The 144,179-nt window shown below is 42.3% G+C and overlaps 1 protein-coding gene and 1 pseudogene across 2 annotated transcripts; both read left to right on the top strand.

The window, feature by feature from the left end:
* The first annotated feature begins 35,038 nt into the window (after window positions 1-35,038).
* Window positions 35,039-74,750, top strand: LOC309601740 (poly(A) RNA polymerase GLD2-like; annotated as a pseudogene). Its single transcript has 12 exons — window positions 35,039-35,095; window positions 37,811-38,011; window positions 38,644-38,757; window positions 40,884-41,133; window positions 41,742-41,858; window positions 41,977-42,066; window positions 42,379-42,433; window positions 55,129-55,172; window positions 62,516-62,652; window positions 69,628-69,719; window positions 74,187-74,266; window positions 74,721-74,750. The product of its transcript is annotated as a poly(A) RNA polymerase GLD2-like (transcript).
* Window positions 74,751-79,464: 4,714 nt separating this feature from the next.
* LOC309601739 (uncharacterized protein) lies at window positions 79,465-131,175 on the top strand (the record flags this gene model as incomplete). The annotated part of the gene is given in 14 exon segments (XM_082334901.1): window positions 79,465-79,580; window positions 87,843-94,560; window positions 94,564-98,688; window positions 101,007-101,102; window positions 101,770-102,003; window positions 103,795-103,817; window positions 105,811-105,932; window positions 111,065-111,214; window positions 112,244-112,390; window positions 115,926-116,070; window positions 123,673-123,806; window positions 124,607-124,706; window positions 125,703-125,879; window positions 130,663-131,175. Coding segments are annotated over 14 exon segments (12,540 nt in total). The 3' UTR covers window positions 130,916-131,175.
* Window positions 131,176-144,179: the final 13,004 nt, after the last annotated feature.

Here is a 144,179-nt window from a genome sequence, read left to right as displayed (position 1 = left end):
GATGTTGAAAAAGCACTTAGAAAACAATATCCAGAAGCTGAAAATAAGTTAAGCCAAGATAAATTGATCCTGTCTAATTGCAGGTTAACTCTTTTAGTCACACACAAAGTGAAAAATACAGCTAGTGCAAAAGCACAGGTCTCCCAATTTCAAAGTCAATTGGCCAAGTAGCTGTTTAGGGCCCCAGTTACTGTATGCAATGATTTGACAACAGAGCTACATAGCATACATTATTCCATATGCTTATTTTTGTTGGTATGGAAAACACTTCATACCCTAAGAAGCCCTGAAACAGCAGCACACTCCACAGTCACATGTCTGTGACATCAAATATCACACAGTACATTCTTTTAGCTTTTTGTACAGACAAGCCAGGGCTAGCAGACTATTGGAAATGAACAGGCACAAGAAGTAGGGATTGCAAGAACACATGTCAAAGATTATTTATTTCACCAACGCTTCACTGTAAAGTGTTGACCATTTAAAGGTCATTCTTCAGTTTTCAAAACTCAAGGAAGATCTCATTATATGTCCTGTTACAAGAATAGCTTCAAGATTAACATACTGTTTACAGAATAAGTCATTTAAATGCATTTAAAAAAAAAAATATTCTAAAACCCTGGCAATATTACCTATTATGGTTTTTACTATGAAAGACACTATGAAAGTGGGAAAAAAATGCCATTTCTCAACAAGCTGAGACTCAACTTAGTTGACAGTCTCAAAAGAAACTTTCCAGACTTCAGCTTCAGAACTGAGGAGCAAACTCAGACAGGGATAGCTATGAGACTGGATTTTTTTTTTAAAACACTTCCTGCCAAGATAAACAGACACTGCTGTAGCAAAAAGTAGATCTATCCCACCTGTAATGACACTTCCCTTGTGCTAACCCTGTATTTGTACAGCTGTGCAGTCAGCTAGGTTACAATACTTGATGTGGCTCACTGCATAGTCAAATGTTTGTGCTGCAGTACAGACAACAGGAAAAAGCAGCCCCCATCTTCTGTTGTCCCCACTTTTTGGTGGCAAGCTCAGTGAAAACTTAATGATCAAGATGTTGACAAAGAATGCAACCACAAAGATGGACAAAACAGTGCCTGTGAACCATTTGCAAGTATATGGAGGAAGAAGAAAAACTTGAGAGGAACTATGTACTTCAAGTTTTTCCCTGTTTATTCAGGTAAAAGCCATTACTCAAAACCAGTGATACTGACTGCTTAAGTTAGCTAACTTGATATCTGTAGCGGGGGGGGGGGATCATGACAAGATACTGGAAATGTCAATATATGCTTGTACCTGGCAATCCAGCATGATCTATTGCATGTTTAAACAGTGTCTCCCTAGACTAAATTTTTTTAGTGATGACAGGCATTCACCACTACTTGACACCAGAAAAATGTGTCAGAATGCAGTGTGTTGCTATAAGTATATTTGTGATGCAGTTCCAGAAAATCAATACAGTATCCAAACACAGTTCCATTACTTTGCAGAATGGAGTAGACGACATTAATACTACTACCACGGCTCTGTGTAGGTGCAACAGAGCCCAACACTGCATGTGCAAGGCCCAGGTGGAATAAAACCACAGCTCCCTCTAGCCTCATCTCCCCTCTAACCTCCCTGTTCTGAGCACAATACTAATTTTGGTGGATCCCAAATGGCCCAGCCTTGGAAAAAATAAAAACTAAGATACTCACAACAGAATGGGGAAAAGAAACCTATTATCAAAATTAGATCTAAAAGCAGATTTTTTCATAGCGCAATGCTTCCACACTCATTGCACCTTACTTTAAGACAGAATACATCTGAAAAAGCCTTGCAGGGAGAGCAGCACAAAACCCTGAACTAGAAAGCATGTTCTTGCAAAATTTTTTACAGAGGGCTTTCACATAAGTAGAGCCTTTAAATACACATTTCAACTGAACATGGTATCTTAAAAAAAAAAAAAAAAAGATGGACTGAGTACTCCAATTTTTATTTTTACTTCAAATAATACAGAATACTTTGTCCCTTTGTTCATTGTTACAGTTTCCTGTTGCTAAGACTATAACCACACATGTGGGGAAGCCTGAGATTTTTCTCTTGAGAGCGTGCAGGATTGTCTCAGATACAAAGGGCACATTCTTAAAACACAAGCACACTGAATTTCTGTGTGTTTATATATATACACACACATATTCATGTCAGTTCCAGGTCTGGTCTCAACCTCATTGGATATCTCTACATCACACTCACTGCCTTGCCAGATGCCTCTTAAACTTTAACTACTGGACTAGAAGAGCCATCATTTCTTGGAAATTACTTTAGGCCTAAACAGCTTCAGAATTAAAGATATCTAAAAGAGTGGAAGAGCTAAGTTTCTAATCTGTATGAAGTGTTTGCATTGTTTAGATGATCACTGATCTGGAATACATTGGAAAACCATAGGCTCAGCTAAAATCATGTCCCAGGCACCTATACTAATGAGAAACTACTAGCAAATTAGTGTTACATCACGAGATAATGCTCTTCTCTTTGTAGTACACTAATGCGTAGACATAGATTTGGAAAGCTGTGATTTAAAGAGTGATCAGCTAAGAGCTTTAAATCAAATTACAGTCTTAAGAGACAATCATAAAGAATAAATGTTTTCCAGCAAAATTCCCATAAAAGTGATATCTGAATTCTACTTATTACTTTTACTAATTAGCAAGCAGAAACGCTCTAAAGCCAGTTAGGTGTCATTGCCTCCCCTGATTAGAAGTGATGGCCTGTTACAGTATTTCAAGCTATTGCAATCTCTGTGGCTTTGAGACTGCATGCTTCCTCAAGTATTGGCTTGACATCTGCAAAGATAATGGAAATTGCGGTAGGGTAAGCACTGTTTGAGAAGGAGAAATCACAAGCACACACACACAAAACATTCATCTGATGTTTGCCTTGAGACACTGAGAATAAAAAATAATCTCAACATGATGAATGTGAAGAACTGAAATGTTTATTTTCAGCAGAACTAGGATTTCACCCAGAGAGCTGGTCTATACAATCTTTATAATGCATGGAAATACTGAAAAAGATCAGTCGCAACCTTAAGGTATTATGAATACCTTCACTGGATCAGCATGGAAATCATCCCCCATGGCGTTCAGGACACCCATTTATGTGTTGCCAGGCCAGAAGAGCTGTTTTAGATTTCTCATGCTTATTTCATGGTCATAAAACTACTGTGACAGAAGATAATTTAAGTATGGTAGTGGTACCATGATAGCATGGTCCATGCAATTGCTGCCTGACAAAGTAGTTTATTAACCATTTCAAGCTGATTTACATACAGTACATCTGTCTAGGTATTTATACCTTACTAACTTTTTTCAGAAAATCAAATTTTGTGGGTGTTATCTATAGTAAGTAATGTTGACCTGGTTTTGTTACACTACACACTGCTACAGAAGACAGCATGAACTACTTTGCTGCCATTGCTTTCCCACAATAGGCGTCTCATTTTACCCTTGAGATAGCAACATGACCAGGAATTGCAGTAACACTAAACTACTGCCAAGAAGCTGTACCTTCTGCTCTATTATCTGCAATATTTCTGTGTCAGAGGAGCACAGTTGATGGAACTGTTGCTAAGACAAAGTTTTGGGAGAGCTATCATTAAGCCTTGTGGGAAGGGAAAAAGACAGGTTAAAGAACCTGAGTCAGGTCAAATTCAACAGTTAACAATATTTCTGGCTCCTAACAGCTTTATAGTGCTAATGTCTTGTTATCCAGCTAGGGAAAGGAAACCAAAAAGTTTAAGGACAAGACTTTGGTTTGGAAACACCTAAAAAAGCAAGTCAACAGGTAGCAAACCAATTTCCACAGCAAGATTTGTCTATCCCATATGCTCAAACAGTATAGATTTTCACATATTATTAGATTTTAAAGCTTCAAACTGGCTTTGTATCATGGTTTAACCCCAGCCGGCAACTAAGCACCACACAGCCGCTTGCTCACCCCCACCCCGGTGGGATGGGGGAGAGAAACAGAAGAGTCAAAGTGAGAAAACTCATGGGTTGAGATAAAGACAGTTTAATAGGTAAAGCAAAAGCCACGCACGCAAGAAAAGCAAAGCAAGGAATTCATTCACTACTTCCCATGGGCAGGCAGGTGTTCAGCCATCCTCAGGAAAGCAGGGCTCCATCACGTGTAACGGTTATTTGGGAAGACAAATGCCATCACTCCGAACGTTCCCCCCCTCCTTCTTCTTCCCCCAGCTTTATATGCTGAGCATGACATCATATGGTATGGAATAGCCCTTTGGCCAGTCTGGGTCAGCTGTCCTGGCTGTGCCCCTTCCCAGCTTCTTGTGCACCCCCAGCCTACTCATTGGCAGGGCAGTCTGAGAAGCAGAAAAGGCCTTGACTCTCTGTAAGCACTGCTCAGCAATAACGAAAACATCCCTGTATTATCAACACTGTTTTCAGCATGAATCCAGAACATAGGCCCCTGCTAGCTACTATGAAGAAAATTAACTCTATTCCAGCCAAAATCAGCACACTGTGTGTGTTTAGAATTCGCATGATATGTCAATTCCCCTACAACTACAGTATCCTCTCTTCAAAATGGGACTCTGCATCCTGAGTGCTTTAAAGAGACACATTTGACTAACTCCCCATCCTTCAACAAGGGTAAGAGCTAGGAGTGGATCAACCAATAACAGCCATTTTCCTCTAACTGCCAAAAATTAAATTAAAATACTTATTTTAGGTAACTACGATGCTAATAAATACATCCTAAAATACTCATCTTCCACAATATTCTCTAGCCAACTTAAGAACCCTAGTATTCTAAATCTGCCATCTCAAATTGACACATATCATAACCATCTTTATGAAGATAAAATACTAAATATAGTCCAAGAAAAGTGAAGAGAAGCTAAAGTCTTTATAAAAAGATACCTTGATTAACGTGACATGATAGAGACAAGCACATCTTACAGAAGCTTTGCTGAATGATGAGGAATTATAAGGTAAACAGTAAAGGGAAAAGCTAGTAAGATGAATTTGGATACTTGTCCACAGCACAGAAGACCATAAAGTAAAGTAGTTACAGAGAGAATACTCATTGATAAACCAGGAATTAATCCAAGAGATTAAGTTTAACAGGACATCAAATTCTCAACCTTACCAGAATTCATGGCTGTGCAGTTTCCATACTGCTTCTAGCATGAAATGCATTCATTCCAGCCTGAGCAATGACTGCATCATAGTCCACAAATACTAACCTCTAATTCCCCTGCTAGAAAGTAAAAGCAGTACCAATGACCAGTAAAATAAGGTGATGATTTGCAGCTTTCAACACAGAATTTACCTGGTCAATGTATACAATAATCTGGGCTACCAATACACATCCTGAGTATGTTTACTTAAGATCTATTTCTTAAGGATTTTTAATATAATCAAATCTCTGCTCAAAGACAACCAATTGCGCAATACCGACAAATTTTGTGTTTCTCAATACTGGCAATACAAAAGAGACACATTATGAACTGGGACAGAACATACTAAGGTCATCTTATTTACACAAATGTTTTCCTATTGAAGAACGCTATATTCAGTGTGGTCAACCCAACAGAAAGGCCCGCACAAATACACGGGTATATCACTCAATAGTGACTATTGATAGGAACTTGTCTTTATGCAACAGGGATGAGGAACTAGGAGAGAGGGAGAGAGAGAGACTGGCAGGTAGAGAATCAAGAGTGGACATCCTATGCTAGAGTGCCTGGCCTGTACAATCCCCAGGGCTTGATTTGTTTACCTTCTCCTGTGATATGAGGGACACCCACAGACATATGGGATACAGCACTAAGAGTGGCTCCTAAACTACTGGACCCTATAGACCATTCTCAAGTTTCAAGTTTCTGAAAACAAATATTTAATAGCAGCACAGCTTCAGAGACCAGTCACCCACAGCTTGGTATTCACCACATACACAGTGCATAATTACCTGGCTTGCCTGATGGTATTCAATGAGCCGAGCAGGCTGAACTATACTGGCAGAACAGTGAATTCTTCGCTATAAAAAATGAGACTAAGCCACTGCTGGTTTGGCAAGCCAATTCCTCTCCCCCATCCCAAGTTTTCTGTGTTCTGACCATTGGAATAGGCAAACTCTCCACCAGCCGGGTACTACAAGCTCACTGTACAAGCTTATGTAGGATAGCAGTACCCACTAAATATTGAATACAGTACACTGACCCTCACGTGGCCAGGTACATGGATTATCAACCATTTTGCAACTTGCTTCTAGAGCACTCAATTTTAAGACCTTAGTAGAGCATCAGAAGACTATTTTTATAACCACAGTGTTAACAGTCCAGTACATCTTGATCTAGAAATAGTCTGAAATCCATGGGCAATTGCATTTAGATGCTAATACAAATAGCTACTGAAACAAAACCTCTATTTTGAACATTAGCAAATGTCTGATACTTAACCACAGATCCACAGAGCTGGTGCTGGCCCTGGCTTGGATGCGCTCACTCACTCATAGAGAGCAAAGAGCTTATCAGTAACACATACCTACATTGCTGGTTTTGACCACCTTGTTAAAAGATAGTCTGCAAAGGAACGCTATATTGCAATAACCCAGTGTGTACTGCCTAAAGAGTCTTCAAAATATTTACAAGTTTTGTCTTCTTGACCTTAACATGCCAAGATACTACTTAAAAGTCATGACACCAACTTTACACCCTTTCTCCAAATAATTTTTATAGTCCTTCAGTATTTAGGATTATTTCCACTCCCTCTACAGATATGGATTTGCACTGTTCATTAAGAAGCTACCATGTTAAAACACTAGCAGTACTGGAGTTTATGAAATGGAGAAATTAAGGTGGTTTTTTTTTTTTTTGTAAGTCGGGTTTTTGTTTTCAGAAGTGCTCAATTTAATTCTGAAGAAAGTACAAAGTTTACTCCTCTTCAACAGTTCTCTGTATTTGTAATACGATACACTTAACTGACATATGTACAAACACAATACTGATTTTAAATAAATTAGATGTTTTCCATTATTTGAATTTTAAAAGCTACATAATTCTGTGTCTGTTTAGCAGTTTTAAGAATATATACCAAAAACACTATATCATCATTTAGCCTTTTGGCAGGTTTTTGAAACACATTATCACTTTCTTGAATATGTAGACAGCTGCAAGCTTGGGTTTATTCTGTTTGGGATTCTTTTTTTTTTTTTTCAAATGGAAGGGAAGACAACAGGAAAATAAAAACTAGCCTAAGAAGTCATTCCTTCCTACATCTTGTACAGTGAGCCCCAGTGACTAGGACAGAGCCAAGAACACAGCTGTTATCACCCTACGTGCAAGGAAGTTAATAAATTGGAGAATTCCAAGTGTCCTTAACTGCTTGAGGAAAGAGACGCTTTTAACTTCCATATTACTATATCAATTTCACATTTGAATTCCTGAATAACCAAAATACAAAAGGACATGAGTTATAACTTTTATAGTCTGAACTATGTCATAAAGTCTTAGAAAACCAGCATCTTGTTAATGCATTAAGTCTGCCTCCACCTTGCAGTTAGCCAAATCATACTGAGTTTCTGTTGCTTTTGAACATGGATGAGTTTCCATTCTATTGAGAGGTTATCAGGCTACCTATAAACCTACAAGGTTTATTTTTTCATCTCACTATACAAATTACTAAGAATACAACTGTGAAAAGTTTTCACAGGTATCTATATCACTTTTATAGCTACTAAATTAGATGTGATCGGGTTCATTTTAAAGATTTTATTCCTTCTAATTTCCTTAAAGCCTCAAGTGGATGTCCCAATTTACTTAGGGGACCTGCTGTAAAGCAGATTTCCCTAGAGCCTTCTTCACTATATTGGGAAATTCACACCTTGTTTTTATATCCTCTGAAAACTCCAGAAGAGTTAAAACGAGCCTTCGCTGCTCTTAAGTTTCACCTTGTCACACTGAGCTTAAAGCAGTCGTTTTCAGGACTGACCAACCCTAAAAGACCAGGGGAAGGTCCTCACGGTGGGGATCTGGAAGCCAAGGCGGCTCTTCCAGCGATCCGATGTGGCTACGGAGGGGGGGGCAAACCTCTGCAGATCACGGTGCGCCCCGCTTTTCTTTCATCAGGTGGATGCACAGCATCGATCGCAGCAGGAATCCTGCTCCTTATGCACCCAGCCAGTAAAACCACTCGCCTCCGTGCGCATTCAGCAGCGCCCGCTTGAACAGCAACAGCTCGCGCGGGCAGCCGCTTCCACCCCCCCGCCCCGGCACCGCCCCGGCGGCCCCCGCGACATCCTTACCCCATGGCGGCCGGCGGTGCCGCGTCCCCGAGGCGCTCCTCGCCGCGCCTCGCCGCAACGGCAGTTCCGCAGCCCCGTGGCGGCAGCAGTCCGCTGGGCTGGGCTCGCCGCGCCGCCGGCTCGCAGCTGCCGGGCCGAGCGGAGCCGACCGCGCGCTAGGGAGCGCCCCCCGCGGGCCGGGCTCCCATAGCCGCCGGCCTCGCCAGGCGCCCGCAGGCAGCGGCTCCGGCCCTCGGGCGGGCGGCAGCGGCGGCTCCGGGGGCAGACGGGTCCCCTCCTGCGGGCGGACGGGGAGACGCTCGCCTTCTCCGCGAGGGCCTGGCGGCGGCCGACGAAAGCTCCGTACGACTCAGAGGCGGAGCGGGATAGGGCAGGCGGTGCGCGCAGGGCTCCACGCCGCCGCTCCTCCTAGCACCCCCGCCAGCAGCGTGGCGGGCACCAATGCATTCTCTCGAGGAGGCAGAGCGAGCCGCGGCACCGGCGCTGGCATTAGGCTCCCGGCGTGCGGCGGCCGCGCGTCCCCCGCGGGCACCGGGGAGCCGTGCTCCCCGATCCGCCCACCCCCGGCTGCAGAGATGCGGAGCGCCGCTCCTCCTTCCCGCGGCGGCGGGTCCGCTCCTCGCCGTCACGCCTTCTTCTGCGGCGAGCGGGCGGGCATCGTCTTGGGGCGCGGCGGGTCGGCCACCGCCAGCGGGAGGGGCCGCCGAGCCCACGCTCCTCTGCGGCGAGGCCGCGGGCTCAGCCCCGCCGGTGGGACGGAGGGAGCGAGCTCCGTGTCAGGCGGTGCCCGGCTGCTCCAGCGCCCTCGAGCCGCTGCCTCTGCCCGCTTGCATCCTCCGCCTCACGCCTCCGCCCGCCCCCTCGCGGTGAGGGGGAAGGGGAAAGGGAAGGGGAAGGGGAAGGGGAAGGGGAAGGGGAAGGGGAAGGGGAAGGGGAAGGGGAAGGGGAAGGGCCCTACAGTCCACCGTGCACACCGCCACAAGCAGCCACCTCGCTACTGCTCGCGACGACACCTGCTCACTCTGCCTCCATCCTCCACCCGGGGAGCTTTAAATAGCACGCGTCACCGCGCTCCCCTACGCACCGACGTTACGCACCGCTCCCGGCGCAGATGTCACCGGCGTGCGGAGGATGATATCAGAGTGGTCCATGCCGCCGGAAGCGCTTCTATAACAGGGAATGACGGCTTGGGGGAGGGTTCGGGGCCCGCTGCGGCGCGGCTGCCTACGGGGCGCCAGCGGCGCCCGGACCGCCTCCTCCCGTCACCGCCCCCTGCGGCGCCGTCTCCACGGCAACGCCGCGCGCGCCCGCCGCCGCACCCCGCGCCCGCCCCGGGTGCCGCGGAAGCAGCGGTGCGCCCTGAAGATCGGCGGGGAGAGCCGGATGTGAGCTCCTGCGCCTGAGAGCCACGGGTGAAGATGGCGCGGAACCCACCGTGGAAGGCGGCTGCGGCAACTTTCTAGCCCTCTGCCCCGGGCGTGGGAATGGCAGGGTGCCAAACTTCAAAGGCAGCTGGTCCCGTGTCCGAAACACATGCCTGCATACCCCTGCTTTGCAAACACTTCAAACCTGAGAGCGTTACTGCCTAAACAGGAAAGAAACACAGCAGACATTCTAAACTGAAAAAAACCCCAGTAGATTACAGCACATCCATGCTAGTATTATTGCAAAGAAACAGCCAGCACCGTGAGCTTGCCAGATCCCATTTTTGGCTCAGTCCTTCAATGGTACCACGCACAGATAGCATCTGTTGCTGCTTCTAATTCAACAGAGCAGACCAAGCTCCAGGACTATCTACTGCCTTGCTGGGTACCTACCTCATCTTAGGTTCAGCAAATATTTCCATTAATTCTCCAAGTTTTCCTGAATTTATAAATATTAGGTATAACTGCTCCTATACAATGCAAATAGCATTGGGATACTGTATTGGGTTTGCATGGCAAGGTTTTGGTAGAAGGGGGGCTACAGGGGTGGCTTCTGTGAGAAGATGCCAGAAGCTTCCCCTATGTCTGATAGAGCCAATGCCAGCCGGCTCCAAGACGGACCCACCACTGGCCAAGGCCGAGCCAATCAGCAACGGTGGTAGCGCATCTGTGATAACATATTTAAGAAGGGGGGAAAAAAATAACTGTGCAACTGCAGCCGAAGAGAGGAGTGAGAATATGTGAGAGCAACAACTCTGCAGACACCAAGGTCAATGAAGAAGGAGGGGGAGGAGGTGCTCCAGGCGCCAGAGCAGAGATTCCCCTGCAGCCCCTGGTGAAGACCATGGTGAGGCAGGTTGTCCCCCTGCAGCCCATGGAGGTCCACAGTGGAGCAGATATCCACCTGCAGCCCATGGAGGACCCCATGCCGGAGCAGGTGGATGCACCCAATCATAGAATCATAGAATCATAGAATCGTTAAGGTTGGAAAAGACCCTTAAGATCATCGAGGCCAACCGTTAACCTAACACTGCCGAGTCCATCACTAAACCATGTCCTCAAGCACCACATCTATCCATTCTTTAAATACCTCCAGGGATGGAGACTCAACCACTTCCCTGGGCAGCCTGTTCCAATGCCTGACTACCCTTTCGGTGAAGAAGTTTTTCCTAATATCTAACCTAAACTTCCCCTGGCGCAGCTTGAGGCCGTTTCCTCTCGTCCTATCACTCGTTACTAGGGAGAAGAGACTGACCCCCACCTCGCTACAACCTCCTTTCAGGTTGTTGTACAGAGCAATAAGGTCTCCCCTCAGCCTCCTCTTCTCCAGACTAAACAATCCCAGCTCCCTCAGCTGCTCCTTATAAGACTTGTGCTCTAGACCCTTCACCAACTTCGTTGCCCTTCTCTGGACACGCTCCAGCACCTCGATGTCCTTCTTGTAGTGAGGGGCCCAAAACTGAACACAGCACTCGAGGTGCGGCCTCACCAATGCCGAGTATCTTCCTCTATCACCTCCCTGGTCCTGCTGGCCACACTATTCCTGATACAGGCCAGAATGCCATTGGCCCTCTTGGCCACCTGAGCATACTGCTGGCTCATGTTCAGGCAGCTGTCAACCAACACCCCCAGGTCCTTTTCCGCCAGGCAGCTCTCCAGCCACTCCTCCCCAAGCCTGTAGAGTTGCATGGGGTTGTTGTGACCAAAGTGCAGGACCCGGCACTTAGCCTTGTTGAATCTCATATGGTTGGCTCCGGCCCAACGATCCAGCCTGTCCAGGTCCCTCTGTAGGGCCTTCCTATCCTCCAGCAGATTGACACTTCCACCTAACTTGGTGTCATCTGCAAACTTACTGAGGGTGCACTCGATCCCCTCATCCAGATCATCAATGAAGATATTGAACAGGACCGGCCCCAACACTGAGCCCTGGGGAACACCACTCGTGACCGGCTGCCAACTGGATTTGACTCCATTCACCACCACTCTCTGGGCTCGGCCATCCAGCCAGTTTTTAACCCAGCGCAGAGTGCACCCATCCAAGCCGTGAGCAGCCAGCTTCTCCAGGAGAATGCTGTGGGAGACAGCGTCAAAGGCCTTACTAAAGTCCAAGTAGACAACATCCACAGCCTTCCCCTCATCCACTAAGTGGGTCACCTTGTCATAGAAGGAGACCAGGTTAGTGAAACAGGATCTCCCTTCCATAAACCCATGCTGGCTGAGCCTGATCCCCCGGTTGTCCTGCACTTGCTACATAATGGCACTCAAGATGATTTGTTCCATGACCTTCCCCGGCACCGAGGTCAGGCTGACAGGCCTGTAGTTCCCCGGATCCTCCTTCCGACCCTTCTTGTAGAGGGGCATCACATTAGCTAGCTTCCAGTCATCTGGGACCTCCCTGGTTGACCAGGACTGCTGGTAAATGATGGAGAGTGGCTTGGCCAGCTCCTCTGCCAGCTCCCTCAGTATCCTTGGGTGGATCCCATCTGGCCCCATGGACTTGTGGGCATCCAGGTGGAGGAGCAGGTCGGTGACTGTTACCTCTTCGACAACTGGGACTTCATTCTGCATCCTATCTCCATCTCCCAGCTCAGGGGCTTGAAAAACCCGAGGATGACTAGCTTGACTATTAAAGACTGAGGCAAAGAAGGCATTAAGTACCTCTGCCTTCTCCTCATCCTTCGTGGCAAGGTTACCTTCTGCATCCAACAAAGGAGGGAGATTCTCCCTGGCCCCCCTTTTGTCACTGATATATTTGTAAAAACATTTTTTGTTGTCTTTAACAGCGGTGGCCAGTTTAAGTTCCAGCTGGGCCTTCGCCTTTCTGATCTTCTCCCTGCATATCCTCACAACATCCTTGTAATCCCCCTGAGTCACCTGCCCCTTCTTCCAAAGGTGGTAAGCTCTCCTTTTTTTCTTGAGTTCTAGCCAAAGCTCTCTGTTTAGCCAGGCCGGTCTTCTCCCCCGCCTGCTCGTCTTTCGGCACATGGGGACAGCCTGCTCCTGCGCCTTTGAGACTTCCTCCTTGAATAACGTCCAGCCTTCCTGGACTCCTTTGCCCTACAGGACTGCCTCCCAAGGGACTCTGTTAACCAGACTCCTAAACAATCCAAAGTCCGCAAAGTCCACCCAAAGGAGGCTGTGACCCCGTGGAGAGCCCGCACTGGAGCAGGCTCCTGGCAGGACCTGTGACCCCGTGGAGAGAGGAGCCCACGCTGGAGCAGGTTTGCTGGCAGGACCTGTGGTCCCACGGGGGACCCATGCTGGAGCAGTCTGTTCCTGAAGGACTGCACCCCATGGAAAGGACCCACTCTGGAGCAATTTGTGGAGGACTGTCTCCCATAGGAGGGACCCCACACTGGAGCAGGGGAAGAGTGTGAGGAGGAAGGAGCGGCAGAGACAATGTGTGATGAACTGACTGCAACCCCCATTCCTCGTCCCCCTGTGCCACTCGGAGGGAGGAGGTAGAGAAAATCAGTAGTAAAGTTAAGCCTGGGAAGAAGGGAGGGATGGGAGGAAAGTGTTTTAAGATTTGGGTTTATTTCTCATTATCCTACTCTGATTTGATTGGCAATAAATTAAATTAATTTCCCCAAGTCGAGTCTGTTTTGCCTGTGACGGTAATTGGTGAGTGATCTCCCTGTCCTTATCTCAACCCACAAGCCTTTCATTATATTTTCTCTCCCCTGTCCAGCTGAGGAGGGGAGTGACAGAGCGGCTTGCTGGGCACCTGGTGTCCAGCCAGGGTCAACCCACCACAGATACCCAAGGTGGAACATACATCCCAGCTCCTTGCTATTTCTAGGACCACTTTCAATATTTTCATGGTATTTTCCTGCTTAAGTGATGTTGTAGCAACCAGAGGCATATTAAACTATGAGTGTGAGAGGGAGATATCAATGAGATACTAGATGTCAATCCCCATATAAAAATGGAAGACCCAAGTTTTACCAATGGATCTTATGGCACTGTAAAACACGACAAAACCAACAATGGTATGCTCACAACTGTTGCTTTAACAAAAGGTTTGTCCTCTCATAAGATCTCTACCTGAGACCAAGTGTATCCCAGGAAGAGGCTGGAATGAAAGACACCAAAAGGATTTACCTAACAAAAGGATTTACCTACCTTACCCAGAGTAAGCAAAAGGATTTACCTACCAAAAGGATTTACCTACCTTACCCAGAGTAAGGACAGATATTTTCAAAAGTTATTTTAATTCATACATGCATGTGTTTTACAGACCCTTGCTTCAACATTTTGACCTATAAAAGTAATCAGCTATGGGAAGAGTGAAGATGATGATGACAAATTAAATAGCAAGGGAAACCTTCTCCAAACAAAAATAAGTATAAGAAACCTAGCATGAATCATTCCTACCAGTAGCAGTGAGGCAGATTGCCTCACAAGGGAGAAAACACACAGTTTCCCATTTCTCACACACTACCTCATAACCTAAAGTGAAGGCACTGAGCTACAAAAACTTTAGACTCAGTGGCAACAGTCTAAGGTTTGTTGTGGGCAATGCTCAGAACATGCATGGTTATGATGAAGCTGCATTACTTTTCTGGACTGCCATTGTCATTTTTTGGTTGGGTTTCATGTGCTAACTCTGAAACATATGAAGCTCTATGTATTTTCCACTAAAAATCAAATTAGATGTACAGGCTTCTAGCAGTAAAACTGTTTGTGGTAGTCCCCAGTGTTGTTTGGGGAAAGATGAAGATCCACAACAGTTCTTTCTTCCATATGATAAGAGTGATAAGAGTGAAAGAGACTACGATAAAAAATAATTCACTCTAGGCAAGTGTAAACAACACACAGCTTATAAATATATTCTTTGATGCCAAGTAGTTAGGAGCCTAGATTCATTAGTTTCTAAAAGTCCCACATGACATTTTGCGTGCAGTAACGGCAGGTCAAGAGCAAAGAAACTAAGGCTCTAAATCCACATATGAGTAACTCTGTTGCATCAGTTTTGTTCTTTCAGCTCAAGCTCACACACTAATGCAAATGCTTTAGTATTTCATTATGTCCAAAGTATTTTGCTTAGATATCACAGAGATGGCTCCATCTGTCTCTGCCTTTCAACTTGTTCACATATTTGGCTTGCGTGAAGTATGATGTTTTCCCACCACATGAGTGCAAAAACAGAACTCCTTGTGACTGAAGATAAAATAAAAAATATAAAAGAAACTGTCATGGTTTAACCCCAGCTGGCAACTAAGCACAACACAGCCACTCGCTCACTCCCCCACAATGGGATGGGGGAGAGAAACAGAAGAGTCAAAGTGAGAAAACTCATGGGTTGAGATAAAGACAGTTTAATAGGTAAAGCAAAAGCCACGCACGCAAGAAAAGCAAAGCAAGGAATTCATTCACTACTTCCCATGGGCAGGCAGGTGTTCAGCCATCCTCAGGAAAGCAGGGCTCCATCACGCGTAACGGTTACTTGGGAAGACAAATGCCATCATACCCAATATCCCCCCCTTCCTTCTTCTTCCCCCAGCTTATATACTGAGCATGACGTCATATGGTATGGAATAGCCCTTTGGCCAGTCTGGGTCAGCTGTCCTGGCTGTGCCCCCTCCCAGCTTCTTATGCACCTGGCAGAGCATGGGAAGCTGAAAAGTCCTTGACTAGTGTAAGCACTACTTAGCAAGAACCAAAACATCAGTGTGTTATCAACATTATTCTCATCCTAAATCCAAAACACAGCACTATACCAGCTACTAGGAAGAAAATTAACTCTATCCCAGCTGAAACCAGGACAGAAACCAAACACGCACTGAGCCCTGGGGGAAAGAATTGCATGTTCACTTGAGAATCAGAGGTGTGAACAGATTCAGGGGCAAAGAAAAAATGCTATCTCCAGAACAATCCTGTGTGGGATACCAAGAGTGTCTTTATTAACTTATGAAATGCCCTATATATTTCATGCTCCTCTATAAGTAATAAAATGTGAGTACTGGGACAGATAAGATCCTAGGTGGGGAACAGAGCTGTAGGGACAAAGAAAGCATCACTCCAAGTAAATCTTATGGTTAATCTTTTTTTCTTCTTAATTCTTAATTTAAACAATGTTAATTGATTATTACAGTTAAGTGTAGCAGCTCCACATAATTGATTACTTCCATATTTATTGTTACTGTTCCTCCAGATCTCACCGAGCTTTCTCTAAGCCTTAAGATTTGTCTCAATTATACCCTTTTACAATTTTGATCAGTTTCCAGGTTGATTTGGTTGAGTTAACATTATTTGTCTTGTGGAGAAAGCCTTTGTTTATGCTTGCCAAACTTACTAAAATCACTTCTCTGTCTTGCCATTCCCCAAATTAATATAAGATACAAAACCATGGTGACATCCATCAGCTAAGGCTGAACTGTACATGCAGATATAAAGAAAGCAAGCTAGGAGATTAAATGATAGACATTAACAGGAGAAACGATACACAGTCACCTCATCTTGAAGACTGAAGTAATATAACATGGAGAAATTTAATAGTGATGACAAAAGGCCCAGCTCTAAGTTGGTTGTTTTGGGTTTTTTCCCCTGCTGTTTTAGAACACTTTTCTTTGTCTGGAGCACTCTGATGGAAGCAGTCTTGAGCTGTAGAGCGCGCTGCCTGATGGAAACTATGAGCAGGTCAGTGGCTGTAACTTCGCAAGATACCAAGCAACACTACCATCAAACAAGAGATGGATGGCTTCGGGTGGGGCAAAGCACAGGATGGTGCAGGAGAAAGACTTGTTTGCTGCTCTGAAGCAGCATATTCCTGGCATGTATATTCATAGCCAACGACTGAGCTGCCAAACCCTGTTCTGGCACCCTTGCCCTGAATGGCCAACCAGCTGGGGCAACACCTGTAAACTTGGCAGCAGTATCAATACCTCTGAAAGGAGTGTTGGGTTGAACCTCCTGGTGGGATACCTGTAGATAATAAAAAAACAAATGGCTGTGCCATCTGAATCTCAAGCCTGCTGAGTACTGACATGGCCATTGGCCTGGCCTAAGTCCTTGAACAGCAGCAGAACAGAGCTGGAAAAGCAAGAAGTACCAGAAGAGTCTGCATTTTGACTAACCTTCCATGGTACCTCTGTATTCTCCATGCAAAACCAGATCTGTATTGGTTGATCGCACATTGGTTATGAGCTACCATTCCTATGGAAAAGACAAACGTGCTCGTGAGAGAGACAGGGAAACCCCATTTCTCTGGATAAAGCACTGAAAAGATTTGAACTGCAATTCCTTGTTCAGCTCTAGTCAGCACATTCAAAAAAAGGAATTCTAGCTGCACCAAAACCAGATAGAAACTCTAAGGATGTTTAGGGAATCTCAGAGCTGTTATTTGAGAGTAGAAAAATAAAAATTGGCTTGTTCGGTTTATCAAACTAAAATCCGATACAACATACTATTATGCTCTCCAAATATTTTGGGTGAGGCTAAAACAAGCAGGGGAGCAGATTCGCTTTTGAAAGCAACTGTATGACATAATTCCCTGAGATGCCTTATGGTCCAATATTTTAACTCTGTCCTGTTGCCAGTGAATGCTAGTTTTCTGGCACCCACTTCCAACATCTCATTCTCTAACCACCAGAAATAGATCACGTATCTCCTACACAGCTCTGTGGCACTACACTCCTACAGGAATTTTTTAAAGATACTGAGCCCTGAGTAATGCTTTCGTTTCTTAGTCAGGTTTATTAGTGGTTGCAATTTCCTCCTGTTTTTTCTGACCACAGAGAAAGAACAGTTTATGGCAAGTGACTGATTATGTCAGCTTGTCATTTCTGTCTAAGTACTCTGAGTTTATCTAGATACATTACTCAGCTTTGCTTCCCAAAATCCTTGCAGATATTTTTGCAGTTTCAGCTGAAGATGCTGAAAATATTGTAAAAAACAGTGTATTTTTTACTTATGAGTTTTGAAATGTAGCAATAATGGCACTGTGGATCTGAAACCTCTACAACAGCATTCCTTTCTTGGCAAAACTGTACTTGCACACAGAGTCTTCTTTTCTAGTGTGTCCTCTGTGGATCACATCTGAGAAAATACATACTTATAAAAAAGCTTTTTGAGTCATATTTATATTATAGAAAATATGGTCTGTGTTTTCATAAAGAGTAAGTCATAGCAATCATATGGCATTGTTCTTTTTGATCACTCCTGCCAAACAAGACCAAGTTGATTTCTAGTAGAACTCCTAACAAATTCCAAACATCATCTATTATTTCTGTATCTGTTCTTCCTATTATTCCTATCTTTGAAATAACAGGTTAATATTTTTACAATTATTTCTCAGGGTCTGAAAGCTTGTAGTATATGAAGTACCCATTCACTAGCGAATATAAGATTGCCTTAGAATAATTAGGTTCTGTTTTTAGCAGTTCTTTCCTACTTATTTTTTAAAAATTCTTGTAGACGTTCTAACAATAGAATCTCTCTGAATATTTGAAGAAACTGCTTAATTTTCTGCCTGAGTTTTCCTTCTTAGAGATTATGAGTTTTTCTGAGACCTTCAAAGAGTCATATTTGGAGAAAATTATGCTATATTTCTGTAAATCCTTCCATAAAGAACATCTGGAACTTCCAACTATTTCCACAGAGTTTCCATGCACCTGGACTTCAGCTGCTGCTGAGAATGAAGTCCTAGCATATACATAATTTTTTGTTTGTGTGAGAAAATTTTGCCCAAGCTTCCTTTGAGAAGCACTAACATCTTCATGCTGTGAAGCAGAAAATTGAAATTTGGCCATAAACATTCTGAATATCTTTTTTTTCACTTTTAGTCTTCTTCCATTCCTCTGGCAGGTTGGTCCAGTTTACACCAGGCTAAACTTTGAAAAAACAATGACTTTTCACACACACTTGGGAAATTTACCTACAAATTTCTAAAGATTGCTCTAATGCCATTCTACAGCTCAGGCTTAAGAGAGAAGATGACTTTGAGACTGGGACCAGCTTGACAAAAAGTCAGACCAGCTTTTGACATTATGGGAAAAGAGTCAGAAGTCCAAGTGGAAACCATGACTAAGGGCCAGAGAGAGAAATGGCAGGTAAAGGAGTGGGAACCAGTGAATCAAGAATGAAACAGAGATCAGATAAAGACCCAGGGCTAAAATCCAGTGAGAGAAGCTTGGAAAAGGTAACAGGCAGGGAAACTGATTGAATGAAAAACTAGGATGGGGAGAATCTAAGGTGGAGGGTAGAAGGGAGGCTTCAGACTGGCAGGGCAGTGAACAGAGAAGTCTGATGTTTAGAAGCTGAAACTGGCAAGTCAAAGATAAGAATACAGACCCAAGGAGTCAAAAGAGGAGAGGGTGAAACAGGGTGTGATAAATGGGGCAGAACTGTTCAAATCTGATGGGTGAAACTGGATGGGAAGTGTGTTCAGCAGGGCAGGCGTTTCCTCTAGATGCAGGTAAAGGACCCAGCATGTCATTCCTCTGTTGTCAGAACACAGCAGTGAAACCCACAGGCTCAATCTGCATTTCACCCGTGTCCAGTGCTGTCTGTGTAACAGTGGTAAATTGCAAATTGTACTGGTTATTCTGAATAGTCGAGTAACAACATGACTCCATCCTGCTGGTGACCCATGTGGGGCCATATGATGCCACAGGGTGGGATTTGTTTTTTATGGTTCAGATTTTTTTAAGGACATTCAGAGATTGCACTGAAAGGTTGTATCATTAGGCTCTCAAGGGTTAGAAATTCCACAACTGAGGATGCACAGGCAAACTTTGTAACTTCCTTGTGTATATACATTATGATAAAGTAATTACATGACCATAGATATTTTTTGCACAGAATTCCTACCTCATTCAATGAATAGGATGGATCTGCTTGGAAGACAATTTGCAGTGAAGGAAAACCTCCCTCTAAGAAGCCTTGTGTATTGCATTACTCAGAAAGTATGCATTTCCTAGTGGAAACTTAGTCTCTACCTGCCTGGAACAAAAGGCTTGTACTATAAAGGCTATAGGAAGAGCCACAGAAGTAGGTTTTAAGTGGAAAAAGAGGAAGAGAAATGAAAGGAAAGAGAGGATGATTTTACAGTTATAGTAGCTGAATTCTGTTCAGGGGAACCTAACTCCTCCTTGCTACACTACCTGTGTAATTCTAGCTGAGGGATGACTTCAAAGTTGGCATGAGTGCTCTCCATCTTCTGGGAGACTCGAGATTTTGAGAATACTAACAGTTAGGATTGTTAATAGGATTTTTGTTTCAACAGACTAAAGGATATATTAAATGAGCATAATGCATACACACAAAGCAGCTGAATTAAAATTACACAAGCAACCTCATTCCTGTCATTTCCTAACTCTGAATACTTGGCTTTACATTTGAATTCTATTGGCATAGTTTGGCATACTCTAAGATTTATGTAAAGGGGTTGAGGTTTACCTTCTTACAAACCAATGAAACAGAGAAATCAGATTGGGATGTTACCTTTCTCCTCCATCTCTGTTCCCATTTTCTTCTATGTTTTATTATTTCCTTTGTCTTTTCAGTGTACTTTTACACTCTTGGTCCTGCTCATCTAATGACCTTAACAAGCCCTGTAATAGCCCATGTCAGCGCCCGCTGTCTTGCCCCACCAGCAGCCAGGACACTGCCACCCTCATATTGTTTTCAAAGAGTCCAAAGAAAAATCCATTTCCCCTCTCCTCCTGATGGGGCCAAATACCTCATCCTGTCCTTTCAGCTACTCTGCCTTGTCTTCTGTTGGTCAGGTTCACAGCTCATGGGCTGGGTAGGGCAGCTGATGCAGCCTTCAGTGCAGTCCCATCCAACCTCCTCCTCCTTTGGCCATGGCCTCCTGGCAGGCCAAGAGGGGACAAGGCATTGCTGCTCAGAGACTGCATAGTGTCCCACAGTTGCGCGCCTTTTCCTGGCCCTGTGTACAGCCAGACATTTGGGCCCTTAAGCTTGTTTGTCTACGTATCTATCTATCTCAGACAGAAGTGCTCAAAATCAGTGCAAACCACCAGGACAGAGCAGGTTGAACCACCTTAACTAAATATTTAGCTTTCAGCTTTAAATCTCATCAGGTGCTGCTTGATATTAATTTTAGCCATATAAATGTAGACACTCCATTATGCATCAACTGACCAGTACACATAGTCTGAAAGTTAAAACAGGCCGCAGTACCTTGACAGATGCCATAGGGAAGAACTCCTCCCCTTCCCACTCTGTTTTCTACTGCAGTTAGCTCTTTAAATTTTTATAGCAGATTCACTTACTTCATAGGAACTATATAAACCTTAGGAAGCTTTCTTGTACAAATTTATGTCTTTGCCTTATGGGAAGCACCATAAAGAGCACAACTTGCACTTTGAGAAATTAAAAAAAAAAATCCAAGCTGGAAGGCCAAATCTGATTTTCAAAACCAGCATGTTAATTAACTGCACAATATATAAATATATATCCTTGTACTTGTCACAGAAGGAAATCTAAAACTTCTGATGCATTCCCTGCAATGATACTATGCAGTGACCTCAAGGTTAAACCATTCCAGTTCTTGTGGTTCCACAGCTGAACAAACTGTTTTCCTAAATGCATAGATTTTCCACCCACACATTCTCTGAGGCAGGGCAGCATTTTGCTCTTTCTTAAATACCTTCTCACTGGCTTCTCTGATTGGCTCAGCTGTGCCCAGGGGTGGGTCTGTTGGAACCATCTGTAACTGGCTGGAACCAGCTGTGTCCAGCATGGGGCAGCCCCAGCCTCTCCTCACAGAGACCACCCCCACAACCCACCCCCGCTGCTCTCTATATTAAAAATGATCATGATGGACCAAGCCAGAAAATTTAGTGTTTTAAAAGAGGGGTGGGAGCAACGCTAAGCACTGAGTCAGTGCTCTCAGCAGATGACTAGTGCGACAATACCATGGGCAAGCTTGTGGCCTCCCTCAGCATGGTTGTCAGGTCCTCCTGATGAGCCCACTGGTAGAGGGCTTGGAGAGGCAGCCACCTCAGCCATCAGGAAGCAGCGAGATGCTCGGTCCACAGCTGTACTCACACTTGGAGCAGCAACCCCTTCAGAAGCTCTAGAAAAGGCAGGAATTTTACAAGAGCTCATTAAGGAGCTCTGTCAGTCCTCTTATAAGGGAGAGCAATGTGCCCTCTCCTCAGCCATAGCTGGCTGCGTGAAAGAGGTGCGTGTGCTCTTTTTTTTTTAAAAAAAAGGAAGCAAGCACTTCCTAAAGAACCTCCTTAAAAATTCCTTTTCTCTCTTACATTTTAAGGGTTTTATCTAGACACTTTCAGAAGACTTTCTATAATAAAAAAGTTCCGTGGTTTGAGTAGGAAATATGCTATATTTTTTAATAAATCCAAACTGATTGAATCCTCCACAAGCGATAAAGCTGAATCTTAATGTGTGACATCTTAGTTGTTTAAAAAGAAAGTAAATGATATTTTGTTATCGTTTTGGCATTCAAGTTGTTTCTTTGATGTGTCCTCATTTTATAGCTAGCTCACCTCTCAATTTCTTGTAGGCTAATACTAAATTTATTATTTATTCTTTATTTATTTTCTTACCCTCTGTACCAGAATGGTGTCATGGCAGCAGTTAAGATCTTAAAGAATTTACGCCTATTCAATAGGAAAAAAAGCACATCCTGAAGGTTGTCTTCTTCCAGCTTGCAGTAGTTATATTCCAGCTACATGTATTTAAGCTTATATTAGATCTTGAGTGTTATGAGTATAAAACAATGTTCAAATGAGGATGGAAAATCATGATGTGTCCTTTCAAGAAGAACTAGTTTAATACCTTTTTACCACTATGGTTCCTCAAAAATCAAAAAAACATATCCTTAGCAAGTGATGAGAAATAGAGAAGTCAGCACATTTACTTATGCTCTTGGATGTCTAATGCCTTCAAACTGCAAATAGTTATGTACATGAATTGTCCAGTATATATGATAGAAAAGTATGTGCTTACCTGTTTGTAGTATTCAAGTCTGTGTTATTTCTGAGGGTGAGCAGTCAGCTATTTTATTACCTCAGTTCTAAGAGGGAGTATATAATTGACAGATGCTTATGCCATTGAAAGTTATGGTTTATCCAAAGACTTGACAGCATATAAATATGCACAGAAAAAATATCACTCCCACCTGTACTCCCTTACTGGCATCTAACAAAGAGTGTATTAGGATATTATTTATTTCCTACATCTTTTCACCTCTCCGAACATGGATGACATTTGGAAATTATATGGAAAGCATATAATTACAGATTACATGATTTTACCTCTTGCATATTTTTATTACTTTTTGCTGTTCAAAACCTCTTACTGTAGTTTTGAGTTCCCTTTGTGTAAGCAAAACACACCAGCTTCCCTCACATCCCCATGCCCCCAAATATAAGAGCAATCTCTCATAAAAGTAGCATTCACAGATATGTTACAGCATTAGTAAGGAAGAATACTGGCATTAGTTTTGACCTTTTGTGGAAACTCTGACATAGAGGGAACAGGATTTATTGTGTAATAAATTTTAGCCAAAATGTTCTGGCTAGTTCAATAGCTTTCAGCAAACCACTACCCCTGAGTTCCTTGAACTTTGTGGTATCAAGAGTAACAGAACACCAAGTTCTGCAGCCCTCTTTCATAGTCTTTTCCTATATTGTGGAAGACCTGAGATCTTCATGGGCAATAAGCAAGGGAATAGTGAGGGAAATATGGGTAAACTTTGCTCAGTGAGAGAAAAAAAACAATAACCTTAAGTTGTACTGGAATGCTTCTAAACAGAATTCTGCGAAAACAAGTTATCTATCTATCTATCTATCTATCTATCTATCTATATTTTCTGAAAGGTATTTTGCTTGCTTAGAACTAGGGATTTTCTGTTATGATTCATACCATCAGTGATATTTGGCTGATACATCCCTTATACTAACTTACCTCTTAGCCCTACCTAGGCAAGTGGAGAGAACTCTACTTAATCTATAACATTTAAGTTACAAACATCAGCCTTTTCCTTACCCACTGCATGCAATCCTAGTGTCAGGTACATCACAGGAGGAAGGACACAACTGCAATCAGGGAAAAGTAAGACCTTGCTATACTGCACACATTGCCCCATTGCTATGCAGTGCTGCAGCTTTACTCGCATTGTAGGAGTCAAATTACCAAATAACCTGTGCTTAGCATGTCCTCCTCATGACAGGCACCAAGACTCTGTGCTACCAGTACACAAAATATGGGTTCTCAGAACCTGCATTGTGGGAGACACTAAAGAAATCTTGTACATGAGAAGGATGTGTAGGCAGTAGCTTATATGGTCGTGTAACAGGTGTTGCCTAGATATTTGTTTAATACATTTTTTCAGGGGCACATTAGCAAATAGACTCATATGTTCCAAGTTAAATGAAAAAATGCAGTTGAGGAAAAAGTATCTGCAGGATTATTCTACAGAAAAAGTATTGGCGGCCTCTCTACCCAATGCCAGGGCAGAGACAGAAAATGATAAAGGGTAATTATCCTCTGTCCTGGTTTCGGCTGGGATAGAGTTAATTTTCTTCCTAGTAGCTGGTATAGTGCTGTGTTTTGGATTTCTGATCTGATCTGAATTCTCTCAGTGCCAGGAGGCACACAAGGCGCGAACATCGTTCTTCCACTTCGATCGAGTGACTAGAGGATGACAGGGGTCGTTTGGGTGCGGAGGCAACGGCAGGAGGACCCAGCAGGGACAGGTCTGTCAGCATGGCCTCTGTCCATGGCACCTGGTTTTGAAGGGCTTCAGGACAGGCAGCCCAGATGATGCTCAAAGGGGCTTGGACAGCCCTGCCCTGGTGCTTGGAAGGGGGAGGCAGGGAGAGTGTGAGCGAAAGGGGCTCTGTTGCAGCATTTACCATTTTCAGTTTACCTCCTGTAAATTGCCACTGTTTTCTAAGATTTTGCTCTTCTTGTGATGATACTCTGTAATGTGATGGCCATATTGTGCTATTCTAACTCAGAAAAAGCACTTGTTAATACCTTGGCCAATAAGTTAGCCATAATAATCTTTTCTAGATACACATCATACAGTCACCTTAATAATAGTGTGCAAGATATTTCCATACAGTCAGCCACAGCTAATGCCTGATTTCTAATGTTTGTTGAGTAGCCAGTGCAATTAATATGTATTATAAACAGCATTCAATATAATTAGAATTTATATAATAAAAGGAGGACACCTATATAGAGTTGTACAAAAAGGAAGTAATTAAAACCATAGCATACTACCTACCTAAAGGTGTAAAATTAAGGTTTCCATGGCAACCTTAACTCTGCATTTCCTGCCTTTTGTGATTTCAAAAGCTCAGCTTCAGTGTTGCTTTAATATAGTATTTCACACCGAATACTTTTACCAATAGAAGGATTATTTTGAAACCTGACATTTCTAGGGCTCCTAATACTAACCCAGTTTGCACAGCAACATTATAAATTATTCAGAAGAAACTGTACTAATACATAGCTCACAACAAAGACTGAACTTGCTTCAAGCTGGTGTAATGTATTATGGATATGTGGTAGCCTCTTCATAGATAAGGTGCTGACAGCTTCCCTTTGGAGCCCTGTTTCATTTTCTCTATGACACTGGATGAAAAACTATCTGGCCGGAAAAATGCCAGATTAAAACTGAAGGCAAGAAGGAACATGTCTGCAAATGTAAAATGGGAAAAAATAGTTTATTTGAATTGCAACTCATTAAAGAATATATACCAAGTGCATCTGGAAAAATGCTGGTTGTTAATAAAAGCAACACTGTGGATTACTTCGGTAGACAGAAATGTTCCAATTTTGAACCTATAACTTTTGATTAGACTTCTGTAGCTGCCTTCAGCAAGAGTGTATATGGGCATTCCATGCACACAGATATGTCTCCATCTCTTGGCTGCCTGCATCTTAAAATGAAAGTCACTTCTATAGCTTACTAGTAACATATATGCTAGCAACTTGAGAGAGAGAGGCCTGGGTTTTCAGAGCCAAAGTACATAGGTCCAACTCTTTATAGGCTGCTTTACTTAAATGCTAAGTAAAACCCATTTTTTTAAAAGTTATGCCTATTTTAAGGCTTCATAGAAAAGCCCTGAAGAAAACAAATGTACACATATTATAAAGTTTAAACTTGATAACAAAAATGTTCTGATTTCTTAAGTAAAAACTCTTAAATACTAGAACATTTTATTTCAAAGTTTTTATGGTACATAAAAATGTTCCTCATTCTGCCAAGTGTATTTGAAATTTGGCAAACTTTACAATAACTTTGGTGTAAGGAGACTTTTAATACCCAGAATAGTAACATCTTTAATAATCTGCTGGGGGGGCTAAAATTAAGGAATTGCTTGATAGACAGGATTAGTCGATAGACACACATCTTTATCAGCAAAGCCACTACAGAAATGTTTTTTTCCATAAAATACTGTCATAATTTACATCCAACTGACCAAATTTAGTTCTTAAACATGGGAAAACTCCTGAATCAAATAAACTGGGTGTTCAGCTGCATTTTCCACAAACAAGGAAGCAATCAAAACCAGACAAAAAAACCTGAAGGAGACAATGAAGAAATGTAATACAACAGAATTCAAGTTGACCACCAACAGCTAGCTCTCACACCCTTCTCAACCTTTGGCAGTGCACATAGGAAATGTTAGGAAAAGAACTCAAGACAGCAGGTAGCAAGTTATATTTTATTTATTAGCTCATAGTAGGCCCTTCCTAACTTGTTCAAATCTCAATATGCTCATTGAGACCTCATAAATTCTAAGTGTATGCTTAATTTAGTAAAGTCAAGTATAAAATAGAGGTAATACTTACTGTCTCTATAAAATGCTTAGTTCAAGAGAGAAAAAAGATTGCATGTCTGTCCCCCAGTTTGGGGATGTTAATATATGTGCAAAGTTAAGTTAATAATTAGGTATTGCCTCCAGATCCATTAACCCTAAATCGTTATTTCTCAGCCACTAATAAAAAGACCAACTGGGCCACAGTGAAATATCTACTAAACCTTTGTAACAATAATCAAATTCCTTGTTAAAAATCTAACCCTCGGGAACTGACTTATCAGGCAAACCCTTCAAAAACTTTACTGACTAGTTTAGGACTTGGGGAACATTAATATCCTCCCAGGATTACAATGGATTAAAACAAAACAAAGTGAAAAGAAAAGTTTTGTAGAGTTGTGCAGAATTAACTGGCATCATCCCCTGTTTTAGATCAAAATTCATGACCCCATTTATTTATTTTAAAACTTGTCTTTATTCACACAAAAGAGAAAATATTAAAAATTAGGAAAATCCAGAACTTAGACCTTCCTTTAAAAAAGTTGTGTCTAAAGGAGATTAAATACAAAATTTAAAAAAACAAAGCACTGAAGTAATGAAATTATTAGCAAATACACTCATTAATCCAACTGGTGCACAGCATTAACCATTTGTCACAACAGCCTTAATTCTTATCAAAACCAAATACTGTATTTTCAATAGTAATCCAAAATGGCATAGTACAAACAAATCATCTGAAAAAAATACAGGGATCATTCATATGTAGACATGTTTTTAGATCATCCCAAATAAAAACATATACATATTTTGCTATAAATCAGTACAATAGATTTATAAAATCTGTATTTTATAATTTTAAGTTGGAATTCATAGATATAATATACATGTTTGTATAGTTACTCAACATTTTCATATCAATGTCAATGATACACTAATTACATTTCATAGTGCACTGTATAGTATGTGATATGTATATACATATAGAAAAATTACTGTATTGTACTTAATAAATATACCAACTGATTTCTCACTTAAAAAGCACTAGAGAAAGCATATAAAGGCATACATGAAAATCATTGAACCTGGCTGAAGGCTGAACATCAGAACTAGGCTGTTGCACAGTGGAAAAAAATTATTACATTTGTTTAATTAAGAAAATTATTAATTTTACCTTCAGTATTTACTTGCTAAACTTTTGAATCTTGCTTTTAATGCAGTGGATATTTACATGGACACCTGCCAACCTTTAGCAATTGATTTGTGGTTTTTTAATATTGTTTGAATGGGTTGGGTTGGAAGGGACCTTAAAGACCATCTAGTTTCTTAATGTACATCTGATTTAAGTTCTTTGTATTATTATTAAAAATCTTGTATTGCTTTCCTGAGGAAAGCTGCTTTTTGCTTGGTATATAAGATTTATTTTAAACCAAAGTCTCTGGTTTGGCTTCAATCCCAGAATATCCTGATTTCTAAACAGACTTCAAAGCATATCATATGGGTATCATGATTAAAAAGCTGCAGTCTTCATTGTGGATCCTGCACCATATTAATCTCTGTTATAGCTCCATTTATTTAATTGGAGTTAAATTTCTTGTTTTAATATACTTGCCATGTTTGGTCTCAGTACAAAATATGAAAATGGCATACTTAAAATGAAACACTGTACTGATTGATACAAGTTTCATTATTTTAGACCTGGTTCTGGAGACTAGCAACATAATAAATGATCATATACTACAGCTGTTTTTGAAACTGAAAAATGTTTCAAGTAAGTTGAATAATTTCCCACTAGGGAAAGGATGACTACATGAGTACATGTTTTTAATCACCCTTAATCAAGTAACACTTTTAAAAGCAGTAGTATCAAATGCTCTATCATAAGACTGTGTGCTATGGTAAAGCATATTCTAAACATACACCCAGCTCAGATCCCATAGGTCTTGTCTGGTGCTAAGAGATATAGAAAAGAGCCTATAGACTTTTTAAGATTAGACAAAGGTTTCCATAGAAGAATAGGGGTTTTTTTCTCCATTTTTTCTACTTGAACTATGGAATGTTGAGCCACTTTGACTAAACTTTCCAGCACTATTTACCGTCAGACAGCACCTAAACCTAGAGCACTTCAGCTCTAAAAGTTTCAGAAAATTGCAAATAGCACCAAACATGAACTTTAACGTTGCATAATTGTTTCCATTCTATGACAGAGATTGCAGCTGGTGTATCAGAGACCTCTTTGCTAATGACTTAGAATCATAGAATCATAGAATGGTTTGGGTTGGAAGGGACCTTTAAAGGTCATCTAGTCCAACCCCCCCCTGCAATGAGCAGGGACATCTACAACTAGATCAGGTTGCTCAGAGCCCCATCCAATCTGATCTTGAATGTTTCCAGGGATGGGGCATCTACAACCTCTCTGGGCAACCTAATTCCAGTGTTTCACCACCCTCATCGTGAAAAATTTCTTCCTTATATCTAGTCTGAATCTACCCTCTTTTAGTTTAAAACCATTACCCCTTGTCCTATCACAACAGGCCCTGCTAAGAAGTCTGTCCCCATCTTTCTTATAAGCCCCCTTTAAGTATTGAAAGGCTGCAATAAGGTCTCCCTGCAGCCTTCTCTTCTTCAGGCTCAACAACCCCAGCTCTCAGCCTTTCCTCATAGCAGAGGTGTTCCATCCCTCTGATCATTTTTGTGGCCCTCCTCTGGACCCGCTCCAACAGGTCCATGTCCTTCCTGTGCTGAGGACCCCAGAGCTGGACGCAGTACTGCAGGTGGGGTCTCACCAGAGCAGAGTAGAGGGGCAGAATCACCTCCCTCGACCTGCTGGCCACGCTTCTTTTGATGCAGCCCAGGATACGGTTGGCTTTCTGGGCTGCGAGAGCACATTGTCTGCTCATGTCCAGCTTTTCATCCACCAGTACCCCCAAGTCCTTCTCCTCAGGGCTACTCTCAATCCCTTCATCCCCCAGCCTGTATTGATACTAGGGATTGCCCTGACCCAGGTGCAGGACCTTGCACTTGGCCTTGTTGAACCTCATGAGGTACACACAGGCCCACTTCTCGAGCTTGTCCAGGTCCCTCTGGATGGCATCCCATCCCTCAGGCGTGTCAACCGCACCGCTCAGCTTGGTGTCATCTGCAAACTTGCTGAGGGTGCACTCGATCCTGCTGTCTATGTCATTGATGAAGATATTGAACAGCACTGGTCCCAGTACGAACCCCTGAGGGACACCACTCGTCACTGTTCTCCATCTGGACATCGAGCCATTGACCACTACCCTCTGGATGCGACCCTCCAGCCAATTAGCTATCCACCGAACAGTCTGCCCATCAAATCCCTATCCTTCCAATTTAGAGAGAAGGATATTGTGGGGGACTGTGTCAAAGGCCTTACAGAAGTCCAGATAGATGACATCCATAGCTCTTCCCTTGTCTACTGATGCAGTCACTCCATTATAGAAGGCCACTAGGTTGGTCAGGCAGGACTTGCCCTTGGTGAAGCCATGCTGGCTGTCTCGAATCACCTCCCTGTCCTCCATGTGCCTTACCCTAGCCCTGATCTTAACTGTGGGCTGACCTTAGCCAAAGATCCCAAACCACGGCCAAGATGGAAAAGCTCTCAGAGGAGAATTCTTTGTGATGCACAAACCTGCCCTTGGTAGCCCCTTTGCAGCCCCACCACTACAGGATCCATAAGCTTTGTCTCCTAACCCTAAAAGTGGCCAGGTAGCCCGTAACCCCAGAAAACCAACCCGTGGCACACATGAAAAAGTTCTCAGGAAATAACTGGTTTGGCAGCCCATGCCTTCCCTTGGCAGCCTATCTGCAGCCCCACTTCATCTAGATCCATAGGCTTTGTCTGTCTTCAAACCATAATGCTAGAAGTGCATAGAGCTTTAACCCCATACAGCCCCAGACATGGTCTAGATGGAAAAGTCCTCAGATAATTCCTTCTGCAGCCCAGACCTTTCCTCAGCAGCCCCACTCCATCTAGACCCCTAGGAACTGTCTCTCTCCTCACCCTAAATGTGCCCAGGGCCTTAACCCCAGGTAAACCCAAACGTGACCCCGATGAAAGTCTTCCAGGGTAATTCTTCTGCAGACCAAACCTTCTCTAGGCAGCCCCTTTGCAGATCCACCACAACTAGACCCCTAGGAACTGTCTCCCTTCTAACCCTAAAATTTCCCAGAGCCTTAACCTGAGCCATGTGCTGAGCCTTAGCCCAAGACCTCAAGCCATGGCCCAAATAAAAAATTGTTAAGGGAAATTTCTTTTTGTAGCTAAACTTTCCTTTGGCACCACTTTTGCAGCTTCACTCCATCTATGCCGCTAGGGTTTGTCTCTCATAAGTGTAATGGTAACTCTAGCCATGGGCTGACCCTTACACAAAGATCCCAAGCCATGGCCAAGATGAAAAAGTCCTGAGGAAAGAATTCTTTTTGCAGCCCAAACCTTCCCTTGGCAGTCCATTTATATATATCTTTATATATATATCTTTATATATATCTTTTTTATATATATCTTTTTTTAATATATATCTTTTTTAATATATATATATCCATATATATATACCTTTCGTCCATACAGACGAAGTATTCTACAAGCGGTTGGCTGAAGTCTCACAATCTCTAGCCCTTGTTCTCGTGGGAGACTTCAACGTACCAGATATCTGCTGGAAATACAACACAGCAGAGAGAAAGCAGTCTAGGAGGTTCCTGGAGTGTGTGGGAGATAACTTCCTGACGCAGCTGGTAAGTGAGCCAACCAGGGGACCCGCTGGACCTGCTGTTTATGAACAGAGAGGGCCTGGTGGGCGATGTGGTGGTCAGAGGCCATCTTGGGCTCAGTGACCATGAAATGATAGAGTTTTTGATTCTTAGAGAAGTAAGGAAAGGGGTCAGCAAAACCGCTACCCTGAACTTTAGAAGGGCAGACTTTGGATTGTTTAGGAGTCTGGTTAACAGAGTCCCTTGGGAGGCAGTCCTGTAGGGCAAAGGAGTCCAGGAAGGCTGGATGTTATTCAAGGAGGAAGTCTCAAAGGCGCAGGAGCAGGCCGTCCCCATGTGCCACAAGTTGAGCAGGCGGGGGAGAAGACCGGCCTGGCTGAACAGAGAGCTTTGGCTAGAACTCAAGAAAAAAAGGAGAGCTTACCGCCTTTGGAAGAAGGGGCAGGTGACTCAGGGGGATTACAAGGATGTTGTGAGGATATGCAGGGAGAAGATCAGAAAGGCGAAGGCCCAGCTGGAACTTAAACTGGCCACCGCCGTTAAAGACAACAAAAAAAGTTTTTACAAATATATCAATCAGTGACAAAAGGGGGGCCAGGGAGAATCTCCCTCCTTTGTTGGATGCAGAGGGAAGCATCGCCACGAAGGATGAGGAGAAGGCTGAGGTACTTAATGCCTTCTTTGCCTCAGTCTTTAAGAGTCAGACTGGTCATCCTCAGGGTTTTTCAGGCCCCTGAGCTGGGAGATGGAGATAGGATGCAGAATGAAGTCCCAGTTGTCGAAGAGGTAACAGTCACCGACCTGCTCCTCCACCTGGATGCCCACAAGTCCATGGGGCCAGACGGGATCCACCCGAGGATGCTGAGGGAGCTAGCAGAGGAGCTGGCCAAGCCACTCTCCATCATTTACCAGCAGTCCTGGTCAACCAGGGAGGTCCCAGATGACTGGAAGCTAGCTAATGTGACGCCCCTCTACAAGAAGGGTCGGAAGGAGGAAGAAGGTCGGTGCCGGGGAAGGTCATGGAACAAAACATCTTGAGTGCCATTACGCGGCACGTGTGGGACAACCAGGGGATCAGGCTCAGCCAGCATGGGTTTATGGAAGGGAGATCCTGTTTCACTAACCTGGTCTCCTTCTATGACAAGGTGACCCACTTAGTGGATGAGGGGAAGGCTGTGGATGTTGTCTACTTGGACTTAAGTAAGGCCTTTGACGCTGTCTCCCACAGCATTCTCCTGGAGAAGCTGGCTGCTCACGGCTTGGATGGGTGCACTCTGCGCTGGGTTAAAAACTGGCTGGACAGCCAAGCCCAGAGAGTGGTGGTGAATGGAGTCAAATCCAGTTGGCAGCCGGTCACGAGTGGTGTTCCCCAGGGCTCAGTGTTGGGGCCGGTCCTGTTCAATATCTTCATTGATGATCTGGATGAGGGGATCGAGTGCACCCTCAGTAAGTTTGCAGATGACACCAAGTTAGGTGGAAGTGTCAATCTGCTGGAGGGTAGGAAGGCCCTACAGAGGGACCTGGACAGGCTGGATCGTTGGGCCGGAGCCAACCATATGAGATTCAACAAGGCTAAGTGCCGGGTCCTGCACTTTGGTCACAACAACCCCATGCAACTCTACAGGCTTGGGGAGGAGTCGCTGGAGAGCTGCCTGGCGGAAAAGGACCTGGGGGTGTTGGTTGACAGCTGCCTGAACATGAGCCAGCAGTATGCTCAGGTGGCCAAGAGGGCCAATGGCATCCTGGCCTGTATCAGGAATAGTGTGGCCAGCAGGACCAGGGAGGTGATAGTGCCCCTGTACTTGGCACTGGTGAGGCCACACCTCGAGTGCTGTGTTCAGTTTTGGGCCCCTCACTACAAGAAGGACATCGAGGTGCTGGAGCATGTCCAAAGAAGGGCAACGAAGTTGGCGAAGGGTCTAGAGCATAAGTCGTATGAGGAGAGGCTGAGGGAACTGGGGTTGGTTAGTCTGGAGAAGAGGAGGCTGAGGGGAGACCTTATTGCTCTGTACAACTACCTGAAAGGAGGTTGTAGTGAGGTAGGGGTCGGTCTCTTCTCCCTAGTAACAAGCAATAGGACGAGAGGAAATGGCCTCAAGCTGCGCCAGGGGAAGTTTAGTTTGGATATTAGGAAAAACTTCTTCACTGAAAGGGTAGTCAGGCATTGGAACAGGCTGCCCAGGGAAGTGGTTGAATCTCCATCCCTGGAGGTATTTAAAAGAAGGATAGACGTGGTGCTTAGGGACATGGTTTAGTGGTGGACTTGGCAGTGATAGGTTAACGGTTGGACTCGATGATCTTAAGGGTCTTTTCCAACCTTAATGATTCTATGATTCTATGATTTGCAGCCCCACTTCACCCAGGCCCCTGCACTTTGTCTCTCTCTTATTCATTAAGTCTATCTGTGAGTGGCCGGAGCCTTAAGCCATGACAACTCCAGCTGTGGCCAAGATAAGAAGCTCTCTGGTGAACAAGTCCTCAGTTTACCCCTTCCCTCTCAAAGATGGAAGCTTCAGCAGTGTCTCTGTGTATGCATAAACTCATTATTTCTCTACCTACTCAACACCAAGAGTTCACTTATGGTAATTGTCCTGGACAATTCCCTTGTCCTAGTCTGGAGAAAAGGAGGCTGAGGGGAGACCTTATCGTTCTCTACAACTACCTGAAAGGAGGTTGTAGCGAGGTGGGGGTCGGTCTCTTCTCCCAAGTACGAAGTTATAGGACAAAAGGAAATGGCTTCAAGTTGCACCAAGGGAGGTTTAGATTGGATATTAGGAAAAACTTCTTCACCGAAAGGGTAATCAGGCACTGGAACAGGCTGCCCAGGGAAGTGGTTGAGTCCCCATCCCTGGAGGTATTTAAAAGACGTGTAGATGTGGCGCTTAGGGACATGGTTTAGTGGTGGACTTGGCAGCATTAGGTTAACAGTTGGACTCGACAATCTTAAGGGTCTTTTCCAACCTAAATGATTCTATGATTCTCCCCAGGAAAGAATCAAATCTTGATTTGGCTCATATCTTCTGAACTCTTGAGTCATCAGGGGGCAAGCATTTTAGCTCATTCTTGACTTAGGGTTTATCCTAGCACACCTATGATCTCTGGTAGCAATCCTAACTTATTTATTCAAATATTATCTTTATAACACACTTCTGAACTGTAGTTCAATTACAGTCGTTCAACAACTTTAGAAAGCAAAATAGCTGTACTGTCATTTGTATCGTTTGGCTTTAGCCAGAATTGATTGTCAGTGGAACGCTGTGAGCTGTAACCTCTTCCTTTTATTCCTTTGTCAGCACAGAAAGGTCGTTAGGGTTTTATCAGACAAAACACTTGCAAATAATGAAAGCTAAGGACAGAGAAAAGACACGCCGTGAGGTCAGACTTTCGGTCTGGGCCTTTACAGGGACGCGATGTTGTTCCAGCCCCAGCCTAAGGACCGAGCCTATACCTCCGCACACAAGAACATGGCGGCCGCAGGCAACTACTCCCCGCCCCCCGCACAACGCCAGCACCTCGGCGGGCAACTTCCCCGGTCCAGGGCTGCCCTGCGCCGGGGGCCGCGCAGGAGATACCAGCGTGGCCTCGCACGTCGCCAGCCTGCCGCAGAGGCGACACCCTGGCCGGCTCGCTGCTGGTAACGACCACCGACCCTAAAGTCACGCGCCGCCGCTACAACCCCCCCACGCAGCACAGCGAGGGGGTGAAGAAGGCGCGTGCGCAGGGACCGCGCTGTGGGGGAGAGGCGGTGTGAGAGCTGGGTGGGGTGGTCATTTCCTGCCGGCGTTTCTGTATCCGGGTGAGAGGGCAGCACTCGGCTGGAGCGGTTGTTATTTGCTTCTGGTTCGTGCTGCTTTGGGGGGAGTGCGGGTAAGAGGGTTGTTTGGTGTTGTTTTGTGGGCTTGCTTCTGCTTAGGCCTGGTGTGAGTCTCTCGGCTGGGTGCAGGGGTCTCGTGTCGCTGTGGGGAGAGGTACCAGGGGAGTTGGGGCCCGGGAGGTGAGAGGGGGGTCCCATAGTGCTGTCTTGTGGTCGAGTGTCCTGGTCGCCTCTCGTTAGGCCGCCAAGCACTGAGGTGGGGGGCGAGGTGTGTGAGCACTGTGGGGGCTGGTGAGGCTCCGGGCGCCGTGGGAGCTGCGTCCCCTCAGGGGCTCCGGGGTCGTGTGCACTTGGGCTTGTTTATACGGAAAGTGTACTGGTATTTACTTGTGTGCTTCCCTCAAAAGTACACGCTTACTTGGAAAAAAGTTGCCCGCTGGGGGGAAGCGTACCTGAATTGTAAAGCTTACGAGACTCTTTTTGGAGAGCCTAGCAATTTCCGCCACCGTAATCTCTACTGAAAGTCACTGTAAATGCCGTTATAACTACTGTGAGACAATAGTGTTGCTATGCTGTTTTGTTTTGGGTTTTGATTTAGGGAAGGTAACTTCTCTGTTGCTGTTCTTTCTGGTATTTACAACTTCAAAGACTAAAAAAAAAACCGTTACTTTTACAACTAAATCTCAAATTCTGATGCTGATGAATTATATCTGTCATCTCCTTATGTATACCGTATGTAATGCTGAGAGTGCCTGGGATGCTTAGAGATGAATGAGGTGTGTTAACAGTTGTTACATTGCCTGTCCATACTAGAAATGGGAAAGTTTTAAGAGATTTGTTTCTGTGAAGTGTAGGTCCTTTCTCTCTGTTATGAATTTCTCACTGGAGCCCTTACTATGTCCACTTCCTTCCTTCAAGTGACTAAATTGGTGTTTCTGCATCTGTGTGTTTTGGTTTGTACTGTTTTTATGATTTTTGGACTGCACATAAATATTATTCAGACTAAATGTAAATGTCAGGTGACTTTCTCATCATGCAGTTTGTTTTCTCTCTTCAGCAGAATTGTAAGTAAGCATCTCAAAAATAACTTTCACTAATACATAACACTTCCCCCCCACCTCCAAACAAAAGTGAGAGAGAAAACTGTAAGAACAGTTATCTTAGCTTTTTCTTGGAGCTAGTACAGCAATGTCAATGTAGGTAGTACCAGTTTTTCACTAGTGTGGGCTGTCATCACAGGAAGTAAGGAACAATATCAAACCTGAGCAAATAAACTCCTTGGAATTTATTTGCCTAGGTTCCATGCTAATGCTGCCTGCAGTGATAGTTGGAGCTGTCTGAGGAGGTAAAATATATGACAAGAGTCCATAGTGGTAGGTGAAAGAAGACTTCAAGGCCATGGAAACAATGAGACCTTACTACAATAAAGTTAGGAATAACTGATTTTATTTCAGTGTATGAGAGAATGCCTATTAATGTAACTGTTAATACAATTTTTTATATATATTTTTTTAGTTTGGTAATGGAGAGAGAGAACCTAAAAGTGATACTTTAATTTTATTCCAAACTTAGACTGCTGTGTGGTGATAGGATTTCCATGCTGGTGCATGGATCTGTCAGCACTTTTCCCAAGTGTATTACTGCAGCATTGGGTTGATAAAAAGGTTTTTATGTAATAATTAGGGAAACACTGCCATTGCTCTCATGACTTCTAAATGTTCCACTTGTTTGAAAAAACTTCTTCCTCTTGTATTTGTATCCCCATATTGCACTAATTGGGTAAATATTTATATGCAAAGTATTGAGATCAGTCATGAATGACTGTGTTTCAGTGACACGTCTTTGTTTGCAGGGTTCTTATTTGTTTTTTACTTAAGTCTTAAATGAAGAAACTTGAAAGTAATGTCAGGTTTTCACTGCAGCGAAGAGATATATACAGTATTGATAACTGGTTTTAAAAGTCTTATAATGTGGTCTTGCCATGTAAAGTCTGAACTTTTATTGTTTCCAACATGTAAGTTGAGCTTAAGGTAAAATACTGATCATTTGCAAAATGGATGCAACACATAGTTTAACCTATTGTAGAGGCAAAGATTTTCATCCAGCCTTTCTGCTAATGTATAATGCATATAATGATACAAGATCAAACAGCAGTCAGTTGTGCTAGAATCAATTTGAAATATAGAAAAATGCAGATTTACTATCACAGGCTCCATTCTGTTAGCATGCACATAAAATAACACTATATATATGATATTCTTAAAGCATGAATAGATTAATTGCTGTCACCATTTGGTTGCTGCTTTGCTTATGTTATAAAAAAAAAACCTAATTTTGATTATAGTTTGTGATCAGCTGCATCTTCATGTTCTTATGAAGAAGTCAAGTGTTCCTTCCCTTATATTGTGAACATCATCATGGAACATTTGAAATAAGAAACATATTCCACTAAAACATGTTACTTGAGATGAGAACTCTTATGTTTTGTTTCATGTAACTTTCATAAAATTAAACTTAAAATGGAGGGGAGCAAATCAAAATTCACTTTTAAAAATAAGTAAATTAAGTAGTAATTGTGAAACTTAGAAAATATAGTACTTTTATTTAGCATCTTGTCCTGATAGGAGATAAAACTAGCCCACAATCACAATTCTTTTAAGCAATCTGTGGAAATATATTCTAGATTATTTCAATTTTTAAACCAGAAGTTTAAAAGGTTACTAGTATTTCTTGTTGCCTAATTTTGATTTTTTTTTTTTTTAATGTAGGTAAAAGGCTACATGTTCACTTCAAGTAGAAAGGAGCATGTTCCCAAATTCCTCCAACTTGGGTTGTCCACTCTTCCCTCCAAAACATCATCAACAAAGTAATTTCTTCAATAAGCTTCCTCTAAATGTACCACCTACTCTTTTCTCTCACCAGCAAATTATTGATGCTCAGTTTAACTTTCAGAATGCAGTGGAAGTACAGTAAGATTCAATAGTGGGGATTGGGTTGAAAGAAGTATTTCTGTTTACGGAGGATGTTTTTCACTGTTTTTAAGATTAGACTGCATTAAACTTGAAAAAATAGGAAGGTGTCATGTAAAACAGCTGTATCACTTCTGTTGGTGACCTGCAAGTTTTAATGCTCTCCTGTGTTGTGCATAATGCATGAGATGCCGTTGCACTGGTTAGAGTTAATAATCCACAGTTCAGTTTTAAAGATCTTCAATTGTATTTGTTTACTGGGCAAACCAGGGAGGAGATGAGAAGGAGAAGAAACATTTATTCTTGGGGTTAGGTCTGAAGACACGATGGTGTTCTTTAGGCTCTTAACTTTAATGCTGCCTTAAGTTAAGTTTTGCTAACCTCTTCTTATGCGTGTGCTCTGAAGAATGGCTATCTTATTTTTTTTATTATTTTATTTTTTTAAATGAAAAATACAATATATACTAAAACATTTCTTCATTTTGAATAGAAAAGACAGATGTATTGCTTCTAAGAAAAAAAAAAATGGCAGGTCTTACTGAGTTTAGTATTTACTTAAGAAAAAATGCCAGCTCCAAAAAAAGCATCTTGGTTATTATATGAATAACAGTTATGGAGTGTAGTTTTTCCAGGGCTCTGAGTGGGAACCTTGCAACTATTCCAGCTGTTACACTGCAGCCGTTGACTTATGGAAATGGCAGTCCAGTATGTATGTCTGCAGCCCCCATGTCATTCCGAGGAAGAAAGTAAGTTCTTTGTGTGTGATTAATTCTGGTTGTAATGTACCCATGATGAAGTTTGTCTAATATCAGTTTCTTGTGCAGCTTGACTTTTGTTAGAAATTGCAAGAATAGTGAATAAAACTTTTTTTATGAAACAGGCCATGTCGTGGATCTTTAAAGCATTCATGTATCTGCTTTTGAGAATTTTAGTACTCATAAGTGACTTAGTATGTGTAGTTTTTCTCTTCCAACAGCTGTGGCCTTAAAGAACTGTGACTTGCATATTTTATTTTAATACTATAGTAGATTAGATTGTAGTCTGTGTGTGCTTGACTACAAGAGGGTTTGTGTCAATAAAGTGTGTTCTCTTCCTGTTAATTTGTCAAACTAAGACTGCTCCTTCAATGTTTTATGGGAATTGGATGTTTTTCTTAATCATATGATGTTTTATTTTTCAAATACAAAGTGCTAAATTCAAGCATATATAAGTTCTTTTTTTTAAGAGGAGGTTTATGGAAACATAATTTTTCTACTTTTCAAAAAACTAAACTTACTTGAATTTACATGGCTTCCTTCATTACCTTAGTTGCAACAGAAAGAGGAATTTCAGGTGAACGTGTGGTTTTAGTTTCTCTTAACTTTCTAGGAAAAAAATTACTTTCTTCTCCTTATCAGTTCAAAAATACTAGTTGATATGTATCTGCACAGTTTTTAATAGTTCTGTGAATCAGCTGATAGGGAGGGAGTCTTATGTAATCTGTCTTCAAAACTTTCCTGTATGCTATTTCTCTTCCAGATTTAAAAAATGAGAAAATAAGTACATTTAAATATATTGTATTAAGTTATAGTTGGAATATATAACCGTCACGTGAACTAAAGAAGTTCCTGGTTTCATGTTATATGCGTGTCTTCCTCTTGACCAGTCTGGTTTATGGAAAGCTATGTTGTGTTAAGAGATTTGTAATCAACTAGTTAATCCTTAGATCTTGGGTCAACTCTTCTTAAGGTATTTTTGCTGAAGATGAGTTCATGTAAGTTCTTTTCAGTTAAAATAAGCTGAAACAGCATCATGTTTTGATTTAATGTTACATTGCGAGTTCCTTTAAGGCTGTGGGTGGGTAATGTTATCAGAACTTCTCTCAGACTTGAAAACTAAAATGGTGACTTGAGGTCTCTTCAGTTAAACTTGTGTTTAATTAATAATACTATCTGTTCAGGTTCCCAAAAGCTGTGCCAGCTTTTCTGACTACAAGAAATAACTGTAGCTTTATTAATAGTTAATTCATTTATACATATGAACATTTGATTTCATGCTTTTTTATTAAAAAAAAATGTGTGAATACCCCCATACTGGTTAGCTTATATGCAATACTTCATGTATAAACAAAACATGAATGTCCTCTTTTATTCTTTACTGTGGATAGACCACAGTATTCAATCACTGATCAGCTTTCAGTACAGCTTTTTCTTAATGAAGAGTTCAGATGCCAAGGGGCTGTCTGTAAGATCACTATATCTCTTCAAATATATTTGAATTCCTGTGATAAATGACTTAATGAGGAGATACAAGCTTGTGCTTGAAAATGAGACATTAGTTTTATGACCTGTGTAGCTTAATACAATCATTAGTTTGATTTGTTAAATGAATAGTGGCTCTTTTTTTGCCCGGATTACACATTTCACTGTCTGTATGATCTAAGCCTACACAGACAAATGCTACATTTTGAATGGCTGTTGTGGTAAGTTTCTTTTTCTCTTCTCCCCAGTACTGAACTTATCTTATTCATCACTGGGCAGTCAGAACTCACAAAATTTTCTCACTGCACTTCTGTTGATTTTAAAGAAAAGTTCACTTACATAGTCTGTATGTATCTTTAAAAAAAACATATATGGTTATGAAAATAGTAATACCAGCATTCATCTTTGTTGTCCTGCTTAACTGAACTTGTCTTTTAGATTTCAGTTGGTTAATATAGATACTCTTGTAAAGTAATTGCATCAATTCAGTTCAAGAGTATCTGTACTTTTGTAGTTGTTTGTTCTCTTTCCCATTCCAGGTTTATTTCACCTAATACCTAGGATGAGCATGTCTTTTGTTTTGTAGAATACTTGCTTTTAGTGGAATAGTTACATAATTTTTTTTTCCTTAGGAGACTAAGTGAACAAAGTGTTCCATGTGATGTCAAACGGCAGCGATTTCATTCACCTCATCATGAAACAACTGTAGTTAACCAAGCAGTGCCTTTACCAGAAGAACGTAGATATTCCTTCCCAGGATCAATTCCATCTCCACTGTTCCATGCACGTTATATACCACATTAAACTGGATGTGTCCCTCTGTTGCAAGATACTTCATTTCCAGACCCTATAGAAACCGTGCTCCCTGAGGCAAAAGATAAGGTAATATCTTTCTATGCCTGTGCTTTACATCTGCCTTCTGAGTAGGCAGGGTCCAATGGTTCTGTGGGAGACCACAAAAATTTCTGCAAGGTTCTTTGATAGTGTCATGGGGTCTCTGTTGCTGAGCGGTCATTAGAAGGAATATCAATAAATGTAGCTGCCGCTATGGTCCTATATAGCCTCCTCGTGTGTTTGGTTGTGGAGCATTTTGGAGGGGGGGATAGGGGTGTCATTTGCTTGTGTGTGTTTGTTTTTCATAGTAATGTCAGGAAATCTACATGTCTGTCAGCAGAAGGTATCGCTGGTCTTTCACTGCTTATTCCCCGAAAGACTGCAGATACTGATGGGGCAACAATTATTTTCTGTGGATAGACATTTTATAACAGATTGAACATTTTATAACAGATTGAACAAATTTAAATTTAAAAACTTTGCAGAAATTTCTTCTGGGGGAGGTGTTCAATATGAATTCAAGTGCGGTAAAACTCTAGACAATGGACTAGATCACGTGAAACTTTTTTTAATGCAGTCTTCTATGTTTGATGTAATTGCATCTCTGGCAGGAAAGAATGTTCAATTCTCTTTACTTTTTGAATGTGTGTGTCAAGTTAAGTCAGCAGGTTTTGAAGTTGTTTCAAGCATGTCAACAACAGACCTGTGATTTGAACAGAGAAGAGCTTTGCAGAACAGAAATCCAGAGAGAAATTCAGTGCTTTTTTCCACACATATTTTGAATTTGATTACTTAATATCAGTTTGAATGTTCTTCAAGTTCAGTTCTTTCTTCCTTTTAAACTATGACATGTTGCATCAGTTTTTATTCAGTGATTCTTCTGTTACAGAGAGCAGGCTCTTTTTGGTTGGGTCCTCACTGAACGGGTTTGGCACTCGTAGCAGTGATGGTGACTTGTGCTTGGTGGTTAAAGAAGAACTGGTAAGTAATTTAAAAAATATATAGTTAAAACAAAGTATTTTTAAAATGTGTGTGCTTTTATAAGGCTGGATTCTAAAACAAGAAACAAATGTTCAAATCCTTTTGATTTAATAACACATTTTAGCACTTAATACTTAGGAATTGTGGGTCCAATAATGTTGCAAATATGAATTTAACAGGTGAACAAAGAACAGCAAAATGAAGAAGTAAATTGCCTAAGATCACGAAGAAAATTGTTTAAAGAACTAACTCATTTTAGATGCAGGAACAATTTTTAATAAGTACAAATTTTTTATTTGTTTATATTCATAGCCACTAATTTTAGTGAGCAGGCATAAGAAGGAATTTGATATGCAAAATATCTTAAGTATTTTTAGTGAGAGAAAATGTTTGAGTAGAATTTAAGCTGAGAGAAAAAAAAAATAACAAAAAAACCCCCTAAATAGAGCATAATTTTGAAAGAATTGAAACATCACTGAAAAGGAATTGCACTTTTGTATAAGTGGGGCTAAGTTCTGTGATTTGTGAATGTCTGATAGTTACTTTGCGTATTGAATATGAATTGTTCTGTCTGGCTTTTGCTACAGTAAATGTATTTGTGGACTGAGGAATGTGTTCATACTCATGTACATGTCTCTTATTGTGAGAAGGAGGGAAGTGGATTTCTGTTTGGGAAACCTGTTAGTGAAATCTTATTACTCTTTTAGATTGCAGTGTCTTCCTGGGGACAACACTCTAAGGATTTGTAAAATAAGATGTCACTCACAACAGACTGTGTAGAACGTGGTTTGTTTTTTTTTTTGGGGGGGGGGTGGGGGGGGTGGGGGTGGGGTGGGGGGTGGAATGACTTGATACTGGTGAAATAGTTAATTTAGGTGCCTATTGAAGAAAATATTAAATGTTGACAGTACCAGCACATATAGGAGAAACAGGTCAATTCATAATTCGTATAAGTTGTTTAGACTCCCTTCAGATGAAGAATTCACTGGGGGGGGGGGAGTGGGAGGGGAGGGGGGGAGTGGGGGTATGTGAGCTTTTTGTTGTCAAAAGTGTCTGTACTGTCCTGTGCATGTGTGAATAAGACGTACTTGGTATTTGAGTGTTTTGTCGTCAAGAATGTGTATGCTGTCCTGTGCGCGTGTGAATGAGACGTACTCTTAGTACGAAGCGAGTGCGGAGTCCTGATCCGCGGTTTCGTTGTCCTGCGAGGGAAACGGCCGGAGACGGATGAAGCGAAAGAAAAAGGTTGTAAGGATGTAAAACAGTAATTCTGTAACCCTCTAAGTGGTAAAGTGTGTACCGTGGAACTAACAGTTAAGATACTGCGGGAATACAGGAGAGAACTGGGACCAATAAAATGGGAGGGTCACAACAAAGTAAAAGAAATCTCCATTAGGTTGCATTTTATATCACTGGAAGGACACCGGGGGTCCTCCTGGAGGAAATGTGAATAAGAAAACTCTAATTAAGTATTGTAATCAGTGATGGCCATTGTATAAATTAGATGATGAAGAGAAGTGGCCTGTGAATGGGACTCTGAAGTATAATGCCTTGCTGCAACTCCTGTTATTTTTAAGGAGGGAGGGAAAATGGGACGAAGCAATGTATGTGGATATGTTTTTCACCCTCCGAAATCACCCTGAGTCCCAGAAAGATTGTGGTTTTAATTTTGCTCCCCAAGATCCCATGGTGTTGGCTTTGGAAAGGGAAAATCAGAAAGAGTTAGGGAAGTTGAAGCGATGTTGTTCAGCATGTAGTATTGGACTACTAGAGGTGTTTGAAGGTGACAGAGAAACCCAGAAAGGCGGAAGAAAAGTGCCTTTCCAGATGGATGATGTGGATAAGTGGAAGGATGCAATTAAGGGGTACAGGGAGGACCCAAGTGGGATTGCGAAAAGGTTTGAGTGGATTACTAAGAATTTGGACCCGGATTGGAAAGGTGTGGATCTTATGCTAGATGATATGACTGAAACTGAGAAGCAGCTTGTATTAAAGGCAGCCCAAGCTCATGTAGAAACACAGATTGAGGGATGAGTGTTACACGGCACGGCCGAAGATCCTGTGCCCTCCAGGGACCCGGGTTGGGACCCTAATGATCCAGCTCAGTACCGTTTGTTGCAACGATACCGAACCTGGATCAAATTTGGAATAGAACATGTGATCCTAAAGGCAGTTAACTGGTCTGCTCTGTATGCTATCAAGCAGGGGCAGACTGAAACGCCCACGGAGTTTTTAGATCGCTTACAGGCTGCTGTGAGAAGATTTACTACTATGGAACCGGAGTCAGAAGCTGCCACACAGCAGTTGGTATCTCTGTTTTTGGGACAATCCACTAATGATATCAGAAAGAAACTTCGGAAACTTAGGGAACCAGACATAAGGAATTTAGAAAAGTTGCTGGAGGAAGCGTGGAGAATATATCGGAATGGGGAGGGGGAGGACAGAAGGAAACTGGGAAAGGAGATGGTGGCTGCGTTAGCCACATTCTCTGTATTGAGTCAAACATTGTTGCCTATAAGTAAACAAAATCTTAATGTTGTGGGAGCAACTGGGCAGGTTGAAAAAGCTTTTTTTCTTGAAACCATTAAAATTTAGAATTGGGAAGAGTGTGGGGATTCATGATTTCTCTACCTGCCTGAGGCTCCTAGACTATTACTGGGAAGGGACCTATTAGAACAACTAAATCCCGAAATAAAATTTAGAAATGGGGAAATTGAATTTAAAATACCAGACAAAAATCATATTGGAATTTTAAGCTTGGTTCTTACTGAACCCCAAATTAGAGAAGAAGAAATTATACAAGAAATAAAAGACCAGGTATACCCAGGAGCGTGGGCCTCAGGAATACCCGGAAAGGCTAAAAATGCTGAATTGGTTGTTGTTAAACTCAAAGAAGGGGCACGACCTGTTAAGATAAAGCAATACCCCTTGAAATTGGAGGATAGGCGAGGGGTAAAAAGTATTTTAGAAGAGTTTATAAAATTTGGACTTAATTAAATGCTCTTCAGAATATAACACTCCCATTCTGCCTGTCAAAAAGCCTGATGGCAAAACTTATCAATTGGCGCAAGATTTGCGGGTAATAAATAGTTGAAGATTTGTATCCAGTAGTGGCAAACCCATATATTCTGCTGACTGGTTTAAAGGAAACCTATGAATGGTTTACTGTGTTAGATTTAAAGGATGCATTCTTTTGCCTTACCTTGGCTCCAGAAAACTGCAATTTATTTGCCTTTGAATGGGAAAACCCTGATACAGGACGAAAAACCCAACTGACCTGGACAGTGTTACCCCAAGGATTTAAAAACAGCCCTACCATTTTTGGAAATCAATTAGCTAAGGAATTAGAGACCTGGGAGAGGCCCCCAGGAAATGGGATTCTTTTGCAATATGTGGATGATATCTTAATAGCCACAGAAAAGGATGAAGAGTGCAAGGAATGGACTGTGAGCTTGTTGAATTTTCTGGGATTAAGTGGTTACCGAGTCTCATTACAGAAAGCCCAAATCTTGAAGAAGGAAGTAATATACCTGGGATTCGTGATTTCTAAGGGACAAAGACAGCTCGGGAATGACCAAAAGGAAGCTATCTGCAGAACTCCAGAACCGACCATGGTAAAAGAGCTTGGAACCTTTTGGGAAATGACAGGTTGGTGCCGATTATGGATCTATAATTATGGACTTTTGGTTAATCCTCTATATGAACTGTTGAAAATAGCCAGACACAATTAATATGGACTGATGAAGCTAAGAGGGCATTCAAGGAAGTGAAACTGGAGCTAATGAAGGCTCCAGCTTTGGGCCTACCAGATGTAACGAAACCTTTCTGGCTGTTCTCCTATGAAAGGCAAGGAGTGGCTCTGGGAATTCTGGCCCAGAAGCTGGGTCCTTATAAACGAGCTGTAGCATACTTCTCTAAACAATTGGATGAAGTAAGCAAAGGATGGCCGGGATGCCTTTGGGCAGTGGCCGCCGTTGTTTTGATTATCCAAGAAGCTCGAAAATTTACTTTGGGACAAAAGATGATTGTGCACACTTCCCACACTGTAACCTCCGTTTTAGATGATATAGAAATCATAAGCGATAATCAGGAAATGGAGACTGTCGTGCATGATTGTATAGAAACTATTGAAACTGTATATGCAAGCAGACCAGACTTGAAGGAGGAGCCGCTGGAGGAAGCCGACCGAAGGTGGTATACTGATGGGAGCAGTTTCATAAAGAATGGAGTTCGAATGGCAGGATATGCTGGAACCACCACAGACCGACTGGTGGAAGCAAAGTCACTCCCTAAGGGTACATCTGCACAACGAGCTGAAATAATTGCCCTAGTGAGAGCGTTGGAGCTGGCTGAAGGGCTGCGAGTCAAAATATGCCTTTGGTGTAGTCCACGCCCATGGAGCAATTTGGAAGGAACGAGGACTCTTGACTGCTCAAGGAAAAGGTATAAAACATCCTGATATAATTTTACGACTTTTAGATGCTGTACAACTTCTGTCAGCAGTGGCGATTATGCACTGCAAACGGCATCAGAGAGGTAACACTGACAGGGAAGTGGGAAATAAATGGGCTGATTACGAGGCAAGATGAGCTGCGGAACAAGGTGAGGTATTAAGTATAATTCCTGAAAAATCTTTGCCACTACCTGAGACAAACATATGATTTAGATCTTTGTGAAAGCACCTCTGACGGTATCTTATGTGGACAACAGTCTAACCATGCTTATTAGAACATTCTGTTAACAGTTGCAAATGGATGATCCTGTCTCCTGATGTGTTTGAAATGTTTGTAGAAATTAATGCCAGACGTGTGTTTAGTGACTAATTGATCGGTAGTTGCAGAATATCGCCTAATCACTCCCTTTATGTGTTCGCATATACAGAAGAACAAGTGGCAATGTTTTGGCTTAAATATAAGTCGTGCAAACATCTCTGGAAAAATTAAACAAAATCTTGAACCAATGATAACTAAGGACAAACTTATTGGACTGTCTAGTCAAATTAAAGATGATACCGCCCATCATTGGTGGGATATCTTTTGGGATACTCACCCTCTGCAGAGAAAACTTTGAATGTTCTAGTCCACCCACTCCTGATATTATTGGTGTTTGTTATTACACTAACAGTTGTCAATTGCCTTTTGTGGTATAAGCTGAAGAAATTGGCTATGAGAGTTTGGGCCTTGCCTAAGGTGATAAAATATGAAAACTTAAGACCTTTGTAAAGAAATTTACAAAGTTTAAAGAAAGGGGGGAATGAAAGGGTTAAAGCCAAGATAGACAAAGCCACTGCATCAAAATGCCTCCTGAAGCCTAGGGGCAAGGAGGATATTTAAATATCTTAGTCACTTAACTAAACAAAAGAAAGGCCTTTGTGATTTAGGGAGTAGTTAGAATGGTTGTAAGATAAGGGGGCTCCAGGAGAATCCCATCTCAGACAACTGGGCATTGGGAGAACAAATACATGGAAGATAGGAAGTCACAAAAGAGTGACAACAGCAGCCTTGAGGGACACCGTTTACGTGATCCTAGGACTGAGTTTGCGCAGAAGCAAAGGTCAATCGGCGAACACAGTGAAGAAGACTACGAGCCTTCATCTGAAGACCCCCAAAGACCACTTGAAGACCACCACGGGAGACGACTGCCCATGCGGATCGGACATGTGCATATGTTAATAAGTTCCAGGAAATCTCATGTTTATGTAAATGATTTCACGGAAATCCTGTGAATATGTAGGTTTTTATAGTATATAATCTCTGAAAGTCTACCAGATCGGTGGAGCACTTATGGTGGAGAATCCCCAGTGCTGCCCAGTGCTGCAGTAAAGAATACCTGCTTAATAGTAACTTCGTTGCTATTGGGTTTCATTTCAGGGACTCTCTGAATACTCCGTTTCTCCCTTGGGGGGGATTCAGACTGTGAGGAGAAGCATCCGTGAATTTTTGTATCAATGTGGTCTAGCAATGAGTGACCATCTCAACAGTGACTTGATAAGCATTTGATAGTTAGTGTTACATTTTTAATGGAAAAGGGCCTTTCCACTTTGAAAATAGATTTGGAGAATAAATTTCTGTGTATCGCAGTAACTCTAGAGACTTGTATTGGGCACTGTGTGCAGTCATGAATAGCCAATTACTGAGCTGTACATAAAAGTAATGCACAAAAGGGAAGAGAGTAGGAGTTACAAGTATAAATGTGTAGGCTTGCCACAATGTTAACAACCCTGCAAGCATGAGGGCATTTGCTGTAGTCATGTGTGGCAGCTGCCACAGCTGTCTGGGGAAGGGAAAAATAGTTCAAATAATTCCTTTCATGCAAAACCGTGATCAGTTGGCTGCCTGGGGAGGATCAGCAGTCTGTAGGCCAAAGAGGAGCTGTTACCAGTGCTTCATCAGCCTTTTCTGCTAAAAAAGGCTGAAGTGTGGCTCTAGACATGTATCTAGCACCAGCTGTTTAGATTTTGATGTTTTATTCGTGCAGATATTAACTTTTTTCACTTCTGCTACTGAAAGCAGCTTGTGTCCTAGTCATAGAATTTTCTAATAGGGCTTTTGATGTTACTGGGGAGGAGGAGGAAAAAAAAAAAAAGCTTTCTTTAGCAGTAAATACTGTCCCTGTCTTCACTAGGCAAATTTCTTTCCTTTATTAATCCATTTCCATATTCTCATACTTGTGTGGAAGTCTTTGAATCTAAGGTTAGTGTGTCTTGAGTTTATTTTGTAGATACATCGTCTTGTGCATGAACTTTCCTCCAGGTAACGGGTCCAACTATCTTGTACAGTAGGAAAAGGAAAACTCATGTGGCAAATGCTAGTGGTAAGGGGTAACTTTTTCCCTTAACTCCATCCTCCTAGTATATTATGCAGACCCAGATGAAATATCTGGATTGCTTATATTGTTCAGATTTTGTTGCCTGTTCTTTCATTATGGCAGAGAATTGGAAAATATCCAAGTTCTTGTAGAACTAAGATGCTCTTTCCTATTTCTAAACATCCACAAACAAAATAAAATTATTATTAAAGCAGCTGTGATCATATTCTTAGCAGTCCTGGTAGTTAATACAGTATACTCTTTGAAGATATCCCAAGCATGTTCTGAGAATTCTGCTGTTCTGATTCTTAGTCCCTATGGAAAAAGGTTTCTGTAACATCTCTTACCCTGTGAGACCTTGTCTGAAGGGTGAATTAAGTCCCAAGTCAAAGTCCTGTGTGCTGAACTTAATTATTGTTTTCCCTAGTAAATGATGTAGACCAATTGTTTAAGAAGACATGCTGAAGCTTTAGTATGAGGAGTGCTCTAACAGTTCTGTAGCTGCTCTAAGGCTCGAGTAGGATGTGAATACTTTAGGATTTTTTTTCTGTCTATGGCACCATTGTTGTGGTTTAACCCCAGCCAGCAACTAAGCACCACACAGCCGCTCGCTCACTCCCCACCAGTGGGATAGGGGAGAGAATCAGAAGGGTAAAAGGGAGAAAACTCGTGGGTTGAGATAAGAACAGTTTAATAATTGAAGTAAAATGAAATAGAACAGTTAAATAGGCAAAGCAAAAACCGTGCACGCAGACAAAGCAAAGCAAGGAATTCATTCACTACTTCCCATCGGCAGGCAGGTGTTCAGCCATCTCCAGGAAAGCAGGGCTCCATCACGCGTAACGGTTACTTGGGAAGACAAATGCCATCATACCCAATATCCCCCCCTTCCTTCTTCTTCCCCCAGCTTATATACTGAGCATGACGTCATATGGTATGGAATAGCCCTTTGGCCAGTCTGGGTCAGCACCCCCCCTGGCTGTGCCCCCTCCCAGCTTCTTGTGCACCTGGCAGAGCAGGGGAAGCTGAAAAGTCCTTGACCAGTGTGAGTGCCACTTAGCACCTATTTAGCAACAGCTTAGCACTTCTTAGCAAGAACCAAAGCATCAGTGTATCATCATCCACATTGTTCTCATCCTAAACCCAAAACACAGCCCCATACTGGCTACCAAGACGAAAATTAACTCTATCCCAGCTGAAACCAGGACAACCATCTAACATGAGAGAGAAGGGGTTTTTTTCCCGTTACTTGCGTTGTGCAATATATGCTTTCCCCATCCATGACTTTAATAAGTTAGACATTAATGATACTAACAAACACAAAATATACTAAACAATTGTATGACCTTTATAACCTGTTTGCCATTCAGTAGACCAGCTAACAGCATTAGACTGTGTTTATGTGTGTTATGGGGATTTTGATAGCAATTGCTGCTGAGTGTGTTGGGTGTTACTTTTATTTTAGGTTACTTTTGGAGACTCAGTATGTAATAATTTGCAACTGAAGAATGTGTACTTATGCAGTATTGGGAGACTTCCTGTGCTGTGATAGAATCATATTATATTAGATGTAGGGAAAAAAATGAATGAAGCTCTGATTTTCATTTAGGGAATCTAGATGAGTTTCTTATAGCCATGAATTAACATGAATTTTAAAAGTCAAGTCATTCCCAGCTGCTGTAGAATTTTTCATGTCTTCTACAAATACGTCTTCTACAATTACATTACAAATACAAAAATACATGTCTTCTGCAAACGCGGCTTAACCGCCAACGGCACTCAGTCGGCGAAGAGCACAGTGGCGGCAAGGGTAAGTCCTGCGGCTCAGCGCTAGATTGGGGCAGGCGAGGGGGTTCTCGGAGCCTCTCGTGAGTGAGGTTGACGTGCATCTGACGCGGCGTGGGCGTTGCCAGGAGTCAACGGCGGGAGATTTAAACGGCCCCTAGGGAGCGCGCGAAAAGGACGCGCAAACAGGGCGTGGCGCGGCAGTTTGCGCAGGCAGGGCTCTGCAACCCGCTTGTAGGTCCACAGTCCAGGGAAGTGCTCTAGGCCTCTGGCAAAATGGTGGGCACTCGCCTCAGGTCCAAAACCACTGTTCCTACAGAGAAAGCCCCTGAGACATCTGATGCATCCACCCAGACGGATCTGGTAAGAAAAGAAACATCAATACAGGTGGTAGGTTGCAGCAAGTGCCCAAACCCTTCCCCTGATGAAGAGGTAAGTACCTGCATAAGGTGCGCACAGGTCGATGATCTGTTATGTCAGGTGGCCGAACTGCAGGAAACAGTTACAAGGCTGTGCAGTATTAAAGGAGCCGAGACAGAGATAGATAGGTGGCTTCAGAGCCATGTTCCTGTGACAGACACCACTGAGAATGAGGCACCTTGTACCCTGGTGACTCACAAAAGCAGGACTCCACATCAACCTGCACTCTCCACCATCAAAATCAAAAACACATATGAAGCCTTAACAGCTGAGGACACCCATGAGCAAGGCCTGCAAAGCCCCCTGCAAGGGGAAACTGTACCAGCAACACACAGTGGACACCGTAAAAAGAAACGACGAGTACTCGTAGTGGGTGACTCTGTTGAAGGGTACTGAGGCACCCATCTGCCGACCTGACAGGGAGTCACAAGAGGTATGCTGCCTTCCGGGAGCTAAGGTTCAAGAAGTGACAGAGAGGGTGCCGCAACTCATCAAGAAAATGGATTACTATCCGTTGTTACTATTTCATGTAGGCATGAACAACACTGAAAGCCGAAACCTGGGTAAAATCAAGGAAGACTTTCAAGCCCTGGGGGTGCAAGTGAAAAACATTGATGCCCAGGTTATCTTTTCCTCCATCTTGCCAGTTCGAGGGAAGGGGGTAGCCAGAAATAGGCGCATAATGCATATCAACTCCTGGCTATGTGGCTGGTGCCGTCGTGAGAGTTTTGGCTTTTACGACAATGAGGCATTCTTCGATGACTATAACATGCTAGGGAGGGATGGAATCCACCTGTCTTAGAAGGGGCAAGGGAATCTTCAGCAACAGGCTGGCTAACTTGGTGAGGCGGGCTTTAAACTGAAGGACTTGGGGGGGTGGGGTCCAAAACAGAAATGCTCATGCCACCACATCCAACTGGGGAGTAAGTCAGGCCAACCAGAGTGGCGACGGATGTTCCTTAGCTGTCTCCCAAGATGTGTACCAGAGGAGCAACCACCTCAAGTGTATGTATACAAATGCACATAGTCTGGGAAACAAACAGGAGGAACTGGAGCTCCGTGCCCAGTCAGAAGGTTATGATATCATAGGAGTAACTGAGACATGGTGGGACAACTCACATGACTGGGGAATCGCGATGGACGGTTATAGGCTGTTTCGCAAAGACAGACAGGGGAAAAAGAGGTGGAGGAGTCACACTCTATATTAAGGAAAACCTCGAATGTATCGAAGTCACAATCACCATAGTTGAGTGCTCTATTAAATGCCTCTGGGTTAAAATTAGAGGGGTCATCTTCAAGCAGGACCTTACAGCGGGCATCTGTCACCGACCTCCAAACCACGATGATAAAGCTGATGAAGCAATATTTGGGACACTAAGGCAAGCTTCTGGTCAACAGAACCTGGTTCTCATGGGTGACTTCAACTACCCAGACATTTGCTGGAAGAACAATACAGCAGCTCGCATGTCATCCATCAAGTTCCTGGAATGCATAGAGGACTGTTTTCTCTTACAAATGTTAGATGTGCCAACCAGGAAGGAGGCACTGCTGGACTTGCTATTCACAAACCAAGAAAACCTGCTTTGTAATATGTCGGTCAGTAACAACCTTGGCTGCAGTGATCACAATATTGTGGAGTTTGGGATCCGGCTGAGCATGCTGAAGGTTAGCACCAAGACAAGGGTTCTAGATATTAGAAGAGCAAACTTCAGCTCACTCAGAGCTCAGTTGGGAGGGATTCCGTGGGATGCTTCCATGGAGGATAAAGGAGCCAGCGAGTGCTGGGAGTTCTTCAAGAATGCTCTCTTGGAAGCACAAAACCAGTTCATCCCCTATAAAAGAAAGGGAAGGAAGCGGAGCAAGAGGCCTTCTTGGCTCAACCATGAGCTCCTGGGTCTGCTTAAAACCAGAAGAGATGCATACCAGAGATGGAGAAGTGGAAGATTATCCATTGAGAACTACAAGGGCATTGCCAGAGTGTGCAGAGATGCAGTTAGAAAAGCAAAAGCTCAGCTTGAGTTGGAACTGGCCAGAGATGTCAAAAATAACAAGAAAGGGTTCTTCAGGTATGTAAATTGCAAGTGGAAACAGAAGGAAAACCTAGGCCCACTGTTAAACAGGAGAGGTGACTCAGTCACCAACAATGCTGAAAAGGCAGAGGTTCTCAACACTTTCTTCACCTCTGTCTTTACCAACACTGTTGGATCCCAGGCGCTGGGAACAAAAATCCAGGTTGATCCAAACATAGACCCACCATCAGTGAAGGAGGAGTTAGTACGTGAATTATTACAGGAGCTTGACCCCTACAAATTGATGGGCCCTGACGCCATCCACCCGAGGGTGTTGAGAGAGCTGGCTGATGTCATTGCAGGGCCGCTCTCCATAATCTTCGAGAAGTCATGGAGATCAGGGGATGTCCCAGAGGACTGGAGGAAGGCAAACGTTACCCCTATCTACAAGAAGGGCTCAAGGGAGGATCTGGGTAATCAGTCTTACTTCAGTCCCCGGGAAAGTTATGGAATGGATCCTCCTGGGGGCCATCATGAGTCAAATGAAGCATATGATTGGGAAAAGCCAACACGGCTTCACCAAGGGCAGATCGTGCCTGACAAATCTGGTGGCCTTCTATGATAAAGTGACCTGCTTGGTTGACATGGGGCGAGCGGTGGACGTTGCCTACCTGGACTTTTCCAAGGCCTTCGATACGGTTCCCCACGGCCTCCTCCTGGAGAAATTGATGCGTTATGGCCTGGACAAGTGGTCTGTGTGGTGGGTGAGGAATTGGCTGATGGGCCGCACCCAAAGGGTGGTGGTAAATAGCTCTTTTTCAAACTGGCAACCCGTCACAAGTGAGGTCCCCCAGGGATCGATACTGGGCCCAACGCTATTCAATATCTTCATAAGTGAGCTGGATAACGGGATCAAGTGTAGCCTGATGAAGTTTGCAGATGACACCAAACTGAGTGGGGAAGTAGACACTCTGGAAGGGAGAGCCACCCTGCAGGAAGATCTGGATAGGCTGGAAGAGTGGGCTAACAAGAACCTTATGGAGTTTAACAAGGACAAGTGTAAGGTCTTGCACCTGGGAAAACATAATCCAGGAGTGCAGCTCAGACTGGGATCGACCTGGCTGGAGAGTAGCTCTGTGGAGAGGGACCTGGGGGTCCTGGTGGACAGGAAGCTCAATATGAGTGAACAGTGTGCTGCTGCAGCCAAGGCGGCCAATAGGATGCTGGGTTGCATCAAAAAGGGCATCACCAGCAGAGATAAAGAAGTCATTATCCCTCTCTACTTGGTGCTTGTCAGGCCACACCTGGAATACTGTGTACAGTTCTGGTCCCCACTATACAAAAAAAGATGTGGACAGGCTGGAGGGGGTCCAGAGAAGGGCCACCAAGATGATCAGGTGTCTGGGAAGCCTGCCATATGAGGATAGGCTGAGAGAGCTGGGCTTGTTCAGCCTTGAGAAAAGGAGGTTTAGAGGTGATCTCATCACCATGTTCCAGTACTTAAAGGGGAGCTACAAAGAAGATGGAGACTGCCTTTTTACAAGGAGTCACATGGTAAGGACAAGGGATAATGGGTACAAGTTACTCCCAGGGAGATTCCGATAGGACACGAGAGGGAAATTTTTCACAATGAGAACAGTCAATCATTGGAATAATCTCCCCAGGGAGGTGGTTGACTCCACTATGCTGAACACGTTTAAGACTCAGCTGGACATGGTGCTGGGTCGTCTTGTCTAGATTGTGCTAGAAAGTTTGGACCAGATGATCCTTGAGGTCCCTTCCAACCTGGTATTCTATGATTCTATGAAATAGCAGTATCTTAGTAACAGCTTCTCTTAGCTGAATTAACTCCTTATACTACTATATACAAGATATAGTAATAGAAAGATTTGTGGAATAATTTATTTTACAAAATACATGAAAGTGAAGTTCTTAAATGTTTCTAAGATGGAATTTCAGTCCAACCCTTTGGTGTAGTTGATATGGTAATGTTACCTGTGAATTACATGAATCACAGCAACTTTAAACTTTTTTTTTATAGCCCTACCTGAACCCATCCTTCCATCCCTCCAAAAAAATTACCCAGTAAGTGTTTCTTATTAATTTACTACATCATATATGTGTATGAAGCTGCTTATCTAAAATATGTGAATTCTTAAATATCTCTAATGGGTTAAGTTAAACATAGTCTGTAAGCCTGGTCATTGATAACCTTTTTCACACTTACGTTTAGTGTATTTGCTGCTTTTGATCATTTCTTTAATGAAAACAGTTTGTTATATATGGGAAGATTTCACACACAATTGGAAATGAGTGCTAATGAGAGCTGCTGACCTAATTCTCTCTATGCTGGCCTGAAAATATTCCTGTCATCTGTAACTTTGATTCTTATTTCTTAATATGTTACGTAATGTTGTTTCCATCCAACTGTGGTGTTTCAGAATTCCATATCTTCCCACAGCTGTTGAGTTGCTTGATATTTCTGGGTGCAGAGAGTGAATGATATATGTTTTATTAAGGAGACTTTTGAGACCTCACAAAATTGGGCTTCAGTCCAACAAGAAAACACCTTTTGGGGACTTTGCTGTTATGTCCAGATCGTACTCTGAGTTCCAGAGAACTCTGTGAATTGGTATGCTTTGATCCTCTGCAGAATTAGGACTGCAATTCGTGAGCCTTAATCTAAGGAAGATTACCTAGAAATAACAGCTACCCTCTTAAAAAATACTTGTCTGGGGACAAAAGAGCTATTGCTGAATAGTTCTATGCTATAACTAATTTAGAGAAATACCTCATTCCTTCTTCCTTACCTTTCCTTTCATGTGTCACTTAAATTTTTTCTTTATTCATAGTTGCTATAGTCTGATGTTCCTGTCTGGTTTGGTTTTGGGTTTTTTTGGTGGGTTTTTTTTTTGGTTGTTTTTGGGGTTTTTTTTGTTTTTTTTTTTTTTTTTTTTTTTACTGTTGCTGATAATTGTGCTGAGGTAGTAGTATCAGAAAGCCATTCTTTCTTTTGCATATACTTCCTATAATGCTGAAATGTGAATATTTGATGACATTGTACATCAGGGAGAAAATACTGTGGTGTCAGCCATCTTGGGTAATTAGAATAATCAAGGTGCAGGAGAAAGCTTTGAGCTATAGTAAACTTTTGTTTCTATTTTGTAACCCTGCTTAGGTATACCTGTGCTAAATTTTTTTATGGTCTTTATTTTTTCTCTGATTTTTTTTTACTGTACTGTGTGCCTTCTAATCTCTTCATTGTTAGTGCTTAAAAGCATTTGAAGCTGTTTTTCATTTCTTGTACACCTAGCTTTATCTGGTGTTTTTTTTTAATTACTAAATTTGCTAATTATATTTGCCTAAAGCTCATATACTGTAGTATTTTAAGTTTTGTGTAGCATGCAATTTAAAGAAAACAACTGTAAGAATCAGTAATTTTGACTTCTTTGTAATAATAATTCAAACATTTATATTTGTAGTGTTTGAACTGTGTAAATGCCTTCAGAGTACTATACAAATATTAATGGTTTAAATTATTAAAGCAAAAGCATACAATACCATAAGCTGAAAAATCTGATGAATTTGTACTAAATGCAAGGTTTCATCTTGTGTCCTGTGAAAGTGGTAAATCACTTGCAGGTTCCTGTGTTTCTAGAACACTGCTGTAGGAATAGCATTCTTTTTTACCCTGTTTCAACATAGATTTCTTTGTTGGTTATCTTGTCTTTGGAGTATGGACAAATATTCTAGAATTACTAATAAAATAAAAAGAATATTTTATACATGCTTACTATAAACCAAAGTAAAACTATGGATCAGGATACTAAAAAAAAAAATTATGCTAGAAATTTGCAAATACATTTTTAGTCTACTGTCTCCATTAGGAATATAATTAAGTGTTTAAAATGTGCTGTGAAAGTTACAATTTCTGAATACTGATACTGCAAAGAAATTTAAAATGGAAATGAGAAATACACAAAAACGATTCTGGTCTTGTAGCTTGCAGTAATAACTACAAAGCATGGGCAAATGTCAGTACCCAAAGAAACTATATTTTTCTTGTGTTTGTAGCTAGTCAAAGCTGTGTCTCTGTTCTACTACTACACATAAATGCTGCTTCTACCCTTCTGAAACAAACCACCCTACTTACAGTCTGTTGGGTTTTTTTTCCCAAATCAAATTTGCAGCTCTTTCTGCAGTTTGAAAATACTTCTGCGCTTTGAAGGAAACTGCTTGTTTTAAATTGTAGGTGCTGTGTAAAAGAGACATGCTTACCTAGAGCGAGAAACAAAAGGCAGATTCTGTGACTTGGTATATCTCTACTGCAGATGTGAAGGGTGAGAAGTCCTGGAAAGCCACTAGATCTGACCACCTGTGCATTCTGTTGCCATGGGGGAGTCTCCAGCTGGCACCGAGCTGATGTTTTGCAACCACTAGTTTAGAGGGAGTGTTGGAGCATATCAGATGTGGGGTTGGATTCTGGGGCTTCCTGGCCCCCCAGCCAGATGGGGTAGCCCACAAAATGTGTTGATCGGTTCTGAAGCTTATATAGAACTCACCTCTGAGTCATGACTTTCACAGATAAGCTCTGGAGAACCTGTGATGGCTTAGGCCGCTACTGCTTCTGGTTGTTTTGCCTGTGTATTTGCCAGAGGTGAACATTGCTGCCACTGGGAGTCAGAAGGGAACGTGTGCCTCAGTCTCCAGTGTTCCAGCGCAGCCTGGTGTATTAGCTTGAATCCAGATGGAGCTGGGTCTCCACTAGTGCTCTAGATTGTGAACTTCATGGGCTCTAGCATGAGCACGTTTTTGTTTCTGCTTCCTCAGCTTCATGAGCAGTCATATCTTACAAAGGGATGGGGCAGAAGATGGGATGGTGCTTACTGTAGCTACTTCACGCATAGGAGTCAGTCCTTGGACAGACACAATTTGATTCACCCTTTGAGTTGTACTTGTTTAAAGTATAAACATGAATTAAATGTTTGTTTGTAAGACTGGAGAAGGGTATTTTATGTATCTGACTATAGATACCTATAAAAAATGGCAAGATACTATGCTGATGTTACCACTGTAAACTTCTTTGAAGGAAGAATCTTGTATAGTCAGAGCTAAAGTCATTATACATCAAGATATTAAATTGTAAAGATTTTTTTTGGATGTACACTTGTGTTGCTTTCCAGTGTGTAAGGTGGAATGAGAATATGCATAAGCATTATGTAGCTTAAATATAAAGCATGTTGCTGAATGCTAGTGTTTCCTTAAGAAGTCAGCCAACCAAACTAAAGATTAGGGATCTAGTGGGAAAAAAAAAAAAAAAAAAAAAAAAAAAAATTGGGGTCCCTTTTTCTGGGGTATTTTGAAATAATGGATAGCTCATTTATATTGTTTCTCAATCAGATCCTGAATTTCTTTTCCATTTCTTAAGATGGCACGAGGCAAAGACGCAGCAAGCAAATTGGGGACTAGTTTTACAAGAAGCTGAATTTCTTACCTTCTAGAGCAAGTTAAGAAGGGAAAACTTACAGGAAGGCCTACCTGAAACTAAGCTAGTCTGAAGGATGCTTTGTAATTCTGTTTTATTACCAACCTCCCTTATGTGCAGAATTGTGGTTTGGTTGACCTTGGCTGGACACCAGGTGCTCACCAAGCTGCTCTCACTCCCCTCCTCAGCAGGATGGGGGGGGGGGGGGGGGGAGGACAAAATAAGATGGGAAAAAAAAAAACTCGTGGTTCAAGATAAAGGCAGTTTAATAAAGCAAAAGCAAAGGCTGTGCCCAGAAGCAAAGGAAAACAAAAGATTTTTATTCTCTACTTCCCATCAGCAGGCGATGTCCAGCCACTTCCCAGGAAGTAGGGCTTCAGTACACATAGCGGTTGCTCTGGAAGACAAACATCCTAATAACGAATACCCCTCCTCCTCCTCCTTTCTCTTACCTTTTATTGCTGAGCATGATGTCACCTTAAATACTGTGTTCAGTTTTGGGCCCCTCACTACAAGAAGGACATCGAGATGCTGGAGCGTGTCCAAAGAAGGGCAACGAAGCTGGTGAAGGGTCTAGAGAACAAGTCTTATGAGGAGCGGCTGAGGGAGCTGGGGTTGTTTAGTCTGGACAAGAGGAGGCTGAGGGGAGACCTTATCGCTCTCTACAACTACCTGAAAGGAGGTTGTAGCAAGGTGGGGGTCAGTCTCTTCTCCCAAGTAACAAGAGATAGGACGAGAGGAAACGGCCTCAAGCTGCGCCAGGGCAGGCTTAGGTTGGATATTAGGAAAAATTTCTTCACTGAAAGGGTAGTCAGAACAGGCTGCCCAGGGAAGTGGTTGAGTCCCCATCCCTGGAGGTATTTAAAAGATGTGTAGATGTGGTGCAGAGGGACATGTGGTGATCAGCAACCTGCAGTGTTTTAAAAAAATAAGTTGACTAACATTATCAGAAACACCTGATTAACAATTTGCTTTAGATAATTTAAGTTAATGTTAAAAAAAAAAAAAATCTTCCAGAAAAGTAGTTTTAGTCATGCTTTATATTGTGTGGTACTTAGTTGTCTTTTTAAGAGTCATTTTCATAGTGGTATAATCACTAAAGCAAGTGGAAATGGGAATTATTTATAACTCTGTGTGTCGCTTAAACTAGGTGGGTTTTTTAATGACTAGCTGCTATAGACTGTAACTTGCATTTTTACTAGAGCGCTTGTATAGAATAATATGAATTTATTTTTTGAAGGTAAATGCCTTTGAATAAGGAAAACTTTTATTTGCCTGACCTTTGTGAGGTAAATGCACTTAATATAAATGGTAAAACTTGGAACCGTAGATTTCATTAAATTGAACTTGATGGGGGGGGAATTTAAATGTCATAATTTTAGATTTCAGAATTCAAGAGTTTTAATCCTAATTACTAGATGAAGATTTAGAAACTAGCCTTCTAATGCAGTTTAGGAATTGTATCAGTTCTGCCATGGATGGGAATCTTTGGAATGTGGTACGTCTCCTGCTCCTCAGGTGAGGAGTCTTTCAGATTTATCACTGGTGCTTGCATGACTTTTGTAAGTTGTAAATTCATTGAAGAAACAAACTAAATATCCTGAAAAATGCCTTCATCTGGACTATGTTTCTATCATAATTGCCCTTTTCAAAATACAGATTTGTGACTTTAAAACTCTGCAAGGTTTTGTAACTTCATATTTCATTAACTGCCAAAAAATCTTATTGAGAAAATATCTTTGGATAAAATTGTATTTGATATCCTTTTGCTCTCTTCTTTTTTCTGGATGTAAGTATACACACACAGAGGCATACATGTACACACACACCCACACACACCCCCACCCCCCCCCACCCCCCCGTAAGTTTTATTACGATATTTGATATTTTGTCTTTTGCTATTGGTGTAACTGTTACCAGGTGATTTATTTTTCTTCTTATTCAAATGACGTACACATTAATAAAAATGAATTAATCATGATTAATATATAAAATGTAAACAAAATATACTTAAGAAAAAGCAACATCCTCTCTAAGTTAGTTATAGTGCTAAAGAAAATAACTTATTATTTATTCTGAAAAATAGTATCCTAAAGTCTAACCTTTTAGCTGCTCAGTATGCCAACCTTGATGTGGTGGCAGATTTTTCTTGCAGTTGAGAAGTTCTCAGGCATTTGAACATTCAAAACATAACAGAAATCTTGTTCTCCTTTTCAAAAATGTCTGTTGCCTCCAAACATTTACTTATTAGTGTTAGTAGACATCTGTTGTAGTAATTTCATTGCATTTCTGTTTTGTATTGTTGGAGGTCAGCAGCCCTTGTTCTTGTTCCTTTTTTCCCCCTGTGCCCATTTCCTCATGAGCCGTTATACTGCTAGTACTAAATTCATTTGTTTGTGACTCTTCCACAACTCTCTGTGTGCATGGGCAAGGAGTGACTTTCACTCCAGTTACCTGTCTGATTAACATTAGGGTTAAAACTGTATATGCTGTATAATCTATGAACAATTCTGTTCCCCTTTTAGATCTTTATATGTATGCTGCATATCTGCTTTTTATGTCTGTCTCCATGTTTTTGGTGTGTTCTGTTGGATTGTAAGCTGTTAAATTCTGAGCTCTGTTAACTATAATAATATTTTATATGCAAAGTTATATCATGTGAGAACAAGACCTCAAATTTTTCACAGCTGGAAGAATGGCTTTTTTTTTTTCCCAGAAGGTGTTGCGCAAGGTTCCAGGAAGCTTTGCTAGAATTGGAAAAAGAGGACGGGAGTCCGAAACTTTCCAGTCCTACTGGTTTGATCACTAACCATACTTTTCTCAGAGGAAGCATTGCCTACTGTGAATGTGGAAATAGTATTACAGTGTATAGTCCTTCCAGTGATGTTCTAGTACTATAAAGTTTGAGAGTCATGCCTGATACTACTCGTTAAAATAACAAAGGAGCGGGAGGGGAGATACAATAATGACTGAATGGGACCCTAAATTTACATAGATGTATGTCCTTATGTGAATGTAAAACTTGGTCTTGTGTATATTGGGTTTATTTTCCTTAAAATACATGACATTGCTGTAAAATGTAGTATCCTGGTATTACCAGGTTTTAAAAATAATTTCTCTAGCTAGCAATAGAAGAGGTATGTCCTCCTCCATGTGCCCCAGTCTCTCAGAAGAACCTAAAGGATGCGATGGACACCCAAACAGTATAGCAGATCTAAACCCATGTTAATTTAGTCTTTTGTGTAGATTCCTTCAAAGCTGGCTTTCCTTTATAGCAAACCTGACTTCCCCCCCCCCCCCCCCCCCCCCCCAAAGAAAAGCATACTTCAGCTTAAATGCTGTGTTCTGTGTATTCAGGTTTTCTGTATAACTTATTCTTTTAGATAGGTTGGCTAGAAGAGGTGCTACTGCAATCTTTGAACTCATTATATGGGAGGATGCAGGTTCATATTAGAGCTAGTGGGTTTGACATGCAAGTTTAACTCTCTGCTGCGGGGAAAAATAAGTCAGGCCTCCCTTTTGGATTGAGTGTTTCTGTACCACAGTTATGGGAACTTGGCAATAAGTGCATTAGCTTCACCCACCCTATCAGTTCAACTGCGGCCAGCTCAATGCAGGCTACCTTACTCAGCTTCCGCTCATGTGGTTTTACTAGCATGTAAACACAAGTCCAGCTCAGAGATTCTCCCATGTTAAAATTATTTAGCAAATAGAAGGCAAGGGATGATCTCGGACACTCCTGTGCAAGATGATTTTACTTGAGCTCGGGGGAGTAACTAATATCCAATAGAGGAGCACAAGAGAAATAGAGCCGTTTGCTCGCACGTGTCCTTGAACTTCTAATAAGCAAATGATGGGCAACTTTTTTTGTTGTGAAAAATATATGCACCTAGATTAAGTCTGTGTGTGTGTATATATATACTCTCTGATTTTATTTCGACAGGAATCTTTTAATCCTACTATGCAGTTGCATCTTGTTCATCAAGCTCCATGTGCTATTCCTCATTACCTCTCAAAAAATGGATCAAGCCTTGGAAATTTGCTAATAGGTTTCTTTAAATATTATGCCACAGAATTTGAGTAAGTAATAAGCTCATCTTAGTGTTTTAGAATACGTAAGATTTTGATTCCTTCTATTCAATATATCAACACTTTATGACCCTTGAAGAGAAAAGAATAGCAGTAATGCAGGAGGGATAACTGACAGGAAATGGGTGAAAAGACTAAAGGACAATAGGAATGCTGATAAAGTGTCCGACATCTTTTGCTTAGCCAAGCAGATTATCGTGTAAAATAGCTGCTGAAAGTTAGATAGCTTTGTCCTTTAAAAATGGCTGGGTTTTGTTATATTACACTATTTTAAAATTGCATAATTCTGTGTGAGAAAGAGTTATTCTTCTTAGGTGTAGTTTAAGGTATTGATTGTGATATGGAATTATTTGGACCTTAATAGCTGCACGTGTCTTCTGTCACCCCAAGTCAATGGAGATAACTGACCAGGTGGCTCTTTACTTTGACTATAACATACATGAATATAGGCCATACCTAGTGAGGAATTCTCCCATATATAGTTAGCTCACTAACTTTGTTGGTTTGCTAGAATCTTGAGTTTAATTTTGGCATATGGACTTCCTTGTAGAAGAGAAGTAGAAGCTAAAATTGTGAGGGAATCTGAGAAAGCTGTAGATTATGAATATTTTGCCAAATTGTCACTTGAATTTCTTACAAAAATTGCTTGTCCGTATAAAACATCAAATGGCTGTATTTAAATAAGCTTAAAGATCTTCTAAATAACTTGTTTCTGAGGCAATTGGTTCATACATGTTGCTGTCCTGTGTATGTGCATCATATCCATTTCCTGGAAGGAGAACAAAATGTATAACTGCTGGATATTCATTATAATTTTTGAAGTGTTCATATTTTACTTCAGTGTAAGAAATGAGTGATCATGAAATCCTTAAAAGAAAACATTGCTGCGGCATGCACCACATGTGGAATATGTAAGCTAAATCCATATGGCCTGTGGCAATTCATGAGCTAATTGCACTTTTTGCATGCTTAAGTCTGATTCTGAGAGATTTTCATATAAAGTATTTTCCTTCAACAATCTCTGCAGATTTTCTCCTAAGAGTTTCTCCTGAGTACCTGTCTTTTCAGCTGGCAAGGTGCTGTTTGCTAAACAGGTAAATTAGACACCGCTGGAGGATATCCTCAAGTTCCTAATTTATGTGGGACACTAGATGCATCCATTACTACTCATCTGTATAATGAGTTATTAATATTCTTTTATATAAAAAAGGTCTATTTAGTAAATATCTTTTACACTAAAGTTGTTTCTGATTTGCCTGTGCAAACTAGCAAGGAGGGTCTTGCCCAAATGCAGGAAAAATACCTAATTTGACTTTCCTGGTTTGGGTGCTTGTGAACACAGAGTCAAGAGCAGATTTCTGCATAAATCAGTAGCTGGTCCCTGTGTTCTCTTACTTTAAGGGAAGATTATTTTTTTTTCTGCTGTTAGACATGCAGGATATACTAAGAAATATGAAGACTAACAATGCTGCAGTATCAGTACTTGAACTGATGATAATACATCAATATTATCTTTAGTGATGATCTCGTAAAGAAAAAATGTTATCTCAATTTAATTGCAGAGGCATGGGGGAGCTTCTGGTTAAAACAAAGCTGGAAAAGGTGGAGAATGAAGATAGGATAGTTGCCGAAGTCAAGGGAAGAAAAGATTTTAAAACAAACAATAAAAGAATATCTGGCTAGTTTTTTCCAATGTTAAGTACCTTTTAAATATTTAAACATTTGACTGGTGATATTTTTTTAAAAAACAAACAAAAAAAAAGTTAAAAAAAAAGTCATTAGGATTCCTGTGTTGAAAATGTTACATAGCTGAGAAGTCATATCAGGAAATGATGCACCTAATGCAGCAACCTATATTGTTTTTAACTTTTTCTACTATAGAAATAAAACTTAGTCAGTTGTACTGTTTACTTGACTATCATCTGTGTATCCCTGATAATTCTCATTTGAAAAAAACAGAGTGTGTGTCTTGAAGATACCAAACTTCTGATAGTTTCATAAAAACTGGTAATTGGCTGGAAAAGAGAAACTCAAATTAATGCCCATGTGGAGGAAAGGGCGGGCAGAACATAGTGTTTAAACATTTTTATGTGTGTGATAGCCAGCTAATGAGAACAAATAGTGTCACACTATCCAGAGTATATGTTACCTTTGCTTTGAGGTTGCTGATGGAAACATTATAAGTGGGAATGAGGATAAGAGTTAAATAAACACAACACAGGGCTCTGTTAGTTCTGCCTTTCATGGAAGAACTAGTATTTTACTTCTGAATCATAGAATGGTTTGGGTTGGAAGGGACCTTTAAAGGTCATCTAGTCCAACCCCTCTGCCATGGGCAGGGACATCTTCAACTAGATCAGGTTGCTCAGAGCCCCATCCAACCTGACCTTGAATGTTTCCAGGGATGGGGCATCTACCACCTCTCTGGGCAACCTGTGCCAGTGTCTCACCACCCTCACTGTAAAAAATTTCTTCCTTATATCTAGTCTGAATCTACCCTCCTTTAGTTTAAAACCATTACCCCTTGTCCTATTGCTACAGGCCCAGCTAAAAAATCTGTCCCCATCTTTCTTATAAGCCCCCTTTAAGTACTGAAAGGCTGCAATAAGGTCTCCCTAGAGCCTTCTCTTCCCCAGGCTAAACACTCCCAACTCTCTCAGCCTTTCCTCATAGGAGAGGTGCTCCATTCCTCTGATCATCTTCATGGCCCTCCTTTGGACCCACTTGAGCAGGTCCATGTCTTTCCTGTGCTGGGGGCCCCAGAGCTGAATGCAGTATTCCAGGTGGGGTCTCACCAGAGCGAAGTAGAGAGGGGCAGAATCACCTCCCTCGACCTGCTGGCCACCCTTCTTTTGGTGCAGCCCAGGATACGGTTGGCTTTCTGGGCTGCAAGCACACGTTGCTGGCTCATATTCAGTTTTTCATCTACCAGTACCCCCAAGTCCTTGTCCACAGGGCTGCTCTCAATCCCTTCATCTCCCAGCCTGTACCGATACCGGGGGTTGCCTCGACCCAGGTGCAGGACCTTGCACTTGGCCTTGTTGAACTTTATGAGGTTCACGTGGGCCTCTCCAGCCTGTCAAGGTCCCTCTGGATGGCATCCCTTCCCTCTAGAGTATCAACCACACTACTCAGCTTGGTGTCATCTGCAAACTTGCTGAGGGTGCACTCAATCCCACTGTCCATGTCCCCTACAAAGATGTTAAATAATACTGGTCCCAGTACGGACCCCTGAGGGACACCACTCGTCACTGGTCTCCACCTGAACTTTGAGCCGTTGACTGCAACTCTTTGAGTGTGACCATCCAGCCAATTCCTTATCCACTGAGCGGTCCACCCGTCAAATCATGTCTCTCCATTTTAGAGACAAGGATGTTGTGCAGGACAGTATCAAATGCTTTGTACGAGTCCAGGTAGATGACGTCAGTCGCTCTTCCCTTATCCACCAATGTTATAATCATAGAATCATTTAGGTTGGAAAAGACCTTTAAGATCAAGTCCAACTGTTAACCTAGCACTGCCAAGTCCACCACTAAACCATGTCCCTAAGCACCACATCTACCCGTCTTTTAAATACCTCCAGGGATGGGGACTCAACCACTTCCCTGGGCAGCCTGTTCCAGTGCCTGCCTACCCTTTCAGTGAAGAAATTTTTCCTAATATCCAACCTACACCTGCCCTGGTGCAACTTGATCCCATTTCCTCTTGGTACTTGGGAAAAGAGACTGACCCCCACCTTGCTACAACCTCCTTTCAGGTAGTTGTAGAGAGCAATAAGGTCTCCCCTCAGCTGCCTCCTCTCCAGACTAAACAACCCCAGCTCCCTCAGCCGCTCCTCGAATGACCTGTTCTCTAGACCCTAAATGTTGTAACCCCATGTTACAACCCCATCGTAGAAGGCCACCAAATTTGTAAGGCACAATTTGCCCTTAGTGAAGCCATGTTGGCTGTCACCAATCACCTCTGTTTTCCATGTGCCTTAGCATAGTTTCCAGGAGGATCTGCTCCATGCTCTTGCCAGGCACAGAGGTGAGACTGACTGGCCTGTAGCTCCCTGGGTCTTCCTTTTTTCTCTTTTTAAAAATGGGTGCAATGTTTCCTCTTTTCCAGTCACTGGGAACTTCCATCAGTCTGCCATGACTTTTCAAATATGATGGAGAGTGGCTTAGCAACTTCATCCGCCAGTTCCCTCAGGACCCTTGGATGCATCTCATCAGGTCCCATGGACTTGTGCACATTCAGGTTCCTTAGATAGTCTTGAACCTGATCTTCTGCTATGGTGGGTGGTACTTCATTGTCCCAGTCCCCGCCTTTGGATTCTGTGACTTGGGCCACATGGCTAGAGCACTTGCCAGTGAAGACCAAGGCAAAAAAGATGTTGAGTACCTCAGCCTTCTTCATGTCAGTTGTAGCCAGGTCTCCCGTTTCACTCATCACAGGGGGTACAGTTTCTTTCATCTTCCTTTGTTGTCCTATGTGCCTGAAGAAACCCTTCTTGTTATTTTTCACATCCCTAGCCAAGTTCAGCTCCAGCTGTGCCTTGGCTTTCCTGATCCCCTCCCTGCACTCTCAGGCTATATCCCTATAATTTCCCCAGGATGTTTATCCCTGCCTCGACTGCCTATGCAATTTGTTTTTGTGTTTGAGTTTGGCTAAGAGGTCTTGACTTAGCCAAGCTAGCCTCCTGCCTCCCCTGCCCAACTTCTTGCATGTTGGGATTGAGAGCTCTTGTGCCCTAAGAAAAATATCTTTAAATATCTCCCAGCTCTTGTTTGCTCTTTTGCCTCTGAGGGCAGTTTCCCAAGGGATCCCACACACTAGCACCCTAAACAGCCAAAAGTTTGCCTTTCTGAGGTTTAGGGTCCCGACTCTACTTTTTACCTGTCCTGTACCCCTCAAGATTGAGAATTCTACCAGGGCATGATCGCTGCAGCCCAGGCTCCCTCCAATCTTGACCTCTTCAATAAGTTCTTCTGCATTAGTAAGCAACAGGTCCAGCAGTGCCTCTCCTCTGGTTGGGCTCTCCATCACTTGTACTAGGAAGTTGTCCTCAACGCACTCCAGTAGTTTCCTGGACTGCTTGCAGTTCGCTGTGCTGCTTTTGCAGCAGATGTCGGTGGTTGAAGTCCCCTATTGGGATCAGGGCCTGTGAGTGTGATGCTTCCTGTAGTTGAAGAAAGAACTCTTCATCAACCTCCTCTCCTTGATCAGGTGGCCTGTAGTAGACACCAACCACAAAGTTGCCTTTGTTGGCTTGGACTCTAATTTTCACCCATAAGCTCTCAACCTGCACATTGCCGTTCTTCAAGATAGTTCTGTGCAATCAATCCCATTTTTGGCATAGAGGGCAACTCCCCCACCTCTCCTTCCTTGCTTGTCCCTTCTGAATGGTTTATAGCCATCAATCACAGCACTCCAATTGTGCGATTCATCCCACTAAGTTTCTGTGTTAGCAATTAGGTCGTAGTTTTCCATCTGGGCAGCAGCTACCAGCTCCTCCTGTTTGTTTCCCATGCTGTGTGCATTGGTATAGAGGCACTTCAGTTGGCCTATTGGCCACATCCCCTTTTTAGAGGAGCTTGCCCTAATTCCCTTGAGGCAATTCACAGGTGTTTCCCTGTTGCTTCCTAATGCCTCAGCAGCCCCTGGCTCTTCTCTAGTGCTTAGAACTCCATCCCCTTCCCCTGCTAAATCTAGTTTAAAGCTCTGTTTATAAGTCCAGCCAGCTTGTTGCCCAGGACACTTTTGACCCACTTGGTCAGTTGAGCCCTGTTAGCTGTCAACAGTCCTGGTTTCTTGAAGGTATGCCCAAGATCATAGAAGCTGAGACCTTGAGCATGGCACCAGCTATGCAGCCAGTCATTCACCTGTTCAATTCATCTCCTTTTTCTTGAACCCCCATTATTTTACTTGATCTAGTGAATAATATTTAATGGCAGGATGGGCCCAAAAAGTAGGATGCAAAGGAAGAAACAAGCACCTTGCATGCTGTGCAGCCATAAATGAGTTTATCTCCTTGTACTATGTTGGTTTGGTTTTGGGTTTTCTTTCCCCCTTATGCTATTAACCTGCTTTGTTTATTTAGACTATAAACTCTTTCAGAAGAGAATTGTTGATTACCATGTATTTATACAGTGCCCATTCCACAGTCTGAGTCTGGGATTTTTGCTGTGTCCATAAGAAGTAATTTTTCTCCCCCTTTATAATTTACCAGAAATGTGATTTGGAAATTGCTGCATATATTGGACTTACACACTACATATGGCAAGCTTGATTTGCTGACACAGTCGTATAATTAGCTTGCCATAGAGTTCAAGTCTGCATTAATGTTTCACGTGCTACAGTTGGCTAAAAGTATACTTATAACTCCATTTTAACTTTCAGTATTATCAAAGCTCCGCTGATCATGCAGTGAATGTGACAGAGTATAAAAATGTATGGAGGTGTTCTCAAAAGAAGGTATTTGGAAACTGGTCCGTGTTTACCAGGCCCTCTGAAGAGAGTATCTGATTTCACTTCTGCAGCTGTGAGTGAAGGCAGCAGGTTTTCACTTGGCGATCTCTTTACAAAGTGAGACCTTGAAGCAAGGTAGATTTGAGGCTATAATTTATTTTTAACTTAGAAATAAATGTAGGTGTCCACATTCATGTTGACATTGGGTTTTTTTGAAGAAAAATGAAGAAAACATGTAATGAATACATGTTACTCATGGAAACTGTGATGTTCTGTTTTGCAGATGTTTTCGTAAATACACTTTTGTGTTTGTGGAAAATTTTTCTTGTTTCCTACCCATCATTCCTTACTCTTATATAGTGCATTACTGTTACACTAAATTACTCCTTATTATAAAGTACTGTGCTATCCAGGCTTATAACATAGCAATTTGATGATTTTTTTAATGTAAACTGATATTATTCATTCAGAATCAAGAGTTAAAAGGTCTGCAAATTGTTTCCTTTTCCCTAGTTGGAGCCATCCAATGATTTCAGTTCGTGAGGCCAAAGCTATTCCAAGACCTGATGGCACTGAATGGAGAAACAAATTTATTTGTATAGAAGGTAAAATGTAAAGCTGCATTATAATTTTTAACTGTTAAGACACTAAATATATGAATCTGTCAATTAGACTTTACCTTGGTCATGTTTTAATAATGCACGTGTAATATATTTATGTAGAAAATGAAGTTTAACCAATGTAAATAGTTTTGGAAACGGTCTTGCCAAAAACATTTGAGAAGGAAGCTTTAAGTTCTATAGTGTTTAAAAATAGTTCTCCTGACCTTTTCTTCAAGAGGACTCATTGCCCTGTTATTTTGGAACAGGGATTAGGACTTTGACAAGGAATGGCAGTAGTGTGTGTTTTCCTGCTCTGCAAAAGTAGTCTTCAGTTTCGCCAAGATGGAGCTTCTGAAAAAACATAGTAGGCACATATTCAGATTCCTCTCTAAGAATATTCTTTGTTCTAGTAATGCTCTGGCATCCCAAGTCCTAGCAGTAACTAGATTATGCGTATGTTGATCCCCTTGTGGTTACTATTTTTGGTTGTCTGGTGAACGTACAGTTTCCACAGAGGGTAAACCCAGGGCACCTTTTGGAGTTGCAGGTCTCAGCTGCCTTAGTTCAGGCTGAACTGGGCAGTAGCATGATACAGGGAACCTGCTTCATGTGCTCTTTGGTGCCTTTCAACTGCCATGGGGAATCTATATGGAGAAGATGAACAGTTAGCCTGTGTAGGAGATGAAGCTTGGACCAGGGAAAGAGAAAATAATAGACTAAGAGAAGGACTGAGATGTTAGAGGAGAATGAAAAAAGAAGCAGGGAAGGACTGGGAGCTATCCTGTAACTGGAAACAGTTAACAGAAAGAGATAAGAAAGGGGAGCAAGAATCAGAATGCAGCAGGTGAAGGGGAACTGATTGGACAAGAGACCATGGATAAGGAACCAAGGTGGAGTGGGAGCAGAATTAGAAGTAGGTGGTTTAGGACACTGGGGTGAAGAGGAAAGGTTTGAAATGGGGGAGGTGGCATGGGCCCTGGCTGTAAATAAATGGGAGGCTATTAGGATCAGGATATCAAGGGTTGAAGTTTTAGGATAAAAGAGGAAGAGAACTTGGACAGGAGCCAAACTGTATGGAAATAATTGTTAGAGATTAGGACAATTTTGCTGGGGTGGATGGGAGGAATAAGGCAGAAGTCCTGTGGTTAGACACAGACACTCCTCAAGATTCCTGGGGGGTGGGGGTGTACTCTGTGTGTGTGCATGTAATTTCCTGCATTTCTGCTACTCTGTGCAGAGAATAATTACCTACTGGTGAAATTAGCTATTCTGTGGCCTAGAGCTCACCAACTTGGCTTTAATCACATGGACAGTGTGAAGCCACGATAGGATTCCTGTTCTTTATTTGACTTGGAAAAAAAATCAACTACCAGTCATAGGGGAAAAAAATACCCTGAAACTTGTGAAGACGACTGCATGCTTGACTCTGCAGTCTCAGAGTTGAGAAATGTGAGAAATAGAGTATCTGCACAGCCAAAATGATTCGGGATAGTGCAGGGCAGACATTGCCAAGGCTCTGATCTGCATGTGGGAGGTGGGAATGCTGGGCAGCTGTCTGCTGATGTCACATGATGCTGATCCACTGTGTTGCAGGTGGGGGGCTGTGTGTTTCAAGCTCTCAGTTTTTTTATGATGTTACAAAGTGGCTGAATAATTAGGTTTGCCTTCTGTCAGCTTGGAAAATAGGCATTTTAGAATTTGTATTAAATGGGCTTGATTACATATAACTTTTTCTTAAGAGTGCGTTTTGCATTTGAACTATTAAAAAAGCAAAATTATCTATAGGTGGCACATCTGATTCCTTCCTGTTACCATGTGCTTCAAGACTTGATTAAGAGTGGGTTTTATCCTCACATACCAAGTTTTTACTTCTAAATTGGAAGGGAAAAATTAAATTTCCTATTTCAACTCGAAGTAAGCTTCATGTTTATAACAGCTATTAAGCTGAACTAGTTTAACAAAGTATGTAGATAAACTTCTGTGCACTTTGATAAGAAACTTTTAAAAGCTAGCTAAACATGTCAACATATTCTGGTTTCCAAGTCTTTGTCAGATTTTCCATTTAGTGAACTAAAATTCCACTAATTGGTATTATTGCATATATTTTTAATATTTTAAATATATTTGTTGATAGATTATAAGAAGTCTATACCTGCAAGTTGCCATAATTCTACATGTAGCGCTATATTTAGGCTTGCTCAAAGAAAAAATTTATTCTCTTTTAATTTTTATCGGCCTTAAGACTGATTCTCACTTGTATTTCTGCTGTTTGAGAAACAAATATAGTAGAGATGCTCTTTTCAGACAGTTTAAAAATCTGGCAGGCTATTACCATTATAGGGATACAGAGAACTTTGCTTTTAGCTAATGTTTGTGACCATTCCTTGTCAGAAGCTCTAAATTGCTAGCAACTATTCTGGTTTCAGTTTAAATCTTCTCTATATCAAATAATATCATATATTCTCCTGCTGAAAAAGACACAGTTTGGAAAAGCCAGAAACTTGGCAGTTTTGTGAGAATTAAATTGATAGTCATTTAGGGAAACTGGATCAGAAGCTGTCTAAGCTGCACCTGATTCATGCTTGTACTTTTAAATCTCTCAGATCCACATGTTAAAAATAATTCTAAAAGTAATTCCTCAGGACTTGGTTTGCAGCAGTTCTGAAGTTTTATGATTTCTTGTATTTTCGTTTTGAAAGATCATAGAATCATAGAATGCTTTGGGATGGAACCCCTTTAGTCTTTCCCTCAAGCATCAGTGTTAAAGTTTTATTATTTTTTCTTTTAATATTCTCATGTCTGTGTGTGAACAAAATAACTTATGATGGACTCTCACTGTCCTGATGGTTAGAAAATGTAGTGTTGTAAATAGCTGATTGCAAAATTATTCTTGCTGTGCTCTAGGGAATGAGTTTCTTTTGACAGTCAATAAATATGCAGGAAGAATAAAGGGAAGAAGTGAGCCAGCTTTTGTGACTAGGAAGAGTACCTTTTTTCTCCCCACTGACAGTTTTAGAAGATTGTACAGCTTTGCTCTTGTTGATTTAAAAGAAAAAAAATCTCTTGATTCAACATAAAGTACATAAGGGTCCTAGCATTAAAGAAACACTTGACATCACGTTTAAGACACACAAAAAATGCTGTACTGCTTCACACAGTAAGGGGTATGGAATTCTTACTAGCAGTAGGTCACTGTGTCAAATTATGTGACTGGTTTTAGAAGACTAGGTACCTTTCTTATTTGATGGCCAGTTTTCTGCTCCAATCTAAATGTATGATGCATTCTAAAGTAAAATAAATCTGCCTGTAAATGTCCATTAAAAAAACTTTATAGCTAGTTTGAAGAAAAACCTTTTAGAAACATGCCAAAACCAACATTTGTTGCTTGAAACAATTTATTTGATTTTGAATTTAAATAACTTTCAGTAGCAAACCCAATGCCGTGGAACATGTTCCAAATTTGAAGTCCCAGTCTCTATAATGGCATAATCTCTTCTGATGTCTGTTTTAATGCTTTATTTCACTATATGTCCCTATGCGAATAAAAGCAATTAAAAAACCAACTAAACAAAAAAGCTGCCTGATCTATCAAATACTTCTATGGTTCGATGGCCCTTGAGGACTTTCATAAATTCTGCCAGTGTGAAATACACCATATTTTATTTAAGCAGTTCTCTAGCAAGGCAAAAAAAGACTATATAAAATCTGTTTTGTAGTGCATTGTAATGCATAGTCTCTGCATTATAATTCTTTAGTATATGTTACTTTAATGTTGGCAACCTTATCAATAGCAAGGAGTATTTTTTTAATCCTTCAATTTAAAAAAAAAAAAGTTCCAAAGTACTAATTATGTTAGCAAAAAAAAAAGGGGGGGGGAGAACATCACATAAATTTGTAGTCTTTTCAAAGGGGTAAGCCCCAAATTGTTAACTTATTAATAGCTATTGTAGAATAGATATGAAGTAATAAAATATAGTTTTACAGCAGTTGGTACTTCTTACATAAAATTTATAGTAAATATTTTACTGTAGTCCTTGTATTTCACTGAGAAGCTGTTGAATGAGATCTAAAGTGGACAGTTCCAAGAGGGACATGTGTAGTAAGTTTCAAAACATTTTAATATGCAAAATCATATTCTGATATCTCATCACAGACTATTAAACAGTAACAAATAATTACTGATGCATGAATTCAGCACAATAATAGCATGCTTCGATAGAAATAATAACCTGACTTTATTATGGATTACATACCATTAGAGTGTTCAGTGTTTGGGGCTTTTCTGGATGAATGTTATATAGAAATGAAGATTGAGAAGCAAAGTGGAATCAGCCATTCAAAACACTCTTGGGAAGCAATGATATGTTAACTCCTCTGGGTTTTGCCTGATTACTTGCTCAGTGAAGACAGCATAGCTCTAGTTTGTTTGGTTTTTTTTAATGCTTTTAATGTTTGTGTTTGATCTTGCAGAGCCCTTCGATGGGACAAACACTGCTAGAGCTGTACATGAAAAACAGAAGTTTGATATTATCAAAGATGAATTTCTAAAGGTAAAAAGTGCATCAGAGTTAATTTTTTCCAGTCACTTTGGTTTTCAAGATAGTTATACAAATGGCAGTCATTGAACCTGCCTGTTTCTGATGTTTGTTATGTTTATTATGTTTATTTTTATGCTTTGTACTATACATATGATAGAAACTTATTCTTAAAAATTTAAGAAGAGTATTAATGTCTGTATGCCGCTAAGCATCAGGCTTAAGTTGAAATGGGTGCTTGAAACAGTAGACCCTTTGTCTTAGAATTATCAATTTTACACACACAAGAAAATATAATGATAATTAATAGCTTTAGAATCACAACTTTATCTTCATTATTTCTTCCTACCTGAATTTGACTGGTAATAAACAATGTTTTATACCTCTTACTATCCCTTTTTTATAATATTGCCACCAACGGGTTTTTGCTGGTTTTTGACAACTGAATTAAATTGTTACTTCTCTTTAGGAAGACCACACTCATAATTTTAGAACATGAATAGTTCAAACTGGAGCTTTCACTGTTCCAGGTAGTGGAGGAGGCAAGGAAACTTTGAAGGAAGCAAGCAAAGATTTAGACCTTGGTTAAACATCCTTTTTCTAAAAATCCTTGCTGCCAACTCACTTATATGCTTGTCTCCTATCATAGGCATTGCATTTGGAATTATGTTCATATATCTGAGCTCAAATTCTGGTTTTCTGAGATCTCTGACTATTCATAATGTAGTTTATGACTAGGGATTAGTGTGCAGAACTGGCTTCCACCTTAAACCAGTTAGACTTCCTTGTATTCTGTCATCGGAGACTCCTGTTTACTCCAGTTAATCAAGTCCTTAAATATCTCTAGGGTTTCTCCAACAAAAAGGAAATCAATACCAGATATTTGTAATAAAACAAATGCTATAAGGTGTTGCCTTTATATAGTCAGAAAAGGATAACTTTTTTGCTTTGTAATTCTGTTCAGAAATGTCAGTTTCCTTCTATTTAGCCATCTTAGCATATAAAATACTTAACTGTTAACATACTTTTACATAATACATTTTATTTTGTGAATCTGCTAAAGCAGTGGTTTACAAGGTGTTTGGGTTCTCACACTGTTCTGTGAAATCGGAGTGAATTTCTTTTCAGAGTTTTCAGTTAAAAAATTGGTTTCAAACCTGTGTGGTTTTCCAAAAAATGTAAAAGCAGTTGTTTGGTCCAAGCTGTCTGGAAGCCTGTATACTGGAGTGTTATGGCCCTGAAAAAAAATTCCTCTTTATTAGGAACCATAAGGAATGACAGTTGCTTAAAACTACAAGTACTTATGAATATCTTGCACTTTAAGAAGCCTAAGGAATCTGTTTGTATCACTGCCATTGAGAGATTATTCTTCCTATGATTTTCATTACACATTGTGGTTTAAATGAATTCTACGTAAAGACAGGAGGGTCAGTTACTGCCTGCTGTGAGGTTACTTACTGCTCACTTCATGATCTAGTCATCTAAGATTTTGCCTTGCTTCTTAAAACAGCTTCCTTCTGCAAATTAAACAGTTTTAATCTGACTCTAACAACCTACTAAAATGTTCTCCTCCCTGCCTCTCCTCTTTAGAAGGTGGTAGATTTGGTCTCAGTGAAACATTCACTTTGACCTGCTTTATGTAAAATGCAACCAAAAGTTTTTAGTACAGGATGATGTCTGGATTCAAAGATGTTCTACATGGATTTTGGGGAGAGGGGAGGAGAGGGCTGCTCTTTTTTTAAAAGGTGCTGGCTATCTCTTTGTCTACAAAATGTAAAACTTTCCCACGTAGGACAACTAAGAAGGGACATACGTGTTCAAACTTGGCAAAAATGTATTTCAGGTGAGCTGGATGTGAGGCACAAAACTTTATGCATGTCTCTCTCTTACGAGTTTGCATTGTATCACCTAAGGTGTCAACATATCCCACACCTTAAATTATTGCTTTATGTTTGAAACAGCTTCTTCCTATCTGTTTTTAAAATAGACAATTTAAAAAAAAAGTGATACCTTTATGCAACTCTGTAAAAATTGACCAACCAGCTCAGTGATCTTTTTAATACAAGCCAAGATCTGTAGCCACAACGATCTGTGTCTTTAAAAAGAATCTTTTTGTGCTTTTTCTCAAGTTTATGTACTTCTGATAAACTATATTTATAATATAAATATAAAGTCTAGATGGTAGTTTTCCCCAAGTGTTTGGGGATGAGCCTGTTTGTTGCATCCTCTCTAACAACAGAAATTCCCCAGTAATTCACTGTGTTAGCTAAGCAAGGTGCAAGCTGGTGTGACTTGGTTTAACTTGTAGCAAAAGAAGCTAGTGGGTAATCTGGCAAGAGCATGGAAAGTGGCAATTTTCTCATATACTTAAAAATCTGAAAGGTTCGGAAAAGAAATTTCACCAGATGTCATATTATATTATTTTCCTGTTAAGGCAAACAAGAGCAGCCCCACTTCCTGTGGAAGTGCCAGACAACTGGAATGGCAACGCGTGAACATAATGATCTTTGTTAAATGGTGGGCTGCAACTTTCTTCAGAAAACTTCAAATAAAATGCCACAAAATAAATTGTTTGGGGAGAGGGAGTAGGAGCTGAACTTTAACTAACTTTGGATTCAGTTCTGCATAGTCTGAAGTTGTTGAGAGGCTTAATGACCTGGATTTTCATCCACTCTGGCCAGGTATCCAGAGCAAGAAATCCACTAATGGCTATCATAAATCTTAGTGTTAGCGTCAAGTTTTCCCTTCTCAACTTCAAAATAAAAACCTTCACTACACCTATCCCTTGGTGTGCACCCTAGCAGGAATGTTTTTTCTGGGAGACCTTTGGTAAAAGGTATTTTTTCATGGCTGACCAAGATTTCAGTGTGTGTGCAAGGCACTAACATCTGAGGCTTCTTACTGTCTTGAAATGAAAATGCTTCAGTTCAGCTCTGTTATTTTAGGAATAGTTTTAACTACTTATTTTGGTATTGGGTTTGCCTGTCATTTCTCACCTTGTATAATGTCAGAAACTGCTAGTGTCTTGTCTAGGATTTTAGGAACTCTCTTCAGTCTTCTAGCAGTGCTTTTAATTAACAGGCTGAGTTGTACAGGAGGACCAAACATTAGCAAGAGCTTCCCATTCAATAACAGTAGTGCCAGAACTGGCATAGGCTGTATACTGTGAAACTTGAAGTTTGTCTTCTAGCTCTCTTGCTCTCGCTTCTCCTAAAATGTGATTTTGTAAATGTACTCTGTGTACCTTAAGGTGTTCTGACAGTATGAGAGGTTGTTGTTAAGAAATCCCTTACAAAGAATTCAATATAAACCAATTTAAAGACTCAAATTGAAGGGTGACATGGTTTTTTGGGAGAAATAGGCAACCATAATAAAAGGATATAAGAGGATTTGCAGATAACATGAAGTTAGTGTTTGTGAATACCACCCCAAATGCTTATTTGGAACCAATACTTTACTTGAATTTAGGTCACTGGACTCAATTCACAGTATATTTGGTGTTAAATTTAAGTCCATCAGAGAATGTCACTCTTGATCTAATGGATTCTTCATGCTCTGGGGAATCTCACGTGTATTTTGTAGTGTTTGTTTTTGTTATCTCTATTTTGTTCTTGTTTTCTCTAATCCCTTTGTGTTTTGATATAAATCTTTCTCTCATTGATCATACAGAGTATGATGCTTGTAGGAAGAGCATGAAAAAATATGCTATTTTGGTCAGCTTACAGGTCAAATTAAGTGGTGAGAAGTACAGAAGGGAGAGCACTAGGTCTGGAAATAATTTGAAGGGATACTGGTAAAAGGGTACTGACCTTTCTCTTGCTGTGTTGAAGACTGAATCAAAACTTGTGCAATATGCGTATGCTTAGTATATAAGCATTTCTACAAGACTCTAATGCTCTTCTCTTCCATGCTTAAAGAATGCTAAGTCCTCTACCTTAAAAATTTTCATTGTGCTGTGTACGCTGTCTTTGTGCTCATGATAAAATCTGGAGTTTAAGCTTAGTATCTGTTTCAAATACACTTCTTCGAGAAATTATGTTTTGACCTTGTAAATTGTGTACCTCCACTGGGTAGGTCAGGAGAGCAGACAGGTTTTATCTGTACATGCTGTTTAGGAAATATTTCACTTAAAGTGAATTTGTCAGTAGAATTTATTTTAGCATTGCAGAGAGAGCTTGTATTCAGAAATACCTGCTTGGGTGTTTCTGTACTTATAACACTAGGAAGAGTTTGCTGATTGATTTATAACCAGCTATTTATTTGAAGGAAAGAAAAAAAAAAAGAAAAAATTATTAAAAAGTTATACAATGTTTTATACCTGAAATAACTTGAAAGTTCTTTATTTAGAATCAGAGTTTTGGTGCTTCTCTCTCTCTTTTAAAAAATTCTTTTTTTAAAAATTCATTACTTTGGCTAGTACATATTCCCATTTTGTCTGTGAAAAGCACTGCATTTTGTGTGAAATGCAGAATAATAAAGGGAAAACATGGCTTAACCTAAACCCTACAGAGTTTGTCTTTGATTTAAATTAAAATTGGTTCAAGTCCACTGGAAGAAGAAATTTGAAATGTCCTGTGATTTAACACATCGACAAATTTGAGGGTTCAAATATATTCCCTGCGTCTTGTTAAAAACTACAGTGCATCTGATACCTCTTACAGTATGGTATTAACTATTAAAGGCTCGTGTCCTAGGCTCATCCACTAGTAATTGTATTTGACCTTTCTCGCTCGAAGAAGTCTTGCCTTGAGGTACTCTGAGTCTCCCGGTGGGCTCAGGGTTGGAACTTGCTTTTGAACATGCTAAATGCACCTTTTTGTGGGGGCACAAGAAAGCTCTCCTTCTGCTTCATGTGTGCTGTCCACCCCGAATTCATTAGAGCCAGTTTGGGAAGGTCCGCCAGGGCCCCAGCTCCTTCTTCCCTGCCCTGCTCCGCTGTCTTTGTTGTAAAAATACCTCTGCAGCAGCAATGGGCAGGCGAAGGGCCTGAGCAGCACAGATAGATGGCTGTCAGGTTTTGCCATGTGTCCTGGCACCCTTGGACCCAGGGTAGGACTGGCAGTGACTCAGTGCTGTAACTTCACTGCCTTCTATTTAAAGACTGCCCCGAGTCAGAAGTAAGAGCTGCTGGGGATGACAGTTGCTTCAGGCAACCCTGGGGAGGACAGGGTTGGGAGTAAAAATCACCAGTGACAGCCTGAGCTGGGAAGGGCATGGAGGGGTACCACAGCACTGAGCGTGACAGGGCATCTGAGACCTTGTCCTTCATAGAGGATGAAGAAGAGGAGGAGGCTGTGGACCCAGAGGAAGCGGAGGAGCTGACTAACAGGTACTGCCTCCCCCAGGGACCCGCAGCCTCAGAGGAAGCTGGCACCTTCCTCTCAAAGCACCAGCCCCCCGGGGGGATGCTAGGATTGGGGCCCAGCACTGGGTTTAGTGCCTTTTCCTCCCTTCCCTTCCCCGGTTGCCACAGATAAAAAGTGTGGGAAGGTGAGGTGTGCGTGTGTGTGTGTGTGTGTGTTTTGGATGGATATGGTTGTAATTAAGTTTTGTGCATTAAGCATCTGCCCTGAGTTCCCTGAAAGCTTTTCTATTTAAAGATCCTCTGGCGTGCCAGCTCAAGTGGCATCTCCCTCTGCTCCTCCCTTTCTGGCTGACTCTTTGTCACATATCGATCTTAAATGCTCTGCAGATTTACCTGTCAGGGAGAAAATGGTCAAAGAATATAATGGCGCATTGAAATTTGTTCCTTTTTACTGCCCTTTCTTCCTTTCCACTTATCCCTCCCTCTTAATTCTCTTCTTCCCCAAAAAGGAAAAACTTGTTCCACGCACTCACCACCGCTGGTCAGGATTTGTGTAGCTGATTTTTTGGGTGGAATGAGGAATATTTTATAACTTTTATTTTTTTTCTTAATAACTGTTGTCCTAATATTGCATTCCTACTGTCAGGAAAATAACAAGAGAGACAGTGGCCCAGCACCCAGTGCGTGGCACTGGTCCTGTGCAGGATGTGGAGGCATCTGCAATTCGATCCATGTTTACAGACTCCTCTGACCATGCCAACGCTGTTGGTTTCAAAAAGAGACCATGAGGCCTGAGAGTCCACCTGCACATATTGGGTCGCAAGATTTCTTCCTTGTCTTGAGTAAGGCCTATCAGTTTTGGGTGGATACTGTAGGAAGAACCAAAAACATTAATGTTGACAATTTAAGGTATTTTCAGAAACCACGTTTTTAAGAAATTTGGGTCATACAGTTCCTAAAACCTAAGTGCTGTGGAGCCATCCTGCGTTTACAAACCTCTCCAAGTATATCACAGTTCAAAGCACTTTCTAACTTTGCTGATGGTCACTGGAAGACGGTAAGATGGCAGAAGAGAGGTGAGGGGACTCTGTGCAGCCTAACCCACCCTGAGTGCTGCGGGAATGAAATTCAAATGGAAATGTAACCCAGGACTGTAGGAAAACCTCCTTGCAGTGGAAATGGAGAGCTAGTTTTCCAAAGAAGTAGGAGGACACCCCCGGTGTGTAACGCTGCTTTTCTCCTGAGGCAGATGTTGATTCTCCAGTCCCATACTGGCAGAGAGAGGGGTTATGTGACTATAAATGTTACTTGTGCATGGATGTAGCTGCAATCCTACAAGAAAACAAGCTGAAGTCAGTGGAGTGGAGCTACTCACTGCAGACAGCTAAAACACAACTGACTGGATATTTTTTAATGCAATCTGCTAGTAATGCAATGGATAATAATAAAACTCAAATTGTAGAACATAAGTGGGAATGGCTAACTTTTCCCTTAAAGGGAGGGAAATACATGTAGCCTTGCAGTTATTTACTGCTTGTGCTGGGAGGATGGCTTCTCCACAGGTGCCTTTTAGTAGCTCCCTGCAGCTGGGTCTTGCTTCTGGCTGGCAGCCTCCGCAATGCAAACTTGGGCATTGCATCTCACCATTTAATTAAATCACAGCAATCATTCCCTTTAGCTCTCAGTTATATTAAGAATTGCAGAGTCTATCTCTATCCTTAACCATCTTACTAATAAGAGAGGTCAAAGTCTAACAGAGAGGCTTTTAACAGCTGTGCTCAGTGGTAACTGATTATATTTAACTCCATTTGATTAGTTTAATTAGGCTAATGGAGATGTAAAATTTTGGGTTTGGCACAGGTATGGTAACTGCACTGAGTGCTCAGAAATAGCTTAGTAAAGTTAAATAAAACTGACTCTTTAACAGCTTAAATTTTATTGTTGCAAATGTCAGTGTGGTTGTTGAGCTTAAGGCCTTCTCCTGTGCTTAGTGCCTGGGCAGAACTCCTGGGAGGTGCTGGCTAAGCAAGAACAGCTGGGCTGAGCCCCTGAGACATACTTACTCAGTCTGTAAGCTAATTATTTGTTGACAAACAGGTTTTCAAGCCCCTGTTGCAGAACAGAATTTTTTTGTGCTTTGAAAATGTAGCTTAGAGGAGATGTAACCAATATGCAAACTTAGCTGAAGACAGCCTGTCCTGGACTCTGCTGTCATTGATTTATTTTTAACAACCCCAAGCTCTCTGCTGCTTTCTTCTTCCTCTTCTGCATGCAGTTGAACAGCACCTGGTTGTGCAACGTTGCAGTCAGTGGGAACTCCTATTTCCATCTTTCAAGCATGCTAAATATCCTCATTCCTATTTTATAAAAGAGTTAGGCAGCAAGATGGCTGGCCCAAGGTCAGCAAGCACTCGTGCGACAGAAGCAGAAGAGTCCTGGTGTTCCCCTGGGACCCTACTCCCTTCACGCTACCCCCCTGAGCCCTGACTGACCTGTTCCACTTCCACACCAGTCCCTCTGTAGCAGCCATGGAGCCTGGCGTGGCTTTTGCTGCAGTTTTCACCATGCAGCTGAGCAGCCTGGCATCTGCAACCTGCTCTTCCCCACCAAGCATGAGTGGGCACCTGCATACAGGGCTCTGGTGGCATGTCAGGGTTAGGTTTGTTTTCTTCCCATCAGCTCTCAGGCCCCCTCATGTTACTGACCGCGCTTCTGAGGACTAACAGAAAATAGTGCCTGCCCAATGGGAACTGCTTTCCTATAGGGGGTGTGCCACTTAATTCATAAGTATCCTCAGAGTGTTCAATAAAATCCCAAAAGCTTCAGCAGAGTTTATGACTTGCCCCAAAATTATGATGCATGCACATAAAAAGTAAAGTTCAGGTTTCACATCTTTATTACTCTTTTTAATGTAATCTTTAAATAATTTGGTTTCCTAACACAGGTTTTTATGCAAGTAATGAGACTAACATGAGGCATCGGAACCTATTATAAAGATGGCATAAGACATCATGCCCTTGTCAGCACAAATAACCCACTGATCTTCAGAGAGTTCATGCAATATTTTCTTGCCTTTGGGCATTTTACTATCTGAGATTGACAGATTGTGGCAGCTGTCTTTTGTTTCTAGGTCCATGTAGAATTAATCATCTAAACAGGGAAAATATTTTAAAAGCGCGTATTGTGTATTTTAAGGCAAACATGAGTATGAAGTTAATAGGTTTTAATTTTTGTGATGATAAATGAGAGATTAAAGTCTAGCTATAGGAAGATAGTTTACTGGTTAACTGGTTTATGTACCTGCTGGAATATCTGAGTCTCTAACAACTACGTGACACATGAGCTGCTGTTATACGGTTCTGTCTCTCAGACTGTTCCCGGCTGATTTCCTTTTGCAGTGGGAGGGTCTCAGAATGTGTCTATATGCAGGGCTTACCTAAAAATGGCTCTGCAGCCGATTTATATGTGTTTCCATGTAGCTGGTTTGCCTGGAATGAGTATGGAGCTGTTTTTATCTATTCATTTAGTGATGACCTAAGAGCAGTAAATGGGGAGAAAGTCCTGGAGTTCTGGATATTTTTTTTTATTATTTTTATTTTTTTTTAACAAAGAGGTCCTCCCACGAGAAGATCAGAGATGTGGAAGCTTTAGAGCCAAGTCTAGCTTAGGATGAGTGGTGAAATGGATGAAAGGGGAAGCAAAGTGGAGAAGGAGGCTGCCTGCCACCCAGGGAATGCTGCATTATCCAGGAGAGCGAAGGAGTTGAACGACAGCAAATGGGATGGTGGGAGAGAAGGGGGTGGAAAGGGGAGCACTGGGGATTTGTCTTCCCAAGAAAAAGTTTGGCATACCCTCCCCAAAGCAAAGTAAGAAAGACGTGGGGAAAGGGTGCGTGATTTTTAGTTTCCTAGATCAGGCAGCGCCTGACTTGGGCCGGTGTGGAAGGGGCTGACAGGGCCGTTTGTCCACCGCCGGCTGCAGGCGCGTGTGCGCGGGGAAGGCTAGAGCGGCGGGAAGCAGAGGCTTTCCAGCACCCTGCACGAGCCATTTCGAGCGCCGCGGGGCGGAGGCTCGAGTTACAGGGCCGGGAGCAGCCGAATGGGGCGAAGCATCGAGGCGGGGGCGTTGCAGTGGGGAGCGGCTCAGCTGGGGACGCTACCATGCCTCCTGGCCCCTGCAGGTGGACGCCGCAACCGAGAAAAATACTTCACTCCGTGTTTTCAAGTTGTGGGTGCTGGCTGAGGACAAAGCGAGTCAAAGTACGTACCTTAGGGCATGACTGTTTCTGAAGGACTGATATTTAAGCACAAAATAATTTTCAGTTAATTTTTGGCAAAGAGGCCAAATGAAAATCTGTATTGCAGGTACTGGAGAAGTTTTGCACTATGAGTATAAATGAAGCCTATGAAAAGCCTTCCTGTGGCTTTTTTCTGTCAAAGGATGTGGAGGAAGGTTAAATCGATTGGCTTTTCACCCATGTAACCCTTCTTGTTTTGTTTCTCTTCAGCCTTTTATAGAATATTAACTGAGTCCTTGATAAAGCTCTAGATTGCAGTTTGGATTTGAAATAACACTCGGACTTTGAGAAGTTCCCTATTAGGTCTCAACAAAGTGATTAAATCACTGTGTAAAAGGAAGTCTCCCACCCAGACCAAAGTGTTTGTTCAATACCTGTGCTCCTTCCACAACCTGTATGGTAGAGAATCCAAAATGCAAGAGCAATGCAGACCTCTGGGGCACGAAGGTGCTGCGGTTTCTCAAGCAGCACCTGAAGCTGCAACCGGAAACGCCACTGGGCCATGCCATGACCTGACGTCTGGAAAAGAGACCAGCACCACAGTGGGTTGTATCACTTCTCAGGCATTTGCAAGCATCAGGGATGGAACAAAATGTCTGAGACTGGCCCAACTCCTGGCTCCCAGCAACTCTTAATAAAAATCAGTTTTGTAGCAGAAAGCGAGTAGCTGTCTTATTGCTTTTAGATAATTATTCATTTGAATTTGGACAGATGCATGAGCCACTGTGTTGCCAGAAGGGGCATCATTAACACTGAAGGAAGTTATCAGCAGGTTAACAAGTGAAAGGCTAGGTTTAAATTAGTGGGTTTCTGTAGCTCCTAATTCTCTTACCCTGAAGAAGGAGATGGATGAACTATAGCCCTAGGAAATGCAGAGCAATAGGCAGAGACCTTGCTGAGCATACTGGTCACTGTAGGGGAAAAGGAGCAGCATGGTAAAGGCAAAAACTACAGGAATGTACAGAACAAAAACACAAACACAGAAAAAGAAAATATTTCCTTCAACTGGGAAGGCAAGTTGGCCAATATCAATTTTTTTACCCCCTGCCCTGTGTCTGCAGGGTTCAGGTAGAAGCCTTTAGGGGATGAGAGATCTTTTCAGTGCAGGCTATTGCCACAGCTTGACATCTCAGTCTGGGTTGTTTTCAGCTTGCAAGGTGTCATGCAGCAAACAACAACAAATTTTGTTGATACCAGGAGTTGATACCAAGGTCTGATGTGAAGAGGATGAAGGGAGGGTCTGGAGGATTTTAGAAAGCTGATGGGCTGGCTATGCTTCTCTGCAATGATGGTGGTGTAGTACAGTACTCAGCATGTCTGAACACGACTGCTCCAGCAGCTGCGGAGGTGAAAACTCTTCCCTGGTAAGATACGTAAGTGAATGCGTGCCCAGCCTGCTGGGCTGGACTAGAAACCTGAAATCCCAGCAGATGCAGAATGGAAGTCGTAGTGAGAAGCAGAGGACTGTGAGAAGCAGAAGGAGGCGATAAAATCTGGTTTTGAGCTATTATGACAGGAAGCACAAAAAGGTTGTCAGTGTCTTCAAGAATTATAAAAGGTTTGAGCCAGAAAACAAGGCAGCACTGGCTTTTGTCAGTGGTTTCATACCTGCATTTATGGAGCTGAAACATTGCGAACGTCTTTTTGCAATGGCAGACACTTCCTCTGACTAGAGAGGGGTCTTTCAGCTACTACTGTGCAGTGTACAAATTGTATACAAAACTAGGGCAGCATTTGGAAGTATATTGGGAGAAAATGCCTGATTTCTGTGTCTTTCATTCTGGCCTTAAAAATATAAAGCACCAGCTCATTGCACTGTAGAGAAATATGGACTGTGACTGCAACTTTGGATATGAGACAATGATGTGAATAATTCAAGCTTTTTGCATAGGCGGGGCCAGGGCAGCCCATTCTTATTCACTAATATCAGCTGAAGTGGGAGTGCTGCTCTGTTCTGCAAGGGGTTTTATTTAACACCAGGTAGTGCAGAAAAACAGGTAAAAAAATATGAGGGCTATTGAGAATTTGAAAAATGTAAAAGAAAAAAAAAAAAGATTAGGCATCTGTTATTGTGGACTCAAATAAGCCCTGAAAGCTTCCTCAGTACTAATGCTATTGATTTTTTTATTTTATTTTTTTGCTATGCCCAAGTCAACCTAATGCCAAGCCAACTGGCAAAGGAAAAGCTAGCAGCAAGGTTGGTATAGATTTGTTTGCTTTGTCTTTTCTGCTGACCTGTAAATCTTACCTTATAGAGCTAGTCTTGCTAGAGAGTACTACGCCTAGTCTGTAGTACAGATAAACAGCTGTACATGCTGGGGTTTTGTTTTTTGTTTGGAGGCTGGGTGTTTGGGGTTTTTGGCTAAGACGTGATTATTTAATATTGCACTGTCAGTCTCGCATTGAATTGTGGGATTTAGTCCAAGCTGTCCTGCTGGGCACAGTCTCCAGTCCAGCCCAGTCACCACAACTGGCTCTAAGTCCCATCACTGGGCTTTGATACCACATTATCCCACCACTGCCTGGTCAGGCTGTTGTCCCACAGGATGACTTCAGTCTTCAGTTAGCACCAAGCACATCAGAGGTGAGATGGTCCATGCATCAGTCTGCATGGACCTCAGTGTGGGCCAGCCCGGTGCAGCCCTTCTTGTGCTGTGCTGTGCTCTGGAGAGCAAATTCATGGAAAAGGCCAGCACTGCTAGTATCAGAATTACCTTTTTGTTTCCAATAGGTACTGAGCAGTTTTGCTGAGTGCCCTTTACAAAAACATTACGGTTAGGAGAGTTTTTGCTTGATGGAGAGATTATGGCCCTCTCAGGATTTCCTCTTCTCCTTGTCGCAGGAGAAGAGTCAGAGATCACTCAGATCTGATCTAGTAGTTAGTTTATTGGGTTCTAATCAATAAATTTAGGTAGGTAAAATATTTAATAAGTACAGATGGATTGGCAGTCAATACTATTTACTACACTTAAAGTTAGTATGGTATACAAAGATTATTGCATAAGCTTACTATACGTATCTTAAATGTTACATGCATGCAAAAAATGTCACTTACCAACCCATCGATGCCTGGTGTCAGGTAAGGGATCTCTCAGCCTCAAGGGGTAACCTTGAGAGGCATCCCTACTCAAGGGAAGATCACCACTGCACAGCCAGCTGCTATGGAGGGAGAGCTCAATGGACCCTGATGGCTGCAGATATTTATAGCATAAAGTGGTTGATTCGTAGTCAGATTTTCTGCTGTGTTCATGCAGTTTCGGCTGCTTATCAGCCCAGTCTCCAGCCAAACCATTTTTTTTGTTTTGGTGCTGGGTTCTTGCTGACAGCCTCACACAGTAGGATTAACTTTGGTTAGGCCTACTTGCTGAGCATCTGCTTGGACCAAAATTCAGTTAGTTCAAACAGGAGGAGTGCATCCGTCACACTCCTTCAAAGACCTCTGCCTTCTGCCACGTGCTCGGCACCCTCCGGAGTGGTGTCGACTGCTCTTCAGGGGTGTCCCCCCACCTCTGCAGCCTGCAGGCGTCTCTGGCACCCACGTGGTGCTGGGTCTCAGCCTGTGGCAGTTGGTCAGCCAGATTCTGCTTCTCCGATCCCATGGTCAGGAGCCAGATTTCTTCAATTTTGCCTTATCCTAATCACCTAGAAAGTGACCCTTCCCTCTGTTCAGTGGAAGTTGGACATTGTGTGGCCATAGGTTTGCATCCTTCCATGAGAGTGACAGAGACTTCACCACTTCTTCACTAGCTCTGTTCTACTGAAGCCTTCATTGAACTAATCTTGCAACATGCAGCTTTACAAAAATTTATCTAAAATACATTTGTCAGATGAAATATGACTTTGCTTATGCTTGTTTCAAAATTTATGCACATGCAGTATTTTTACAACTTTGAAAAGTATTTTTGCTTTAATGCAAAAATTTAGATTTCACTGCAATAATTTGATTTGTTGTGTGATTTTATGGCTTTTTTCTTTCTTTTTTTTTTTAGTTTAAAAGATCTTATCCAAAATGAAGATGTGAAACCCAAGCTGCAGTACATCATGACTAACCCTTCCTTTTCTATGGTAACAGTTCAAAGTGAAGATAGTGGGATAACCTGGGAAACCAGCTCAAGGAGATGTTCTGCTCCCTGGGCATCAGAAACTAGTACAACTTCTGGTCTTTATAGTATGAAAAGTTCACCAGTAGGTTCTCCTCCAGGAAAATTTATCTTTAATATGGATAAAGGTAAGATTGTTCAGAAAAGGAAGCGTAAATCTTCAAATAGGGTGCCAATGCCTACAAATCTGAAGAGAGGCCAGGGCAATAAAAAACGTGACTCTTCTGGAATGCAGAGGCAAGAACCAAGAACTGTTCTAGGAGAGGTGCAGGGCTCAGTGTTAAACGTTGAACAAATGGAAGCACAAGATACAGATGAGGAAATGTTGGACGACGAAGAAGATCTAGAGACCATTGCAGAAGAGCCAGTAAAACGTGCTACAATAATATCAATATTTAGAGAAAGCAGACTGAGAAAAGTAGGGCTGATCCTTGGAGGACCAGTACAAGCTAGAATCCAGCTGTTCAACTCAATTTTTGGAGGGACTGGGCCAGCCCCTGAAACACTAGAGAAAACTAGAATCCAGAGAAGTAGCTCAGTTTCAGGAGATTCTGAACAGTTCCTTGAAGCATCAGTAAAAGAAAGATTGCAGAAGTTCAGTTTACTTTCAGAAGCAACACATCCAAAACCTTTCCAGATAGCAAGAAGTAGAAATCTTGAAACACCATCGGAGAGAAGAAGGGAACAAAGACAGCAACCTGCAGCACATTCAAATCAAAGCTATTCTTCACCAACAACGCCTCTTGAAAAATGGCTTACTAATAAAGATGATGTTTCATTTGAAAATGTTAAACCTGTTAAAATGAAAGATAAACCAAGCAGATTTTCAAGCTTTGGTGCAGAAACAACTCTTCAGCATGAAGAAAGAAAAGACAGACAATCTCTTTTGGAGACTCCAAATCAGGTATCAGGACAGTCACTGAAGTCCTGCCCTCCTGAAGAAGCCAGGAAGCAGCAAAGTTATTCACCTGCAGCCAAAATGGCAATAACAGAGCAATCAACATCCATTTCATTAGAGTCTGATGATAAATCAGAGAAACAAGTGCTGCTTCCTTCAGCTGAAACTGCAAACAAGAAACCAGAGCAATCCCTGCTGACAGCATCAGATCCTCTGGATGAACTGATGGAGCAGGAAATTCAGCCCAATTCTGCACCACAGTCTGTTTCAGCAGATTTTGTTAATGAATTAGATGATAGACAAAGTACCCAACCTATTTTGCCTACAGCATCCATGTCAGAACATCCTGAGAGGGAAGCACAGAAGTCAGCAATTCAGTCTTACTTACCTAGTGCTCCATCAGCTAAATCCAAATATTCCACTCTATCTGAAACAAGACAGGAGAATATTATTCCTCAGTCATCAGAAACTGCACAATCTGAGTCTGAACATGTGCTTTTACCACGTTCTGTATATGAAACAGCGAAGCAAGAAACTGAGTGTCACTCATCAACAACTGCATGGTCAGAAACTGAGCATTCAGGTCTATTGCATTCTGCTAAAAAAAAAGAGAGTCAAAAGACCCCACCACCAGAAACACAAAATGTTCACTTAGAGAAGCAAACAGAGTCCGAACGAGACTTTTCCTCCTCCCTTCAGGAAACAGAGGAGCAAGGAATTAAACTAAATTCACCTATTCCTGAAAAGATAGATTCTAAATATTTTGGCATTTCATATCCTATTTGCACAGAAACACAAGAAACTCAGAAAACTTCAACTGTAAATAAAGCAGTAGATTTGGATCACCCTGATTTTTCCACTGAAAAAAACAAGCAAGCAGAGAGTACACAAATGGAGATGGAGCATCCAGATTTCTCATACTCCAGAGAAGAAACAGAGGAATTGGAGAGTGCCCAACTGGAGACAGAATATCCTGAATTGCTTTTTTCCACGAAAGAAACAGAAGAAATGGAAAGTGCCCAATTGGAGACAAAGCAGCCAGATTTCTCATATTCCATGGAAGAAACAGAAGAATTGGAGAGTGCACAGCTGGAGATGGAGCATCCAGACTTTTCTTTTTCCAGGGAAGAAATGGAGGAATCTGAGAGTGCACAACTGGAGGCAGAACATCCAGATTTCTCATATTCCAGCAAAGAAATTGGAGAATCAGAAAGTGTACAACTGAAGACGGAGCATCCAGATTTCTCATATTCCAGAGAAGAAATGGTGGAATCAGAGAGTGCACAGCTGGAGATGGAGCATCCAGACTTTTCTTTTTCCAGGGAAGAAATAGAGGAATTGGAGAGTGCACAACTGGAGATGGAGCATCCAGATTTCTCATATTCCAAAGAAGAAATGGTGGAATCAGAGAGTGCACAGCTGGAGATGGAGCATCCAGACTTTTCTTTTTCCAGGGAAGAAATAGAGGAATTGGAGAGTGCACAACTGGAGATGGAGCATCCAGATTTCTCATATTCCAAAGAAGAAATGGTGGAATCAGAGAGTGCACAGCTGGAGATGGAGCATCCAGACTTTTCTTTTTCCAGGGAAGAAACAGAGGAATCAGAAAATGCACAGCTGGAAACAGAACATCAGGAATTTTTATTTTCCAGGGAAGAAACAGAAAAAGAAAAATCCGTTCCTTTTGAACTGGAACAGCCAGAGTCTTATTCCCCTGAAGAAGCAGAGCAAGAAGAAACAGCACAGCTTGCATTGGAACCTTCAGATTTATCATGTTTGATGGAAGAAGCAGAGAAAGAAAACACTACAGAACTCCAATTGGTACATTCAGATATATCTGATTCCACTGGAAGAGCTGAGACACAGCAAACTGGGTATCTGAAAACAGCACATTCAGATTTACCATATCCCATGAATAAAACAAAGCAGCAAGAATTGGCACAAGTAGATTTGGAGAATTCTATTATGTCATATTTTAGTGACAAAGGAGAACAGCCACAGCCTGTACAGCAGAATTCACAACCTGGAGGTAAGCTGTATTCCCATGCCAAGGGAGTGCAAGGAGAAATTACTCAACTGCAGTCAGAGCATCCAGTTTTGTCATATTCTACTGGAAAAGAACAGCAACATAAAACCTCACAGATAAGGGTAGAACAGCTGGATACATCGTATTCCACTGGCAAAACTGAACAACAGGAAATATTGCAACCAAAGTTGGAACAAGCAGATTCAACATATTCCCATGGAGAAACAGCACAAGAAGCTGTACAAAAAGACTTTGGCAGAATGGAACAAGATATAGTACAAAGAGAGCTGGAACAGCAGGAAACAGCCCAACAAAAAGCTATGCAAATGGAACTGGAGTATTCAGATTTGTCAGAAATCTGGGGGAAAGAAGAGCCACAGGACATAGACCAAATGAATTTGGCACAGCAAGAAACAGCTCAACCAGAGTTAGTGCATCTGTCTTTGCCATATTCTTTCAGTGAACAAATACAAGAAGAAATGCAAATGGAGCCAGCATATCCAGAACAGACATTTTATGTAAGTACAGAAGTGCAGGAGAAAATGACACAACACAAATCAGAGCAACGATTTCTTTCATATTTTACTGGCAAAACAGAGCAACAAGAAATAGTACATTCAGAGCTGGAGCAAACATTTTTGCCATCTTCTTCTAGTGGAAAAGAAGCTCCACTGGAAATGAGTTCAGAATATCCATATTTGTCATATTCCTTTCAGGAAGCTGAACAACAAGAAAAATTGGAACATCCAACCTTACCATTTAGTTTGAAGCAACAGGAAACTGCACCACTAGTGATGAAACATCCAGATTTTTCATGTGACAGTGGTGAAGCAAAACCAGGTGACACTGTAGAGCAGGAGTCAGAACACCCAGAGCTGTCATACTCCATGGGAGAAACACGAGAATCAGAACATTTGGATTCACCAGGAACCCTGGGTGAAGCAGCACAAGATGAAAGTATGGAAGTGGAATCTAAATACCCAAATTTGTCATGTTCTGATGGCCAAAAAAACCAGCAAGAAACTTCACAATTGGATTCAAAATATCCAGATTTATCATTTTTCTTTGGTAAAGCCAAAGAACAAGCAACTCAAGAGTTTGAACCAAAACATCAAAAATTGCCTAAAGTGGCCAGAAAAAGAGTTTCTCAAGCAACTGCACAAATAGAGTCAAAACATCCAGATTTGACATATTCCCTTGGCAAAGCAGATGAGCTGGAAATTGCACCATGGGAAGTGAAACATTCTGATTTGTCACATTCCACTGATGAGACAAACCAACAAGAAGTAGTACTGTTGGATCAGAAACACAGAAAAATTTCTGTTGACAGAGAAAAGCATCAGCAAACCACAAACCAGCAGTTAGAGCAAGAAAAGTTATCATATTCTCCTGGCAAAACAGAGCAATTAAAATATGCCCAAGAGGACTTGGAACAACCAGATTTATTGTTTTCCATTGACAGGCCAGATGATGAAATGGCCCCACCAGAGACAGAACATGCTGATGTGATACATCCTCTGGACAAAGCAGAGGTACGACGAAGAGTACGACAAGAATCAGAGCAAACAGGTTTAACTTCCCCCTTTGGAAAAGCAGAACAGAAAACAGTTCAGCCAGATGTGGAAATTCCACATTTGGCCCATTCTGTGGGTACAGCAGAACAAAAAGAAATGGCAGAACCAGGGCAGGGACATCCTGACTTGCCTTATTCTGTTTTCAAAGAAGGAGGACTGCAAACTGCACAACTGAAACCTGAATACCCTGGTCTAGCACGTTCCCTTGACAAAGTGCAGGAAACAACCCAGCTGAGGCTGGAACAGGTGGATGTGTTGTATGTCCGTGACAAAACAGAGCAACTCCCACCTGCCCAGCTGGAGCTGGGCCACACAAACTTGGCATCCCCTGATGACAAAGTGGGGCAGCAAGGGATGAAGCACACAGCCTTGGGATGCCCTGATGAGGGACAGTCTGTCAGCAGAGCAGAGTATCCACAAGCTGCAAAAGAGAAACTAGGACTTCCAGTTGCATCATCTCATAATGGAAAAGCAGAGCAAAGAGAAATGGCAAAACCAGAGCCGAAGCATCCTGATTTATCATATTCCATTGATAAAACACAGCCACAGTCGCATTCCACTGGCACAGTACAGCAACAAGAAAAGGTTCAACCAGAGCTGGAACAGCCAGGTGATTTTTCATCATCTCTTGGCAAAGAAGAGCAATGGGAAAGTTCAGGAATGCAGGCAGAACGCCCTGAGCTGCAGTGCTCTATGGGGAAAGCAGAACGACTGCAAAATTCCCAAGCAAAATCAGAATATGCAGATTTGTCATTCTCTGTTGGCACAGCAGAAACTCATAAAACAACACAGCCACAGTTGAAAGAACATGATTTGTTGCATTCTTTTGCCAAAACAAAGCAATCATGGGCAGCCCCACTGGAATCTGAACATCCAGACATCTCAGATGCCATGGGCAAAGTACTACACCCTGATTTGTCCTCTTCTGTTAGTGAAGAAAAACGAAGTGCACAACTGAAGTTCAAACAGGAGAGGGGAAGCTATGCATTACACCCAGAGGAAACAGTACAACTGAAATTGGAACGGCCGATGTTGTCAAGTTCTCATGGCACAGCAGAGCAACCAAATAGAGCCCCACTAGAAGGGGAATTCCTGGACTTCTTGTATTCCTCTGGCAAAAAAGAGCAACAAGAAATGGCAAAACAAGAGTTGGAGCATTTGGATTTATCATATTCCACTGATAAAACACAGCAACAAGAAACCACACAACTTGGGTTAGGACAACCAGATTTATCATCTTGCCCTGGCAAGACAGTGCAACCACAAACTGTTCAAGTGGAAGCAGAACAACAGGACTTGCTGCATTTCACTGGCAAAACAGAACAGCAAAGAACAGCACAACCAGAGGTTGAGCATCCGGATTTGTCATATTCCAGTGGCAAAGTAGAGCAGATGCAGGCTATGCAATGGAAATCAGAGCAGCCTGTAATACCCCATCCCATTGGAAAAACAGAGCAACGAGGAATGGCACATCCAGAGCGGGAACTTCCCAATTTATCATATTCCACTTGCAAAACACTGTCACAAAAAACGACACAAATGGGCTTAGGACAACAAAATTTAACATATGCCCTTGGTAAAACAGATGAAATACAACCTGTGCAAGGTGAACTGGAACATACAGGTTCGTTGTATTCTTCTGACAAAAGAGAATACAAAATGGTATTGCCAGAGTTGCGACATCCACAGCTATCTTATTCTGTTAGAGAAATAGAAGAGGAAGCTACACATCAGAAATCAAACTATCCAGATTTGTCATATTCTGTTGGCCAACAAGAACACAATGAAACTGAACAACCAGAGGTGGAAGAAATGGATTTATCCTATCCAGCTGGCAAATCAGAGCACTCGCAACCTGGCCAAATAGTACTGCAACAGCCAGAGCTTTTCAAGTCCTTTGGCAAACTAGAGGAAAAGGGAACGGCCCAGCCTGGCTTTTTGCACTCCCTTGGTGAAGAAAAGCGGAAACCAGCTTCACGGTTAGACTTAGTGCAACAAAGTTTATCACATTCACTTGGCAAAACAGAAAAACAGGAAACTGCACAAGCAGGGTTCATGCCTTCTGATTTTTCATATTCCACAGGAAAAGCAGAGCAGTTGCAAATGGAATGACTAAAATCAAAACGTCCAGATTTGTCATATTCTCTTGGCAAAGCAGAGACTCGTGGAATAAACCCACCAGATTTATTGTACTCCTATGGCAAAGCAGAGCAGCCACAGGCTGCCCAGCTGGAGCACCCAGAAATGTCATACTTCGCAGATGAAATGGAGCAGGGGGATGGGGCCCAACCTGAACTGCAGTGCGTTAATTTGCAGTACTCTGTTGTTGAAACAGAGCTACCAGAAACACCTTCTGTATCATATACCTTTGGCAGGATCGAGGAGCAGGAAACTGCACAACCGGACTTTGAACAATCAGATTTATCAAGTTCTACTGATAAAGCAGAAAAGCATGAAACAGCCTCACTGAGAGCAGGACGTTCAGAGAAGCGAGACACTGGGGCTACTTCATTTCTAACTGCTCAGTTGGAAACTGAACAACAAGATTTATCCTTTTCCACTGAGGAAGCAGAGAGCGAAAAAATTAAACTGTATTCATCTCTTCCTGAACAAACAGTGTCTGTACCTTTGGGTATTTCACATTCTGTTTCTGAAACAAAAATGGAAGGAAGTCCAAAGTCTTCACCTGTAACTGGAGGCCTGTCCTCCAAGCACTTAGATTTATCTTACACCCATTGTAAAACAGAACAGTCAGAAACTGCCCAGCCTGAGTCAGGTTTCTTATTTGCAGGAAAAGAAGCAGAGAATATAAAAGTTCATCCACATTTGCCTGTGGCTGCACAGTCAGAGGTTGAACATGTAATTTTACCTGAAACAGAGAGAGAACAGACTCCACATTACTTCCACACAGCTACACAATTAGAATCTGAACAATTAAATTTATCATATTCTATAGATAAAGCAGAAAATCTAGAAAGTCAAGATTATTTAACTGTACCTTCAAAACTGGAGTCTGAATCTTCAGTTCCATTTTATTCAGCTGATGAAACATGTCAGCAAGAAATTCCACCTTATTCAAAACCTGTCTCTCAGTATTTGGTTCCCACATGGTCTCTTGCTGAACAAGAAAAGCAAAGCATGCAGCTACTTATTCCCCAGTCTGCACAATCAGAGTGTAAACATGTAATTCCACCACATGATGAAAAAGAATTGCAAAAAATTCAGCTATATTCACCTAAACCAGCAAGCTTGAAGACAGCGCAGTTGGAGAGTATGCCTCGAACGTGCACACAAGACCAAGATGAGCAAGAATCTCAAGATCATTTGTTGGACACAGAATATTTGTCATCAGAGCAGCTAAGAAGTCCCCCCAAATTCCCTACTGATCAGGATAAGCAAGAAATGCAACCTGATGTGCAGAAAGTACCAAGGTTGGTGACCACAGAGTCAAAGGTGACTGCTGTAGCAGACTGGAAAGCAGTGTCATCGGATTCATTTGTACCTTTTCATACATTACCTGAAATGTCAGTATCAGTGGCTTTCACTGATGATGAAGAGAAACAAAATATTCCATCATCTTTATCCGATGTAGTAGGCATGCTTGGAAAGCAATCTAACATAGTTTCAGGCATTTATACTGAAGGAAAGGATAGACATGAAATGCAACCATATTTTGCAGAGCAAGAGCACACATCCTTAGAGCATCTGGGAGCTGTTTCATCAGATCTTGTTTACGAAACTGTGACACACCAAACTCAGCATTATTCTGGTGAATGGAGCAGCTTTTCTTCAGCAGAGACAAAATCCATTTGCTCTAGTTCTGATGAAAAGCAGAACCCAGATATTCCATCTTTTGGGCTAGCTAGCTGGCTGGCAGAAGAGGTGAAAACTTGCTCAATTAGTCCAATAAGAGCTACAGAAGTAGCCAAGCAAGGAATTCAACTTTCTCCAAATGAAGCTTCTGGTTTTGGATCAAAACAATTCCCAGCTGGAAGTTGCACAGAACTTACAGTTCATGGTACTACAAAGAATAAAGGAGATATGTTTAGAGTTTCTGATTCAGTGTCAAGTGAAATTTCCCACAGAATGTCCTCAGAAACTAGTCACAGCGCACAAAGGTATGATTTACCATCTCTGGGAGGAGACAATCCAGGTCCAGACAAAACTAGTATTGGAAACCCTACAAAAATGGAAGCAATGCAACATCTGGAGGTAGAAAAAGTGTCTGAAGTGCCTGAATGTTACCTGAGAAGAGAAGAAATGGAACATGTGAGCACTGTAGAAGACAGTCAGCATGCTCCAGAACCTACTGAACAAAAAGATCTATTTAATATTATTTCAGAAGGTTATGAAATACTCAATATTCATGCTCCTACACATATTTCTTCTGTTGATCAAGAAGAAAGTAAACACATGCCAGATGATAAATTAGAATACTTGGAAACAAATCCTTCATTTAAAAGCAAATTAGCTGATGATTGCCATAGAGCCTTAGCTTCTGGAACAACCACAGAAATTTCAGAAAGCTCAGTGTTGGGAAAGCCTGCAAGCCATGAGCTAAAAGAATTGGTCAAAAATGATGATGTTGAGGAAACTGAAGAAACACAACAAGAAAATTCCATGTTGCCAGGAAACAATAATAATGCAGTGTTGTATCCTAATAATGGTATGGCCGATATGGATTATTTTGAAAACTATACCTTGATTGATGACAAATCCCCAATTAAGCCACATTTCGAAAGACCAAGTTCGTTGTTTCCTGTGACAGAAGATCCCAATGAACCTGTGGAAGAAGCCACATCTTTTAAAGAAAGTGCTGAGGTAGATACTTTGGAAGAGGAATTTTCCTTACCTGAGGATCTGGATGAAGTCTTTTACGGTACTGTGAAAGGAGAAAGAAAAATTCAGTCCTATGCAGATGCTCCAAAACCTTTACCTCTGCAGAAATCAATTGACATTAGCAGTAAAAAAGTTACAAATGTAGAAGATGAACAGAAGTCACCAGAGACCTCACTCTTTGATTCAGAAGAAGGAGTGCTAGAACGATCGCTGTTGTTCCCTACCACTGTTGCTGCAGTTAATCCAGAGCTTCTAGAGGAGCCACCTGCTCTGTCATTTTTATACAAGGACCTCTATGCAGAAGCAGTAGGAGAAAAGACAAAGGATGAGACTCCTTCTGATGAGGAAAGTGGTAATTCTAATGTGTCTTTCCCTAGTAGAAATTCAGACACAGATGATGGAACAGGAATATATTTTGAAAAATACATACTTAAAGATGAAATTCCAAGTAAGGCCATAGGGCCTCAAAAGGATCAGATACCAGAGGGTGAGTCTTTTAGTAGAGGAATTTCAGTTCAGAGTTCAGAGGACAAACAGAAGCAGGTGTCTGGTGATGTTTCATGTATCAGAACTGAGATTCTCCCAGAAAGGGGTGTTGTGGAGAGAGAGAAAGTCCAGGTTGATAGTGAGATTCAAGCAACAATTTGTAAACCAATGCATGCCATTCATTTTGGAAGCAAAGTAATTCTTTCAGGTGCAAGAAGTGATAACACTGAACAAAGAGAAGAAGAAAATGTACCTGTAGAAACAACTGAGGAATTGCCAGAGCAGTCAAGTCATCAAGAGTGTAGTCAAATAGTGGATTATCAAGAAGCTGGTAATAAGCAGGAAGAACAGCATGAAATAACAGCAGTTCCTCAAACAGAAAAATATGTCCCATATGTCAGGACTCGTGTTGAAGACAGTGAAGATGATCAGTATACCCAGGAAAATCTTTCATGTGTCCCTACCATTCAGCAAACAGAGAAGCCAGACTTGAAAAGAGAGGAGCAGCACCCTGATGTTTATGAAAATCTCACTGAGTCAATGGACTATGATGTGATTATGCAAGAAGAACTTTTGCAAGATGTAATATCATCTGAATTCATACACGAGGAGCTATTATTTGAAGACAGGGACTCTTTTGAGCATGTTGGTGATAGTTATGAATTTGATAATGATGAGCCAGAGCAAAGAACACCTGTTGAGCTTGAAGATTCAGGCTGTGTGGTGATGTATCCTGAAAAATCAGCAACAAACATTCCTCAAGTTGAGAGCCCACAAAGAGAACTGAAGAAAGCGCAAGCAGACACATATTGTTACCACTGCAAATGCCCAATATCTGCTATTGACAAGCTTTTTGGAGAACATAAAGACCATGAAGTCACAACACTAGATGCTGCTGCAACGAAGATGAAGGTAAGAATTAATTTGGGTGAGGGAAGGAGATACTGAGGCTAATTTCTCCAGGCCTCCTGTGTTGTCAGTGGAGAGGCTTCAGAGAGCAGTCCAGAGGCTAAGTCACAGTATCTATAAAATAAAAACTATTCCTAAACACCTGTGAGAGCTCTTGAAGGGAGACTATCTTATCATTAAGGTATTCTCTAGAGTCCTAGGCTTGTTAAGCTGATATTTTTATTTGTTCAGAAGTTTGAATTACCTTGTTTATATGTAGCTGTTACCAGACTTTCCATCTTTTAGCCTTCTCGTCTGTGTAAGTTTGTCTGATTTGTATGTGTAGGGGGAGAAATGGGAAAAGTGTTGTTTCTATGAAAAGAAATTTTTAGTAACAGCAGTTCATTTCACTTGACGAGGTACAGAAACCTCCGTATGTGGGGACCAATATCATCATAAAGTGTTCCCCATCCCAGTTGTGTTGGTTGCTCAGAGATGTTAGGCTAGTTACACAGTTTACACAGTTTTGTTGAAACTCCATCCTCATTTTTTGTTCAGTTCATGTTCATCTGTGCCAGTAGTGTTTAACTGTAGTGCAGGTAAGAGTTTAGTAAGTCCTACTTCTTCCCACTATTTCTAAGCTGTACCACTTGAAAAGATAAATAAAAATTCCTTCCATTTCAGTAGCATACTCCTTTGCTAGCAATACTAGTGAAAATGCTCTTGTTTTTGTGGAAGCTATTCTTCATTAAATTGCAGTTCTGCTTGTGAAAATGGCTTGCATGTGATGCCTCACTGTTCCCATATCAGATTTGTTCATGTATAAGAATACAGATGTTCCTTTCTTGGTGACCAGCTATTTAATCTCACCCCAGTATCTGAAAGGTGAGGTCTCTTTCCTGGCACATGTTCGGTTGACGATAATGCAGATTTTGTGTAATTTCATTAAAATTCCTGAAGGGCTTGTATCACTGGTTTTTATGTTATTTTTATGTTAGCTCATATGCAAGAAAGAAAAATTAAAAGTAGTAGAAGTTAATGTGTCAGTTTCAAATATCAGTATTTACAAACTATCTATCTCCATGGTGTGCAGATGTATGACAGCAGAGTTAGTTACTTTTTATATATGTCCATTCATGCTTGACTTAGAAGTCATAATTAGCCACCAGTAAGTCAGTAATAAAGTCACAGACCCCAGCCATTCCTTGAATGTACCTGCATTGCAGCAAGTCAAGTTAAGCTGCAAATAAACATCCCATAATATCACTCCCTGGCTGTGGAGCACAGACATGAATCCAGTATTAAATCTGGCCACAACACAGGCTTGGCTTCACATGATTTCTAGCATTCAGGGCTCAGGTTACTTTGAGACAGCATTTGTATGTTTCTTGTTACCTCTGTATAATTATTGAGAAAACATTAATATAGCAAAATGCTTGTCACCTGAATTTTAACTGTAGGAACATAGTTTCACAGTAAATTAAATGAGCTATGGATAGAATCTTGGTGATTTTATAGGTTATCTTGACAAACAGAAGTTTGCCTCTGAATCTTGGTGATTTGCTGTAAATATTTATAAAGTGAGCTTTCAGTTTTACAGTCCAATGTGACATTTATAAGTAATGGAAAGTCATATGCTAGTTTTCAACAGATCTAGCTGTAGAAGTTTGCGATAATAGGAAGCTGTTACCAAAGGAAGTTAACCTTTCTTTTAGATTTATGCCAGCTAATTAAAACTATTTTTATAAATTATAAATTGCACCTGAGCAGATGGCCAGCTTGCTTTCACAAAAGGTCAAGAAGGACTAAAAAAAAAGTTCTGAGTTGTCTCTGATGCCTGTTGTCCCTTGGACTGCTTTTGTTTCCACATCTAATTCAACCAGTGATTTTGATGGATTCTGGTTTATAGGAAATATCTTTAAAATTCTAAATAAAAAAAAAAATCACAATGCTGCATAATCTATCAGTCTCATAATTATCTGCATTATCTTCCTTTTTATGGGCTTGTTCCTGTGATCTCTTGAGGACTCTCATGAGGCTCTGAGTACCCTTGGTTTCTAGCAAAGCTACATTGGAATTCGTAGAGTTCAACAACTTGTATAGACACTCAGCACCTCGTTGAGCTGAGTTCAGCTCACTTTTTTGTTTGTTTTTTTGGTTGTAAACAGTTTTGTGACTGTTCCTGTTGCTATTTCTGTGCTTGTCTTTGTAGCCAGGGAGATACTTGAACTTAATTTAGCGATTGTTCCAATGGTGGCTCATGGCAAAACAAAAATATTAACCTAAAATAAGTTGTGTGTGAAAACTTCATAACATACTTACTGAAACATTTGAAATTTCAGGATCAGTTAGGTGAATTGCTAATAGCACTGGAAGAAAAGTCAATGAAGATTGAAGAGTTTGTGAGTGATATTGAATTGCTATTTAACTCTGTTGAGGTAAGTAAGTCCAGTGTTTTATCACACTAATTTTCTTTCCCTCTACAAAATTACTTCTAAGATATGCTTGCCTTGTTTTGTAGTGTCATTGTTTCCACTAAAATGGGCTGTTTCTCCAGTCCTCAAACTGACTTCTCCCACTGGAAGGAGTTACCTTTAGGGGGAGAGAAAAAAAAAAAGATTGCTTTTTTTGCACATTATTGCAAAGTGGAATATGTGACTGTCAAGCACTGGAGGAAAAAGTTCCCTTAATTTTTTTATGCTTATAAAAAAAGCTCACACTGTTTGTGTCTTTATTTAGAATCCTGTGTTAAGCATCTAAATGAGTTGCCCAATGTTCATAAGTTCTTAAGACTTGAGGACTGTATTAACTTCAGTTGTAAATATGGAATTTTAGCTATTTTGTAATCAGACTTCCTGTCTCTATGCTTAAATATAGAAGTTTAAAATTAAACACTCACATTAAAAAAAAAATCTGCCATTGTTTTTAACATATTTCTCCAGCGTTATTTCTCCCAGATGAGCTTGCTTACAGAAATAAAGTTCTCTTATTGTCAGGATGCCAGAAGGAGTCTGGCTCATGTATGGGTAATTGAGAATTTCTGTGTATTCATTAAATGTTGTAATTTTATTCTGCAGATCAATTTACATCTGTTTTTATTTTCAGGAAAACTGTAAGAAAAATGAAGAGTTATTGGAAAAGCAGAATGAAGAGATGCTTAAGAAAGTGGTAGCACAATATGATGAGAAATCAGGGAACTTTGAGGAAGTGAAGAAGATGAAAATGGAGTACCTGTATGAGCAGATGGTTAACTTCCAGCAAACTGTTGATTCAGCAAAGGAAACTTTGGAAACAACAGCAAAAGAAATGGAAGAACTCGATGGATTTGTTTTCCTAAATGTAAGTAAAAATGGCTTTCATACTGTAGCTTTTATGATACTAGTTAGGAAAGCATTTATACAGTACCTAGGCTGAGAATAAGTTATTTACCTTCCTTTTTTTTTTAAGCTAGCTAAATCCCGCAAGCTCAGCTCAGCTATTCCACTCTGAAACTGCTAGATCATTTGCTTTTGTCATGTAAATGGTCAGAGAGAATTGCAAAGATGATGCATAGAATGAAAACATGCCTTATGCCATTAAAATGGTTCTATTTGTTTTGTTTCATGAAGAGAAGTCTAAGAGACAGCTCGATAATTTATCTAGAATTAATTATCCATTGAGGAGTAAGAAATGTTATAGTAAAAAGTACTTTACTGTAGGAAAAAAAGAAGGTGAAACAATAAAGTGTAATTGAAAATTATCCAAACTGGAAGCAGAGTTGTTGTTGGGTTGGGTTTTTGGGGTTTTGGTTTTGGGTTTTTTGGTGGGTTTTTTTTTTTTTTTTTAATGAGCAGACACTGAGAGTAGTTACGCACTCAAATTACTGAGGCTGTGATAAATGTTTACTGCTGAAAAATGTCTAAATGGGCTAGGTTTAGAAATGTGCATGTGAAATGCATGTCTGTAATGGTCCTTTCTGGATTTAAAAAATATCCCTTGTAAATCTGCATGACTCGAGTTACCTGGTTGATACAGTCATCAGTCGGTTGTAAACTGATTTCAGAGTGTCTTGCAGGTGAATCATTAACAGCCTGGGTTCTCCAAGATTGTTCTTGTGCTGCAATAATTGGCCATAAGTCAACTGTGGCACTTTCTCCTCCATAGAAGTGTATCGGCAGTCCTGAAGGGGACAGGATTTCTGGGACAATAATCTTCTCCCATTATGGAATTAGCATGTAGTTTGGAAGTTGCAGAAACTATCCTGGGATTCAAGAAATGAAAAGTTCAAATTAGTGTTTGAAGACTGATCATTCAGGCAAAATAAAACAGCTTCCAAAATACAAGCCCCCAGCCCATATACCATCAGTTATAGAAATGGTGGAGCAATATTTGGCTTTCTCACCTGTTCCAAGCTACCTAATGACTTAGTATCCTGTAACCAAGTGAATACCATGGAAGATTGGCTATTTTGGGATGGGTGAGAAATATATATTATTTTCCTGAACTTTACAAGGTACTGGATCAGTCCTTTGACAAAAAGAAAACTTCATAATCTGAAATTCTTTTGTAGGGTGGGAAAATTATTTCCCACAGCCCTCAAGGTTTTAACTAGATGTGATCATAAAAGATTCCCTGCCCCTTACTGTTAGTGATAGAGGACAGGAACTTTTCTGTCTATGAGCTAGGAAATGTAACCTGAAGATTCATAGATCATGGGAGAAGCTCTCACTCCATGGGTACAAATCTCACCCAGCTTCTGGTAATCAGAAGTTATGAAGGAGATTTCAGCCAGAATTTGGATTTAAATGTTCTTAATGCGCAAGTGATTTCCTTCTGTAAAAGCCTTGGTTTAGGAAACTATTTGACTGTGCTCTGTTCTTTATACCTGGATATTGAATGCTGACCCCTCAGGAGTTTTAAACCAGATAAATATAGACTCTAACACTCTGCTGAGCCAGAGCTTTGAAGTGGAATATTCTTAAGGAAGCAAATTCTCTGCTGGTGTGAATGAGCAGCATCCCAGCCAATATCAAGTCAATAAAGCTGTGTGTATTTTATGGCTGTGAAGAGTAGCAGGGCTGTTAGATGAGTGGCTCTTCAACATTTTCAGGGTTTTGAAAACTGTTAATACATTTTTTTCCCCTCCTTTAGTCATCTAAAGAATTGAATAAAAGGTATATGAAGTATGGGTTAAGTGCACTGTAGTGAGTACTAGGCCTAGCATGCTGGATGCTTCATTTACTATATTTGCAAGCTTTGAAAACACACTACTAATATTTGTAGCTACTTTTATAAACTTTGCAAATAATGAAAATAACAGAAATTTTATACTTGTTGCTGTAACTGACTGGTTTTGAAGTGTTTTGCATGTGTTCTGTAATATATCAATTAAACAAGTAGCATTTTAAAATGTCAACTCAATTTTAAATCTCTACACTGACATTTTTAAACAGATGTTCCTTGTAGTTATTATTATACACACATATACTAGAAAACACTTTGACCGTGCTTACATCTCTTGGACATCACTGGTACATTCTTTTTTCACTAGCCTGGTTGTGTATTATATGGTCTCTGAAAGGTTATAATGCAAAGTGTCACTCACATGGCTGGGGTTGTTGGACTGTATTTCTGAGCACAACTCCAGAAACAAATGAGATTAAGTAGCTGTCTTATCCACATTTTCCACCATTGCTCTTTTCAAAAGCTTACTGGGAGACTATGGAGTGATGTCTTCCCATGTCTCCTCATCAGCACCACCTGATTCAGGATGTGTCAGAGGGCTCATGCCTCATCACAGCTGCATCCTGGCCCACCTGCACATACCAGTAAATACATACAATCGCAAACAGTTGTCTGCCATGTGTGATTTCTTCAAGGGGTGAAATTGGTGAGACCAATCCTTTATGAGAGAAGTGTTCAGTTATAAGCCCATATTTCCCCAATAAATTTTCCAAGGTGAACTACCAATATTCAGACAGGCTGGCTGCAGGCTCCTCCTATGCGAGCCCCCAAACTGAGGGAAATCCTGCTTTGTCCGTACCACCACCGACTTTGCCCAAAGGGCCTGGGTGTTGCGCGGTGCATATCAAACATATCCTCGTCAGTGCTGCCTCAGCCATCACAGCGATACGCATGCTGTTATGTGTTGATGGACTGGGGTATAAAAATGACATGAGAGTTTCAGTTCGTGGTCAAATTACAACCCCAGGAGAGCAGTCTGAAGAGAATATGCCAAACACCCCTTCATGGTCCACATTAATTTGCAGAATTAGGACTACAATTTGGATTCCCCTGTTGTAAGTCAAAATGTGACAGCCTGGCCACATATCTGCGTGTAGTTTATTGCATAAGAATAGAGCAGGTATAACGTGACAAAACAATTTTCCAAGGCTTTCCGTATACTTAGTCTTTATTTGTTAACTTTTACACACTAAACTTAGTGTTTATTCTGTTTCATGCATGGTTTTGGTTATTATTTTACTTTGATAATACCTGACTTGCCAAAAAAGGTTAAGAACAAGTCTATATAGTAATGTATGTTTTTCTAAAGAAAGTATATTTTATATTTGTTGTGCTTCATTAAGATTGTTCATAGTTAACTACTTTGGTGACTGAAAAAAAAAAAGAAGGGGTGAAAGGTAAAATTCAGTTGCTTTGAAAAAATCTTTAATTTCCTTGAAGCTGCTTCTGCCTCAAAGTTAAAAATATGTTTTGTTTTTTCTTATAATGAACTCAGCAAATATGGGCTAATTAAGTGGAATCCATCTTTCTTCTTGTTTCTTTTGCTTGCCACAAGCAGCTGTTTACATTACATCTCTGGAGTCAGCTGCTGTAGTTTAGCGCTAACATTTCTAACCTTTAAAGGCACTATGTTAGTAAGTCCAAACCACTGTGTTCTTGGGAGTCTTGCTGTGAACTTCAAATCCTCATGTTCTCATGGATCAAGTGTATACAGATTGTATTTGTTCTCACTGTGCTCCTGATCTGAAATCACAGCATGCTCTAAATGTCCAAAAGCAGGGAAACAGCTTCTCCTTGCATGTTGTCCTCAAGTTCATGGGGAATATTTAGAGAAGTGTATGTTGCATGTTCTTTGCTTCTGGCCTTTGGAAGCTATGTGATACCACAAGGGATTTATATGGCTATGTGTTTTTTTCCAAATAGGTTACTTTCTGCAATGGATACTACTCTCTCTTTAGAAAAAGTGCCTAGTGCTTTTTCACTGTTTGAGCATTACGTGGACAGTCCAGGAAAAAGCAACCAGCACTCCTTAAAACATATGGCTGGTAAGAATCTCTGAATATCATCTTTACAAAAGCTAACGTTTTGACAACGCTTTGGAAATTTTAGGAAGCTTAACAACAGAATCTATTTGAGAAGTATAAATTTGCAAGTCATATAATTAGCAATCAAAGTTGAATGTAAAATGAAGTCTAATTGTGCACAAGTGTTTGGCTTATAGTAGGACACTAAGATGAACAACAGAGGGAAAAGTGTTAAAGTGGGGGATTCTTGCATCATTTAAGATATCTGTACCTCAGGCTAGCAGAAGGTCTCTATCTGTAAATCTCCCAAGGGTAAAGAAATTGCTGTTCCCTTGCAGGCAGGGACAGAAGAGGCAATCAAAGGGTCTCCTGAACTCGCTTCCTCTGAGGGGAGAAGCCCCAGCAGCGCTGGTGTGGGGAGGAGAGTGGAGGGGCTGGCTGATGGCTGAGGTCCCTGGGCTTGTGCCGAGTGAAAGGAGGCACCTGAAACCCCTGTGTATGGGGATGTGAAGGGAAAGTGCTTAACTGTAGATGGAAACAGCCTCTACTCTGGAGGGCAGCAGTGAAAATTGTACATGATAAAGAGGTTTATTAATCTCTCATATTTCATATCCTGTAAAAAGCCTGCCTGTGTGGGCTTTCTGCTCTGCCTGTATGTACACCTATAGAAATTATCTGGATCTGGACAGCTGTCAATGAAGAATTTATTCCTTTTCCTCATAATGGGGTCTCACTCCAGTGTTTCTTTCTCAAGAGAAGGTTTGTTTTGGGAGCTCACATCTCACTGTCATGCTTTATGATCTCCCATTCACCGTCTCACGCACCACCGCTGTCATAGTTACCCTCTGGCTTTTCAAATGATGCCTTTTTCTCACATGTTTGGTCCCTGAGCACTGGAACTAGAGCATGGATTTCTGTAAGGTGCTTTGTTTCCTGGCTGTATTTTCAGGTGCCTAATGGGACATTGGAGAAGTGCCATCTTGCACAGACTCTCCGGTGTCTAATAAGAGTTGAGTGCACTCAGCAATGTCACTATGGGGAGATTGTCTCTCTCCTCCACCCAGTCACTTACTTTTATTAGACTTAGAGGAATTGAATATCTCTGAGACCTTAACTTTCTTGTCAGATTTGTATGAATTTGCCTGAGGCATTCAAAGCTTCTCAGGTGAGGTTGGACAGGCACTTGTGCATACAGTGTTATCTCAACCTCATTTCTTTAGGAAGTCAGGCAAAAAGATCTTTTTTTTTTAACCTACTTTCAGCCAGTGTTAACTTAGTGGTGTAAATGTGCTATGTATCTTGGTTTAGTTCCTAAACTCCCTCTTGCAGTTCCATGAGTGCAACCATTCTTTACTCCTGGGCTGTCACCTACTGGCAAGGTCATCCAGGATAACAGACCCATTTTATCATGCTATGTTTCCTTTTTCCACAAGTCACTCCAACATGTTTTTCCCCAGACTACTGAGATTCACTTTTTAGTTTGCTTTGCATTAGCTACTGTGTTTGCTGAACACCAAATGGCTCCAGACCAGTTTGCTTTGACAAACTGGAAATGAATGACTATCTACTAGCAAGTGACCTTCAAAGCTTCTCATCCTTTTGTATTTTCTTCTCTTTCTCTTTCTGAAATACCTGGGTTTCATCCTTCACTTCCACTACCAAGTATTTCAATTGCTATTGTGATTTTTACTTTGGTGAGCAGTAGACAAAACATATTTTTTTTTTTTCAAGATTACACCTTTCCTGAAGGAAAATAGAGGTAAATGTCTACATGAAACTTTATTTGGAATTGAACACCTTGAGTACATCATAATTTATCAAATACAGGAGGCAAATGTCAGACACTCAGAATTTGACTGAAGCCATTTGATGAAATAGATGTGAATTTGCCATGTTTCTCCAATCCACATATTTTTCCTTCAGAAAGAATAGTCTTTACTGAACAATTTCACAGAACTTTATTTTCACCACTTCAGAAACATCTTTCCTTCAAAACACCCTCCATTTCCAAATTTTCCATATCCACTAATGAAAAGCCCTTTTCCCTCAAATTCTTCCTCCTTTCACATAAGCCACCCCATTAACAAATGCGTAAGCATTAAAAAACCCTTGCAGCATGTCATTGAGCATACTGGAATCCAGGCTCTGCCAGAAGAAGGGTGGGAATAATTTCAAAATTTGAAAATTATTATTTCCAAAGCCTGCCGTGAGTTCTGCCCATTAGAAGATGAGGACCTCTGCTGATGGTAACAATCTTCCATTAAAGTCACAGAGGAATACAACTGCTCTCCTTCTTCAAGTCCGCAAAGTTAAGGAAGTTAAGGAAATGTTATTTCCCATTACACTGAAAAGGAGTAAATATCCATAAAACATTTAGGATTATTATTTTTTCTCCTGTGGGCCACGGAGATCAGGTAGCATGAAGGAAAAGCTTTCTTACACCACATCACTTCAATGAAAACTGAACTGATCAGAAAATGTCCCACTTTTCTGTTGAAAAATATGATTTAGTCAAACAAACGTGTTGTGCAAATATCTAATTTCTTTGACTAAAATTCATTAGAAAAGGGACCAGCACTTTGATAACACAGAAACGTTCTGTTTCTGAAGAGAATAGTTCAACTTCTTGCTCTGAAATTACTTCCTTTCAGAAGTTTGTTTCATATTATGCAAAAAAGAAATTAGAAATCAAATGTTTTTCAATGTTACCAAACTGAATTTTGACCTATAATGGTTTTTTTTTTTTCAGAAGTTTCATTCATTAAGCTAGCTTCTGTTCAGATTTGACATAATAATAAATTTTGCAGTTATGGGGTTTTTGTGATCACAAATAGCAGTTTCTAGGCAACTTCACAGGAGAAAAAAGATGGTTTCCCCACTGGGTCCACTGAAAGGAAGTCTTTTCCTAAAGATGATCAATTTTTAAATTGGCCAACTCTAGATACAGTTAAAAGACATAATGTGGATTGTTTTTAGCAATGAGAAGGATAATTTTTTTTCAATGGGAAGCAGATGTAATCCTACTGTACTGGTAGCTCTCTGTATAAATCATAAGGAAACAGCCAGCATCTGCATTTGCCTTGTTCATGCCACAGGGGATCATCATTATTACTGTGAAGATAACTGAAAAAAAGCAAAAGCTTTCTGCTGAGATTCTAACAGAATTCATGCAGTATGGAAATTTACTGGGTGAAGAAATAGAACCATGTATTTTTGTTCCCTGCAATCACTTTAACAATGAACATCTTTTAGGGCTTTTTGCTTCTTTCTTTCTTTCCCTTCTCTCTCTTTTAAGCCATAATCATAGAGGAGAACAATATCTTGTCAGGGATGGATCTGTGCGGATCAGCAGACAAAGTTTATATAAAATTTGGGGAACCTTGGAGGTCTTTGAAGCACACTTTGTGAGGGATGCTCCTGGCTGTCCCATGGGGTTTGGGTGCTTTGGCTAAGGCAGAGCTCGGGTTCAACCTACCCGCCAAGGATCCTCTAGGTCTGCAGGGAGAATGACTGTGCCAGGCAGGAGCACCTGGTCGTGCACCTGCAGTAGGAGTCCACCTCTGGGCAGGGGCGGACCCAAGGCTGCAGGGAGCCTCCTGCTCCCCAGGCTGTGAGTGAAGGAGGTCTGAGCCTTCCTTTTCCTAAAAGCACATCCCTGTTGTTAGTCTCTCAGCGGGTTTGACACACTGCATGAATCCCTCCCTGGTGTGGCAGGTCCTCCCCCCTGCCCACCTTTCTGGGATCAGTTATGTCTGTCTCTGGAGGAGGTTCTCTTCTGCAAGCTCCCTCTTCCCATCAGTGAGTTGTCCCATTCTGTTTGCTACAAACAAATGCTTTCAGTCTTCAGTTTCACAGGCATCCTCTTCATAAGGTGTCTTCTCCTCTGGTGCCTGCACTGCAAGGCAAGGTCAGGTAATGGAGAAGGCAGTCGCCCAAAGGGTCTTCTGGCCTCTCTGAGGAGGTGACCTGAAGATATCAGTTGTCTCTTGGGGTTTCATCAGCATGTGTGCCTCAAAGTGGAGTGCAGAGCTGGAATGCTCTCCCTGTGACTGAAGGGAGCTGGTCTCCTGGGGAAAGGAGAGGGGTTGTTGATGCCACTGGGGTTGTATGACAACTCTGCGTGTCCAGGATTGCTGCAGGCCTGAGAGGTAGTGCGCTGCTCCCCTCCCCCTGCTGGAGGTTGGAAACGAGTGGCCATGCCATGACTCATCTGTGCGATGGTCCTGCCCCATAGGGAAGGACCCCGAGAGCTGGGCAGGGCATGGGCACACGCTTTGTGCTGGGTTCAGGTGGTCCCAGTACTGGATCTGGATCTTATTTTGTCCAGACTGTGAGGGAAAGGGGCAATCAGATTCCCATGCCGAGCAGTTAATTTTTTCTGTTCCTAGTTTAGGTGGACCTATTGCTCTAAAACTGCACTAATATTGTCCATATTTCAAGTGATTGCTGTGTTTGTTCTGTGAAAATAAGTGACCAGGTTGCCTCATGAACCTGTAGGTAATTTGGCTGAAAATACAGGAGTGTGAATGTTGTGGTTTAACCCCAGCCAGCAACTAAGCACCACACAGCCGCTCGCTCACTCCCCCCTCCCTGGTGGGATAGGGGAGAGAATCAGAAGAGTCAAAGTGAGAAAACTCGTGGGTTGAGATAAAGACAGTTTAACAGGTAAAGCAAAAGCCACGTGCACAAGCAAAGCAAAGCAAGGAATTCATTCACTACTTCCCATCGGCAGGCAGGTATTCAGCTATCCCCAGGAAAGCAGGGCTCCATCACGCGTAACGGTTGCTTGGGAAGACAAACACCATCACTCCGAATGTCCCCCCCCTTCCTCCCTTCCTTCTTCTTCCCCCAGCTTATATACTGAGCATGACGTCATATGGTATGGAATAGCCCTTGGGCCAGTCTGGGGCAGCTGTCCTGGCTGTGCTCCCTCCCAGCTTCTTGTGCACCTCCTCACTGGCAGAGCATGGGAAGCTGAAAAGTCCTTGACTAGTGTAAGCCCTACTTAGCAACAACTAAAACATCAGTGTGTTATCAACATTATTCTCATCCTAAATCCAAAACACAGCACTATACCAGCTACTAAGAAGAAAATTAACTCTATCCCAGCTGAAACCAGGACAGTGAATAATAACTGAAGATTTTCCTCTCAGTCCCGCAGACACCAACTGTCATATCTCAGGAACCAAACTCGGCTACCAGCACCTCCATTGCTGTCTACTGGACTGTGAATGATGGGGACACCATCGACTGCTTCCAGGTCTATTGTATGGAGGAGCCACAAGCCAGCAAAGATGTGGAGGGTGCGTAAGGCCTTGCCTTTGCAATGGCAGCAGCCCTTTCTGCTCTGGTCTCAGGTCAGCAGAGGGGAGGCCAAGCGGCGGGGGAGGGCCCAGGATGCAGAGAGAGGAGGGGCTGTGAAGAAATCATGCATAGGACTAAGGACAGGTAACAGTGGAGGAGAGCGTGAAGTAGATGCCGTTCCTTCTTCTCCCCTTCGTCCACCAAAATGCAAGGTAAATAATGTGGTCTACAAAGTACAGGGCAGTTGCTTGCAGAGAAGCAGCAACATCCCTGTTTAGGTGCCCTTTTATGAAGTGGTCTGACCTTCAGAGAGGATGTGTCCCTGCTGCCCCGTGGGTACTAATGGGGACTGCAGATAGAGCTCCCAAAGGGACGGGCTTGATTCGTTTTTTAGGGCCCTGCATGTACTTCAGAAATGTGTCCTAATAAAAAATGACAGGAAAAGATAATCAGTATTTCCACATGTAAGCAAGGATTTTTTTTCAAAATAACATTAAAATATTTTAAATCTTAAATATGGAAATTGAGAAAAGAGGATTGAAATGCTCATTCATTAAAAAGCTCAGGCTGATCATAAAGTCACTTAAAGCAACTGGGCTCTGCACAAATCCGTATTTGTGTACACTCTAAAGGATGCTAAGGGCTTTTTATAATAGCTAATTTATAGCTAAGGGCTATAAATTCCATTATGATAAATTGTTATGTTATGTTATGTTATGTTATGGAGAGGTGAAACCAGAGTTGATAACTGCTGATTGTATGTTCCAAATTTGCAGCCTAGTCCTCAGTAGGACTGAGGGCCATAATCTCCCCTTGCCATCAATGGGGTTTGAATGCATGCAACTCAAGGGCATGTCAAAAACTTTGTCAAAACTGAGTCAGAGTAAAATATGGAGATCTTGGCTAGTAATGCTTTCTGGATTTTTTTAGTTTACTGGTTTTTACATGTTAGCCAAAAGGCGCAGTCATAGGCCCTACCAGTGAAACATGTGAGTGTAATGTTCTGTGCATGTGTGTGTTCCTCCTAGCTTTGGCAGAAGAATACAGAGTGACGGTGAAGGAGAGCCACTGCATTTTAGAGGACCTGGAGCCGGATTGCTGTTACAGTGTGTGGATCATGGCTGTGAACTGCACAGGCTGTAGCTTACCCAGTGAAAAAGCTATTTTTAAAACAGGTATGTACATATTTTGGCATTTGATTGTTATTTTGGCATTTTATTATTATAAGCTTCAGGTTCTTGGACCAATTCTAGTTCATAGTGTTACTGAAACAGAAGAAATTGTTTAATTTAGCCCATCTGGCAGATAGCAGGCAACTCACAATCATTTCCCTTTTTGCTATCTCTTAAGATAGCAGCATAATTGCTCCTGGGAGGAAACTTGAAGGTATTCAGATATTCAGATTTGAAGACATTTTCAGTCTCAGGCCTTGTGATTGGGGCATTGGGGCGGCACATTATGAATTTCTCTTCTGAGTGCGCTGCAATGCTCCAGGGCAGCTCTGGGAAAGCCACCTGGCTGCTCTGTGCTGCTGCTTCTCCTGTGGAAAATGGAGGTGACAGCTGCATTTTTTGCCTCTCTGCCATCCTCCCAAACACATCTATGTTGCATTGATTTAAATGATTAACTTTTCAGGGGAAGGCCTGCTTTACCGAGGTTACATGCTGTGTCTAGCTCAGTGGAACACAAATCTCAGGTGTGGCTGAGAGGCTCTGCTGCTGTTTAAGTGGTATAAATTAAGATGAGTAATTAGACAAGTATTGTTTATGAGCTTCGTTTGACTGATTAATTTTTCTGAGATTTAATTTCTTTAATAATTTGTATTGACAAAACTATTGCTTCTTGAATTACAAGCAAGGTGAAGCCTCTTGTGTCTGAGGCCCTTTTGCCAGATGATTTTTTTAGTGCTACTGCTTCTTGCAGTTACAAAATACAGACATTTAACAATTTCATAATGAAATAACTGTACAACACTGAGTGTATTGTTGAAATCACTTGGCAGCAACCACAGCTTCAAGCCTTTTGCTTAATCCACTAGACTTGAAATTTGTTGATAATTCTCTTTGATATTCAATTTGCTATTGATATTTTTAGCAAAGATGATTTTCCAAAGAATTCAAAGTAGAAATTCAAATTTTATGATATCAACAATGTACTTGTGAGCAATTACAACAATGTAATTGTGAGAATTCCTGCGAAATGGTCAAATAATAATGAGTTATTACTAGCTAATAAATCATAATTTAAAAAGGGGTTCTCACCTCTCTGAAGCCATTATTTTTGAGAACTGCATTTGCCTTTTGGCATCAGGCTCATAATTCTTTTTCCCAAAACTGAAGCCTTCTGAAGAAGTTAATTTCCTCAAGTCTTTGATGCCTTCCTTTGGTCTGTTTCTTTAAGAAAGCAAATAAACTAGATCAAATAAGGGCTCATTAAATACCTTCCCTCAAGTTAAGTGAACTCCCTCTGGAGCATGCTGAGCCCCAGGTGGACTTGTGGGGACACTGCTGAGCACTGACTGATGCAAAACTGCTGCATCCCCTTAAGGCCAAGGGTGGAAAGATGAGCACCAGTAATGGAAACCAGTTCTTCAGTGTGAGCCTGGCTACTTTGATATGAAGCTAGAATATTTTGATTCTTCAAGTAGTCCAATTAGCAATATAAACTCAGAAGCAAGAATTTAGAGAGTTTACTTTTAGTAATTCAGATTAAAAGTTGGCACATACAAGAAAATCATTAGCTGGTATATACAGTAATGGGAACATACACATTAATAATGGATCAAAGCTGTGCCTCTTCCAGATGTTGGGAACCCCTCCAAGGCTTCTCCATGGGAATTGCATGCATAGAGGTGGCAGTGGGCCTGGGGAGTTGTGGGGAACACAGCATGCTGCTGCAGCAGCTTTCCCCCAGCACCTCCTGTCTCCTGCTTCTCCACCTCCCAAACTCACAGCCTGTCTTCCCCTCCCCTGGGGAACATGCTGTTTCCAAGCAGTACTTTCTGTGAGGGAATGATGCTGAAGGCAGCAAGTATCCCTCTATAGCCCCACCTTCCCCCCACCCCATCCATCTCAAACTGATCTCCAGATGAAGGCTCTTTGCAATCCTAAAGACATAGGAGTGAATACACCTTCTTCTGTCATTCAAAACCTATGTGATTCTCATCCTGTATCTGAGGGACAGAGTAAGAACTTACCCTTTTCTGCTCTTTGCCTCTTATAAGATCATTTATATGAGTGCTGAAATATTACCAGGAAATCAGATGTATATTCTAATTAGTACAGCTTGAGTAACTGCAGTTAATTTGTTAAAAATCTCAGAAGCACAGTAACAACTTTTTTCTGGTATGCTGACTCCATCTACTCTTTGGACAGATAATTTAAATTAAAAAAAGTACTCGATGTCTTGTGATGTACTGTTTGCACATACATAAATGTGGGTATGTGTGTCAGTTTCTGAATGCAGATATTGGGGGATTTAGCAATTAATTTTTCATTCTTTAGAAACAGGTGCATTTAAAACCAGACAATAATCAAATATGTCAGAAGAGAATTAAAGGGTTATTGCTAAGGGAGCTACACAGATTTATTACCAGATGAGAATCTATTCCACAGATTCTTTGTTCTGCTGAATACCTAGATTAGCTGTTCCTGTAGTAAAACATCAAGTACATCTTAACCTGGATTGCTAACCTCCTGATTTTCACTAAACCAGGAAATCAGTATGTACTTATGAGGTTTTTTCTTTCCTTTTCTACTAATAACAAATTATTTTTCTTACAAAACAGAATGCATCTAGAATGCTGGTTGCAGTTCTATAAGATTATCTTGTCATAAAATTGTCTAATTTCTACTTTTTTCTTAGGCCTCCTATTTGGAACCCAATCTCTTTAAAAGTAAAATAACTTTCTATGACCTTTTTTTTTAATTAATAACTTTTCTTTTAAGGATTGGTATTAAGACTGTTTATATGAGTTTCAACAACAGGTCATAAAGTTCGTTTATGTTGCTATTCCCTGGAAAGAGATAGAGCAAGTGAATACAACTAATCCATTTTCAGCCTACGATGTTGGATGTGCTATTTCACACAATAGATTTTGATTACTTGCATTCAGTGCACTATTTTACATTCAGTTTTCTGTCTTGCAGTTGGGCCTGTAGTTCTTAAACTGAGGCTCTAAAAAAGAGAAATTACAGGATGGAATTTTAATATCCGCACTGCAAAAATAAACAGGGCATAATTAAGCAGAGAGTCAGCATCTCCCCCTCAGTTCTGCAGCAGCACGTTTGTTTCTGATGCAGTTCATGCAGGAACAGCTGAGGACAGGATTGAGGTGATCCAGGGAGAGCTGTATTGCCTTGGTGTACTGCCTTGCTGTACTGCCTTGGTGCTCTGCTCCTTAAAAAAATGGCAGAAATGGGGAAAATGCATTTGAGGAGAGACATAAAAATCTATCATCTACACGGATGTTCTAAGCATGTGCAAGGAAATGCACAAATATTCACAGTGACTTTCCCAGTGTGGGGTTTTTCCCCATAATGTAGCCCTCTGCCACTGAAACACAAATAAGCAAAAGATCATTGCTGGACAGATAAAACTAACTATGCCATGGGGTTTCAGGGAGGTCACCCTTCCTTTCCCTCACGAGCATCCCCCAGCAGCCACTGGTACCCTCCTTGTGGTACAGCTAATGTGTCCCTGTGTCCCCAGCGCCCGCCATCCCCACCATCAAGGCCGAGGACTGCACGGTGTGTTGGGACACGGCCACCATCCGCTGGCGCGCCAGCTCGGTGGCGACGGAGTCCTTCACTCTGGAGTACTGCCGACAGCATTCGCCGGAAGGAGAGGGTCTCAGGTCAGTGCCACAGTCACAAGCACTGCTCGGTCAGATTAAGCAGCTGTTAATGAGCGCCCTGCCCCAGACTGTGGGTCATTACACAAGAGATTATTCTGTCTTCGACCGTGCAAGGAAGAAATCAGCTTCTGCACGCTGAGGAATTTACAGGCTGGACACTAATCTATGAGATTAGGGTGAGAGATGTAAAAATACTTCCTTTTTATTCTGCTCAACTGGGCAATCCCATTCATTTGGGGCCAAAACCCTGAAGATGTTGCGGTCTGCAGTCAACCAGAAGTTGCAAGGCTGTGCTGGCTGGGGAAGCAATTGCTCCTCTGCAGCTGCCACAGCCCCAGGGAGGGCAGCTGAGCTTCGCAGGAAGGAGCGGGACAGAGAAGCCTGGCCCAGTTTGCTCTTTGTTTTGTGGCAAACAAGATAGGAGCCGGCTTGAGACATAGTGAGGGTCATAGTGGTGTCCTGGTAATGTTGGTGATCCATCTGCACTGTCTGGATGCGTGGGCAGATCCCTCCCAAAGCACAGCTGAGCCCAGCACTGCCCAGCTGTGCAGGCATGCCACAGGGGTGGAAGAGCAACCCAAAGAGCAGCTTTGAAATTGGGGGTGGCGTCTGCTTATGCCAGACCCTCTCTGGTTTCCCCTACGTTAAGTCTGTGCTGTGTAGAGGAGAGGGCGAGGAGGGATGTAGGCACCACTGAGCCATGAAACCATGCAGTGTGTTGAAATGCAGAGAAAATTATATGGTGCTCTGTATGTCCTTGGGGGTTTGGGGTTTTGTTTGGTTGTTTTTTTAAAAAAACAACAACATTCCAGAAAAATACAGTTGCAGAAGTCTGAGAAGCTTTGGGAGGCAGGGGAGTGACTTGCCATATGGGACCCCAGCTGAGTTTGTCAGTCTTCCCCTCCCAGGGAGCCTGATTAGGGTCTTCATCCATGGGCTAGTTCACATGGGCTCCACCCCTTGCAGTCAAAATTAATTGACTAAATGGTTCACATGTTTCTACTAGACAAGTATGACAGTGAAATTGCGCGTGCCTTGCTCCTTACAAAAGTAGGCTAAAAATTGAAATAAATTTCTGCGGGGTTGGGAGACCTTTTATTCACGCAGTACCAGTGTGCTGTGTTAATGCAAACAAGGAGAGGAGGAGAGGTCTTGCCCAGCTCTCCTGCCTCTCAGAGGGCAGCCATGATCTGCTCTGTTTCATAAATATTTCATGAGACCATCAGGTCCCTGTCAACCTGCCAAAGTCGCTGTTGGTCAGGGATAATGTAGCTGCTCCTAAAACCTGTACTATGTATTTGCCCTCAAGTTTCTTTGCTGTTAACTGGAATTGCCTCTTTTTCTCAAAACTGTACCAGAAAGCGTGCTGCTTTCTGTAATCTGTGAGCGAGGTATTGTTAACACCGAGCGGTTTGCCTGTGGCAACAAGCTGCCAGAACCGACCAATTCTCTTTCTAAAGTGAGCTTGTGCAAAGTCTAGCATGTTTATAATTATACTGAGTCACATTTGACTTTTTGGCCTCCCTGTGGGCAGAAGCTCACCTTTTACTGTGACAAGTGTGAAAAATTCCCATAGAACAAAATCATTAATTTTCTCAGAATTGCTGTAGTTGAAATTTCTGTATTTGTAGAAGGGCTCTGACCGCTTTTTACAGTGTCAAAGACCATCTTTTACCACTTATTTTCCCTCAAAACAATGCCTCTCCTTCCTTTTCCAAAAGCACATCCCCCCCAAGATTAACCTGGAAAACTTCTATAACGGCACAAGATGATTCAGTGATGGAGAATATTCTTTTAAAGATTTCTATTTATTTTTTTTGCATAAAGCCAAGGAAAAAAGAGCCCACTGATGGATGGAGCATACTGCCTGTATTGCTCCCATCCAAGGCCATCAAGGTGCATGTTAGGACTAGAAATCAGTTCCTTATGTAGCTGATATAGTGAGACAAATAGCTCCAGGTGATGAGTCAGATCTTAGATGGGCTGAGCTGCCTTCTGAAAGTATCTGTAAGGAGCCTACAGTTACTATGTCGAGTACCTATATCAAGTGGAATAAAACTGTGTCTTTATGCCCACCTAGGAGCATTGGGGCCTGGAAACGCTGTAGGTTACTTTCCTTGAAAGCTTGGAGTTTGTCCTTCACAGGTTTCCTGAGCAACACACATCTTGGGGACCAGCCAAACACAGAGCCCTTGTGGTGGCCTGTGCCTCTTATGCTTGCGGTGGCCCCATAGCTGAACGATTCCCCAGTCTCCGAGTGGGAGTCCGAACACATTTTTCAGCAACCCTGGAAAGTTCAGATGCTGCTGGAGGCACAGCGGGAAAGCAGAGGTGGGGGAAGGACATCCAAGGGAAGTCCTGGAGAAAGCGGCACAGTCCCATCCCACAAGGCTGCTTTCGCACATGTCGTTCTGGGAGCCCACCCAAGGCAAGGGACATTGCCAAGGTATCAGGCAGGGAGAAATTCCCTCATCAAACAGCAGGAGCTGTGTGTAGAGTCCCTGGTCTGTGCCAGCCCCTTGTAGCCTTCAGAATGTCACAGAATCGCAGAATGGCTGAGGTTGGAAGGGATCTCTGGAGGTCATCTGGTGCAACCCCCTGCTCAAGTAGGGACACCTAGAGCCAGTTGCTTAGGACTGTGTCCAGGTGGCTTTTGAATATCTCCAAGGAGGTCCTTGGAGCAGTCCTGGAGCAGTCCCAGTTCCCCAGCGAGAGAATTTGAGGAACCTCTGGAAATAAATCCTCATAAAAAGTTTCCTTCTACATACCATCAAAAAAATCTAGATTTTTCCCCTCTGGGTTTTCTTTCCTTGCTAGCTTGCCACCTGAGGGACATGGTTCCATATAAAAACATCTTAAATCTTCTGCAACAACGAGTCCCTGGCCTGCTGCTGTGGTTTTAAAGCTCCTTCCCAGGTTGATTCTTTTTCCAGTATCTTTATGAGGCTTTGAAATGTTTCTTTCAGTTTCCAGAGCTCTGCTATTTTCTTGCCATTCAGCCTCTTTGTGTTGAGAAGTCAATGGAGCTGTGGGTGGAAAATGGAAAACTGCGAGAAATATAGTCCAGGGATTAGGTGTGCGGGCTGTTCAGATGGAAACCATGTATCACATCATGAGAAATCTCTAAGACTCAGGGAGGCAGAAATTAGTACAGTATGTGGTGAGTTTGTAAAAGTGGAAGTGACTGAGTATCATCCTCTCTGCCAATGCAAGACCGGCACTGCTAGCAATCACAATTTTCCGTTTACCCATAGAGCAGGTCTAATGCTGGAAAAAGGAGAGCAAGCCTTCCTCCTGTTGCTTTGCCCACATTACAGTCCTGCCAGCTCAGGAAACAATGTGTGGAAAATAAGGAATCTTCCTCCCCGCTGGCTGTGCTGGGCTTGCTGTCTGAGATAGCAGTGAGGACCATTGCAGGTGGTGCTTTGGTGATCTAACTCCAAAACAGCCAGAGCTGGGACAGAGGAGAGGAAAGTAAGCGTGCGGCACAGCTGGGAGGGAACTCAGAGCAATTTGTTCTTTATTTTTAGCTTCAAGAACTTTTTTCTGCTCATGGTACACCCTTTCTGTGTGCTTCTACACATATCTTGAGAAGCTTCCGTGCTTTCAGCTCTAACTCAACATCAGTGGTACCAGCACAAGTTTGGAGGTACTGTTTCAGTGGGATATTGGGGTGGAAATGACAATTACAGCACAGAAGGCATTCTGAATCACTGCAAGGCATATCATTTGCTGGGTCCTGCAATATTAAAAAATATCCTCTAGACATTGTTTCCTTGAAATAAATGAGGATGCTAATGGGAGAAATATGCATCAAAACACAGCATCAGATTTCCCTAAAACCAGGGAAATCACAAATTTAACAGACAATTGCTACTATAATATTGCTCAGCAATTTAAAGATGAAGAAACATGTAACTCCTTTCTGCTTTGCTTTGAATAGCACATACCTGAAATTTGGAGACTGGATTTTGAGATTTATAGATTCCTCTTATAAAGAGGGTAATTAAGAGGAGATACTTAAAATATTTAACTTCAAATGTTTCTTGAATTTCTATGTGCCAAATTTTGTATTATGATACCAAGACACTGTGGGGATAGTGCAAATATGATACCATTTAGGCTAAAGGCCAGGATGCCTCATGCTTTGATGATAACATTACTAAATTTAAAATCATCTGTAAAGTGAACAGGTGTTTTTAAAGTAGAAAATAGGTGACATAAAAAATGTTGTAGGTGATTTTCTCTTTCTTTCATGACCAAAATTACATGGTACAATACTTTAGGTGAGCTTGAGGAAGATCTAGCTGCAATGCTTGTTATAAGAACTCAGAAATGAAACAGACTTTCCCCCAACAGTCAGGATGCATTTTCCCTTCCCTTCTCCCATGCATGTCCTGTATGCTGTAAGCTAGGTAGTAATCATACCTTCTCCTTATCCTTGCTTTTTTTATCACTGATTGCACGGTTAATCTGAAGCATGACAAACTACAGTGATTGCTGGGGAGCCCTCAGTATTCACTTTCCCCCTTCACCCTGTCCTCTAGACAGAAGGAGAGGTGATAGCAAGACCTATTTCTTCTTTGCATGCACCCCCTTGTGAGCTTGGAGCTGGCTCAGACTGTTGCAAATGAAATTCCTTCTTGTTGGCATATTCTGTTTCATTAGTTGGCAGCATCAGGACTGTTTTTTAAGCCTTAGTCGTAGCTAAAATTGATAGGCAAATTTTATTCTTAGGCAGCTTAAAGCTGGCTAAAATAGATTACCGAGCAGAGAATGCTATTCAAAAATCTGACCACTGTTTTACTGACCAGATCTGCTTAAAGTCCAGACACTTCTGTCTCATTATTACAACTGAAAAGAGGCATGCTATTGCTCTCTGAATTAAACATGCAACCAAATTCTGATTTGGAGAATTTCAGATTTGAAAGACACACGAGTCTGAACTTTGATGGCTGACCCTATTCTGCAATTGGCTGGACCCAAAATCTTTTCTGAATACCCAGGTTCTGGGATCCAGACTCCAGAATATGAATACCGTAGGTCTACTCATTACACCAGAATGTACCTGTCTACTTGGATTTAGAAACAATTTTGTGTTTTGTTAACTAGTCATCAGTTAAATAGCTAACAGTGAAAAAGATCTAATTTCTTTGGGAGGGCACTGACTGGCATGGTATTTTCCAGAAGACAGAAGAAGGAGCCATATAGAGGGCATCACTGTGCTTAAAACACATTGATCTACATGTTGCCACAAACAGCTTCCGATGAATAGCTTAGTGTGTCCTTCCTTCATCTCACTTGTAACTGTTTGCTCAAAACTTCTTTCTGGTGCTCTGTGCTTCAGATTCACACCAAAGATGTCAGGATGGTGCTTTTAAGGAACAGACTGGGCCAGACTTGTCTAGGAAGCATGGACAAATTTCTTCAAAGCTTGGGTGCCTGCTTCTTTTCCCATGCCTCTGCTTCCATCCCCGTTTTCCTTTCTCTCACTTCTTTTATATTTGCCTCCTTGCTCAGTTCCCATCTGAAATTTTTTGACTCATCTTTCCTTTTCCTCATCCCCTATACTCAGATGAGCCTTTTTCCTTTTTCAAGTCTAAAGATCTCAGGTTCTCATCAGGCAACTCATCAGGTTGCACCTCTTCCCTGAACCTTTCAGTAAGAACTGACCAGCCTGCCAAACTCCCAATGCCTTGCTGAAGTACTCTCGTGGTCAGGGCTTTAGTTAGTCACAAGGGTGAAGCAAACCATGCAATTGCTACCGTGTTTGGGCAACCCACTTCTGTTTACTGCATCAGTTCCAGCATTAATGTAACACATTCCCCAAAGGCAGCGTGGCCCAGCGCTGATCACACAAGAGCCCAAAACTCTCTGAAATTCTTTCAAATTGAAAGAAGATCACAGGAGCACTCAGTGCTTTTTCTCAATGTTTTCAATCACTTTTAATGACAGCTGTCAGTACAAAATACCTGTTACAGACTAATAAGGATGATGCACCAGTCTTTTCCCAGGATGCCATCCTCCTAGACACAGAGCTCTATGTGGTGTTAACAGGAATTTGGTGTATGTAGGGCTGTGGGATTTTACCTTTATCTGATAAATGCAGCAGAGGCAGGCATGTGAAAAATCCTGATGGATGAGCACTGATTATTCTTCAGATTGTACTGCTCTCTGGTGGGACATACATGAAAAATCAGTCACTACAAATGAATAGCAATGATATCTGACAGCTGACTTGTCTGCCTTACCTTCTCTGGGGTCACAGTAATTAGTGCTGGAAAAAGTGATTTGTTTAATCTATCTCCCCATAGAGACATTACCTGCAGGAGGGAGACCATCCTGGGCTCCACTCGAACTCATGGTGGAAGGGAAAGTGCCTCGCATGCTCTCTGAAGGCACATCTGTTCACGAATTATCTGGAGAGCAGAGCAAGACTCCTGCATTCAGCCCTTCCTCATACTACTGAGGTTATCATCTTTCAGCCCAGAGGGCAGGGGGGTTATCTCAAAAGACCTGCATTACACTTGGAAAATTAAATACTTGCCTTGAAGATTCCTATAAGCATTTTTTGGAGGAAATTATCTAATTTATACAGATAAACAGTCTTTACCTGCAGGTGTACGATGCAGTGGATATAAACTGTCTGGCTTTGCCGTTATTATATGAGGCAAAAATGAGGAAAATCAGGATCCAATGTGTGAGAATTTGTTAAGCCAAACTTTCATACTCCTGACAATATAGAAAATAAAATTGGCATCTTTCTAGTCATCCAAAGTACTTTCATTGGCACTTCAAAGTGCCTGTGAAGCAGGTTGAGTGGGTGCTGACTCTCGCTTTCCTGCAGTGTGTCAAGACACCAGTGGTTGAGGATGTGAGGGCTTGAGCTTTTGAGGCACCACAAAGGGGAGACTTAGTCAAAGCAGGGCACTGTGCAAAGGCAGTTCCCCTGCTGTTGCCTCTTGCAAAACCAGCCTGTTAGAGTGCACAGCACCATGAGGGAGACAAAGCCAAGACTTTGTTGATGAACAATTTGTGAGCAAGGAGTTCATAATAAGAAGTGCATGGTTTCTGTGCTGTCTCAGATAAGGGTATCCGTTCTTTTGGATGTCGAGCATGTGCCCAGACTGTACAAACACAGCAAGCGTGTTCACTCTCATGCAGCTGAACTAATTACAAATTTTCTTTTTTCCTGCAGAAGCTTGTTCATTTTGTAATGCAGACTTTTTAGAGGAGATGGATGAGAATTTGTTTCTATACTGCTTGCATTTTATGTGATGACTTACTTATGCTGCAAAATGAACATATAGTGAGCATTACACCAAATGACTGCACTGAGTGAGAAGGCAGTACAGGATCAAAGGCCTGAAAATTTGTCAGACGAAGTAAGAAGGATCCCTGAAGTAAAATGCCAAAGCTCCTACATAACCCGTTTGTGTGTGAAAACAGTGTTCACCTTTCCAATTTGGAGTTTCTCTATGGTGCCTGTTGTTTCAGTAGTCAACAATACTGTTAGGTGGCTTAGCTGTGTGCATAAATTATTCTTTCCCAGTTTGAATATCTGCATACATTTTCATGTATGAAAATCTTCAAAATTTGCAGATCTTTTGCTAGTATAAAGAGACCTGAACTGAAAGTATCTCTGGAGCCCAACGTGAACTATTTCTTCTACTTGAGGGCTGTTAACCCATTTGGGACAAGTGAACAAAGTGAATCTGCTCTCATCTCAACTAAAGGTACATCACCATTTTCTGATGTCAAAACAATGGGGTGGAGGGGCAAAGCGGTCAAAGATGGCATTTTCCTCCAGAAATCATAACTGAGCTTTCCAATACGGGAGTAAGCAAGTTATTGAAATAAAAGGAACCGTATTTTAGCTGCTTAAAATAAGCACAATCTGGGACTACTTCACTTGAAGTTGGTAGATTTATGTCAATGTAAAACCTATGTGACCTCAGAAGCAAAAACATTGAATTCTGTCAGAGATATGAAATGATTAAATATTCTTCAGGGGTTTCAGTTTGCTTGAGTTTGGCAGAGCACATTCTGATAAAAGATTCCAAGACCTTAAAAAAAAGCAAAATTAAAACCTTATGGACTTTGGAGTTCAGGGATGAGGAAGCATGCAGAGCAGTTTTAAAATGTAATGGATGATTTAAACTTTAAGGTTTCCAGATAAATAGCATTAAATCATGTATGGTTCTTCCAAACCAGCCTCAAAATTCAAGTTTGCTATTCTGAAAAAGCAATTGATTGAAAATGATTCAACCTTCTTTAATACCGAAGACTTCTTTATCACCTAGCTACTTTTCTGAATAATATAACCTGTTACGCTCCCTGGGCCTAGTTGCCAGAAGACTGTCATCCCAGTCAGGCCCAGCTTGGAAGAGTCCTTGCATTTGCGCCCAATTTTCTGTCACTCCTACCTCTGTCCAGCTAAGATGGCAGTAATTGTTGCTTAATATTTTATGATTCATCTCATGTTAATGTTGCCAGCCTCTCAGAACCAATGTTTCTTTGTCGTGAATTGTACCAGGAACTCGATTTCGCCTACTGAGCAACACAGCCCATCCTGCTTTGCAAATCTCCCCTGATGCAACTGTGATCCGCCTTCCCGAGACAGCCAAATTCACTGGGTGAGTACCAGCATGCCGAGTGCACTACTCCGTGGGGTTCGAGATGGACCTCTCACTCTTATTTTTACCTATAGGTAGCTTTCACATGGCACTAACTAATTTTGTAGAACTGAATTGTTTCAGTCTGTGTGATAGACCTCCCTTCCAAACATTGCAATACCTCAATAAAGCCAGTTGCAGCATTGATGTAGGTGCTGGGAGGAGTTCAGTGTTGCACTACTGGGACTGCTGGGTTTGCCTCAGTCCATGGTCACTGCTTAATCCTTCAGAGCACTTCAGTCTCAAAGCAACTTGTTGCTGCCTCAAGAAGGCCAGATTTGTGGGCTTATTTTTGAATATGTTGTGGCTAGAAGTAATCCATCCTTTTACTTTGCTTCCTCTGCTGAGAGCATTACTGGTAACATTTTCCAAAGCATCTGTGCCTTTGGAGAATTAGGAAGTGCTCCTGGGATATGTTAGAATGATTGTACCAGGCTAGCTCCATCCATTGCAAACATTTTTTTTGACATGCTGATATCAGTCACATCACAAGCACAGGTACACTTGTATGAAGTTGTACCATACTGATATGGTTTCTTAAAAGGTAATGGGGCATTACTGGTTTAAGCACTTTTTTTTACTGTTACAGCTGAATGCACACAAGATGTTTGTCAGTGTGTCTACTTAAAACAGCCATGCTTTCTAATTTGAACAAGCCTGCTAAATTTGAGGTCCATTTTTGCCTCCAAAGTCACTTTTTCCACCTTTTGTTAACTTCATATAATTTGGGGTAAAGTTTCATGGTTTTCACTCCTCAATATGAGCCCATCTCAGTGCAAAGATGAAATGACTCTTACTGACAACATTCGAATCTTTGATAAAACCCTGCAGTTAGAATAACAGAGTGCAGTCCGTTAGTAATTTTAGATGCTGCTGCATGGTGTGAATATAAGAAATAACACAATATGCTTGGTCTACCACCACACTCACTTTACTGTACACCTCTTCCACAAATAGGTTTCCTTCAATCCTGGGTGAACTGCTGCCTGCTCGGGGATGTCATTACTGGGAAACCATTGTCTCTGCCTGCAGAAGCTATAGGATTGGGATTTGCTACGAGGCAACATCACAGAGCAGTGTCCTGGGGCTGAGTGATACCTCCTGGTGCGTGCGCTGCTGTCCTACACAAACCAGGTAAAACTGAGTCAGTCTAGCTGCTTGGGAAGTCACTTGTCCTTCATGTAAATAAAGTTGGACAGCTTCAAGAATCACGAGAGCAGAAAGGACCCATCTGCTTTCTTTCTGCAAATTTGAGTAATAAGAAAAGGACAACTACAAAGGAGCTTTAGACCTCCTCCTCTTAATTAAAAAATCTTATAATGCACCTTAAAAAAATAATAAAAAACAAAAAATCTCAAACAGACCAACTTGCCTCCCTTCACCCAGTCAGTGAATCAAACTTTAATACCTCCTTTGCCACTGCTTTGTCATTCCAAGCTCATATCCTGAACTGCTTCACAAAATCCCAGCAAGCGTATTTATGTCTGTAAATGCAATCTTTTTAGAATCTTTTTCCAGCTCCAGGAGACTTCAAGCCTCCATAGGGAATGCCTTTTCCTGCCTTGTCCTTCACAGCGACAGGCACCCACCTGCCACTGTGGCAGGACTGCAGGGCACTGGGGTAGTCTTAAGCAGGCCAGTGCCAGGCGATTTGGAGGTTTGTAAGTCATAACCCTGTTAATGGTGTAAAGGTGCTCTTGATCTAAACAAGTGTGGGTTTTTTAGTGTGAAATCATATGGATACATGAACATAACTAGCTAAATGAAACATCTGAGATGCAAAGGGTTTTACCAAAGCACAGCTCATGCTTAAATCCCCAAAAAGACATGTAATAAAGATATAGATGAATATGATTACAGCAAGTCTGCTTTTATTCAGAGAGCCCGAAGATGCTGAGTGAAAGGGCTCATCGGCACGCCAGGCAGGGCTTTGAAGCAATGCCACATTTGCTCAGGTAGGAGGGTTACATACTGAGCAAAACTTTTTTTTTTTTGCGAGAGGGAGATAGACTGGTGGAGCCCTACCATTCCCTACCATTCCTGAGACGAGCACGCCAGATGGAAGCATCAAGAGATGGAGAGGCTCCCTTACCCTCTTGCCACCAGGCAGAAGGAGGGGACCTAAGAGACAGAGGGGGATGGAAACAGATCCCTGCTCGGCACAGCAGGCGAATCCTCTCCCAGCCTACGTCGCCCTCCCAGGTGCCCTTACACAATAGGTATGAGGCTCTGGAACTTGAGGGCCAGGAGGATGAAGATGCAGACAGTGATCCATCCAAGGGATTGACTAGGGGGAACCAGTCAGCCCCACACATTACAATGGCCGCTGGTAAGAAAAACAGAAGGGTAATTGTCATAGGCGACTCCCTTCTGAGGGGAACAAAGGGCCCAATATGCCGACCAGACCCATCCCATAGGGAAGTCTGCTGCCTCCCTGGGGCAAGGATAAGAGACATTACTAGGAAGCTCCCTAGGCTGGTAAAATCGTCCGATTATTATCCACTATTGGTTGTTCAGGTTGGCAGTGATGAGGTAGCTGATAGAGGCACAAAGACGATCAAAAGGGACTTTAGAGAACTGGGGCGATTACTTGAAGGATCAGGAGCGCAGGTAGTGTTTTCCTCCATCCCTTCAGTAGCCGGGAGGCATACGGAAAGGAACAGGAAGACCCATCTCATTAACACGTGGCTCAGAGGCTGGTGCCAGCGATGGAATTTTGGGTTTTTCAATCATGGGGCAGTTTACATGGCACCAGGCCTGCTGGAGACAGATGGGGTTCACCTGTTGCAAAGGGGTTAAAGGATTATGGCTCAGGAGCTAGCAGGCCTCATTGAGAGAGCTTTAAACTAGATTCGAAGGGGGAAGGGGATAAAACCAGGCTTGCTAGGGACGAGCCTAGGGGTGGCATGCCTGTGTTGGAGATGAGATCTATAGCCCAACTGAAGTGCATTTACACCAATGCACGCAGCATGGGCAATAAACAGGAGGAGCTGGAAGCCATTGCGCGGCAGGAAAACTATGATGTGGTTGCCATCACGGAAACATCATGGGATGACTCACACAACTGGAGTGCTGTAATGGATGGCTACAAGCTCTTCAGAAGGGATAGGCAAGGAAGGAGAGGTGGTGGGGTAGCCTTATACGTTAGAGAGTGTTTTGATTGTCTAGAGCTCAACGATGGTGATGATAAGGTTGAGTGCTTATGGGTAAAGATCAGAGGGAAGGCCAACAAGGCAGATATCCTGGTGGGAGTCTGTTATAGAGCACCCAACCAGGATGAGGAAACAGATGAAGTATTCTACAAGTGGTTAGCTGAAGTCTCACAATCTCTAGCCCTTGTTCTTGTGGGAGACTTCAACTTACCAGATCTCTGCTGGAAATACAACACAGCAGAGAGAAAGCAGTCTAGGAGGTTCCTGGAGTGTGTGGAAGATAACTTCCTGACACAGCTGGTAAGTGAGCCAACCAGGGGAGGTGCCCCGCTGGACCTGCTGTTTACGAACAGAGAAGGCCTGGTGGGTGATGTGGTGGTCGGAGGCTGTCTTGGGCTCAGCAACCATGAAACGATAGAGTTTTCAATTCTTGGAGAAGTAAGGAGGGGGGTCAGCAAAACCGCTACCCTGAACTTTAGAAGGGCAGACTTTGGATTGTTTAGGAGTCTGGTTAACAGAGTCCCTTGGGAGGCAGTCCTGAAGGGTAAAGGAGTCCAGGAAGGCTGGACGTTATTCAAGAAGGAAGTCTTAAAGGCGCAGGAGCAGGCTGTCCCCATGTGCCGAAAGACGAGCAGGCGGGGGAGAAGACCGGCCTGGCTGAACAGAGAGCTTTGGCTGAACTCAAGAAAAAAAGGAGAGCTTACCACCTTTGGAATAAGGGGCAGGTGACTCAGGGGGATTAGAAGGATGTTGTGAGGTTATGCAGGGAGAAGATTAGAAAGGCGAAGGCCCAGCTAGAACTTAAACTGGCCACCGCCGTTAAAGATAACAAAAAAAGTTTTTACTAATATATCAGTGACAAAAGGAGGGCCAGGGAGAATCTCCCTCCTTTGTTGGATGCAGAAGGTAACCTTGCCACGAAGGATGAGGAGAAGGCAGAGGTACTTAATGCCTTCTTTGCCTCAGTCTTTAAGAGTCAGACTGGTCATCCTCAGGGTTTTCAGGCCCCTGAGCTGGGAGATGGAGATAGGATGCAGAATGAAGTCCCAGTTGTCGAAGAGGTGGCAGTCACTGACCTGCTCCTCCATCTGGATGCTCACAAGTCCATGGGGCCAGATGGGATCCACCCAAGGATACTGAGGGAGTTTGCCAAGCCACTCTCCATCATTTACCAGCAGTCCTGGTCAACCAGGGAGGTCCCAGATGACTGGAAGCTAGCTAATGTGATGCCCCTCTACAAGAAGGGTCGGAAGGAGGATCCGGGGAACTACAGGCCTGTCAGCCTGACCTCGGTGCCAGGGAAGGTTGTGGAACAAATCATCCTGAGTGCCATTACGCGGCACGTGTGGGACAATTGGGGGATCAGGCTCAGCCAGCATGGGTTTATGAAAGGGAGGTCCTGCCTCACTAACCTGGTCTCCTTCTATGACAAGGTGACCCACTTAGTGGATGAGGGGAAGGCTGTGGATGTTGTCTACTTGGACTTAAGTAAGGCCTTTGACGCTGTCTCTCACAGCATTCTCCTGGAGAAGCTGGCTGCTCATGGCTTGGATGGGTGCACTCTACGTTGGGTAAAAAAACTGGCTGAATGGCCTGGCCCAGAGAGTGGTGGTGAATGGAGTTAAATCCAGTTGGCGACCGGTCACGAGTGGTGTTCCCCAGGGCTCAGTGTTGGGGCCGGTCCTGTTCAATATCTTTATCGATGGTCTTGATGAGAATATCGAGTGCACCTTCAGTAAGTTTGCAGATGACACCAAGTTGGGTGGAAGTGTCGATCTGCTGGAGGGCAGGAAGGCCCTGCAGAGGGACCTGGACAGGCTGGATCGTTGGGCCGGGGCCAACCATATGAGATTCAACAAGGCTAAATGCCAGGTCCTGCACTTGGGTCACAACAACCCCATGCAACTCTACAGGCTTGGGGAGGAGTGGCTGGAGAGCTGCCTGGCGGAAAAGGACCTGGGGGTGTTGGTTGACAGCCGCCTGAACATGAGCCAGCAGTGTGCTCAGGTGGCCAAGAGGGCCAATGGCATTCTGGCCTGTATCAGGAATAGTGTGGCCAGCAGGACCAGGGAGGTGATAGTGCCCCTGTACTCGGCACTGGTGAGGCCCCACCTTGAGTGCTGTGTTCAGTTTTGGGCCCCTCACTACAAGAAGGACATTGAGGTGCTGGAGCATGTCCAAAGAAGAGCAATGAAGCTGGTGAAGGGTCTGGAGCACAAGTCTTATGAGGAGCGGCTGAGGGAACTGGGGTTGTTTAGTCTGGAGAAGAGGAGGCTGAGGGGAGACCTTATTGCTCTGTACAACAACCTGAAAGGAGGTTGTAGCAAGGTGGGGGTAGGTCTCTTCTCCCTAGTAACAAGCGATAGGACGAGAGGAAACGGCCTCAAGCTGCGCCAGTGGAAGTTTAAGTTGGATATTAGGAAAAACTTCTTCACTGAAAGGGTGGTCAGGCATTGGAACAGGCTGCCCAGGGAAGTGGTTGAATCTCCATCCCTGGAGGTATTTAAAGAACAGATAGATGTGGTGCTTGAGGACATGGTTTAGTGGTGGACTTGGCAGTGATAGGTTAACGGTTGGACTTGATGATCTTAAGGGTCTTTTCCAACCTTAACGATTCTATGATTCTATGATTCTATAAATTCTGTTGCCACATGATACACTGCTGTATGCAGCAACCTGTTAATAGATGGGAATTAAGCAGTAATTTATTTCTGGTAAATCACCCTGAGGAAGCTCACTGTGTTCTGGTTTCCGTTTTCCTGCAGCTTTCTTTACAGATTTCTTCACATTGGTGTGATGAGTGATTTCCATGTGACAGAACACCCAGCCAGGATCGGCATCCTGTTGGATTACAGTGATGGCAGACTGTTGTTCTTCAATGCAGAGAGAGGACTGGTGCTGTTCGCCATCAAGCACAAATTTACTGATGCTGCTCACCCAACCTTTGCCCTGGAGAAGGCTGGAGCGCTTACCCTGTGCATGGGAATGCAGCTGCCAGAGTTTGTGAAGCACAGCTAATCCCCTGCTTCATACTTTCAGGAAAACTGACAATTACAGCATCAGGGGGCAGGGAGGGGAAGAGAGGTGTCAAGGAGGGATGTCTAGTATTCACTGATGAATGCTACATGCACAGCTCTTCCTCACATCTTCAATAATTGTAGTTAGTGCTCAGCCATGTAATCACCCTGAGCCTGGAGAGAAAATAGACGACTTTAGATGGAGTGTGCACCTAGTGATATGCACAGCAGTACTTTTTTTGGGGGGGAAGGTTTGTTAGATAGGACCATTAAGGGGGGGGAATGTACTTTCCCTGTGAAAATAATGACAGTACTAGCTGTCTTTTTAAAGTTGATGATGAGCCTGCGTATGAAATAAATGCATCTCTCACTGCAATACATGAAAGCCATCATTTAATCATTTGCCAGGACAGTCAGAGCCTGAATCCAAGATGATGTGTTTGAAAAATATGCAAAAATTTAAACAACTGAAACATTCTGCAGATTAATTTTTTGTGTTATTGTTTGCCAACTCTTTTCTTTAAATGCACAAATTAAGAAAACTTGGAAACTTAGAAGTCTGCATGTTTGCAAAATGAGTGAGTCCCAGACTAGTCTTCATATCAGTCATATAAAGTTTGAGTATGCAACACCTACTTACCCTGCCCACACCAGACTAACAGACAGCTACCTGACTACATCAGTAAATATCTGTACCTGTAAATAGGTGGTCATGAAACACATGTATGAGGAAACTTGATAGAAGCGATAAAAGTCTTCCCCTATGGTTTTTGTCCTCAATTTGTTGGGTAGGTGGTTTCAATGGTGAAGGGAAGGTTGTCACCTGGGACCTTAGAGAACAGTTAAATAGCCAGCGACCTTCTTGTGGATCACCCTTTTTCCATCACTGCTTTTTACCTTTGCACTTACAGATTTGATGCTTCTAATTTCAGGCTTGTGGACATTTTCCTGAGTCTGTCCTGTTATCTACACTAGCACCAGAATCACGTCAGTGAGGCGTAGTGTTTCAGGGCCGTCGAAATAGGCAGGCTAAGCATCATTGATGCCAGTAGAGGAATAGGATGCTGATTTTCCCCCTTGACTTGTTCAAACTGTGTTTCCAAGCACTTCACATGTCCATGGTATGGCTGTTGTCTTGCCTGCCCCAAGGGCTGAACTCACGAGCGCCAGTGGTGCTGAACTCCAGTGAATGCTGGGGGGAAATTAATCTTAAGGAAGACGGGCAATGTTTTTCATGCTGTGCCTGCTCTGGAGATTACTGTCGCAGGGGACTGTGCTGCCGGACTCATTTCTGAGCTCAGCTGAAGAGCTGTACTCCCCAAAGTAAAGCAGATTTCAGGAGTCTAATGGAGAGGGTTTGCTTCCGAAGAGAGAGCTTAAATGAGTTACAAGGAGGCTTCTGCTTTTTATTCTGAGAGGAGGTGCCGCCTGCTGCTGTTTTATTTATGATTTAACACCACCAAGGCATGTGCTTGCTGCACAGACACCAACATGATGTATTGCCAAGGGGACAGCCAGTGAGAAGGAGAGCAAAATGACATGAAATTATTTGGGTGGCTTTTTCAATTAAGGCAAGAAGCAATTGCTAAGGCAACCACGTATTAGTAAATAGCGGTTTTAACACAAAAAGCAAAGGCCTCATGTATTGGCCTCATCTATTGCCACACATTATTACTCAGGTACTACTGCAACATTTGATCTTGGCAAAATGTTTTTTGGAAGCACCTCATTTTTAGAAATATTTATTTGTGTCATTTTGAAAAACTGCCTGACTCTTACTAATTTTTGTTTAAGGTTCAACTTTTAGATTGGGCAGTATCAAAAAGTGTATTTACTGTTTATGTGAAAGATGGATAAATTATTTGGAGATGAAAATGTCACTTGAAGGAGCTTTGAATGTCTAAATCTGTTCTGCATTAAGCCATGCCAGATGAAGAAATGCCTAGAGAGAGTATCCTGGTTTGGAGAGATGGGACAAAGTACACACTAAACAAAAAACAATATACAAGAGTTAGTTAAGTTTCTGTATAGGGAGAAAATTCATACTAGTGAGGAAAGCAGATCCTGAAAGCCACAATTAAGCTGCTAGGACTTATAATACATGGTGCACACTCTCCTGCCCTTGGAAAGCCTAGAGGTACAACTGCTGTGATCTTTTATTTGCCTGATGGGCACGAAGTGGCACCAAGTTCAGGAATTCTCTTTGCAGAAAGTAACTGTCCAGAAATGCTTGAATGTACAGTGCAGTCCATCTGACTTCCCATTCAGATGAATTGAGATTTTGAGGCTTGTTGCATCCATTTTTTTCCGGCCATCGTAGTTTGTAACCATATACTAGAAGAGAAAGACAAAAACCTCCCGGTTACTGTATTTTTCTTGCACTTGATGAGTTTAGCATTTAGAAATACCTTAAAAACAGCATGACTTATTTTTTCGGCAAAGGATGTTTGCTTGGCTGATAGTAATTAAGACTTCATACAAATGCTGACAGGGTTATGTAGTATATGTACACAGTCTGGTCATCATTCCATGCTTAGAATTATATAACAATACATTTTAAGAGTTATACAAAGAACCGTAAAAGAGTTCACCGATAATTTGGGGTTTATTTTCATCCTGAAAGTACAAAAGCTGATGCCTAACACTGCAAGTATTGTTAATAAATATTTGGACTGATCTGAAACACATTGCATTAAAAGGAATCATTTCTTTTCACTTCAGTGGGTTTTAGATTAGGCTCGTAAACCCTTGTGCACTGAGATGAGAATATAGGCCTGACTGTAAGAGAGAAACATTAATTTTTACTGTCAAAATAGTGCTGAACTGGAATATTGCTAGTATCAGTAGTATTGATCCACAAATCTCACTTAGGTCTTTCTGCTCCAGAAAGAGTTTAATGCTTCCATGCAACATCAGGTGGAGGAACTTAGCAATGCGTCTGTGAACTGCAGCGTGTGTGGTGTGCACGCATACATGCACAACTTTGCTCTTGCAATAGCTCTTTTTAAAAAGGGAAATGTCACTGAAATTTAAATGTGTACTGAAAATGGTCTAGTGACGCCTTATTTTAGAAATGCGTACATTAAACCCCCTCCATACTACTATTGTGGAACTTTTAGTTACATGTTATCACTAAGCCTGTTGTAAGACATAGGCCCAGTAAGGCACAGTACTAATAAACTGTTGCTAAATCCACAGTACTGTGATATTGTCTGATATACACATGTGAAATATGATTTCTATTATTAGCACTGCAGGGTTTTGAATATGTATGTAAAGATGGATTTAAGAATAACATGAAATCATGATCTTTCTGAACCATTCTCATTTCAGAATAATAAATAGGACCTCTGCCATGTTGAGGTTTAAATTGGATTTGAAAAATTACATTGTGATGGAATCACTATTACATTACTGTCATTTTGCTGATGGATTTACTAGCTCTCAAGAAGCTCAATATGCTCAGATAGTCACACAACCAGCAAGGAAGTGAGAGCATCTCTTCCGCTTCCAGCCAAGTGCTGTGGAAGAAAGATTGAACTACAAAAGTACCTTCATTTTTTGTGTTGAGTTTGTCCAATTTTCTGCCATAGCGGAAAGTAGCATTTGATGACCAGGGACCACTCCACAGTGCAGTTCCTACAGGAGCACAACCTGGAAGGAAATGGAGCAGATCTCCACCCCAGACCCTGCAATGATTTTGTCAACAGTTAAAAAAAATGCATAATTTCAAGTGCAGTTCCACTCTGGAAAATATCTGTGCAGAAAAGACACCTTTCTTTTCAGGACTTGTATTACAGAGACACTGTATTTCTAAATCATATTGTTCTCAACCCTGAAGAAACAGTTCTGCAAGCAGAGATGGAAGTAGCCCATAGCTTGTCATACACCATTAATGCAGTGGTCAGCTGAATTTCAACCTGCCAAACTGTTACTGTGCTACTGAGGAGTGAGAGATGGAGAGCTGGACCCTGGCCACAACAGGTACAGGAGAGAACTGGCTTCTGCTGAGCAAGCAAGAAGCTAGTGTGGCTTTTAATGCTGGGGCTGGCAAAGGAGACCTTTATCTGAGCATAACTTTTTATAACCCAGCCTTCTGAGATGGTAAAAGTCTCACATCACTTCATGAGCCTGGCTTAGAAGGCATGGTGCATATGTAGTCCCACAATGCTTATTTACATATTCACCATGAAGAAGAGAACTACATTTTGAAGTAAAATTAACAGAGATTATTTTACCTAATTCTGTAATCATGTTTTAGATATATGTCTGCCCGCTTCCTGCTATCTTTAAAAAAAAAAAAAAAAATTACTGAAAAATGATACTTGTAGAATGAAGTACAGCCTTCAGAAAAAAAGTAACAAATACAAATAAACTCTGAATACCTTGTAACAAGGGAGGGAGCTTTACATGCTGCTCCAGCAGCATCCACTGGTGGTAGTGGCCCACACTGGCTACTAGTATCATTCTTTTTCCCATGAAGGTTTGGTTTTTTCCTGAAACATGTATTAATAAAAATATTATGTGCAAGATGTGCAACTAGCAGTGTAAATAACTATTAAATGACTGCTAGTGCTTAGGAAATAATTTGTATCGGTATTTAATGTACAAAGTGAGGACTTTTTACTTTCAAAGCAAAGAACGTGTTGAGATAGGTAGAGAATTTTCTGTGGTTCAGTCACAGCAGAATTACACAGGAACACATATTAATAGCCTACCCAGGTACAGAAAGGGCTTTGCTCTCTAAAGTATAAAAGAAGATTTTGGAAGTTAAATCAGGGCATTTCTTGGGGTTTAAAAAAAAAGCCCATTGTGTCACTGAGCCCAAGTTCAAATTTGCATTTTTAGCTCAGGGCCATATACTTCTCTTATATGCTTCTCCATCAGAAATCGATGCTATGTTCTGCGATTGCAATGCAATGAGACAACTTTGCTGCATGGCACTGCAGTTGGTTTTGCACACATTCAGTAAGTTTAGTGGAGCCTCAGTAAGTTGGGTTTGCTGATCACATGTGGCTCATTTGGGCAATTAAAGAGCAATAAATCAGACGACAGTTCCTCAAAGTGTGGGATTCCCAGGACACCTGCATATCCATGGTGGAGAAAGACCATCAGCTTTTCTTCCAGTTATTTTTCCAAGGCTGCTGGACCCTGGAAATCCCCACGGAAAGAGCACAACAGTAAGATTCCATCTGAACAGTATATTTCTGCTGCAAGAAACATTCATGCTGGAAGAGCCTACTTTGGGCCTTAATCATGCCTGAAGTATATCTTCTGCTTGAGTTAACAGGACAAAGGTAGGTATGTTTGCACTTCATTGTTTTTGTTTAAAAATTACTGCCTTAGAATTTAAACTCATCCCCTTGAAGATCACATTCAATTTACCAGAAAAAAAAAAGTCCTCTTCCCCAGTTACTCCACTGAGTACCATGGGGTTGTGGCCTACTGTAAGGAAGCATTTGTTGTACTGCTAGTTGCCCCGCAGAAGGAAAAAACAAATGCTTACTTTCCAACCACTTTGTAGTGTATTCCTCATCTTTAAAAAAAGCAGGATCTCTGCTAACAGCAAAACAAGTTACAAGAAAACCCAAGCAGTTATACAGAGCTCTTTGTCATCACTTTAATACTGTTGTTTTTCAAACAAGACTAGAATTAATTCTAAGACCTTCACATTAGTGAAACTCTTCCCTTAATTAATATAGTTTTGATCTTGAGTTAAACAGGTTGGCTTTAACTTTTCAAGCTTAAAATAGTTATCTGCCTTTTATGGATAGATATCTGTGTTTTAAGGTGGTAGACGTGGTCTGCTCATATACCATCTTGAAACTGCATGGCAGCTCTATAATCTGCAGTGCAGTGGCTATGCAGGACATTAAAGATTATGAAGTAATGGGTTAAAGGAAAAGGCACTGTGGCTGTAACCCTCAAGAGGATGCTAATAAAGCAGAAAATCCAAAAACATGACCGGCACCACTCGTGTAGACAGCAGGATGTTAGCATAGGGAAGCAAAAGCTTGGAGATTTTAGAGAGTCATAATCCAAGGAAGATGTGAATGCTGACTTTTACTGTACATAGAAAGGAGCTAATAGGCAAGAGAAATGTGCTGGATGTTAGGGCCAGAGGCTTATTTTTGTCAACCGGTAACAGATGTGTAACAGCACATCTAACTCCTCTTTTTAATGTACAGTTAATTAGACTTTATATGAACCCAATGGATTGCATACATATACATTGCAAAAGCAAACATTATGTCATACTTGTGGCACTGAAATGAATCCAGAGCAACAGTTCCCACATTACTGTTTGATGTGATCCAGTTCTTTGGATATTCCCTGCAGCTTAGAGCTGTGGAACAGCCGTCATTGATTCACCACTTGTTTCAGCTGAGTCTTCCAGTCTGGTTTGTAGACAAAGGAAAATAAAACTGCAGAAATGAGGCTAACGGTGAGAACAAAGACAGATGCTGCCAGCAGGGCCAGCTTCCTCAGGACTGCTGCTAAGGGAGCCTCCAAAAAAGGACCATGATGCTGGAGTGCGGTTGTGCTTTCTTAGCCCTTCAGAGGTGCAGCAGAGTAAACTTATATCACCCCTTTCAGCCCCTGGCTTCTACGCTTAGGGGAACGAAAAAATGGGAGTGACAGAACAGCAAGTTTCAAATCAGGTGGCAGAAAGAGTACAGAAGGTGCTGGCACATAAAACAGCTGGTCTCCACAAAGCAGCAACTCCAACCCGCAGCCTGTGTTCTCGTGGGAGACTTCAACTTACCAGATCTCTGCTGGAAATACAACACAGCAGAGAGGAAACAGTCTCCTGGAGTGTGTGGAAGATGATAGATAACTTCCTGACACAGCTGGTGAGGGAGCCAACTAGGGGAGGTGCCCTGCTAGACCTGCTGTTTATGAACAGAGAAGGACTGGTGGGTGATGTGACGGTTGGAGGCTGTCTTGGGCACAGAGACCATGAAATGACAAAAAGTTTTTGATTCTTGGAGAAGACCCCCCTCCTTAGGGGGTCAGCAGAACTGCTACCTTGTACTTCTGGAGGGCAGACTTTGGATTGTTTAGGAGTCTGGTTAACGGAGTCTCTTGGGAGGCAGTCCTGAAGGGCAAAGGAGTCCAGGAAGGCTGGATGTTATTCAAGAAGGAAGTCTTAAAGGCACAGGAGCAGGCCGTCCCCATGTGCCAAAAGACGAGCAGGCGGGGGAAAAGACCGGCCTGGCTGAACAGAGAGCTTTGGCTGGAACTCAGGCATAAAAAAGAGAGTTTACCATCTCTGGAAGAAGGGGCAGGCAACTCAGGAAGACTACAAGGATATCGTTAGGTTATGCAGGGAGAAAATCAGAAAGGCATAGGCCCAGCTAGAACTTAAACTGGCCACCGCCGTTAAAGATAACAAAAAATGTTTTTACAAATATATCAGCAACAAAAGGAGGGCCAAGGAGAATCTCCCTCCTTTGTTAGATGCAGAGGGAAACATCGCCACGAAGGATGAGGAGAAGGCAGAGGTACTTAATGCCTTCTTTGCCTCAGTCTTTAAGAGTCAGATCAGTTATCCTCAGGGTATTCAGCTCCCTGAGCTGGGAGACGGAGATGGGAAGCAGAATGAAGCCCCAATAATCCAAGAGGTAACAGTGACCTGCTACTCCATCTAGATGCCCACAAGTCTATGGGGCCAGATGGGATCCACCCAAGGATACTGAGGGAGCTGGCAGAGGAGCTGGCCAAGCCACTCTCCATCATTTACCAGCAGTCCTGGTCAACCAGGGAGGTCCCAGATGACTGGAAATTAGCAAATGTGACACCCCTCTACAAGAAGGGTCAGAAGGAGGATCCGGGGAACTACAGGCCTGTCAGCCTGACCTTGGTGTTGGGAAAGGTCATCTTGAGTGCCATCACACAGCATGTGTGGGACAATTGGGGGATCAGGCCCAGCCAGCATGGGTTCATGAAGGGAAGGTCCTGCTTGACTAACCTGATCTTCTATGACAAGGTGACCCGCTTGGTGGATGAGGGGAAGGCTGTGGATGTTGTCTACCTGGACTTTAGTAAGGCCTTTGACGCTGTCTCCCACAGCATTCTCCTGGAGAAGCTGGCTGCTCACGGCTTGGATGGGTGCACTCTGCGCTGGGTTAAAAACTGGCTGGATGGCCGAGCCCAGAGAGTGGTGGTGAATGGAGTCAAATCCAGTTGGCAGCCGGTCACGAGTGGTGTTCCCCAGGGCTCAGTGTTGAGGCCGGTCCTGTTCAATATCTTCATTGATGATCTGGATGAGGGGATCGAGTGCACCCTCAGTAAGTTTGCAGATGACACCAAGGTGGGTGGAAGTGTTTATCTGCCTGAAGGTAGGAAGGCCCTGCAGAGGGACCTGGACAGGCTGAATCGATGGGCTGAGGCCAACTGTATGAGGTTCAGCAAGGCTAAATGCTGGGTCCTGCACTTCGGTCACAACCACCCCATGCAACAGTACAGGCCTGGGGAGGAGTGGCTGGAGAGCTGCTTGGCAGAAAAGGACCTGGGGGTGTTGGTTGACAGCTGCCTGAACATGAGCCAGCAGTGTGCTCAGGTGGCCAAGAAGGCCAATGGCATCCTGGCTCGTATCAGGAATAGTGTGGCCAGCAGGACCAGGGAGGTGATAGTGCCCCTGTACTTGGCATTGGTGAGGCCGCACCTCGAGTGCTGTGTTCAGTTTTGGCCCCCTCGCTACAAGAAGGACATCGAGGTGCTGGAGCGTGTCCAGAGAAGGGCAACGAAGTTGGTGAAGGGTCTAGAGAACAAGTCTTATGAGGAGCGGCTGAGGGAGGTGCGGTTGTTTAGTCTGGAGAAAAGGAGGCTGAGGGGAGACCTTATCGCTCTCTACAACAACCTGAAAGGAGATTGTAGCGAGTTGGGGGTTGGTCTCTTCTCCCAGGTAGCAAGCAACAGGACGAGAGGAAATGGCCTCAAGTTGTGCCAAGGGAGATTTAGATTAGATATTAGGAAAAATTTCTTCACGGAAAGAGTGGTTAGGCATTGGAACAGACTGCCCAGGGAAGTGGTACAATCACAGTCCCTGGAAGTGTTCAAAAAGCATGTGGATGTGGTGCTTAGGGACATGGTTTAGAGGTGGACCAGGCAGTTAGGTTAACGGTTGGACTCAATGTCTTTTCCAACCTTTATGACTCTATGATTCAATGATTCTGTGATGCTCCATGCCTTGCTTGCATGCCCAGCAGGAAACATGGGGGAGCATGAACTTGGCCATCCCCTGTGCTTGCTTGAAAGGAGTGAGGTGCTAGTCACAGTAACTTCAGGCAAGGTGCCTATAGAGTCTCATGCGAATCATAGGCTACGCTATAGATCACCCCAGTCCAAAAAATACTGTGCATGAACTTCATTCTGCAGTAAATTTTAAGTCTATTTGGGGTCTTTTGACTCCCTGTCTCCACTTCTAAATCGTTTTCTGCTCTCTCCTTTGCTGTTAGGGTCATGCTTAATCATGAGCCTGTCATGGGGTCTGTGCTCCAGCAACATGTCTAGCAGGTTGCTCATCAGAGCTCTGCAAGGTTTAAAGCAAAGCACCTCCGACTGCATGGCCCTGCTATGAGCTGGCATTTCAGGATCCTGGAGTTTCACCATCCCAGGGGGCCTAGTCACCTCCTGACATGGAGGGTGACTGCTCTCCTTGCTGGCTCCAGTCCAGCCCTCCTCCCTCCTCCAGTGCTCCCAGGAGGGCTGTTGGACATCTGATGTCCTTACTCCTTGCTCTGCAGCTTTCTGCAGCAATACCAGCCCTCCTGCAGGGATGGTTCTCTGTTCCTTGCAAAAAGGGCTGCTCTCCACATCCCCAGCTACACATCCACACCCCTTTATCAGCAGGAGCAGTCCCTTAGAGGCCTCCTTCTCTTCCTGCTTTTAGAGTTATAGGCAGACAGTCATGGGTGCATAGAAATGACAACCCTACTTCAGGGATCTGCTCTGGTCCATCTTTCTAGCACTAGTAACAGCCCACAGGCCAAACAGAGGACTAAAGAGCTGCTTGCAAGATGACTGGTACCATGCTCCAAGTTGTTGTCAGCTTGCAAAATACAGAGAACCATGCACCCGCATGCAGAGGCAGCACTTGGCCTTGCTGCTTCATCACTGCTGTATACCACCAAAACAGCACCCACGTGAGCAAAGCCTGTGTCCACTGCCCTGTCAAAGGTGCCTGGGTAGATGGGGCATGCTGAGTCTCAAGATGTATCTGACAGCATTGCCAAATGCTGTCAGAAAAGCACACTGGAAGACCTGACTTTGCAGGTCTTCAGGACAGGTGGCCCAGCAGCTGCTCAAGGGGCTTGGACAGCCCTGCCCCAGTGCTTGGAAGGGGGAGGCGGGGAGGCTGAAAAGCATTCCCTGCAGTGGCTTGTGCTTTGGGTTTGAAAGAAACCTGCCCTGAAAAGCTTCTGGATCTTTATCTGAAGTCTATGAAGCCAATAAGCCAAGCTGACAGCGCCAGCAGGTTGTAGTAGAGGACAGGTCCATCTGCAGGGCTGGCCGGGCACTCCCCTGCAGCCTGATGGCAGGAGGCATTGAAGGGCCCTGGAGCTATGTCACCCCATGCCCCTCAGTCCCTCCCCACGGACGCCCTTCTCCCAGCTGCGGGCTAGTCGTTGGTGGGCCTTCAGCACAGGTTGTAGCGCCACTGCAGGGATCTGCTGTGGAGGGCCACAGTCCTGATGGAGCTTGCACGCCATGCATGTGCACTCGTAGGAGCCCTGGACCAAATGTGCTGGGACAGAGTATGCAGCTGCTGAAGAGCAGTGAGGTTGGGGCTGTCACAGGTGATATCACAGGGGTCTCCGGGGCTGCCCCCCAACCGCCACTCAGTGAGGATGGCAAATGCCCCAAAGGGGGAAAGCCTGCTTCGCAGAACATCATTGACAATAGTCTCCTGACCTTGTCAAGGTGGGTTAACCTCAGGCTCATCAGGTCCCATGATGAGAGGCTAGTGCCCCTGGGCACAAGGGCCTGGCAATGGAGAGCCCAATAATGCAGACAGGTGTGCTGGTTTTGGCTGAGGTAGAGTTAATTTTCTTCATAGTAGCTAGCATGGGGCTATGTTTTGGATTTGTGTTGGAAACAGTGTTGATAATACAGGGATGTTTTTGTTATTGCTGAGCAGTGCTTACACAGAGTCAAGGCCTTTTCTGCTTCTCACACCACCCCACCAGCGAGTAGGCTTGGGGTGCACAAGAAGTTGGGAGGGGACACAGCCGGGACAGCTGACCCCAACTGACCAAAGGGATATTCCACACCATATGACATCATGCTCAGCAATAAAAGCTGGGGGAAGGTTGGCCGGGGGGGGGGCGCTGCTCAGGGACTGGCTGGGCATCGGTCGGTTGGTGATAAGCAATTGTTTTCATTTGCATCACTTGTCTTTCTTGGGTTTTATTTCTCTCTCTTATTTTCGTTTAGTAGTAGTAGTAGTAGTAGTATTTTTTTTTTTCAATTATTAAACCGTTCTTATTGCAACCCATGAGTTTTTTCACTTTTACCCTTCCGATTCTCTCCCCATCCCACCGGGGGGGAGTGAGCAAGCAGCTGTGTGGTGCTTAGTTGCCGGCTGGGGTTAAACCATGACAGCAGGGAACCCTGGTGACCTCCTCGAAGCAAACAGAGCACCCTGATTTGGCTCCTCCAAAGGCTATCGGAGGAGAAGGATTCACCCCTTGTCTGGGGTGGGAAAGCCCCAGAATTTGGAAGGGACCTCTGGAGGTGTGGTGGGTTAACCCTGGCTGGACGCTGGGTGCCCACCAAGCCGCTCTATCACTCCCCCTCCTCAGCTGGACAAGGAGAGAGAAAATATAACAAAAGGCTCGTGGGTCGAGATAAGGACAGGGAGAGATCATTCACCAATTACTGTCACAGGCAAAACAGACTCAACTTGGGGAAAATTAGCTTAATTTATTAACAATCAAATCAGAGTAGGATAATGAGAAATAAGAACAAATCTTAAAACACCTTCCCCCCACCCCTCCCTTCTTCCCCGGGCTCAACTTCACTCCCGATTTTCTCTACCTCCTCCCCCGTCGAGTGGCGCAGGGGACAGGGAATGGGGGTTGCAGTCAGTTCATCACATGTTGTCTCTGCTGCTCCTTCCTCCTCGGGGGGAGGACTACTCATACTCTTCCCCTGCTCCAGCGTGGGGTCCCTCCCACGGGAGACAATTCTCCATGAACTTCAATGTGAGTCCTTCCCATGGGGTGCAGTTCTTCATGAACTGCTCCAGTGTGGGTCCCCCAAGGGGTCACAAATCCTGCCAGCAAGCCTGCTCCAGTGTGGGCTCCTCTCTCCATGGGGTCACAGGTCCTGCCAGGAGCCTGCTCCAGCATGGGCTCTCCACGGGGTCACAGCCTCCTTTGGGCATCCACCTGCTCTGGCACAGGTTCCTTCATGGACTGCAGGTGGATATCTGCTCCACCATTAACCTCCATGGGCTGCAGGGGGACAGCCTGCCTCACCATGGTCTTCACCAGGGGCTGCAGGGGAATCTCTGCTCTGGTGCCTGGAGCACCTCCTCCCCCTCCTTCTTCACTGACCTTGGTGTCTGCAGAGTTGTTGCTCTCACATATTCTCACTCCTCTCTTCAGCTGCAGTTGCACAGTTATTTTTTTTCCCCCTTCTTAAATATGTTATCACAGAGGCACTACTACCGTTGCTGATTGGCTTGGCCTTGGCCAGTGGTGGGTCCATCTTGGAGCCAGCTGGCATTGGCTCTATCGGACATAGGGGAAGCTTCTGGCATCTTCTCACAGAAGTCACCCCTGTAGCCCCCCTGCTACCAAAACCTTGCCACGCAAACCCAATACAGGAGGTCATCTTGTCCAACCCACCTGCTCAAGCAGGGCCACATACAGCAGGTTGCCCAGGACCATGTCCAGATGGCTTTTGAAGATCTCCACGGATGGAGACTCCACCAGCTCTCTGGGCAACCTGTGCCAGTGCTCCGTCACTCTCACGGTAAAAATGTTTCCTGATGTTCAGGAGGAATGTCCTGTGTTTCCATTTGTGCTCATTGCCTCTTGTCACTGGGCACCACTGGAAAGACCCTGGCTCTGTCTTCTTTACACTCTCCCTCCAGACATTTGTACACCGTGATGAGATCCTGCCTGAGCCTTGTCTTCTCCATTTTGAGCAGCCCCAGCTCTCTCAGCCTTTCCACCTATGTGAGGTGCTCCAGTTCCTTCATCACCTTCGTGGACCTTTACTGGACTCTCTCTAGTATGGCCATGTCTTTCTTG

The sequence above is a fragment of the Platalea leucorodia genome (genome assembly GCF_965183815.1).
Source record: "Platalea leucorodia genome assembly, chromosome: W".
Lineage (NCBI taxonomy): Eukaryota > Metazoa > Chordata > Aves > Pelecaniformes > Threskiornithidae > Platalea > Platalea leucorodia.
This window is presented reverse-complemented; position numbering and strand designations above follow the sequence as displayed.